The following is a 131,450-nucleotide window of genomic DNA, read 5'->3' on the forward strand; positions in this document are numbered from 1 at the left end:
AAGAGAAAAATGACTACAAGGACAAAATTTTGTACCTGGCTTATTACATATGCTCAAACACACAAACATCTCCTTTATTTGTTCACCCAAAGTTCATCCATTTATATTGTTAAAACCAGAATTTTTGTAGAATAATCTGTCATTAAAATAATTATCTAAAAGCAGAATTCAATAATTAGAATAATTTATGTTGAATAAAGTATAGTAAAGTAAATATTAAGATAAAAAATCATATATGAAATTTAATGTCATTGATCATTTCCTTATGTTCTACTTCTTAAGATTTAAATTGATAGTTAATTCCAAAACAGGTTGTAAATCTTTGTAATTTCTTATTTTTTTATATAGATATTATATTTAAACTAGTATTGTAATAACTTGGTTTTAAAGTGACGTCGTGTATCGACAAGTATTATCATGAAACACTACTTTTATATATCAATTAGTAAGAGACTTGTTAATGCTATAATTGTTTTTTGAAAATAAGTTTGACTAAATATTTACACTTGGATTTATGATATTTAGAATATATTGAAAATTCAATTTCAAAGAAAATATAAAAAGGGTTAGAATTGAATTTTTATTCGAGATGAAAGTCGAGTGGATATATACGCTGGTGATGCGTTCACTCTCCTCATCACCTAACCAATCTTTGATTTGATTTTTTAACTTATTTTTATAAGTATTCAATAGAGTAATAATTTTTATTTTTAATGAAATGTATGTACTTTATCTTGTGATTCATGGAAGAATTTTTATGATTTATTTATAGATTTGAAGTTTAGACTTTATTTTTTAAATAGAAAAAGCATCCTATAATTTAATTATTTTTATACTTATTTTTTGTATTTTAAAAAATTATAGTTTATATTCTTAGCGAGTCTAAGAACAACTAAACTATAGGATAGTTAGGGTAATTTTTTTTTTTTAAGATGGCTATATAATTTATTTTTAAGCTTAAATTTTAATTTTATAAAATTGATTTAAATAAGAAATTAGATTAGTTCATTGAATAAATGTTGAGTGGAGAAAGTCCTTGGAAGCATGATGAATTTGAACATTTTAGATGTTCAAATTCATCATTTATTACAAAAATGATACTCCCTTTTGTCCTAAATCGTTTGTCCATGTTTTTATTTTAGGATGTCCCCCAAAAAAAGTTGTTCATTATGAATTGCATTTATTTAAAAACAAAATTAAGGACTATAAATCTTTTTAAAAATTCAAATAATGAGGTAGGTTTTATAACATTTATTTGCCTAAACAATTACGTGGACCATGATTAACCTAAATGGAAGAGAATAAACATGATTTCTTATAAGTAAATTTATATTATAAGAAATTTCATATGTCGAATGATAAGCTGCTAATCTAAATGGGATTGCAGTCTAAAATATGTTGGTGAAAATTTAAATTATTATTATTTATTTAATTTTTTAAATTGTTTTAATGTATTAATATCAAAAATAAATTTAAAAAAATAAAAAAAATATTTTTTAATAATTTTTAAAATAATAAATATTTTATAAAACAACTACTACCATATCCTATAAACACATCTGCGCATAATTTATTATAATCCAAACATCTCACTAGCTATCGTATTATTTAACTCAAGAATCTGATAAAAAAAAAAAAAAAGAAGCTGCAAAGGCAAAATAGAATTCTTAGCAATTGTACTGTAAAAAAAGAAGAAGAAAAAAGATGAGACACTTTAATCGCCCATAGGAGAAGGCGAAAGAAGATAGGCAAGGCCCGTGGGACCCTATGTGAAAGGGGTCCGTACCATATTTCGTTTTCAATTTTTCCTTTTGAATGAAGTGGTGAGCAAAATGATTCTTGGACAGAAAGCAATCCACAGTCCACATTGCTCTAAACTTCGGTCATCATCATGAATCCAAGGAAATTCGAACACTACAAGTTTTTGTGTCATCTTCACCTTGACTTCCAGTTCAAAACAAGAACAGTCTATGATAGAAAAGGGACAGACAAGGAGATGATTTTTGATGCTTTTAATGATCTACGACTGCACATAAACTGGGTCCCTTAGCTTCTGTTGGGAGTGACCACTGACCACAGAGTTCAGATTACACACAGCTTTATAGAAAGAACCTGCAATTTACTCTGTCCCTCATGCTCTGTGATGCCCAGAAGGCATTACCTTAGAAGATGTGCCAATCTGGACAATCAACAAAATCATTGGAGCTAGAACAGTATCACCCTTGAGAAAAAATCGTACTTTTATTCCCCCATCCTTTAAGACCACAAGTGGAAGCAACTTGCATGGACTAAACATAATAAATTATGGACAACCAATGCACAATGTGATTTGGATTAAATGAATACTAATAACGAGACCTCCCATGCTCCCATGCTGAATCATCTATTGTTGATGTTGATGCTGCTGCTGCTGCCTTCCCTTCCTAGCATTTACAACCGTTTGTTCATGAGAATCACAAACTTGGGTCTTGAACTTGCACCCAAACCTCCTTGTCAGGGACTCTCTCCACCCTCCATTGTTACCACGCGGACCCTCCTTATCAATCTTATCAATCACCTTTTTCATAGTTGAACATTCTCGTTCAAGCTGATGCACCCTAGTCCTCATGCTGTCCATGTCTAGTCTCAGCACTTGATTTTCCCTCACTGCTGCCCTCCAAGTGTTACTGGTACCCTCCTGCATTGCCCCTGCTTCTGCCTCTGCCCCTGCTTCTGCCTCTGCCTCTTCCTCCCTTCGTCTTAGCATGGATGGCCTTGCAGGATCAGCTTCAGCCGCAATCAATGTCCCTGCAATTGCGTGGCGCAGCTGTAACTGCTCGAAAAACAAAACTTGAACCACCGCACGCAATGGCAGCCGCTCATTTTGTGCTGCGTGAGTGCACGCTTCTAATGTGAGCTTTTGACAATCCATTACTCCACATATCTTCTCCCGCTCTGCCTCTGATATCCATGGATGGGCCTTCGAGAATAAAAAAAAACAAGACTTCATTGCTGGGAAGCATAAATTTCCTTACAGTAATTATTATAACAGAATATTGAGTCTTGGATTGTACCAACAAAACAACTTGACTATATACTGCAATTTTTCTCTATAGGATTTTGTAATTAGCATTAACGTTGTACTAAATCTCAGGGATAGTGACATCATAACAACTTCATCTGCCTATGATTTGCAAAACTGTATTCCTGGTTGTAATATCTCATTGCACAATTAAATATATAAATAATATAATGGGGAATTTGTTACCTTGAGATAGACATCTACAGCTCGGTAAAGGCCATCATCAAAGAGTCTAGCTTGCTCCGGTAGTGAAATTGCAAGATTATGGAATCTATCAGGCTTTAAATTTGCATCTGATGCAATCTCAGCAAGATAGCCATCAATTAGTTTACCAACAAGCATTAAAGTGGGTGATCTCACATTGCTATCTCCACCATCCTCGCCGGCTTCAATCTCACCTACATTTCTCTCTTCTTGAAGTCCATCCAAGAAGTGGCCTAAAATTCTCTCCAAGCAATCCACATCATATAATGTCTCATTCAAATATGAATAGCTAGGAATCAACAAATCATCTAGTGTAGCTTGCTCCAGTTGCAACCCGATTTTCTTCTCCAAAGTGGACCGACACTCTTCAGCTGCATTTAGTATGTTAGCAGTTCTTAGCAAACCAAATAAGAACCTTGTAGCTGTGGAAGATCTAGAACTTCTGTGCAATGGAAGATTGGAAACAGTAGTCTCCAACACTTCCCTTTGCCCACCCTCTGAAGCAATTGAAGATGATGAAGAAGATGGCTTCCTACTTAATCTTGATATGCCCGGAATGTGCTTCTTGGCATAGTACATTAAACAACTCTCTAAAATCTCCGGATTCAGATCTCGCACTTTCATAGCCAAAATCAATCGCTTAAACAATGGCATGCTCAAAAGTGCCAAATCTTCAAACCAAGAATCCGCATTATTGCTTCTAGCACCACCTCCTTTTCTACGTACCGCGGATTCAATCCCATTCCACAGGGCCTGATTGGAACTGGCTTTGATATTCTCATTTGCTGCTTCGCTAACCGGCCAGCCAAATAAGGCTGGATCGGCAGAGGATGCTCTGGAAATAATGGAATCAATGCATCTCTCTGTGATGCCTAAACTTTCCGCCAGTGCCATTACCCGCTCGCAAGATTTTAAGGCCTTAATTGATTCCTTGAGACTTTTGAGTACAGAATGAGAGAAAAACCTCTCTGTCTTGGAAATTAAATTATCTTCTGAATATTCTTCCGTCATTTCAAGAAACTCTCCAGCACAGCGAAGAGGAGCGATGATAGATGAGTTTAAGTCTACCTTTACGCCGTAGCAAAACTTGGCAGCCATCTCAAACGTTTCAGAGCCGCCTGGGAAATCAAGGAGAGAAATCTGACAAAGAATTTCTTCAATTTCATCTCTTTCTTCTTCTGGTTCTTGTTGGTCATTCCTTTGGGTTTCTTGCTCTGTTATTAGTTGATGAAGCTTTCTGCTTTTTGACATCAGAGGAAACTAAACCACCAGACAGAGAACACAGAGCCACTAGTAAGCAAGAAAGAAAGAAAATGACTTGAACATGGAATATAACCAGAAGGGCCATGCTTTACCTTGTGGAGGTGAAAGGTCATATCTCCTACTTCAATCACAATGTCACTTGGCAGCCCAGTTGTGCAAAACCTGCAAGAAAGAAAAGAAAAGAAAAAGCATTGGAGAAATTGTCATTCAGTCTTTGTTTGAAACATGGGCAAGAAAAGACTAATTTGTGCATTGCTAATCAACTAACCATGCTTGTCCTTTAGAGCTAGGCTTCTCAGCCGCCATTTTAGTTTTCAAGAAAACCTGCTGCTTCTTGTGAGACGGAAATTTCTCAAAAACTAAGCTAGATCCATGAGAAGAGAGGGAAGGAGTGTTTGAAGGTTTTTGGCATGGAAGTGTGAGAATGAATGATAGGACAGAATGTCTGTATGTCTCTTGTAAGTTTATGTTTAGGGCTAAACTAATAGTGTGACAACAGAGTGGCAAAGCAAGGAAAGAGAGATTGGGAATCCAACAGCTCAAAACGGACAAATGAAGTCCATGAAGGGTTTTTCCAGTAACACCATCATTCTTTTTTTTAATCGAAATTTCTTTTGCTTTTTCATCTTTGAATGAGATCAGAATCTTAACCACTCCAACTCAAAACTCCTCCTGCTGGAGTATAAAGGAAGTCTTTTGGAAGAATTTTCTTTCGTACACTTTAAAAAGACCATCACCATCATCCATTGCCATTGCTTGCCAACTGGGGCTTTTTTGCGTAAATTATGGTATATTTGTTTATATTTATTCATTAATCCTTCATGGAGCAATCCATGTAACTTTCTTTGAAAAAATGCTTTTTATTTAAAATAATATTTATTTAATATATTTTTAGATGATTTTAATATCTTAACATCAAGAACATATTAATATATTTTTAATTAAAAATCACTTTTATAAAAATACTATACAACATTATCAAACACCCTGAGAAAGTATTTAAAAATATGAATTGTTTTATTTTGTTAGGAAATGTATCAAATAATTTTTTTTATTTTTAAAATTTTATTTCCTTTTACTTGAATTGTGTCAATAGTCACATGCTATGTCTAGAAATTTGATCAATACGCGCCCACCTCTAATTGTTTAATCAGATGTTAGGTGGGTATTTAAAATGAGAATTAAAGGAGCAATTTTTAATTATTAACTCAAATTCAAAGCATCTTAATTATAATATTATTGAAGTGTTCGAGGAGGAGGTGTTAGTTTGAATGATAAGTGACCTTATTCCTTACATTATTATCTAGAATTCCTTACATTATTAAAAGAAGTATTTTTAAGAAAAATTAATTATTTTTTTATTTTAAATTAATTATTTAATGTATTTAAATCGTTTTAATATACTAATATTAAAAATAAAATTTAAAAAATATTTTTAAAAATAAAAAACTTTAGAAAACAATGATTTCAGTCTAAAGAACGATGACTCACGGGCTTAACAGTTGTTCACAGGAAAGCAAGAGGAAGATGATATAATAATTGGATTTGATAATCATTTGGGTCCTTTATTTTTCTCCTTTTGGAGGCTAATAATATCCTAATCAAAAGTGTTGAAAGAAGACGAAAAGTATAGAAGACACAAGACAAGCCCCTCCTAGATGGGCCACTAATTAGGAGGTTACAGCACCATAACAATGGCTGCCCGGCTGAGATGCAAGGCATGAATCAGAGCTTAACCCGATAGGGACGATCGAGAGGGGGGGATTTTGAAATATATGCCGTCCAAGATTAAATTAATAAATGGGGGTCCATAAAGATACATCCTGTGATTTTATGCAGGAATAAATGGTCACATGGAGACGATGACCCACATGAAAAGAGAAGCAAACAACTCCACAATTTCAATTTTGGCTGATTTTCTTGAATTTCTTAGCTTGTTGATAGTAATGGTTCTCCACTTCTTGAAATCCAGGTCTGAAAACATGGCGCTCACTTTCATTTAGGGCATCATATCTGCCGTCTCCCCCTACCTTCATTAATTTATGACCATATTGATGACTTGACTGAGAATGGTGATACCATAAATGTGCTCATCAATCAACAGCTAATACTAGCGATGTCCCGGGTGTCTGACACAGCGGTAACTGTGGTTTTTAAAATATTTTTTATTTTAAAATATATTTAAAATATCAGTACGCTAAAGCAATCTAAAAATATTAAAAAAATTAATTTAGAAAAAACAAAATTAAAATTAAAATTTGTAAGAAACTCTAGATGAAACGCTCTCCAAACACCCCTTTCATCCTAATCAGCTTGGTTGGTCAATTTAATAACCGGTCAAGCTAATAGTTAATTTGAATCGGGTTTTATATTAAATTGCTCGAGTTAAAACTCCGGTGAGATTCGATTTAAGTTTTTTAATTTTTTTTTATAGAAGTATGCAGCTTTGAATTAGCTAAATTTGGCAGTAATATTAATGACTGATATGGCAGTAAGAAGCACAAATGTTTCTGCTGGTTGCAGTAGCTAAATTTGAACTGTCTAAGAGTCACATTTCACATTTGTGGCTTTGACCACAACAACGAGGCTCACGTGGTTACTAATTTTTGGTCTCATTAAACATCATTAAGTTCTTAATATTTTGGATTTAAAATGAACCTTTATGAACTTAAGAAGGACAAGTGTTGGCATTTGGTTGAAACTCTGACCAAGTTTCACAGTTGACCAAATTTAGCAGTTGACTTTTATTCTTTAAGAACTAGAAGTGGGAGGGTTTAAGTTGACATTAAGAGTCTCGAGTCTGAGTTTAATTATAGTTATTTTTTAAAGTATTTTTAATTTAAAAAAAATATATAAATTATATATTGAAATTGAATGAAAGAAAAAAAAGGAGGATGTGATTTCAATCATAAACAGGGAAGAATACAGTCCAGGAAAGGGAGGGAAAAGATGGAAGGAGGCCAGGAGGGTATCCACTGTCCACAAGGAAGACATTGAAATTGAAAGAAAGGAAGAAAAAAGAAGAAGAGGATGTGATTAGTGAGTAGTGTGGTAATGATCAAATAATTAAAAAACTTTAGACATAAAAGGACAATCATGGTGGTGATGATGATGGCAGAAATAGTGGCTATGGAAATAAATAAACTGGCAGCTGAATGGATTTTGAAAGGCAAGGGCTAAAATGGATAATTGTTTTGTGAAAGTGGACATATGGAGCCCTTTGTTTCTTACATTCACATGCTTTGATGACTAATCATTAGACAAAATACACAACAGAATGATAGCAAGCTGCTTCGTTATGGACACACAATTGTTCGTGTTCTTCGTGTTTTCTAGTCCTCTTGCGCTCAAGGACAGCAAGATCCAAGCCAAATATTTGCCTAGGTCAGGCTATTATGCTCTTGGGCTATATAAGGTAGGTGGGTCACATTGTTGTTTACTTCGAGAAATGAGAATATCACAAGCGCTACCTCCTCCCACCAACTCGAGGCGAGGGCACCTTCATCTTCCCTAGAACCTCGCATGGCCACTTAAATTTGTAGTTCTCGGTCTCACACCCATTAATGCTTTGCTGTTGCCTCTCAAAAGGCAACTGGTTTTGTTTTTCGTTTTTTAAAAGATTGCACAGCACAAAACCCATGACAAAATCATCCAAAAACCTCACAAAACCCTAGAGAGTAGTTAAGTTTGATTCTTTATTAATTATTCCATACATTCAGATAAGAAAATAAGAGAAAACCCAGGTTGGCCGATGCAACAATGACCATAATCAGAAGATATATAGCAGAGCTTGGACGAAAATGGTACAAGCAAGCAACGGTATCCATTATTCATGCACAAACACAACATGACTCTTTATTGTAACGTAGTACTCTCTCCCCAGCCCCCAGGCATTCATCTTTAGGAGTTCCGAGTGACTGCAACAGGAAAGCTGCATCAGGAGACCTTTTACTTGGCAGATTTTATATCCCCAAGATAACAGGAAAAGAAAAGGCATAAAATAAATTGATCTGTATAAAAAATAATCAAAAGATTAAACCTTTTTCCTTCTTTTTTTATATCACATCATGTCCCGTTAATAATTGAATGTAAAGCCAAGATTCCATGTTCGGTAACCACCATTGATGATGATTTCAGTTTCAACTACTACAATAATGAACTGATTATATATATAAAAAATCAATCACAGTAATCAATACATGGAGACGATGCATGCAATTTTAGATACGTATAACATGATGCAAGAATACTTAAATATAAATGAGAAAATTATATGAGACCTAACCATATGTATAGCTCTTAACATTATCTACTTGATACCTTGAATCTGATACAAAGATCATGAAATCCCATTAGCTGCAAAGCTATTGCTGACAATAAAATTTATAGATAATACAGAATTCATGCGTGCCACCATTAAAAAAATGGGGGATTAAAATCTTGGATGAGTCACTAATTGCACGCATAATCCAACATATCTAGTATGATAAGCAACGCAATTAATGTCATTAAAATACTGACCTAGACACGCCACCATCTGCGATGATGCCTTGCATCTAAAAAATAATTACAACCAAGATATTTACAAGAAATTAACCATTTGAATAGGCTTCTAGTATAATTCACTGCAAAAGTTGCAGATATACCTGCAGCCGCCTTGGTAGCTGAATTAGCTGATAAAGCTCTATATGGTTGTTGCTCGGCAGCTGTCTCCTCCGTAAGGATGACAACCCCCGGCCATGGCTTGCACGTGCAGTGCTTTCCCTTCTCTATGCCCGCATACACGGCGGTGAGGTGGTTGCCACACCCACCCCAGGAATATTTATTGCATTGCTTGCACGTTACTTTGTAGCACATGGTTTTAGTTGTTGTGGACGTACGCAAGAACTTGTATGTTATCGATGGCTGCTTCCTTTCTCTTATACTGTAAGGTGAACGAAGTGTGCACTGTGATGGCATAAGATACCTTCTAGAAACACAAAATGTTCAGGCTAGAAGACAATAATTACGATTTAGTTATTTTACCATTGCTTCCTGAGGACGAAAGTTCCATTACTCTTGAAGAATTAATAGTGTTCTTAAGGGTGTTTTTGAAATTTTATTTTTAATGTTTGGTTATTTTTAGCAATTTAAATCAAAAGATTCTGAACTTTAAAACTGATTTGATATTTGGAATTGAATTCAATTCCAGTAATTCTAAATAGCCTAGAGAATTTAATTCTTTTCTTTCCCACATATCTTGCTTTTGATGATCCCCGCCACGAAAGCAAGTATGCCTAGGAGATATTTGAGAGTATTGTTGAATCGTGTTTTAAAAAAAATTAATTTTTTTTTGTTTTAAATTTTTTTTGTTTTTTTCATCGTTTTGATATATTAATATTATAAATAAAATTTTAAAAATAATAAAATAATAATATTTTAATACATTTTTAAATAAAAAATACTTTAAAAAAAAATCTATCTCAAATACCCGAATAGAATAAAACTTTACCCAAGAATAAATGCGGGGAAAGCATCATTAATGCTCTACATCTTGAAAAATACAAGAGTATATGCCGGTTAAAGCTATGAGGACTTTGAATATATATATATATGCATTTTCAGTAATGATTTATGAAAATCACAAAGGAATTTGTGTTTCTAAAATTAAAAAGAAATGTTAGAAAATAAATAAATAAAATATCATAATCATGAGTTATTACCAGCGATGGTCCTCATGCATCTTCATTCCTAGCATCACTTATTACTTGTGGCCCTGCCCATAGCTTGACTTCACATTATCAGCTCCTTTCAGCCACAATTCCCAACTGCAACGTGATGATGGAATCACACTTCCATCTAAGGTTGCTGCTTCCATAAAAAAGAAAAGAAGATCATTCAAGAAAACTAAAAAGAATATTAGTTTTTTACTGTTTTTGTCCTTCATCATAACACCCAAAGATGTCAGACTTATGGTGCAAAATTGTATTTTCTTAGAGTAGAATCGACTTTTTAATTTTTTTAATGATAAAATAATTTATTTATCAATTAAATTAAAAAAGATAAATTAACATACAAGGGTATTGTAGTTCTTTTATCCTTTTCAAAATAGTTGAATTACTTGAGTATTCTTGAAGGCAACTTTTTTAAAGATGCGGTTCAAAGGTTTTTTGGTTTTTTATTTTATTTGACACAATAAAATAATTATATTGCTCTTAAAGATAAAAAATTTAAAATTGTGAAGGAGATAAATTTGTATTTTCATCATGGTTTTTCAGTTATAATCAACTTGAATGAGAGGCAATCCATTCTTTTAACAAATATAAAATATTAATAAAAAAATAATTAGCGCGTGCAATGAATGTTCCAGCAAGTAGTTGGAGGCATGTGGCATCATACATACGGTGGCAAAAAAACATTCAACCTCTATGTCGTCTAAAATGTATGGTGGTGACGCAATTGATAAGGTGGTGGTCGTGGTGATATTCATGACAATTCTCAACGATTGACTTTCCCTCCTTTTTTTTCTCTCATGTCCCTAAATATTTTATCTCATTAAATTTGTTTTTATTAAATTTGATCCTTATTTTTTTTAATTATTTTTTTTACATAAATTTCACATTATCTTTATATTTAGAGTTCGTCTGTTTTTGCGTTTCAAAAGCATTTTTGTTTTATTTTTTTCTTGTTTCAATTTTTTTTTGGTGTATTCAGATTATCTTGGTGTGTTAATATTAAAAATAAAAAAATATTATTTTAATATATTTTAAAATAAAAAATATTTTTTAAAAAAACCGCTACGAAGACATAAACAATTCTTAAAAGATATCTCATGGATAGGGGTAAACAAAAAAATCGACAAACCGATTAAACCAAAAAAACAAAAAAAAACCAAACCATGAAAAAAAAACAAATTAAACTGATTAGAATATTTAAAAAAATATTCGGTTCGGATTCAGTTTTGGTTTCATAAGCCTGAAACCGAAAACCTCAACCGAACCGAAACCAATCTATCAGAAAGTCCAAAAAAAAACCCAAAAAACAATATAATTTTTGTTTTTAATATAAAACAACCAAATCAAATCGTAACCGGTTGGTTGAGTTTCAGTTTGTAATATAAAATAAGTGAACCGAAATCGATCGGTTGAAACCGATTTTAATTTATAATTATTTGTTTTTATAGATAAAAACCGAATCAAATAAAAAACGATTATCCTACCAAAGTTGTTCGCAGCAAAGCAAGAGAAAGATGATATAATAATTGGATTTGATAATCATTTGGGTCTTTATTTTTCTCTTTTTTGAGGCTAATAATATCCTAATCAAAAGTGTTGAAAGTGGACGAAAAGTATAGAAGACACAAGACAAGCCCCTCTTAGATGGTTCACCAATTAGTAGGCTACAACACCATAACAATGTCTGCCCGACTGAGATGCAAGGCATGAATCAGAGCTTGTATTGAAATTGAATGGAAAAAAAGAGAGAAGAGGATGTGATTTCAATCATAAACAGGGAATTATACAGTCCAGGAAAGGGAAGAAAAGGATGGAAGGAGGGTATCCACTATCCACAAGGAAGACTTTGAAATTGAATGAAAGAAAAAAGAAGAAGAAGAGGATGTGATTAGTGAGTTGTGTGATAATGATCAAATAATTAAAAAAACTTTAGACTTAAAGCGACAGTGACGGTGATGGTTATGGTAATGGGAGAAATAGTGGCTATGCAAAGAAAGAAAACAAACAGTTAGACCTCACTTGCCGGGCTGAGAGGTGTTTGTATCAGTGATAAATATTGTTTTTTTATGAAAAAATTGCTCGAAAATTCAACAAAATATTATTATTTTTTAAAAAATTTATTTTTAATAACAAGCTGCTTCGTTATGGACACACAATTGTTCGTGTTCTTTGTGTTTTCTAGTCCCCTCGCGCTCAAGGACAGCAAGATCCAAGCCAAATATTTGCCTAGGTCAGGCTATTATGCTCTTGGGCTATATAAGGTAGGTGGGTCACATCAAGGTTGTTAAAATCGTGTTTTGACTTGTAAAATCATATAATTTTACGAGTCAAAACATGCTTTGCGTGCTGAATCGTTTGAAAAAATCGAAAATAGATGAAATCGTGAAAAATCACGATTTCATGACCGATTTCGTGATTTCACCAAAACTCATGCACTGAAGCAAAATGTTCCCCCACCCATGCTCCAGCTGTCCGGCGCCTATTGGCTGTGCAAATGCACAGTCACGCTACATGACAAAGTCTTCACTCTTCACTCCAGTCACAAAAGCGCAGAACAAATCAGTCCATCTCCTCCTTTTCACCGAACAAATCCCTAATCCCCTTCTCTAATTAACCAACCGGTAACCACAAAAGCGGCGACGATCACGGTCACAGTCACGGTCCAGTTTTCACTCCTTCTCTTTCCTCACTCTAGTCATCACTCCAGTCATCAGTGCTCACAGTCGCGGCTTCCTTTTCATTACTGATCTCCTCAACAGCTCACGGCTTCCTCTTCAATCTTCATCAACAGCGGCACGCCGGCAACGATCTCTTTTCTTTCCCATCATCAACAGCTGACGGCTTCCTCTTCATCAATAGCAGCAGACGACATCGCTCCTCTTAACTGGCAGCTGTTCAGCCTTCATTATCAACGACTCTTCTTCACCGTAAGTTGATTTTGCCTTCAAAATGTAAAACTGCAATAGTTGATTTTGCTCTGTAATTGTATATTCCCCTGTAATTACAGCTTTTGATTTTGCCCTGTAATTGTATGTTGATTTTGCCGATCCTGTAATTTGTATATTTATAATGTTTTTCTATCCCTTGAATTGAATTGATGGAATGATTTTGAATGTTTTTCTGTCTATTTATACTGTGGAGTGTGGAGTCCAAACTTAGTCTCACATACGTGTTCTTGTAAACTTTTCCATTATCAATCGTTTGACTTCTGCTATCACATATATATGCCTTATGAAAGGAAAAGGTCTAAAGTTTTAGTTTACAAAAAGGAAAGGTCTGAATTCTTTAGTTTTTCAAAGCGTTAGAAATAATAATCATAAATGACTATAAATAAATAAATTCTATGTCTTTTACCCCTTTTTTCCCTTTGTATTAAACTGTATAGTTAAGTTACGGGCTTACTATAGCACTTACCAAATATCTTAATATGCAATTTTAATGATATTTACATGTAACACCATGACGCATGCAACTCCAGTTATCTAAGGAAACAAGAAATTGTTGTTCATCAATGAGTGGAGGATAATCCTCTAATTATTTTTTAAAGGTGGAAGTCAGGATATTTCTTTTATCTAAACCATGCATATGCGACTAGAACCAGTAGGAGAAGATTCAAAATGAAGGCCATGACTAATTAATTGTATTGAGGATGACTAAGTTTGCATTTGCCCTTTTAACTACTTCTTATGTTGATTTTGATTATTTCTTTCCACACTCACAGTATAAATGGACTGTTGAATTAAATAGAATTATTTTTTGTTAATATATTTTAAAATTTCTTATGATTTTACGATTTGAATTTGTTTTGTATTTTCTGTATCGTGTTAAAATCACAATTTTAACAATTTGTGTCACATTGTTGTTTACTTCGAGAAGAGAATATCACAATCGCTACCTCCTCCCACCAACTCGAGGCGAGGGCACCTTCATCTTCCCTAGAACCTCGCATGGCCACTTAAATTTCAAGTTCTCTGTCTCACACCCATTAATGCTTTGCTGTTGCCTCTCAAAAGGCAACTGGTTTTGTTTTTTTTTTTTTAAAAAAAAAGATTGCACAGCACAAAACCCATGACAAGATCATCCAAAAACCTTACAAATTAAACCCTAGAGAGTAGTTAAGTTTGATTCTTTATTAATTACTCCATACATTCAGAAAAGAAAATAAGAGAAAACCCAGGTTGGCCGATGCAACATTGACCATAATCAGAAGATATATAGCAGAGCTTGGCCGAAAATGGTAGGAGCAAGCAACGGTATCCATTATTCATGCACAAACACAACATTATGACTCTTTATTGTAACGTAGTGCTCTCTCCCCAGCATTCATCCTTAGGAGTTCCGAGTGACTGCAACAGGAAAGCAACATCAGGAGACCTTTTACTTGGCAGATTTTATATCCCCAAGATAACAGGAAAAGAAAAAGGCATAAAATAAATTGATTTGTATAAAAAATGATCAAAAATTGGGGGATAAAAATCTTGGATGAGTCACTAATTGCACGCATAATCTAACATTTAAAGTATGATAAACAATGCAATGTCATTAAAATACGTACCTAAACACAACACCATCTGCGCTGATGCCTTCCATCTAAAAAAACAACAAAGATATTTACAAGAAATTAACCATTTGAATAGGCTTTTAGTATAATTCACTGCAAAAGTTGCAGATATACCTGCAGCCTTGGTAGCTGAACCTGGTAAAGCTCTATGTGGTTGTTGCTCGGCAGCTGTCTCCTCGGTAAGGATGACACACCCCGGCGACGACTTGCTCTTGCAGTGCTTTCCCTTATCGTTGCCCCACCCACCGCAGGAATAATCACTGCTAATTTGCTTGCGCGTTGCCATGTTGCAGTCCTCCATGGACGTTTTAGTTGTTTTGGACGCAAGAACTTGTATGTTATCGATGCTGCTTCCTAATTTCTCTTATACTGTAAGGTAAACAAAGTGTCCACTGTGATGGCATAAGATACCTTCTAGAAACACAAAATGTTCAGGCTAGAAGACAATAATTACGATTTAGTTATTTTACCATTGCTCATGCGAATGCTTCCTGAGGACGAAAGTTCCATTACTCTTGAAGAATTAATAGTGTTCTTAAGGGTGTTTTTGAAATCTTATTTTTAATGTTAATTCAAAGGGAATTATTGTAGAGGGTTTTTCATTTAATTTATTTTAATTTCAAATAAAATTCAAATCAATACTTTAAAAAAATTCTAAACTAAAGAATTGATTTGATATTTGGAGTTGAATTCAATTACAATAATTCTAAATATCATATAAAATAAGCAAACTAGAGATTAGAGAATTTAATTCCTTTCTTTCCCTATTATCTTGCTTTTGATGATCCCCCGCCACGGAAGCAAGCATATATACCAGGTGTTTGGGAGTTCAGTTTAATCGTGTTTTTTTTTGTTTTTTATTATTTTTAATTATTTTTTTTGTTTTTAATCGTTATGATGTGCTAATATTAAAAATAAATTTTAAAAAATTAAAAAAATATTCTAATATATTTTAAAATAAAAAATAATTTAAAAAATAATTTTTATCATTTTCACATACACCTGTAAAGTAAAGTGTGAGGAGAATAAAACTTTACCCTAGAATAAATGTGGGGAAAGCATCATTAATGCTCTACATCTTGAAAAATACAAGAGTATATGTCGGTTAAAGCTACGAGGACATTGAATATATATATGCATTTTCAGTAATGATTTATGAAAAACACAAAGGAATTTTTTTTTAAAAAAAATTGTGTTTCTAAAATTATAAAGAAATGTTAGAAAATAAATATATCACAATCATGAGTTATTACCAGCGATGGTCCTCGTCTTCATTCCCGGCATAGTTATAAAAACCGGTATGAGGATTGCCCCGATCAAGAAGCCGGGTCTCGGGTTTCATGAGTCAAGCTGGATTAACTTGGAAAAATTAAAAAAAATATTTAAAGTTTTAATATTTCATATGAAAAAAATTTAAAAAAAATCCATGTAAATATAGGCTATACATATTGTAAATAATGAAGTTTAAAAAAATATTTTAAAAAGTTTTTTATCCCACATTAAAAAGATACTATGTTAAGCTTTTAAATTGAAGTATTTAAACAAAAAAAGTTTTTTTTTATCTCACATTGAAAAAACATAATTTTTTTTCTTGAGAACATAGAGTATATATACTAATGGGTTTCAAATCCTACATTTAAAAAAAAAAACACCGGGTCATGTCTGCGTTCGTCCAAGTCGCCTGGATCATGGGTCGACCGGGTTTTGCCAGGTTGTTGCTCCGGTCGGTTTTTTATTAAACTCGAACCGGTCCAACCACCGAATCCCAAGCCACGCCGGGTTTAATAACCAGGTTCCTAGCATCACATTATTACTTGTGGTGGCGCAGCCTATAAGTTGATTTCACATTATCAGCTCCTTTCAGCCACAATTCCCAACTGCAATGTGATGATGGAATCACACTTCAATCTAAGGTTGGTGCTGTTCCATAAAAAAAGAAAAGAAGATCATTAAAGAAAACTAAAAAGATCAGTTTAATCGATATTTTTATATTTTTACATGGTAAAATAATTTATTTATCAATTAAATAAAAAAAAGTTAAATTGACATTCAAGGGCATTGTAGTTTTTTTATCCTTTTCAAAATAGTTAAATTATTTCAGTATCCTTGAAGGAAATTTTTTAAATAATGAGGTCCATAGGCTTTTCCATCTTTTACTTTATTTAGCATGGTAAAATATTATATTGCTTTTAAAAGCAAAAAAATTAAAGCTCATGTAGAGGGGAAAATTTATATTTTCATTGTGGATTTTTAGTTATAATCAACTTGAACAAGAGACGATACATCTTTGAGCAAATACAAAATATTTATATATAAAAAAAATTAGATGGCGCGTGTAATGAACAAGTCAATAAGTAATTAGGGCATGTGGCGTCATACAACGAAAAAAATTATCCAACCTCTATGTTGTCTGAAACGTTTGGTGGTGACGCAACTAATGGGGTAGTGGTCATGATGATATTCACAACGATTCACAGCGGTTGAATTCCTCCCCTCTGTTCTCTTCTAACCCCGGGCTTCGTACTGGTCCAACCAAAACTCAATTATTCCTCCAATTTATATTTATTTTAATTTTAGTTTTTATTTTTTTGATTGCTATATGTGTTGATTTTAATACTTTTTGAAATTTATTTTTTTTATTCTTTCCATGAGCATTTCATTTTATTTATTTATTTTTTGTTAAATTTAGTCCTCTTTTTTTTTTATTATTTTTTTTTTATCATTTTCTTGATTTTTTTCCAATTTGTTTCCCTCAACATTTTATTTCATTTAGTTTTTTTTATCTAATTTTGATCCTTATTCTTTTGATTGTTATTTTTTTAAATTATTTTCTTAATTTATTTTAATTTTCAATTTAGACCCTAATTATTTTCTTTCAATTTAGTTTTTATATCAGATTTGGTTCTCGTTGTTTTAATTGCTATTTAAAAAAAAAATTCATGATTGAGAATTTTGTTTCTTGATTTTTTTCGTGTCTGCTTTTTATGGGGTAATCTTGATCTTATGACCCCGATTACTAATTTTGATTATTCTCCCTTTTAAGTTCGTTGTTTTTTAGGTCTTTTTCTAAAAATTGATTTTTGTTTTCATTTTCATCATTGATATTAGTTTTATTTATGAAGCTATTTTTTTTTTTTGTACTTTCATCCTTTAGCATTAAATTATTGGTGTTAGAGCTTGGTAATTTTTCCACTTTTCTTTCTATGGGTTTATTCAGGTGCGGTTTAGTTGAGTTAACTTGAACTGATTCAGTTTTTTTTCGTATTTTTTTTATTGATTTAACTTTATTTTTTTTTTCTGTCCCTTTTTTTTATGGTGGGTCAATTAAGTTATCCTAATTTACTAACTTTTTTCTTTCAATGATGTATCTTTATTTGAAATTGATTCATTTGATTTTAGATTAGTGAGGCTTAAACTTTATGATTAGTAAAGTTAATTCAAATTGATTTTAATTATTATCACTTGACTATTTATTTTTACATTAGAGCTAAACCCCCACGAGGCATCATTCTAGTATAACATAATCCACTAATCCAACAAAGTGGTTTACCAATGACAACCACATAGCTCTGTTTCATCTGACCAGACACCATGTTCAACCCACGAAGAGAATCTTGCAGGCTCAAACCATATCCCTAAATGACTTCAAAAATTATCGCAACTAGAGCTGCTATAATTTCCATTCCTCACAACGGAGGATTATGGAGTCCGGAGCAATAGGTTTCCAGCAATCATCCATTGCGGACAGCAACCATGGCCTCGAAAGGAAAGTTTTAAGAGCAGATATCCTCTCCCAAAATGGGTATCAAATATGGATGGTAATGGGTATCAAATATGGATTAAAACGGTCCATTTCTTCCCAAAATTAATGAAGTGTGTTAGTATAACTGAAATATAGGCAAAGCTTTTACAAGATGCTAAAAGAGTATTGCTCTCCAAAGTCATATCACAGAAATAATATAGGAAAGTTACTGCCACCTACATGGCAGATAGCGCATTAACACTGCTCTATACAGCAGTCACCAAGTAGGACCAATCCAGCAGCTCTCAAGGACCCATGACATCGATATTTGAATGGTTATATTTGATAGTGCTAGAATCTTTAGCAGCTTGCACTATGATCATCAAATCACTGACCATTTAAATTCAGAACCACTAAAAGGTTTTTCCATCCCCTTTGTCTGACGAGGGATCAGGAGTAGGTTTCTTCACTGGGCTTGATCCAGTCGAACCTGTACTGGTCAAAACTCGCTTAACTCCTCTTCCGACGACACCAAGATCTGTGACTCCAGAAGCCCCATTTGTGTGAGCAGTGGAAATGGTTGGCGAGTCAAAACCTCCACTGCTAGTAGCAGTACCCATCTGAGAAGAGTTCATGGCAGTTGGAAAAACACTCTTCTCGCCTCCCTTTCCCTTAGCAGCTACCATTCCCAGGATTTCTGAGAGAATGGACTTTGGGTTCAGGACCAGCTGTTGTAGATCTTCAAGCTGAAAATACAAAGATGCACAGTTTAACTTAGGATGGTTTACATGAAATTCTAACACTTGCACAGAGACTAGCAGCACTTACCTTCTTTTCCAGCTCCCCAGACAGGCCAGTAAGCGTTTCAATCTCTGCTTCTTTATCAGTCACAGATTTATCAGCCTGCATGTTAGACAACTGCTGGACACCCTCGTCTAATTCAGAAATAGCTGGTGTTGTGGCTGATTCTCCAGAACTCTTTAGTTCATTGATGAGTCGCTGCAACCGTGCCTTGCAAACTGATATAGCCTTCTGGCAATATGGGATTGCTTCCTGGGACTTAGAGCCAATCTCCAGACACAAACATATCCGAAAATTTCTAAATTGCACAGTTAAAGCTGTGACAAAGTGAATAAGAAGATGGAATCCCTAAAACGCAAAAGTGGTTGGCCCAGACCAAGCACATGTGACTATCAGTAAATTTAACTGGACCCGGAGAATAAATAAACTGGCGATGTGTAATCCTTACCATCCCAAGACAAGGGAGTATGTAAACCTTGAAAAGGATACAGTTCAGCTAAATGTCTACTGTCTGGTTCAACAAGCCTTTCTAAAATGGATAGTGACTTCTGGTAGTCACTGAGAGATGTTTCAATATCCTCTGCATGAAGCAAATAAAAAATACAACACACATTTAAGCCAAGCAAGAGGCAAAAAGAAACAAAACATAAATATTAGTAATGCATCCATTTATTTATATATATATTTTTTAAAATAAAACCAAAAACATCCTCACCGTTGCAAATTTAAACTCAAATAAATGCATAAACAGACCTCTTTCCAACGCAACTTCTGCCAGTGCTGATAGTATGTCAACTTTATCCATTGTGTCACCAGGGTGTTTTTCTGCAATTGCCCTTGCAACATCTAGCATTTTCCATGCCAAATCAAGGTCAGATTCCTCTTCATCTGCATCAGCAAGGTCGTCATCATCATCACTTCCCTCATCATCTTCTTCTTCATCTTTCCCATCAGAAGCTGTAACAGAATACAGACATAACAAAAGGAAGTAATCAGACACATTTTAACCACAAGACTGATGCTACTACTAGCCCTATAAAACTAGAGATGGCAGCTTACGTCCAATCCCAGGCACCTTCCTGCCTTGGTGGAAGTTCAACAATCTTAGTGCATACAAAATCATTAGATCATTTACCATGAAAACCATCTCAAATACCATTTCCTTCATCCATGCTCCCAATAATTCTTTAATGGATGTATGTATGTGTGCATAGAGGAGGCAAGAATGTTAAAGGATAAAAAATCATTGACAGTCGTTTTGCTCAAGCATAACAAATTTAATGCAAATTCATGCAGACTGTTTTATTGTCAGAACATCAAGTACCTTGCAAACATGGACCCCATGCTTGTGTGGTGACAAAAATATGCAAAACATATGTTGCACTCCTTAAAGCAACAAAGGAGGCATAAATATCAAATGACATCATAAGTAGATGATTCTTTTAAACTAACAACTCCAAACCACAAAGATAGACCCTTTTTAGAAAACAGGCACAAAAAATAGCAACATATGTTTGAATTTCTAACGTTCAGGGTACAGTTTATTCATTTTCACATATTTACACCCATTACTGATAGAGATTGCACCCACACGTCACAAGTTGAAAGCAAAGAAATTGAATGTTGATAAATACCAACAAACATTAACAAAAAAGCAACCTATTAACTACTATGACAACTTATGAACTAACATTATGAGCAACAAAATACTGATAATTATCAGCTGCACCTTCTGGATGATTAAAACCCCCATCTTCTCCAACATTACTAGAAGCAGAAGTAGTCGAAGATTCTCCATTTAAAACATTCTTACAAGCTGCATCTTTATCATCATTTTGTTTAGATTCACTATCCTTCTTAGGCACCATACCCAACGGATCAGCCTCCTCTTGCGCTTTATACAACAGTGCACGTCCATAATGATAGTATGCATTCACACATTCAAGTGCAAGCTCACCATGATGCAAAACCCTAACAAAATCAAAATTTAGAAAAATAAGAAAAACATTAAGTAAACTAAAGCTCCATCAACATCTGCATAGATTTATTGGAGCAAAATCTCACTCCCAATTGCACAAATATCAAATTCATTCAGCACAAGTTAAACAATTCAGAAGTTCAAGTTCTTAGTTATGACCCCCAAAAATTTGTTATTATTTAAACTCCAGCACATTTTACCACTAAGATTCCCAAAATAACGTCGCCCTTCTCTTTGCTCTTCTTAAACGTGAAGGTCTTAATTATATAAACCCTAAAACCCCAATTACCTAAACGACTTTTGAGAAATACCCATTTCATAAACATCAAATTCTTTCGATTAAAGTAGAAAATTCTGAAACTTGACACATAAAATTTACACATTCTATCTGCAAATTTCTTCCCAAATTAACCACATTTTTAATAAGTAAAGCTCCACCGTAAAAAAACCCTTAAACCAAAACTACTAAAAACCATCGATAGAACAGAGATTTGACTAGTTAAGTGCAATGTTCGACTAATCAAAACCAAAATTAGACAATGAAATGAAAACCCTAACCTGATTTCAAGGGCACGGCTAAAGCATTCTACGGCTTCACTGAAGTCATTTTCTTTAAGCGCCGTAGATCCTTTCTCTAATAACTCAACAGCGAAATCCAGAGACTTCTCTGGGTCTGAAGTTTCTCCATTGTTGTCATTGCAGGTGGAGTCGGCGGTTACGTCATGAGAGGTAGTGGTGACTTCGACTGAGGCTTGGGTTTCTGAGGCGGCGGTTATTGAGGGTTCCGAAGCCATGATTTTTGTTGTAGTAGAGAAAAATGGAGAGGGAGAGGAAGTAGGAGGAGGTTTAGCGTGCTTTTAAAAATGGCTTGTTGTGGCGGAAAAGATGATTTTGACGAGTGAGGTGTCGTCCGTGGGAAATCGGGCTGTTAATAAAGAGCAATCAGTATTGTTTTTTTTTTTTTTTTTTCAACTTCCCTATAAATATAATAGTAGTTATTTTTTAAATTATATATTATTTAAAAATATATTTAAATAATATTTTTTTTATTTTTAAAAAATTATTTTTGACATTCATGCAATATTAAGTTGAAACAAAGAAAAAAAAATTAATTTTTTTTAAAAATATTTTTAAAATACAAAAACAAACCGTCATTCATTTGAATTTGGATTTAGGTTGCTAAAAAAAACGTTTTTTATATTTAAATTATTTCATTTTTCATGTAGTATTTTTTATTTTTCAAGTTTTAAGAATATTAATTTATATGTCAAGTGAATTAAATATTTGTTTGACTAAACCCTTTTTATTTTCAATTATAATTTTAAAATTATAATATATGAGTTATAAGTTAGAATTTAGAAGTGTATTTGACTAAAAATGACTCATAATAACTTTTTTTAAAAAAAAAACAAGGAGTATAAGTTAGATTTAATAAGTTAAAAGTTAAAATTTTTTATTTTTTAATTCAATTTTATAATAGATTTTTTATTTAAATCAAAGTTTTATTTCCAACCAAACATATTTATGATTTTTTAAGTGGAAAATTAAAAAGAAAACGTAAATCAATTTGCAAAAGTTATACCAAATTCATCCTTAAATGAGCTTTTCTAGTTGAATTATTATCTTTTTCTTGATTTTTTTTACCCCTTTTTAGATCAACTTAGACCCTATTTAGAAACGCGTTTGAAATTGTAATTTTTATAAAATTAATTTTTAAAAAAAATTAATATTTTTTAATGTTTTTTTTATCGTTTTGATGTGCTGATGCCCAAAATAATGTTTTTTTTCAAATAACAGTTTTTGATGTATTTTTCGAGTGAAAAACAGTTATTACCATACTCTCAAACACCATCTTAATATATAAGAGATAAAATAAAGCATAAAGTGTCGAGGTCTTGTACATAAAAAGGAATTATCATTCTCATAAGCTTGTTTGAGATTTTGGTAGCGGTTGCGGTTTAAAGTGCTTTTCGCTTAGAAATGCATTAAAATGATGCTTTTTTATTTTTTTAAAAATTATTTTTGAGATCAGCACATCAAAACAATCTGAAAACATAAAAAATAATTTTTAACAAAAAAAATTAAAAAATTTGAGGGAATGCAGTTTGCACCGCATTCCCAAACGAACTCTTGTTTTACCAAAAGATAGAGCTTTCATTCTTCTGGTTTTTAGAGAAGATAGTCCTTCTCACCTTATTTTCTTCTAATTTTGTTTGTTTGGCTAACAAGACTTCTTAATTAGCTTGAATATATTGATAGCTTGCTTGGAACTTATTAAAAGAAACTAAAAGGGGTAGTAGTTTTATTGTGCATTTATTTATTGTTCACTTTCTCATAAATTATTGTGAATTGAAATAGTGATTTCTTTTTAAAAAAATCTAATTTGGTCATCAATCTTTTGTAATGTGTAATTGAACTTTTTTAGGCCCAAATTAATCGCCAATCAATTCCTTTTTTTTAAGAGATGGTGAAATTAAAAAACAGAGGATCAAAGTGAAAAACACAAGCAAAAATAGGTGGCGGATTCTAATTTCATCTAGAAACTTTAGTTTAGTCCCCCATCTTTTTAACTTAATAGGTGATCAATCCCCTATTTCTAGAAATTCAATTTTGATGCCAAACTTTATTTTTATCATTTTCCAGTCTATTTTTATGAGATGAAATAAAAAGAGAGAGAGTTGGATTATGTCGTAAAAAAAGAAAGCTCAACATTGACACTTATTATGATCACCAAAATAGTTAAAATTGGTGTCAATAGATCCCACTAGGTAAGGGAAGTCTCATGATAGTTGTTTTAAGTCTTAATATAGCCTAAAAAACTAGATTTATGTAGAGGATGATATATTTTATTTGGTCTGATTTTATGGTTTGGAATGTTTTATGGGTTTATTAGGTTGATATGTTGATTTCTTGATATTCTAAGGGTGTTTTTAAGTAAAAAACTCATAACCCTAATTATCCGACCACTATAGTGGTGGTCAAAATCTGGGCTGGCAGATGACATTGTTTGCCATTTTTTTTTCAAAAAAAAAATAAGGGCGAACAACCTCGAAAATAAAAATCAACATGCTAGGCGCATGAATCTAGGCTTTTCTTTCTTTTCAAAAGGCCTAGGACGATAAGCCATTAACAATGATTAAATTAGGTGAAGTGGCTAGGCCTAGGTTCAAGCAAAGACTGAGACTATAAACAATTTTTTTCTTCTTCAATTCATCTTTCTTTTTTCAATAGTATAACAATTACTACTAGCTAAAGATAGATCCTTCCTTCTTCTTTTTTCTTGACAAAGAGTTGGTTTCTACTTGTTTAGCAACCTTTCGACCTGACAATTGTATCTGGTTTTTTTTTCAAACAAATCAATTGAAAAGAAAGAGACCAAAGCAAACCTGAATGGAGAAGCAGCCTAAAAAATAGGAAAAGCAATGACAAAAATGGTATCTCTTAACTTCACTACGTATAAAGACTAGATTAATAGTTCTAAAAATTATATTAAAAAAAATCACATACAACAATAAATTCACAATTCCTTTGATATAGAAAAGAAACCCAATACACTTAATTTTATGTATGATAAACATATGACAAAGAAAATGTCACAATTCAGACTATTAAACAGTAGAAAAACTTGTATCTTTTATTCGAAGTTCCAACTTTTGTTTGTCCTAATGGCTACCTAGATTTCAACAGAATCAAACATGATAAAGCATCATAAAACACTAAGATTAATCTGGTTATTTAGAGTGGTAATTCTCATTATATACACATACCCTAACCAATAATTGTTCCATCACATAGAAGGAGAGAACAATCATTACACCAACAATATGTTCAGAGAAAAGGTGAAAACCAATATAGAACAAACCTTAGATATATAGTCCATCAAAATTGATGAGAAGAAGTTTAGAAGAAATTTCATGTTGTTGATCTGGTGTTAGAATAACAAAATCATCTGCTAGAAATGAAATGAGGTTGCTACTTTTATTAACAACTTGTAATTCGGCTCCCAACGTGTTCAAGCATTATCTTAAGGACACAAATTGTTTCAAAATTTATTAATCATAATCATAAATAATTTATAAATAAAAAGAAACGTACAACACAAAGCTTCTTAGGAGTGTGGTTTTGAAGGAAGCCTTGAAGTTCTCCAAAGTCTTCAAGTGATACCCTGGGTCATCTCATGCAAAATAAAACCATTTTAATCCAAAATAAACCTTAAATTATTACCAAACATTTTAGCCTTGAGGCCACCAGAAATAACCTGAACGGATCATGATTTTAGACATAGTGTGTTTACCATCTCTGTCATGGTTGGAAAGAAACTCTATAAAAAAATCATAAAAAAATTCAATCGAAAGCAATAATGAAACTACAGATCATGTCATGATTCATTCAACTAATAATAATAATAATAATAATAATAATAATAATAATAATAATAACAATAGTAGTAGTAGTAGTAGTAGTAGTATGATGCTTATAGATTTTGATGGCTTTATAATTGAAGTCATTTTTATAGGATCCTCCAATAGCAAGTGATTTGAATCCCTTATTTTTTCAAAATTATTAATCACTACTCTCTTTCTTCAATTAATAAACACAAAGAACGATGAGTCTAAAAGGAAAAAAGATTTCTGCGTTCCTTTCCTTTTTATAATGAGGCATCATCTTCACTCTTATCTTATTAACCATCACATGCCTTTTCTCATCTCTCTCTACCAAGCCTTCAACTCTCAAAAGGACAACAAAGAAGGTTAGCATTCAAATCAATTGTCATAATTTTGCATATCTTCTCCTTTAATATATTTAATACATAATTATAACAATTGTTTAAAATACCCACAACAACAACCTACTTGTTAAACCAAGGGATAAGAAAGAAGGATAATATGGGAAACTCAACAACAATAAGTAAATCAAAGCAAATATAAGAATAGAAAAATGAAAGGGCGTGAAAAAAATCACAGAAACATCCAAAAACCATAGAAAACTTAACCCAAAACATTATTGAAGTCCACTGTACAAATGGGTTAAGAGGTAACAATATTTTACCTACATGTTTTTTAGTTTTTTGTTATATATATATATATGGCTTGACCTACTATTTAGTTAATTGTCCTTACTATGCCCCTGTAAGTTGAATAAGGGGAAGAAACCAAATTCATTTTGAATCCAACACAGGAGAAGCAAGAATACGACAATGATTTAGTAAGAATATCAATAAGTTGATCACAAGATATAAATTGAACTTGTAGTTCCTTCCAAGAAACCATGTTATGAACAAATTGATAGTCAATTTCAACATGTTTCATTCGCACATGAAAAACTAGATTAGTTGTCAAATATGTAGCGCCTAATTTATCACACAATAACATAGGAGAAGAAGAAACCAGAATGCCTAGATAAGTAAAGAGACGACACATCCATTTCAACTCGACAGCGACATTAGCAACAACTTTATATTCGGTCTCAATAAAAGAACATGCAATAGTTTATTACTTTTTTGATTTTTAAGAAACAAGATTATTACCAAGATAGATAACATAACCTCTAACGATATTTGATCGACAACATTACTTGCCTAATCCAAATGACTAAAACCATGGAAAGAAAGCTCACTAGCACTAGTAAAATGAAGACATGTCATAAAAGTACCGTAAAGATAGAGCATAATTCGTTTAACAGCTAACCAATGCACATTAATAGGTGTATGCATAAATTGACACATCTTATTGACTGTAAAACAAATATATGACTGAGTGAATAAGAAATATTAAAGACCACCCACAATATGCCAAAAACATATAGGATTGAAATATGGAGAGTCGAAGCCTCTAGGTAGGGAAGCAATAAGAGTGCTCATTAACAACTGATCTTATTGTATCCATTTAGTGTAGTATGAATTGAGACTTGTTCATGTAGACTTGTTGAAGAAATTCAAGCAGATAAGTCTTGTTGTCATCGATGAACCCATATTTGATCTTTCTAAAATAAATATTTTTTTGTGGATAAGTTTGAGAGAAATACAATGGTGAGAATTGTGTAATGTGGACTTGAGGCTAAAAAGGTTGCAATTGGTTGCCATATCTATGAGATTGTTTGTCATAGTTGTCTTTCATGAGGAAGCAAAAGATGGTGTTGTGTTTTGTAGAAAAAACATATTGTAGTTATGCGACTGACTTTGATACCATTTAAATTAGAAAATAAAACGAGACAATGAGTAAAAGAATTCATGCTATAAATTCTACACTAGTAGCCTATATTATTGATGAAGGAAGTTTTCAATATATATAACATATGTTTATGCACTTTTTATAAGAGAAGTCTTACCTTTAGATATGTTAACTTAATGGGTTTTGGATATTGGACTGGTATTGTATATAGGTACGAATAGCATGACCTAACCCTTGCATTCTAGATTGTTCTTAATACACCTTTTTAAGTTGAAGAAAGGGAAAGAACACATTTATTTTGGATTGAAGATAAAAGAAGTGAGTAAACAACAATAACTTAGTAAGAATATCAATAAGTTGATCTTCAGAAGATATAAATCAAACATATAGTTCCTTCTGAGCAATCATGTCGCGAACAAAATGATAGTCAATTTCAACAAAAAAAAAATAAAGAATATAATTACAATAGAAAAAAAAAAGAGAAAAAGAAATCAAAATGCCTAAATAAGTAGGGAGAGAGTGCATCCATTTTTATTCAACAACACTGACAATAGATTTATATTCAACCTCAGTAGTAGAAAGTGTAATAGTTCATTGTTTACCGCATTTCTAGAGGGAAAAAATAAGATATATATAGCATAACCTTTTATCGATTTTTGATCGTCAACATTACTTGCTTAATTTGAGTTGCTGAAACCATGTAAAAAAAGCTCATTAGACAAGTTGATTGAGAAATTCATGACTCAAAACTTGATCCAGATCAAGTTTTAATTTGAATCGAAAAAAATATTGATTTGAACCAAACCCAATTAGCTTGACAGGCTAATCCATGACCCGATTGACTAGGTGAGAGCCGACAAAGTCAACATCAATATTTTTTTTAAGAAAATGAAATAGCATCCTTTTGATAACAAATAATTGACCCGACAACTCAATAACCCAAGCCATTCCTAGGTAGTTCTTGAGCCGATCAGACAACTATAATTTCTTAGAACCGCTTAGCAAATAGATTTGTAGCCTGGGATATCTATTTGTTTTTCAGATCTTTTTGATAAATTTGTAGGTGGTGGTACCAAAATCCGTGGGCTTCTATACACTTTTGCTTACCAAACTAATATAAAGGACACAAATCATAAACCAAAACGCATCAAATCATAATAAAACTCAAACAGATCAAACCATTTTCTTCAATTCATCCAATCCACCATTTCGATCTCCATTATCTCATTTTGCAACATAAAATAGTCGAAGTTCATTAGAATTGCAGAAAATGAAAGCAAATGTGTACCTGAAATAATATCCCGTCAACCTACGAATTGTAATTGGATAATATCACTTGATATTTCTTCAAACACTAATCACTTTTCTCCTCTATTTTAATGCACATTTCATTTTGCAATAAATACATTCAATTTGTTAATGATTTATTAATATAACTCGTTAAGAGCAAGGAAATACGAAATGGGATTGCCATAAATTATCAAAATAAACACAATCAACTATAATTAATCGGCTAATCCTCTTACTTATGATTTAGAACCCTCAGGCCCCAAAATCCCATTAACAATGGCAGTAGCAACCAAGACCCCAACAGCCTCCGCTCCAGCCACCGCACCAGCCTGCGCTAGCCCACCAAAGCTCACCGCTTCCTCAATCTCCTTCTCTGCCGTCACAATCTCTTTCTCTGCTGTCTCAATCCCTCTCTCAACCGTCACGATCCCTTTCCCCGCTGTCTCCAACCCCTTCTCCGCCGTCTCAAACCCTTCCTTCACCAGCTCCTCAGCTTCCTCCTCCGCCCTCTTCAGCTTCTTCCTCAGCCCAAACAAAGGAATGTCCTGCGCCAGTGAAGATGGTTCTCTTAAGGCCAGTGCTGGTGCTGACGCTAGCATGAAGAGAAGATGTCTTCGGCCGGGGAAGGAAATCGGCGCAGGTTTAGGACTGGTGAGCGCCTCGCAGATGGTGGGGTGTGCATTGCGCATGCGGTGGAGAGAGAGAGTTCTGAGCGGCAGTGGTGAGAACGTGGAAGCCATGGATTTTACGGCTAACAGACTTGATCCTAGCTAGAAGACTTGATTTGTGAGGTTGATAAATACGAAGAAATGATTTTATTTATGTGGTGGTGGGACTTTGCAGTTATATATTGCCGAAGAGTTTTATTCTTTTTCCTTTTCTTTTTAGGTAATAAAAATATATCAATGTTCTACTTTTAAAATTATTTTTATTTAGTTCTAAATTGTAATTTTAATGTTGGATTAATCGTATTTTTTTGGACTTGAAACTTGCATAAGTCAATATTATCTTGTGCTTAATTTTTATCAAATAAATGAGGATAGTAAGATTCGAACTCGTGACCGCTTGGTCATCAAGACTCTGATACCATGTTAAAGAACCATCTCAATCCAATAGCTTAAGCTGCTAGGTGAGGTTTCAGAATATGATTTATATTATTCTCTAACACTTCCATCCCTTTCTCTCTGCATCTCTGTTAATTAATGTTAATATTAAAAATAATTTTTAAAAAATAAAAAAATTATTTTATAAAAAATAATAAGGGATGTTTAGAAATATCGCAACATATGCTTTTTTAAAAAATTTTATTTGAAAATATATCAAAATAACTTTTTTATTTTTTAAAAATTATTTTTAACATCAGTATATCAAAACAATTTAAAATTTATCCATTCCTATTTAAAACACAATACCAAACAGTGATTAAGAGGTTAAACTTTCTTTGGTTTGCTTAGAACAAAAATCACATTCAAGCTATCGAATGCCTCTGGGCTGCAGGATTCGATGCCAAGTTGCTTGGAGTATTTTAAAATGGCATGGTTCAATCTTTTTTTAAATGCGCAGACATTGATTCTACCATGACATCCACTCGTTTCCTCTATTATCTCTTGCGAATTTCATATGCCATTTCTGTTAGTGTGTATTCCGTGGGCAAACGTGACTTTGATTTTGTTTATCGAAACATATGTATATTTAATAAAAGTTTTATTTGTATTTAATATTTAATTAATAAATCTTGAGTAAAGATAAAATTTTTAGAACAAAAATATTTTACAAAGAAATTATAAAACTGTTATAATCATGTGATTCTTATTGCATCAAAGCATTGTTGCTAAATATTTCCTGTTAATACTCTATTAAAACTGTATATTAATTAGAACCATTAAGATTTGTACATATTATGTTATTCCCTTTATAAAAGAGAATAGTTGTTCTCATAAGCTGAGGTATGAGGGATACTTAGAGCTAATATATAGGTGTTTGTCGGATGACATGTACACTGAACTAATACGTATGAGAATTTCATATGGAGAGGTCACATGTGTCTATGGAAAGGTTCACGTGATGGTTGTGTAAGCGATCTTTATACTTGAGATCACTAAGTTATCTTATATATGAAATATTATGTTTTAATCCTACTGCGTACACGTTGTCCTAATAAGGTAACAAACGAAAAAATATTGGGTATAACAAGAACTATATAAAGGTATTTGAGTAATCAGGAGAGGACTCATCACCTTGAGTGAATTAGAAAAAACATTTTATTTGTTCTCAAATAATATTGATTGTAAAGCATTGCGTAAGGTGGAACAAAATTTGAAAAGAGTTTCAAATAATCAATGACTGCGACGTTGAGAACAAATATGATTTGACATGGTAGACACATTTCATGCTATAATGTTCAAATCAAAAAATTGTTGATGAAGAGATAATAATTACACCAAGATACTGGTCATTAAAATGTTAAGTTAAACTACTTATGACTTTTTAAATATTTGAAGAATCATGATAGGTTGTTAGACATTGTATTTGATCTTTAAACATAAATCAATCAATTATTGATAATAAATTATTTTGTTTAATTTATTTAATTTTATTTTATTTAAGATTGTGATTTATATTTGGACCAACTTATTATAGAACCTAATGGGTAACACACATAAGAACCATTGATAGAAAATTAAACTGGAATGATTAATCAAGTGTGATTTGATTGTAAATAAGTTAAAGAAATTGAGGACTAAAATGAAATTTATACATGAAATTACAATTCTAAATCTAGAAAAATCAAGTAGGGGCTTGATTCAATAAATTTCTAAGATTATTCTGAAATAATAGATATGAAATTATTCGGAGGTCAAATTGATATTTAATTTTCCATTTATAGGGTTTTCGAGCTTAGAATGTTATACCTCTTATTTTCTATACAATAGTAAACAATATAGAACACCTGTAAAATACAAAAAAAAAAAAAGAAGAAAGAGTTAGCACTCAAATATATAACAATCCATCTCTCTTAAAAAGATTTAGGAGATTTCTTACTTGTGGTTCGTATGGATTACTATTAGAGGGCACCAAATACTTGGACGGTTTGTGGTTTGTGATACTCAGTCTCGAAGTAATTATTCAAAGCCGAAAAGAATATCTGATCTTCAGGTAATCTTTATATAAACCTTAAAAAACTCTAAATCTGTCAAACATGATCTTAAGATTCCTGATTTTTTTTTAAACCTATCTTTTTCAAAATCAAACCGTATTTTTTTCTAGTTTCTAGTCTTTGTGTGTTCGTTTCTTCACACAAAAAAAATATACGTATAATGTCTATAAGAGACAAAGCTTTCTTCACAAGTGAGATTGAAGATAAATCTCTACAGAAGGTCCTTGGGATAGATCAGTTTCTCTTATTACTCGATCTTGGTGTGCTCGTAGTGTTCCATGGTCGCATCTCAATCACTCTCAATTCATCTTGTCCCGACTCGGTATCTAGAGCATCTAGAGTCTAGAGACTATTCCTGGGGTCATCCCTTCCTAGCTGAATCTTGACGTCACTTGTTCTTGGTTCATGCATGGAAACTCATATATATTGTAATTACAAGTTCATTATATTATCATATAATCAATGAATTTCATTAAATTACTCTATCCCATTCCGTGCAATTAAACATTCTCTTGTTGTAATAAATTAGATTGTTAATTATGTAAAAATTCCATGAAACTCATCTGTATTTCCCAATATTTTACATTCTTTTTCTCAATCATACTCTTATATATAAAAAAAAATTGATTTTTTTTTTGTCGTGGAATTGATATATACTTAATTTTCATACTAGAAGGTGAAAACTTTAATTATGATCTTGAATGTTAGGTTAAGAGAAGTTAATGCTTTTAGGAGATAGGAAGGGCCAGACTTGATTCATTCCGGGTCAAATAAGTTAAGGTTTTTGTGAAGACGATGAGAAAAGTTTGGATTCATGCACCTAATTCAATGAAAGTGAAGTGAAGTTAGTTTCCACTTATTTATTTCTATTAACCAGATTTTAATTATTTCAATGAGATATTGTTTATTTAAGTTTGTCTCTCTAGTGATGTTTATTGCCTTTTGTTTTCTCATGCTCCCCTTGTTTGATAACTCAAATAATGCTTAGTAATTTTTTTAATGTGTTTTTTTCTTTCTTTCAAGACTCTATCCCCTGGTTAGCCTTCTTAACTTGTTTCCCTTTTCAAAGTATTTTTGAAAAAAATTAAATTTTTTTTATTTTTTTCTTTACTTCAAATAATATTTTTTTGATGTTTTTAGATCATTTTGATGCGCTGACATCAAAAATAATTTTTAAAAAATAAAAAAATATTATTTTGATATATTTCTAAAAAAAAAACACTTTAAAAAATAAGCACAACCATATTTATAAAAATGTTATAATCTATTTGGCCATTTATAAAGTAGAACTTTTGCATTTGTAATGGATTTGTGGTCCGAATGGAAATCTTGTGGTTTGTTATAAGGTTTCGGCTAGTGTTTGATAGGAATTTATTAAGCGGTTTGAGATTAAAAGCAGTTTGGTATTGTGGTGCCAGTTGTATTTCAAAATATTTTTTCCTTGAAAATACATCGAAATAACATTTCAAATGGAAAATTAGGGCTAAAGGTTTTTCGACCCAAAAAACTCGTTTTTCAACCCATTTTGACCCCAAACACCTAAAAACCACCTTATAAATTGTGATAAACCTATAAATAGCATCAAAAAACCCAAAAAAAAAACTCTAAACCAAAAATCTTCCCGAGCTTAGATATATTTTTAGGCACTTATAAGGTAAAAAAAAAAAACTGATATGAACTATCCTCATCAACAATAATAAATTTATCTCTCTATCACTGGAATCCGACGACCTCTCTCTTTTCTCTCTCAAAACCTGGACTAAAAAATAACAAAAATAAACTTTTGTATCAAAATTGAATTGAAAAAATATCGAGAGACCAAATATATATACTTTTTAAAGTATAAGGACTAAATTGATTTTTTATGTGAACTTTGAAACCATTATCTATTTGTTGTGGCTTTTCTACTTTGTCCCATGTCTTTTAATTTTATCCTTAGTCAATAAACTTGATTTAATTACTCTTGAGTTTGGCTTCGAAGATAGAATCATAAAAAAAAAAGTTTAAGGACCAAACACTTCACGAGTCATGACTTTTCACTATTAAATTTGTATTGCATAATGTTAAATAAAACCAAACACTTTATACATCTTCTTGCAACTATAACAATCATATCAAGGTCTAAATAATGGTAAAAAAATAATAATACACACATGTCTCAAGTGTTATTATCTGACCATAATTATTAAATATAACCCAGGATAAGATTGGAATCACGGGGTGGATTAATAATATTTTTTAAATTATAAATGATTTTTTTTATTTTTTTAAATAAATTAACAAGTTTTTAATCGACTAGATTATAAATCGGTATAAATTTTTAAATAACTCATATAAAATCAACTTTTTCTATTTATGTGAAACTCTGATTCAGGCCATGTTCTAGTCAACCATCGGCATCCGAGTTTCTTAACTATGGATCTAATATATTAAGTGGTGTTTGAAAATATGGTAAATATTGATTTTTAAAATGTTTTTTATTTAAAAATATATTAAAATAATATTTTTTATTTTTTAAAATTTATTTTTAATATCACCACGTTAAAATAATCTAAAATAATTAAAATAAAAAAATAATTTTATTCTTAAAAAAAGTTGATCTTCAATTCCAAAATGTTGTCTGTATTGTCACTAGATAATAAACGCATCCCAAACGACCTTCAAAATCCACGAGTTCTAAAAAGGCAAAAACGAGTGCCCGCTTACATTTTGACCGTTTAATTAATTAGCACAAAAAATTCACTAATACAAACCAAAAAAGAAAAACCGACTCCTCCTACAAAATCTCCATGGCTCGCGTGGCTTCAAACCCTCTCTGTATCCATAGATTCCGGCCATATCTTCAAGCCTCTCATTCATCACCATCACTCCTCAAATCCACTGTCCACTATCAAACCAAACCTCGCAAATTCCCTGCTGTTTCTTGCCAAACAAACCCCGACTCATCTGAAACCTCCACACCAACGGTACAGCCCCCATTTTCTCCTTCATTTATGTCACTAAGTAAGCAAGGTATAATCTTTTCTGAACTGGTTTGTTTCTTTTAATGCAGGAAAAAGAGGTCCTTGAACCTGGTCCAGTTAGTGATGATACCAAAAGAGAGGATACAGGTGCGTCCCAAGATTCTGGGTTACCTGAATTTCCAAATAAAGATGTTAATAAACGAATAGCAGTGGTTTCTCTTCTTGCTGCTGCCGGACTTTTCTTGTCTTCAAGGTTGGATTTTGGTGTTTCTTTGAAGGACTTATCTGTTGCTGCTTTGCCTTATGAAGAGGTTTGCTTTATTGGATTAAAGTTGGAATTCTTGTCAAATAGGTTACAATTGAGAGGGAGTTCTAGTTCTTTTTAATAATGGGTTTTAAGTAAAGCTATCCTTTGTGGAGTTTTTATTATTATTCGCCATTAGTTTTGATGTTAATTAGTAAAAAGTGGGTTTTCTGTTTATGAATTGGAATGTAATTTGTTTATATCCTTGGAATTGAAAGCAATTGAAGGATTTCTCTTGGTTGTTAATGGGGTGTCTAAGTGAATTTACTAGTTTTAGTAGAAAAGTTTTGATTGGTTTATATTAGTTTTGATGTCAAATTCGAAGTGGATTTGCTTTCTGAAAATAATGTTCCATTTGAATGTAAATGGTTAATGCCATGTTCTGTACTTATACTTTGTTTGTTGCTTATTGGGTTTTTTCTGGTGTCTTTATTTAGGCCCTCTCAAATGGGAAGCCAACTGTTGTGGAGTTCTATGCAGATTGGTGTGAAGTATGTAGAGAGTTAGCTCCAGATGTCTACAAAGTAGAGCAGCAGTACAAGTAACAGCCTTGATCAAGCTTTGATTAGCTATATGATATTTGAGTTATCTCCTTTTACTTAGTGATTCTGTCGTTTCCTTTTAATTTAAATGTGCCTGCTAAATGCCACTTGCCTTTTAGGGACCGTGTGAATTTTGTTATGCTGAACGTTGATAATACCAAGTGGGAACAAGAACTTGATGAGTTTGGTGTTGAGGGTATTCCGCACTTTGCATTCCTGGATAGAGAGGGGAATGAAGAGGGTAATGTAGTTGGCAGGCTTCCAAGGAAGTACCTACTTGAGAATGTTGAAGCTCTTGCACGTGGGGAAGGATCCATACCTCATGCCCGAGTTGTTGGACAATATTCAAATGCAGAAAACAGGAAGGTGCGCTCTGTTGATCCTAGAAGCCATGGGTAGATACTATGTTCTGAGTTACAAGACTTGTCAATTTTTCACCTGAAATTCAGGTCCGAGGTTAGTTCTTTACAACATTGTAATGCTTTCTCATCTTGTATCTAATTCCACATGAGTTTCTAGCATCAGGAGAGGACGCATCATTTTGGGATTCATTCGAATTCATGTACATAAAATGTGACTTTGGCTCTACAACAGGAGATTGTGCATCATATTTGGAATTCATTCAAATACATGTACATAAAATTTTACAGAAAAGTGTTCATGAGGTAATTTTGATAACAATTCTAATTAATTTGATAATCATGATAATCAGGTAGCTTGATAATGCCGCCACATAATCTGATTGCACCATTCTGGTAGCAAGGAACATTGACATTCATCTACCGTTTATCTCTCATCAACCAAGGACTTCCAATTTTAGGGGAAATTAGCTCCACACATAATGATGAAACCCTTTCTGAAGTGATGTTTTATACGTTTGGTTTTTTCAATCTTGGATTGCTTGTTATAAACTGTTTTAATTTTTTCTTCCATAGGTCTGTTGTGAAATAATGAAATCATCGCAAGATGTTGGTTTTTCCACTCAATATATCATAGGTGGAACGAAGATGGAATGTTCTGTTTTGCAAATGATTCATATGAAAGAGTTTGTATGATGTAGTGGTTTCTAGTTTAGTCATGACTAGATTGTGCTCAGGATCTAATATGTGATGATCTCTTGCAGGTTGAATCTTCCATTCCAAGTTTGACTTTCACCTGCTGTTCATTTTATCAATAGGGGTCACATTCTGGATACTTTTTTCTTCTTCTTCAGGTTAGCTTTGTTTCTCAATTATAGAATTCTGTGAGAAGAAGAAACTTCTTTATAGCCTGTAAAACCCATGTACAAATCCTGAATAACACATGATCCTGATGTGGTTTGTAAATGGTACTTTCATTTCCCTTTCAAATCCTGAATAAGACGTACTCCTGGTGTGGTTTATAAGTGGTGATTGCATTTCCTTGGACCTTCGGATCCATGCAAGCATAGTAGATAAACCTGCTTGGAGGGTTGACATGGAGACTGACCTGGGCTTGGTTTCGAGTTGAATCGGACTAGTTATTGACCCAATAAAACTTGATTAACTTAGCTGAATTCTTAGGGATCCATTGAGGTCAACACCAAAGAATTTTTTTTCAAGCACAAGGCAGTTTTAATAAAAATGATTTACATGGTAACTCAGTGACTCGTGCCTTTTTCTCGAGTCAGTCCCTAGATTAGATCTGAAAGCTATGCATGCAAGTGATGACTCTTTGAAATGTCGAGTCAGTCCCTGGATTAGATCTGAAAGCTATGCATGCAAGTGATGACTTTGAAATTTCATATAGATTTACACTTTCAAATTATCAGTCTTATATCGCTTCAGCTGTTTACTTCCCTCCTTTCCTTGGTAGTTTTGTATACTAGGTTCAAGTCGTGATCAAAATCCCAACTACTTCATGAAAAAAAGTTTGAGCGTCACTATTTTTCTGTATACAATAAAATATTTGAAACGAGGATAAAAAACACAACCAATGTATAAGATAAAATCAATTGATCATTATATGTTTTAATAAATATATAAATAAAATATTGGTGTGACTTGTCCGATCTAAGAACCAAGAGCGAATTGAATACCGTGTTTAAATGATGATTTGGTTAAGGTTAAGTGTTGCTGTCGTGAAACAACATACAAATATGAAACTGAATTGTTGATGAAATTAATCTCGAGTTGAATTAAAAAATGAAGATGAAATTTAATTAATAAATAAATATTGAGAGATGAAACTAAAAAAATATTAGTTTAAAAAAAAAAAAAAAACAAGTAAGCTTATGCAAATCTCTTAGATTGAGGCTAACTATTTAAATCTGCAACACTTGAAATCTTAGACTATGTTGAATTAAGAAGCTTAATTCTCAATGAATTTAATACTAATAGATGAAATTATTAAAAAAAAAAAACTTGAATTAAAAAAAATATAAAATAAAAAGAATTGTAACAAAAAGAATGATGATTAAATTATATTGTAAAAAAATTGAAGGGGATGAAATTATAAATAAAAAAAAACTTAAATCGAAAAAATCTGCATGCAAAATGTTTGCAGTCGTCCAGAATCATGGTTAGGGCCATCTGCCTTGTATATTGCCATTACCTTGATATCAGTCAATTATTTCAAAAAAAAAATCTAAAACAAGACAAATAAAAATTAAAACAATAAGCATCTAATATGACAAATAAAAAATTCAAGGAGAATGAAACTGAAAAATAAATATACGGTGAAGGATGAAATTGAAAAAACATTAACTTAAAAAAAGGAAAAAAAAACAAGTCAACCTGTGTGAATATTCTAAACCTGGGTTAATGCTCCAAACTCACAACTTGTAAAATCTTAAGTTTGAGTTTAATTAAAAAGTTCAAGTCTTAATTAATTTAATGTTGGAGGATGAAATCATAAAAAAAAAAATTAGAAACATTTGCCAAAGCAAAAAAAATTGCAAAAAAAAAAAACGAAAGAATAAGAATCATATCATATAGGGAAAAGAAATTCAAGGGGATGAAATTGTAAAAAAACTTCAATTCAAAAAATTATCTAAAAAAAAATATATAAAAATCAAAAGAATGAGAATCAAATTTGACATAAAAAGATGATGAAATTAAAGAAAAATTCCAAATCTATAAACCACTTCCAATAAAAAAATAATTAAAAGAACAAGAATTAATTTGAATGAAAAACAAATTAAAAAGCTAATTTGAATTTTTGAGGTGCCACACGCAGAAATTGAGGTAATAAGAGAAAAGTAGAAGAAAAACAAGCTTGCTAACACCAAACCGAAGGCCAGAATGCCACACAAGCCATCATGGAAGAGAGGGGTCGTCGAGATGAATCCAACCACATTAAGGAAGCTCGTCGTTGACCGTCAAAATCACCTGCACGCGTCGCCTGAAAATAGTGGAGCATTTGACCCGTTACTTGTGTCATGCATGAGTATTTTTTTTTAATATTCTATATTTAATAAAAGACTGAATTGCATCTAATTCAATATAAATATAACACACAAAACAAAGTGAGAAGACAAAACAGTCATGGGCAACAATTTATCCATTTTTTCTTTTTAAAGGCACAATCACCTTTGCATTGTTCAAATAAAAAGAGAGATGAAAATAACCTTGTTTGACAATTTATTATATTTTTCTTTATAAGGGTAATTCAGTTATTTAATTGTGCAAAAAACACAGTTCTTGGGCATTTTTCTTCTTGAACTATATTTAGGTTGTATCACTCTTTTGGGAACTTTAACCCTTCGTTCTTGGTAGCTTCATGCTTGTGAAGTTTAGGCTGACTCATTTATCCATTGCAGCCTAATTTTCTTCTACTGTAAAAAAAAAAAAAACCAAATTAAAAAAAAAATGATTTCTTCTACCATATGGTATTCTTTCTTGACAAGTGTAGAGGTTATATCCCCTTTTGTTTACCAAAGATTCAAAAATAAAAATGAAATATTACAAGCGTTTTTATAAATACACCTTTTAAAGATGTGAAAAAGTTATTTTTTAGAAATATTTATTGTTTTAATAAATTTAAAAGTTAAACATGTTCGGTTCATATGAGGGAACCTAACACCTCACATGCTTCTTCTTTTTTCCTTCTTCTTTTTTTTTTTTAATTTCCTAACTTTTCTTTTCAGTCAAGCATTTCTATAGCCAAATTAAAACATATTAGGCTTGAAACTATGGTAAGAATACAACATTTAAAGATAGAGGAATCAAATATAAAATACAAAGAAAGTTTATGGTTAACTCTACATTAATGACAATTTGTATTTTGGTTAAAAAGTTCTTTTTTATTTTTATTTTTTAGTCCCTATTGTAGAGAGGGGAGAGAGAAAATTACCTGAAAATGACGAGGAGAGAGAAAGTGATTAGTTGACACCAATTCCAGCCACGAAAAAAATAGATCTTCCTACCAAAAGCTTTCATTTGATGAGAGAAGTTCCATTATAATATTTTTTGGCCTTCCCTTTGAGTTCCATTATCAATTCGAGTTGATTTTTTGTTTTTCAACCCATTTTTAGGTTATTTGATGCTGTAATTGGATTTATTTAGGTCTTTTGGGTGTTTTTTTACGTGTTTTTAGGTAAAAAATGGTTAAATTTTTGATTTTCTGGTCCAAAAATATCTTCCTTGATTTTTTAGTCTCCTCCATTGTGGCTGAATTCTGAAAAAAAAAAATGATATGCTGCTTACTTATCTTTTTAATAAAAAGAAAAATAAAGCCTAGGTATAACTATGGTCTTGATTTTTCAGTCTCCTCCATTGTGGCTGAATTCTGAAAAAAAAATGATATGCTGCTTACTTATCTTTTTAATAAAAAGAAAAATAAAGCCTAAGTATAACTATGGTTGGGAGACCAGTGCGTGGGCTTTGTTTCTTAGAAGCCAAAGCGCATTAGGCCACCTACACCAAGCCCACACACTTGCATTTTTTACTTTTTATTTTTATTTTTTTCTTCTTTAATTTTTTATGAATTTAGATTTAAATGCACTATAGAAAATTTTTATTCAATTTTGTCATCTTTCACAAATAATAATATAGGTTTTTTTTGGAAATTTAAACTTTAATTTTTTTTAGTTAATGTGTTTAATATGAAAAAAATATCATGAATATATAATCAACATAAAGTTTTTATTTTGTAAGATTTTTAATAAATTTTTTATATAATCTTATAACATTTATCAATACTTTTTTTTCAAAAAACACAATTAGATCATGAGTTTTCAAGTTTGACCCGCTGTATTGGTTTACTGATAATATCAAAGAGTTCACCGCAACCTGGATATTTTTTTATATATATTCAAAATAACTTTGGTCCGACAAGCAATATAGCACAATAGGTAACCTAGTTTATTCAAAAAAATAGAAGAGGGTTCCGGGATTGTTAACAACCGTCACTCGAGAAAAAAATCACCATATCCAAAAGATTATACTAAACTAATTTAAATTTTCAAGGATAAATTTTATCTTTCATCAACCTCTACTAAACATAATTTAAAAATTACATATTTTTCTATGTCGTGGTAATTTAATAACACAAATTCCCTTAAAGTAAAGGTATGAAATCTAGCAATTTTGTGTGTGAAGAAGCAAGTGGTTTATCAATATTGCTTAAGGTATAAAACATAATTGCCATAAAAACCAAGTTTTTTTTTGTTACATGTTTTGGAAGAAGAAGGTGAAATGATTGAGAAAAGTGGGAAATTGGGAGAAGATAAAGTTTGGATTTTATGACCGTTGCAGTCCTGATGCCTGGCTCTCTACGCAGCGTTTTAAATTCAAAGAATGAAAAGGGGGCACCGGGCACTGACTGTTATTATAATCAAGGTATCGTAACATCCAGCAAGACCACAGCCTTCTCAATCTACCTCTTCTCTGTGGTAATCAGCGCCGAAGATAGAAACCTTGCTCATAGATGGACGACTGTTTTTTTTTTTTTTAACATTTTAAAAGTTTAAAAAAAAATTCGATTTTTTTTTATTTTTTCATTTACTTCAAATTATTGTTTTTGATGTTTTCAGAATGTTTTAAGCTGATGTCAAAAATATTTTTTTAAAAAAATAAAAAATTATTATTTTGATGCATTTCCCAATAAAAAGTATATTGAAAAACAACCGCTACCGCACTTTCAAACACCGCCGGAATGTTTGAACCAAATCATTAACTATAACTTAAAAACATCAGCCTTTTACTGTGCTGAAATTACTTTGCACTCTCTCACAATACATTGTGAATTGGAGCAGTGTATTTTTTGGTAATTTTTACTTTGGTCCTTGAACTTTTATTTTGCGCGATTTGGTCCTTTTTAGCCCAAATTAGCCTCCAATTGCATATTTTTTTAGGAGAAAGGGTTGAATCGAAAGATAAGAGAATGAAGTGAAAATCTCAGGTAACATAAGAGGCGGGTTGAAAGTTTTGTTAAAACATTCATTTTAATCCCCTATATTTTTTAAATATTATGTAACAAATCCCTTGAATTCGAAGACAATATATTTTGGTAGCTAACTTCATTTTTTTTAGTCCTTTTATGTTGGGAGGAGAGAGAAGGAGTCATCAAATTCCAACTCAGCGAAAAAAAAAAAAGGTTATTGGAGAAGATTCTAGGTACCAAAACAGTTGATTTTTGTGTCAAGAGGTTACATATGATGAGGGGGGGGATTACATTTAGGTATTTGTTTACATTGAAAACACTTAAAACAACATATCTGAGCTCAGATTTTTTTTTTGTTTCGGGTGGATTTCGAGTTTTGGGGCGGTTTATTGGCTTTTTGGTGGTCATGGATTGATTTAATAAGGTCTCTAAAGTGTTTTTTTAGGTGTTTTAGATTTAAAAAAAAAAGGTTGAAAATGAGATTTTGGATGAAAAAACAAAGGAACCCGATTTTTCGGCCACTATGGTGGCCAGATTCTAGGTTGAGAATACAACGCGTCGTTTGCTAACACAGGTGAGGCATCATTTTGTTTGGATATACTTGGGGCGGACGATAAAATTTTTAAAAAATAAAGGCGCACTTTTGGGTATGGCCTAGCAGGCCCGCGCACGGGCCGTTGCTACTGCTTGGCTTGTTTTTTTGTTTTTTTTTTAATTTTCAGTTTTTTAAAAAATAATGCATTATTTATGAATATTTTTTCAAATAAATTTTGGGTTTATGTTTTAATTAGATTGTGATTATTTTTAAATGATATTGGATTTGTTTAATTTTTAGAGAGATAGGTATGATTCATCTGTGATTTTTTTTTATTTTATATAAATTAAATTTTTTTATATTGATTTTTTTATAATATTTTCATATGTGCAGCCTTGCATTGTTTTTTTTTTAATTATTGTTCAATAAATTTTATGTATTTGTTGGTTTCTATTACAAAATTTATATGTTTTTCTATTACAAATTTATTTTAATAGAGGAATTCATTAAATATAACCAGGTAAATTACCTGTATTGCGATGTTAGATATATTGATCTTTATTTTGCACTTGGTTTTCTTAATTTCATTTTTGTTTATTGTTGATGAATTTTTTTTTCATTACTTTACATAATGGTTATTGAGTTGTTTAATTAGATGCGTACATAAGTTTTTCGATTTACGTCTAGGATTTTTTTTAGTTTAAAAAAACATGTTGAAGAATTTTGTATATTCATTTTTTTTTATTATGTTTTGATGTTTAAGATTTGATGCTTATTTTTATAATTTTTTATTTTTTTTCTTTGAATCTTTTATTAAAGTTTCATTGTTTTTAGTATATTGTTTTTTTTATCTTTATTCTTTTGATTTTTTTTCCTTTATTAATGTTTTTATTTTTTTTCAATTTCCTTCTTATTTATTTTTTATTGCAATTTTAACATTCATTATTTTTATTGTATTTTTTTTTTTGGATTTTTTTTGTGTTGTTTTTTTTGTTATTTTAACCCTCACAATTTTTTTAGATATAGTGCTTTCAGTTTTATAACTCGAGTCATAATTTAAATAATTAACAATAATTGATTTTTTTTGTCTTATTTTTTTATTTTTCTTTCTATGAAATTATCATATTCTCATTGAATTTTTACTTTGTTAACAAATAAAATCATTAAGATATTTTTAGAATATTGTAAAAATATATTTTAATAATATTGGCAAACATTCATCTTTTGCATAGAATCATTTATTTTTTTCCGCTTTATTTGTTGTCGATATCGTATTTTCTAATGATATTATTAAATTAACAAATTTTATTAAACTCACTTGAGCCAATTACCTCAATATTATATTTTTAATTTTAAAAAAATAATTATCTTTTTTATATCAAAACAAAGATTGATTCGCGGCGTAACATGGATAACCTCACTAATACTAAGCTATTAGCTATGATACCAAGGTGAAAAATATACAGTTCATGTTTATACTGAACATATGAATATGCAATTTAATATTTGACTTTTATATGTTCTGTTTCAACATTGCCAATATATTTCTAAAAATATTTTGAAGACACCAATAAGTAGGTAAAGCATACAAGATATAATTTCTGCAAGCGATATATATATATATATAGTAAGAGAGTAATAGAGAACTGTAAGAGTACCTAAATTTTTTTATGTTTTTCGCAAAAAGGATTCGAAGCTAAGCACCCAAAAGAAACAGTTTTGTCAACGAACTACATTACCCAACAAGCTGTTTGTTGAAGGTGAGCTCTGTTCACTCAACCAAGTATCCTGCTCAGAAACGGGGGAGCTATCCTTCGTCTCTTCCAATGAAGTCAAGCTATCTGTTCTCTGCGGAAGAAGTAATTTCCCTCTAGCTAACCCTGCCTTTCTACCAATAGAGACGCTCAGTGATTTCTGACTTCCATTTTGCGAGGAGCAAGACGAAGCTGACGGGGATGCCATGTACATGGTTGGAATCCATGCACTGAGCATGATCTGTTCTAGCTCTCCTGCCACTTCCAACATAGTAGGCCTCATATCCCTATGAAAAGCAAGGCATCTAAATGCAAGCTCAGCCACGCTAAGAATAGATGTTAAGGTCCAGGCATCTCTATTTGGGTCAAGATATGGATCTATTATCTCATCCACGCAACCTCTTCCAATCCTATCAATGGCAAGTGCAGCCAAATTAACCTCACTGTGGGGGCGAGAAAAATCAACTGCTTTCAGTGCAGTTATGATCTCTACAAGAACTACTCCGAAACTGTAGACATCACTTTTATCAGAAAGATGGAAATATTGATGGTATTGAGGATCAAGATAGCCTGGAGTTCCTTGCGGGGCTGTTGATATGTGAGATGATTCGACCATGCCGAGTCTGGAAAGACCGAAATCAGCTACCTTTGATCTATAGTTGTAATCCAAGAGTATGTTGCTAGATTTTATGTCTCGGTGGTAAATTGGTGGATTCATGGCTGAATGGAGATAGGCAATGGCCTTAGCAGTTTCAGTAGCAACGGTGAGTCTAACTGTCCATGGGAGCCCGGTGCCCCTCTCTTGTTGTAGATGCTGACACAAAGTTCCATTAGGCATAAATTCATAGACTAGGATTGGTTCGCCCTCCTCTATGCAACAACCTAAAAGACGAACCAGATTCGGATGGCTCACTGATGAAAGGAGCTTTATTTCATTCATGACTTGATCAATGCTGTCAGTATCTCTATGTCTGAGCTTTTTTATGGCAACCAAATCATCACTGTTGAGTTTTCCAGCATAAACTGTACCATAGGCTCCAATTCCTAGCCTGTGTTTCTCAGAGAAGCCATTAGTGGCCTTTTCAATTTCTTTATATTGAAAAAACGGGACACTAGAGTTGCCTGCAGCTTCACATAGAAGGCGCTTTGCACTTAACCGATTCCGCAAAGAAGTGGACTTACGCCGGACATAGTAACAGAGAAAAGCCAAACCAGCCATTAACAAAGCTCCAGCAATAAGCCCTGAAAAATGAACAGCGAGGAAAGCTGGAGCTGTTACTGCAAATACTACAACAGAGGACACATAGATCAAATAGCATTTTGAATTACCATCAAATACATAAATTGATGAGAAGCATGCCTTAAAGCAAAAGATATACATCAAAATACCTTCAACTAGCAAATACATAAGAAAACGAAATGTTCTTAAGGCTTTAGAGACCTCAACAGGTTCTTCCGCTCCATACAATAATGCAGAAATACTATTGCGTTTTATGAATTTCAAGAGCAGACAAACAAAAAAGGGAAATCTGTGGGCTGTTACCATTACAGTATATAAACTTTACCTCCAACAAGAACACCTACTCTAGTAGTTCCTCCACATTCGCCAGACATGTACTTTGAAGCACTGCACTTAGAAACTGGAAAGCATATGAAAGAAGGGTCAGCAAAAATGCAAGTTCTAACAATACAAGGCTGCAATTCAAAAAACTAAATAAAATGCAAGCCTATAAGTTCCATTGTGAATATCAAGAAGCAAGCTGTTTCTCAATTTACCAAACTTTCATTTCATAATTACTTTGTGCGTGTTGTATTAGAGTTATTAAACAGTGTTAGAAATTGATATAAAACCTTTCTTAAAGCCTCACTCAACACCCGAAGCTTTTAGATTAAGATTGTTGGTTGATATAGTATCGGGATCTAAATTGCATAGTATCGGAATCTAAATTGGATGAGCTAAAAAGTAATATAAATTTTATGTTCAAACCTCATTTAATATTGATATCTTACGAACACTAATCCCATACTTCGTGACTTGGGGTAGTCAATAACTAAACAAATTCTTTAGCCATCCACAAAATGAAAATCCAAACTACCGAAATGCCAAACTAAGAATAGGCAAAATGGATACACTGCATAGTGGAGCTAGGATCATGGAGTAACAGAAAGCGCATTTAGATGATAGTATAAAACTTTGTCTTAAGAGAATTTCATGGAAACAGACATCAAGAAACAATTAAAGCTTGTCTGCAACTTTGACGTTCTTGTACATGTGAGATGGACAGAAAAACACCATCATTGGGAAAAGTAAGAACAAGCCCATATGTTTTGCCAAGTCAAAAACAGCAGCAGCCCCTATAGTGTCACTACAGATCAGATCAAATAATTTTCTTCCTCTTCATGTTCAAAACCGATGTGATTTCTGACAATCAGTTTTGCTACCCCTGAATGCTTTGACTTCCATGGTTGGTAAGGTTTAAAGTCAAAATAACATGGTGAACTTTCAACACAGCTACGTGCTAGGGCTATAATCACGGAAGATATAGGGCAATGATTGTGGCCGACCAAGTTTGGATAAGGATGTAAAAGGACGATGAAAATGCACCAAACAGTCTAAAGAGTTGGTAGAAGATACTGGGTTTTTCTTACAACTGAGGACATGATGGCCTGAAATGAAGGATATTTGTCCAAATTCTTACCCTCTTGTCAGCCTGAGCTAGTTGAAGTGGGCATATTTTGTTAGCATTTCTTTTGGTGCCAGGCAGATTCATAGGGTCCAGCCTAAATACAGCACTCTTTCCCTTAGAAATCAAACCCTAACTACAGAAATCTATTTCACTCCATTTTTAGGTTTGAGAAATTGAATCTCTTGAGCACAAATTTGGGAGTTGGGACAAAGGGAGACTTGGTAGTTTCTATCCTTCAAAGCACCTGAATCTATAGCACTTAACTAATTATTACCATGAATTATTTCAAGGTAATTTGCATTCCACTTTTTTGGAATAAATTTGCTAGCAAATTTAATACAAGAAATAAGAGGAAAAAAACACACAAATTCAGCATAATTCTAAACAATCTAGTAAAAGTCAAGCCGTCAAAAAGGACCAAAGGAGAAAACCAATTTCATGATCCTTATTCCTTATTATGAGCTCATCATTATCAACATCCTTGAACACACAAATGTAAAAGGTTTTTTAGGCCCCTGAAAAATCAATTCTTTTGCCATTAAACCCCTCGATCACAGGTCAAGACTTACATGGTCCTAAGTCCTAACTCTCTTTTTTTAGTGTAGCTTGTTGTTTTTTTAAAAAAAAATTATTAAAAAATATATATTAAAATAATATTTTTTTATTTTTTAAAAATTATTTTTTACATTAATATATTCAAACAATTCAAAAACATTTAAAAAATTAATTAAAAATCATATTTTTAAAAACACCGTTAAAATGAATTTTAAACCCTTCTTATAAGACCCGGACCCACTTACAAACCCACTTGTCACCAGTCAAAACCCAGCAAAAAAATAATCAAATCAAACCAAACCAAATTGTACACTACTTGTAAACAGAAAGAAATAAATAGCAAATATAACGCCAGGTTGACTTACCTTTCCGGCAACCATTCCCGGCTGCAAACCCATCTCCGGCGAACCCATCAGCGCAATGACACCTGAATCCAACTCTCCCATTCCAAAGCTTAACTTTAGTACTATTCGCATTATTTGAGCAGAGATTATTGTAACCACCTTCAAGCCACCATTCCAATTCAACTCTTCCAAACTGGAAAGAAACAGCCGAACCCTCCCACCCAAGAAAAAGCGAAGAGAAAACAGACTTGCAGCTAGTTGAAGTCATATTATCATAACCAAGAGTATCAAAATCTCTGGGCACTTGAGAGTAACAATTCAAGTTGTCATTTTTATCACAATTTGTTAACTTCAAGTCTCTTCGTAATGAACTTGTTGGAATAACACAACTATTTAAAGGCTTGTCACAGTTTTGAAGTAACAAACTGTTATTCGAAGAAGGACCAAAGTTCTTGCCAAAAAGAGGCTTGATTCTTTCAATAGAACGATTACAGTCTGCTAGAATATTGATCATGATGACATTTGGGGTTATGTTCTGGACTTGAAATTCACCAATTTTGACGTCACCGACTGTGTGGTTGCACTGTAAAATGATGGGACATCCTCTTGAGAAACCAAAAGGGTATGGGACAACTTTAGCTGATTTCCCAGTTCCACAAGAAGATTCACAATCGCTGCTGTTGGACTTCTGAGCTCTGGTTGGAGTACTTGTGGCGGCAATAAAAATTGTGATGATGGTGATGAAAAGAACTAAACTTTCTTGTTGAAGAATCATTTTAGTTAGTCTTCGAAGGGAATTGAATCATTACTTTGCTGCAAAACCCACAAAAGATCACCAATTAAACTACAAAGATCGAGCTTGATCATGAAGAAAGTCGAAGACACAAAGACATCCTCAAAGATCAAATCTTTTCAGTTGTTGGCTCCTCACTTGCTATAGGGACAGAGATTTGTGAAAATTCAATAAAGTGTTGATCAAAAGCAAGAGGTTCGTTTATGGTTTTATTTGTTTTCTTTTTAAAATCTTGGTTTCGTGGGCTGGTCAATGAATAATCAATGAATGAGCTTACCTTAGCCTTGTTTTCCTCTCAACTTCTTCTTCAATGCCTGCCTGCAGGCTGCAGAAGCAACGGCAATTTGCTTAATATTTCCAATTCAAGCTGTCTTTAAACTGCTTCTTGCTGTTTTTCATGGACTGGAACAAAAACTATTTTTCTGGGATTTCTAATATTTCTTTTGGGATTTAAGAAAACACCCCAATAAAAAAACAAAAATGACAAGTCTTTACGTGTTGACTAGCAGGCCATTATGTTTGAAACTTGCATGTACCAAAATACCATTGAATAGGGCACTAATTTACACAGAGAAGGATGAGAAATTGGGAATGGTACCAGTCAGCAAGCAATTATAAAAGCATTTTGACTAAGGAAAAGTTTGTGTGTAGACAGCATCTAACCTCCTTTGTTTGATAATATGATTCGATGAAGGTGGGGAAAGGAGGGTACCTTTGCTTGTTTTTTAGTTTAAAAAAAGTTTCTGAATTTTTTATTTTTATATATTTTTTTATTTTTATATATTTTTAATATACTGATATTAAAAATAAATTTAAAAATATATTATTTTGATGTATTTCTAAACGAAAAACACTTTAAAAAACAACTACTGCTACAATACCAAATAGGCAATGTGGTATGGTATATATTTTGTTTTAGTGTCTGTATGATATTGTGGAAATAATTGTTTTTCAAAGTATTTTTGATTTGAAAATATATTTAAATAATATATTTTTTATTTTTTAAAATTTATTTTTTATATCATCATATCAAAAAAACTCAAAAACATAAAAAAATAATTTTAAATAAAAAAATTCAAGATCTTTAAAAATACGCAGCCAATCATGTTCCCAAACATTTCCTTAATAATAAATTTAAAAATATTTAATTAATCAATATATATTATAATTTTATATAAATTTCATAAAAAAATCTCTTAATTTTTTTTATTAATGTAGGTATCCGGATAGCTTACGTGCATCTCGACTAATAATCTCACTTAAAATTTTGATTATACTGAACTTGAACTTTAATTTTGAGTTTTTAATCAATGAATTAATATTTATATGTTTAATAAATATCTTAACTTTATCCAATCAAATTAAAGTAAATTAAAGGTTTGGTTATATTTTGTATGAAAAAAACTCTTATTTATATGTGGTTTCGGAACTCGGATGGAGAAACAAACTTTACCGTTGGAGTACATAAAAGAACAAGGAAGAAAAAATCAAAGCTTAAAAACAATAATAAAAAAAAAGAAGAGGAAAAACAGGAAAGGCAAGGCTAGAAGTCAACTAAATCGAATGATTTTTTGTTTTTGATAAATCAACTAGACTAGTGATCATGAGACGTTGCACATGATAATATACACACACACACACACACACGAAACTATATAGCTTGTTAAAACTTAAACTCAAGAGATAAAAATTATATGAATTGACCAAATAAAAAAAATGTTCACGATAATATAAAAAAAATTAAAAAAATAATTTAGCTCAATTCATAACCAATTAAATACAGAAAGATAAAATTGAGTTAAAAAGAAAATAAATGGTCTAAGTCAACCCGAATTAGCATGATAAATATGTAACTCGGATAATAAGGGTTGAGCCAACCCGAATTAACTCGTAGTCCAAGTTATGATACTGGGACAACCAAAAGAAAAGAAAACAAAAAAAAATTATAAAGTCCATTTTCTTAAAAAAAAAAAATATCGAATGATGAAACCTAAAGAGAAAACAAAAAAAAATTATAAAGTCCATTTTCTTAAAAACAAATATCGAATGATGAAAACTAAAGAGAAAACAAGTAAAAAAACAATGTCAACCTGCGTTAATTTTTCAAACATGTGACCTGGCTTATTAGACCAGGAAGCACCAAATCTGGAAAAACCACATAGCACAATTCTCAACTAATCAATTATTGAAAGATAAAATTAGAAAAAGAATTCTATTATACAAAAGGATCTAAAACAAAAACAAAATAACAATTGAAAGAATGAGGATCAAAATTAAAATAAAAAACAAATTAGATGAGAATTACATTTTTTTTTAATTGAAGGTTGAAAAATCATTTTAACAAAATAAACTAAAAAACAACAAAAAAAGGATCAAATTAAAAAAATAACATATCACAAATTGTGATTAAAAGATGAGATTGAAAACAAATTAAAATTTACAAATCAAAAGAATAAGGACTATAGTTGAAATCTCCATGAATTAGAGGACAACTCTGAAATTTTGAATGGTCGGCGTGAATTTTGAGGAGATGAGAGAAAAAAGAAAGAAATTATCGTTGTCAACAAACCACACCGCCATCATCACCACTTATCACTCTAAAAGGAAGATGACACCTCGACGATTCTAACAACACAACATAAGAGAATTTCTGGTTATTGGGAGATGCCTAACGCAATGTCAGAAGACCGTAGGCGACTCCCACACACATGTGTCAATCATTTTTATTTTTTTAATTATATTTTATATTTAATAAAATACCAGATTGCCTTTCATTTAACCTGATAATAACTAAAAAAACCAACATGAAATTATGAAAAATCTCTCGGATGTCCGTTTTGAAATTTTTGCTTTAAGAGTAATTTAGTTGTTCTACTATGCTTTCGAAATGTAAAAAGATCAAGTTACCCCTATTCAATCTAATAATAATAAGTGGATCGTGTGAAAAGACCATGTTGTCCCAAGACAATTCATTAAGTTTTTGTGGAAATGGAAAATTTTTGGTTAATTGAGTTCATAAGAAACATATTTTGGGTTAAGAAGTTAGGGATTTTATGATATCATATGCAAATATACATATTTTTTTTTATTAAGGACATTTTCTACAAAAGAAAAAAAACCAAAATAATTTTAAAAATAATTTTTTATTTATATTTGTATTTAAAAAATTGAAAATATATCAACAAGAACCCTAAAGAATAGAGGGAATCCTAGATTTTATACATGCAAGGGTAGAGTTGTCAATCGAGTAAAGTTTGGACTCCAAATCTTCTTATCCGTAAGCGTGGAAGCACGGCGTTTTGAAGTTTCATTTTCAAGCAGCAGCCTGTAATGTAATGTATGGTATGAAAAAAAATAATGAAGTTAAGGACATTTGGATAATTTTATAATTACAGACTCATACAGCTATAATCGTTGACTAATACCGTCCCTCAATCTCATTTTGTCTGACCTTCAATATCACGGTTAAGTGTGTGTGTGTGTGTGTAACCGGTTTGTGTGTGCACTTAGGTTAGACTAGATTTGTGTCCTGTGGGCCGACAAAGAAAATTTTTTTATATAAGAAAAATATTAAGAAAAAAATATAAGAATCGAGTTATTTATTTAATTGATAATTTTAATAATATAAAAAAATATAATGAAAAACATTATAAAAAATAACAAAAAAAAGTAAAAAAAACACTAACTTAAAAAATAAAAATAAAAACAAGCAAACCTCTTAAACTTCATCTAATTTCTAAAATTTTCAACCCGTAAAATCCAGGACCAATTAAATTTTGAAGGCAAAATCGGGAAAAAAATATTAATTTAAAAACTTGTCAAAGCAAAAAAGATAGCAATGAAAAGAATGAGAATCAAATTTGATAAGAAAAAAAACTCACGGAGGATGAAATTGTAAAAAAAATAATCTAAAACATTATCCCAAACAAAAAAAAATAGTAAATCAAAAGAATGAAGACCAAATCTAAAAGATTAAAAAAATAAATAGGGGTGCAATTGAAAAATATTTTTAATTTTATAAATTATTCAAAATAAAAATAATAATAATCTAAAAAATTATCCCAAATGTGAAAGAGAATAAAATTGAAAGGGCTAACCCGAAATCTTTAAGGTGTTCATGCGAGATTCGAGGAGAGAGAGAAAAAAAAAAAGAAATGGTCGCTAACGCCAAGCTAGTGACATATTTGGCGCACACACCTCTCCATCGCATAGGAGGCTTCAAGACCTTCCAAATGACAGCCTAGAAGATGAGGTTTGGTGGTCAAACAACTCTACACATGTCACTTGAAGAGTACGAGAGCTGTTCACTCACTAGTTTGTGCGTTGCACGCGCCAACATTTTTTTTTAATAATATTTAAGATATGATTAATTACAATAATACCCCTAAGTAACTTTCAAATTAACAATAAAAACAATGTGAAATGACAAAAAAACCTTTATAAGAGAGTTATATTAATTTTGTCTTTAAAGACATCAAAGTAATTACACTAATTTGAAAAGGTTGAAAAGACTATAATACCTTTAAGTTATAGGCATTATATTTTTTTTATTATAGGGTTAAATTGGTAATCTTATTGTGCAATAAGAAAACAAAATGACTAATCTAATCATATAAAATTTGTAAAAAATAATTGTGTCATGGTAAAAAAATAACCTTATCTTCAATGCCTAGTTCAAAGTTTTTTTTTTCAAGAATAATTTTGTGATTATACTATTAAATGAATATTGTTCTGTACCTTGGTGAACAATAATTTTCTTAAAATATTTAGTTTTTTTTTTTTTTTGTTAATGTCAATAAGAATAATAATATTCAAAGCACGCATGTTTGGGTAATTTCTTGCTTTCTATATTTATTTTTGCTAGTATACATGCATTGCACGCGTGTGCATATATATATATAGTTTTTTTATATAAAGGTATTAAAATTAATTTTAAGAAAATAAAAAAACCATAAAATACTATATATAAATAAAATTTGAGTAAAACTATTTGTATATAACACAAATACATAATATGCAAATGTGAATAAAAATTTCATTCAAGCCTCTGTTAAATTTTAATGTGATTACATTAGCATTGTAGTTTATACAAATTTAAAGAATTTATATGACAAATATTTAAAATATAGAAACAAATATAATTTGTTTTCTATTTTTTTGACCAAGAAGTCCCTTTTAATGTAAGTAGAGTTTGTCAAAATATATAAATCATTTCTTTTTAAATTAAGGAGTTAAAGATAATATAAGAAAACTATCAAGGGTTTCCGATAAAATAAAAAAAATCAATTTAATATTTTTTTAAAATTTTAATGTAATTTTATTATTTCCGATAGTGTTTAGTTACTATGTTCATAGATTTGATGGAAGAAACAACGCGAGCTTTATTTGCTAAACTATATTTTGTATAAGCAGACCATCTAATTATTAATCTGCGAGTGGACACAGTTAAAAAAAAATCAGCTAAAAAGTAAATAAAACAAGAGGAAAAGTGAAAGGCAAGCTGTCGTTGAAACAGTTTCATATATCTAGTTATATATATTAGCTATTTAGCTCGCGATCATTGCGAGTTATAATTTTTTTTAAAAAAAAAATCTAGATAAACAAGCTATTTTCTAAAAAATTTCAAGTATAAATAAAAAATTTATGATTACTAAAAGAAATAAATTTATAATTTCAAATAAATTGATAATTAATATTTATATAAATAAACAAAAACAAAAATCATTAACAATAACTAAAAGAAAAACTGGAAAAAGTAAGAGATAGAAACTAGAAATCGGCATACACATAAACTTTATTGAATAAAATAAAAGGAAAAACAATTCTATATAAGGCTTCTCATATTAAAAATATTATAAAAAAATAAATACTTCTATTTTTTAAAATAATTTTAATCTATATAATAAAAAAATTAGATGAGTCACATTAGTCTCATAAGAAAAATTAAACATACTCAATATAATAATAAAAAATTGTTATTTTAAAAAGGCTAAATAAGCCAAAACAATCACATAGAAAATGTATTAATAAAAACATAAATGCAAAAATTAGATTTAAGAATAAATATAAAAAATTAGTAATTTTTTTTAAAATACCAAATTATAAAAAAAATAAAAAATAAAAGAATGAGGCCATGCGATATGGGTCTAGTTAGCCAGGCTTAGTACCTGACCCACAAAGAAAAGGCCCGCTCGCGGGACTACAAGTCTAGGCCACACATGCAGACCTTTATTTTTTTTTTCTGAAGTTAATGGAGGGGGGACCATTCTTTGCCAAAAAATAAACGACCGCATATCTATAATTGCTTAGAGTCTGGCCACTGTAATAGTAGCCTTGTTTTTCCAACTTAAAAACATATTTTTAACCCATTTTTTATCCAAAAACACGTAGGAAACACCCTTGGAACCTTGTCTAACCAATCAATGACCTCAAAAAACCACCCTAAAACGCCATAATCAACCCAAAAATAAAAATCTTTCAGAGCTCAGATTTTTATTTGTTTAGGTGTTTTCAAGGTAAACAAACAATTAATCTTAATTTCCCTCATCATATGGAACCATTCGACACAAAAATCGATCGTTTTAGTGGTCATAATCATCACTAACGATAACTTTCTCTCTCTAAGGTGAAATTCGGCGACCCCCTCTCTCTTCTCCATTGAAAAAGGACTAAAAAAGAGGGAAATAAATTATAGTACCAAAATATAATATTTAAAAATTACATGGACTGGTTACATAATAACTTAAAAAATAAGGATTAAAATAAACTTTTCAAACAAATTACAGAGTCACCGCCTCGTGTTTTTCACTTAAGCTCTCTTTTCTTTCAATTCAACTCGCACTCCCACTAAAAAAAAATGTAATTGGGATCCAATTTGGGCTCAATTGTGCAAAAATAAAATTTAAGAATCAAATTGAATTTTTTTAAAATATCACTATTGAAATCCATGATGAGAGAGGATAAGTAAAAAAACCACATGGTAGTAACAATAACCATATCTTTTTAGCTTTAACTATTTTATTGGGTTGTATTATGCTACAGTCTAAATAAAAAAAATGAATGTAAAAAAATGCTTAGGTTATCAGAAATTAGTATTGTTATTAAATTTGATCTAGCAGATCAATTTTAAAACCTATCGACCCACCTTGTTGTTTAATCCAGGTTTAAAATTAAATAGTATGGATATTATTCTAACGTGATCTAGTCAACTTAACATGTTCAAAGACAACCATAACAACCTATAAAAAACATAATTTGATTTAAAAAAAATTCAAGACAATATTTTTTTAATATTGTGGCAATGATTTATTGAATACACTCGAGTTTCGTAGATTAAGTTATCAAACCTACAACCTGGGTCACGGATTCCATTGGATTTAATAATTTTTTTAAAAAATATTTTTACTTAATTATACAATAACAAAAATAAATACTTACAAAATCAAGTACAAATCAACTATCGGGATGTTTGTATGAGATTGCAATAACCTCATGAAAAACAAATCAAAATAAATTATAAAAAAATCAAAATCAACCAAGTATTAAAGAATAAAATTGAAAAAATAAAATCAATATAACCCTTAAAAAAAAGCAAAGGGAAAAAAAAGGAAAAAAAAGAGAGAGTGAGGGACCTCCTTCATTATTTATATATGAATACTAGAGGAAGTGAGTCATGTATATCCCAGTTTATTTTTAGTATATAATATAATTTGCACTCAAACCGTGAAAGAAGGATCAAAGTTTGCTCCCAAAATTATGTCACACGCATATATAGTCAATTAAAACCGATTGCTGGTCCTATCCATTAATTGTATATCTCAAACGAATGGCAATAAATTAAGGTGATCAAATATCTCACAAATTAGTCAGTGTGTGTGTCGCTTTCTCAGTGGAATTTGATAGCAGAAAAAAGACTTGGGTGTTGCGATTATTGGAGTACAGTCTATCATGATTGTGACTGATTATGATCTTGAGATAAAATAAATGAAAATAGTTGGAATAGAAAGGATAAAGAAAATTCAAAAATTATTCTAAAAATATATTTAATATTTCTCTTTTTTTCATCTCGAAATACTAATCAAACACCACCCACATGCAGACAGCGCAAGTGCTAGAAAATGATGGGAAATGCTACTACCTTACAAGAATTAGGTTAAACTTTCCATGACTTTTCAATGAGAAATTAATTTACTTGCAAGACGGGGGTCACCCTATGCCGTATACATTACTGCAGTATTACATGACCAATATGTTTATAATAATAATAGTTGATATTCTTGAACATAACATGTGTGAATTTATATATATATTAATCAATGGGGCCAGTATAGATTATAAATATATGGTGGATGCACGACAAAATGTATGGAAGTTGACCTAACTGCATGACCGGGAGGTTAACCTGTCCCTAGGGGAAAGATGGGCATGATTTGCACCAGGTTTTATTTAGTTAGTGGTTCTGGTTTAGGACTAATGGAGTAGGCTAACTATGTTTTTGTTTTTTATTAAGGAAGATCTAGCTAGATTGCTGTTAAAATTGAAGTATTAGGTTGTCTGTATCAATTGTATCACTAAGGTTTAAAAAACCCACAAAGGATATGTCAAACTACAGTAATCTCTTCTTCCTTTTCTTATGTTTTCTTGTTTTTTTTTTTAGTTTTTTGCCTGTGAACTTGAATTAATCCATAAATTGTATTGGATATCTAGCTCTGCGATTCACTAGGATTGGTCATTTGGGAGTTTAATCTAGCCTTAAAGTGTTCATCAAAATATATTGACACTAATTATTTATTAATTTATTCATTTAGGATATTTGGTTATGCTTGGTCTAAATCAAAGGAAAGATCAGAAGGTGGTTCATGTAGTCGGAAATTCACCTGCATATATTCACTTCGTCGTTAATGTTCCATGAACCAATCTTTTACTCTGTCTGTGAAGGAGACTGCCCGTTGACTCAATGCATGCTCTCTATATTTTCTTGATTCCCTCTCTCTCTCTTCCAATTTCCACACCATTCAACATATTTGTAGTGTCAATGAATCATGTGTGTTAATAACGCAGGAAATTTCCATTAATGAAAGGTCAAGAAGGCCACAAAATATACATGTGTTAGTTTTAAGCTTTATTTACACTAGCATTTGCCTCGAAATAAATAGGAATCGTCCTCTCCTATCACGCAAAAACTTTGCTTTTTTTTTTTTAATTATCAAAATTTTATAAACATTAAGACACTAATATTAGTTTAAAAAATAGTCGAATAGTGGAAAAACAAGCATATTTGAAACCCTCTACCAAAACCCATAAACAAAACAATTAAACCAAGAGATATTCAGCAGTTGTTTTGTCCAAAGTAAGATTTCATCTGCATTTTCTGTAGATATCCAACCTATATATATATATATATATATATATATATATATATTTTGCATGGATAACAAAGAAAAGCTTCTTCTGAGATACATATGGTTGGTAGGTGGACGAAGCCATAGCATGAACCGAAGCATATTTGAGACGGTGTTCATTGCAACCCACGATATGGTAGGATCTGCCTGTCTAGCATGAGGCAAACACGCATGCTACATATAATGTACCACATTATATGTCGACATCGTCTAACCTATGCAAATTAGCTGACTTTGATGTGTGCGTGTGTATGTGTGTTTCTCGAACAACTTGATGCCTGGTAAATCTTCAAATATTGATTAAGTAATAGAAGTCAGATGCTGTAATATTCTGCTGTGGTCATGAAAAGATCCATATAGCTCACGAGATGAACTATGCTACATGTTTTTGACCTCTGGTTATGTGATTTTAAAGTAAAGAGCTAGGTCAATCAGTTAATGCATCTCCTGATGAACAATTCGAAAACAATAGAGATTTCTTTTCTTTTTTTATTATTGATTTGAGGTTATCTAGGCCTTAAATTGCATAAAAATTGATAGCCTTGTTTCTCTGCTGCCAATCCGTTTGATCCCAGGTTCCAACATACTAAATGTCACCTGTCTGCAGACAGGGTAGATTGATGCTATAAGTGTCAGCTGGTCCAGCACTCATAAAATGGGCTGTGAACTTGAGAAATAATTGCACCTCTGCAATTAATAATTAATTTCATACCTGCAAGGGAACGACCTGTATATATGAGTAGAAGATGTGTTTGAACACTGAATATAAAAGGAAAATTGATTTCCAACGCAATCAATGACTAAAAAACTTACCTTATCAATGGAGGGATGTTCTCATTAACACTAACAAAGCACCTCAAACATCTGGTGTTTTCCTTGCAACTTTTCTCACTTCTCACTGCAACAATGCTTCTTCTTTCTTCTTTTCAATTTAATCCTTTAATCTTTGTGATAGATTATTATAGTTTTAACAAAACAGCCCACTATTAAGAATTGTGGTAATTACCAATTATGATACCTACCGACAGAGATATTTGCCTTTGCAATTAATTAAGACGGTCTTAATTATTAATTAGTCGAGATAGAATGCATCTACCCCATTTTCGCCATCTCTCTATTTTATCTCATGCTCCTCCCATCCTTCGTTCCTCCATTGTCCTCAAAACCTTACTTTGAGAAAAAGAAAATTGGAAAATCCCTCCATGCCGGTGTGTTTTTCTACACAAAAAAATTGTTTTGACCAAATGGTCGGCTATGACCATGTGATTTTTTAATTCTACATTTGTTGAACTAATTAATTAGTTGTTTCACGTTATCATCATTTGCTAAAATGTTCCACCGACTTATACCTCTATACTACACACACCCTTATATAGTCCATATTTAGAAATAATTCGTAATTGTTTGGAAACATGTTACAAACTGTGTTTTATAAAATTTTAATTTTTTTGTTTAAATTTAATTTTTTTTATGTTTTCAGATCATTTTGATGTGCTGATGTTAAAAATAATTTTTAAAAAATAAAACAAATATTATTTTAATGCATTTCTTGACAAAAAAACACTTTAAAAAACAATCATTATCATACTTCTAAACACCCTCAAACATACCCTTAGTTGATATGCATAATTAAGTTGAGGGGTCATTTTGAATTGCATATATTTTATAAAAAAAAATAAAAAGTTATTCAAAATTAATTATTTTTTAATTTTTGAGTTGTTTTAATACGATGGTATAAAAAATAATTCTTAAAAAATAAAAAAATAATTCTTAAAAAATAAAAAAATATTATTTTAAAAATAATTTTTAAAAAATTAAAAAAATATTATTTTAATATATTTTAAAGTGAAAAATATTTTAAAAAATAACAACTATTATATTTTCAAACACCCCATGAGTATCACTAGTAAAAAAAATTCGTTCATTAATGCTTTAATATTATATATATATATATATATATATATTCATTTCTCTTTCTAAAACCAAAAAGAAAGAAAAAAAAAAAAGAACAAGCCCAAATACATTTAGGCAGATAAGAATATGAGGCCCAAAAGATGAAGCCCGTCAAAAGCAAGCTGGAAGTTGCGCATGGCATGATATTACATCCTTAAACCTTAAAACCCTAAGACTAGAGAGAAACCTCAAAACCAGACAAGTAATACAAGATGTCGGGCAGAGAAGATTCGGAATCGGACGCGCCTGAGGAATTTACTGCAGAGCAGGTTCCAAAATTTATCCCTTTTATTTTTCAATTTTATGTTTTATTCAAAAATCTTTTTTTTTTCTTTTTTTGATGTTTTGTTATGTTTACAGGGAATACAACAAGATGAAGAGATAAGAAGAGTTCAGAAAGAAAGTAAGGCAAGGTACTTTCGTTGGTCTCTGTACTGCAGTCTCAATTTTTAGCAAACAAGACCCTCAAAAGAAATTTGTTTTCTTGATTGAGCTTATTATTTTTTGCCTTTTTTTTTAATTTTAGTTTGATTTGACTCTAAATTGTGTTTCTAGTTATTTTGATAACGCGTTTTTGAATTGAAGCTGTGATCTTTTGTTTTTTCTTTTGTCGTGGCTATATGTGGTGGAACTATAAAAAGGGGTGGTGGCATTTACTTGAAATTTTGCGCTGGTTGAATTATTTATTTTGAATAACTACTTGAGGAAAACTGCACTAGTTAAAGTAAATGATGTTTTTAATTTATGGCATTTATTTGGAAAGTTGACTCATTTTAGGAGAAAATATTATATATTGATGAAATTTTGTGAATTTGATTAGCAAATCTTGAAGTTTTAAAGTTACTCTCATCTTCTTAAGTTGTGGTATTCAGAACCGGCGTGAGAGAAGCATTGGATGGTGTGAAACGTAGAAGTCCTTGGGAGAAAAATAATGATACTAATGAAATACTATTTACTTAGCAGAACATGAATTGCTTGTCTTTTAATTGTTTCTCCTATGATTTGCCAAATTGCTTCCTGAATTGACTTCCTCCATTAAAGGTTTACAGTTTGCTTCGGGTTTTTCTTTTTTGGCTGCCCATACTTTCTTGCTGTTCTTAGGATGTCTGGTTGTTCTGTGTGATGTTTGTCATACTCCTTGTTTCTATATGACCCTCTAATTCCTAATTGCAATTCGTGGAGCATGGTGTTTGTTTAGTTAGAGAGCTCTTTTTGGTTAATAAATTAGGAGCTGACTATGGCAACTTTGCATAGGTAGTATTCTGAACTGTTATTGATGTGGGATGTGGCCCATTTTGAATTTCCCAGGAAACACTGAGCTTTAGATTAAGTTATTGATGTGAGGATGGTGAAGATTGCTGCTGCAACTTTGCTATTCTTGTTATGCATCCCACAAGGATCAGCTATATTGGTATCTAGTTGACGGATTTATAATGACTTACCCATTCAGCTCTTGTTAAGTGTCATGCAAGCCTTGGGCTTGACTAGGAGGCCTTGTTGATGTTTAACCTTTGAAAAGTAGAGGCATTCTCTTTGGCAAGATGGACAGTGTGGGTCAGTTTTTCTGGGAGGTGGCACTAAAGTTTAATTTGGCAAAGTGGGAATGTTTTGAAGCCTAAGAAAACACTGGTTAGGGATGGTTAGAGTTCAAAAAATCACAGTGCACAAATCACATGTGCCTCCATTTCATAAACTGGGTTATACTGAACAAAAGGGCAAACTTTTATTTTCTGGGCATGTATGAGCAGAAGGCATCTGTACTCATTTACTGAAGAAGAACAAATTTAGGTCAGTAGCAAATCAATAATCAGCAGAATTGGTAGTCTTTTACAAAATAGCGGAATGTTCTCCTGTTCTAGGAAATGCAACATGCATGGAATATTAGCTGTTTTATTTTTTTCAAAGGCTGCAAAAACTATTTTACTCCTAGATTCAATATTGTTGGTTTGGTTTACCTTTTTCCTTTCCCTTATAGTTTTGCTCCATTCAAAGCCAAATCTAGATATAGTTATATACTTATTCAAAAGTTGATTCTACTGTTCTTTTATTTCTGTTTAGTTTGGTGTTAGCAGTTTGTTTTACAAACCTGTTTAACTTTGAATAGATTTGTTCGTGAGGCTAAAGAAAAGCGCAGACGATTGGCACAGAGGAAAACAGCACAGCCACCTAAAGTGAATGAAAGTGTACGAGATGTGGTAGAAGCCAAAACTGAAACTGAAACAGAAACAGAGAAAGAGTCTCTGGGCTCTGGAGGGATGCTTCCAAGTGATATTGTTCAACTGCTTGCAGCTCGGGAGAAGTATGATACCCCTCTCTCCCTCACCCTTCTCTCTCTCTCTCTCTCTCTCTCTCTCAAGCGCAAGCGCGCACACACACACAAGCACATGAATGAGGACAGAAACAGATGTTTTCTATCTCCACGTACAGGATTCTAACCAAAAGAACTTATGCTGTCTGCAGAAAAGTCTTTTTGTCCGATTCTGAGGATGAGAACGCTGAAGAGAAGCGGCTTCCAAACAAGAAAAAGCGTAGAAGCTTGGGGTGAGGCATAATTGAAAGCTAAACTTGGAAATGATGTTTTTGAAACAAAATAATAATGTTATTGAATTTTAATTTGCAGGAAGGAAACTGTTATTTTGAAGGATATGGCACCTCCTCAATGCATACAAAACTCACTGGAGTTCTTGAAGAAAAAGAAAATGCAGCTTTCACGATCATCTTCGGTTTTGAACAACCCCAACCAAGCACTTCGCCTCATATCTACTTCTGGCTTGTTCAGTAAGAAATGACAAGCTTGCGAGTCAGTTTCTTGTTAATGTGCCCATGTAATACTGAGCCATTCAAAGCTAGTGTAAGACATTGATATCGAAAAGAGGCGAGTTACTCAACTTCCCAAAGCGTATTTTCAAGCTACTGCACCATAGTAATTCTTACATCACTTTCAACTCCACTGAAACGCATGCAAAATTGAGTCGAATACAGTTAACGTTGACACATTTTGCATTGTATCATTCAAGTATTTTATGATTCCCGAGGATTGATTGTTGATCATTATGAATATCTAATCTGTGTTAGAGAAATTGTTAACGGCAATTTGCTGGGGGACCTGTCCTGCTAAAAATCTTTGCCTGTTTTGAATCTCAAGGCACTGCACCTATTGGATTCCTACAATGCCTCCTCTCCTTCCCTTCATTGATACTTCATAAGTTGATAGAATATATTGGCGTCTTATTGTTGTGGAAAATATAGGTTAATCATTCAGAAGGGACCACTGCATTCTGGATTTTGAATCATATATAAACAAATCAGTTGTATCTCTCAGAAGCCCTCTCCTGCCCTTCCTCCGGAGGATTTTTCTAATCTTGGTGACTTGCTGGATTCAATCTCTTAGAATCTACTCGGTGCATATAATATGTGGTTTTCTGTACCCTTTTTCTTTTCCTTGATTAGGGAACAAACTTGTCTTCACATACACCATAGCTGCTGTATGATCCCAGACCATGACAACCAGAGCTGATTTTGCCAATATGAACTGGGAGTTTAGAGTTGGATTAAAAAGAAAACGAAAAGAAACCCAAACGCATTATGGGCATTCAAAGGTTTTTTGGAAACCCTTTCACTCGAGACCTGGGGGTGATGAAGCTTCGAGAGCTTATATTGAATTCAGAGAGAAATGTTCTTGAAGGTAAGTCCATTAAACTGCAATTGCTGAACAATGGCAATACAAGAACATCAATTCGTAAAAGATATATATAGCCATAACAAACATGGTCACAATATCTTAACTTGGTCATATTGAAGCTTCAATCACGAAGTGTCACAATCTGGTTTTTACTAAGGTGAGAGTAGATTCATTCTCTTAGTCCTGCCCTTCTCTGCTGCTTGAAGGAAGTGTGATGCACCCAACAATCCAAGCAACAAATTTCATCAATTATATTGCCATATCAAGATGAGGAGAACGCATCATCAGGGTCCAGCCACTTTCGTTGGTCTGCTAACACCATGTTTTCTTGGTCTAAGCTGCCTGTAAATGTAGCCAGAGCTTGGATAGCGTTTTTTACCTTGTTTGACCTCTTATGGTGGCGGAGACGTTTCAGGATAACATCTTTGTCCATGGAATGAACAGATGGTTTTAAATGGAGCTGGCTGCTGACAGGACAAGTGAGTGCTTGTTTGTCTTCAACTTCGGGGTGGTTTTGGTTCGATTTCTCGGTTTCTGATATGGATTGCCGAGCTTTAGAGATCATGAAAGCCATTGTTTATGGAGATGGAAAGAGCTGGAGAATGGGAATTGTATATATATAACGTGTGAGTGTGAGGTTTCAGTGGGAGCTTCCTTCTGTTTTGTTTAGCGGTTTGGTTTATAGCACAAATCAGTGGGTTTTGCATTTTTGGTGGTAGTTGGGGTAACTAACATCGCCTTGAATGACGTCATACATATACTAGATTATAGCTCGTGGGCTAATATTTAATTTATCGATGCATATAAATATGTTTACAAATTAGAGTTACGCCATGTTTCTTTTCTAAAAAATAGTTTTAGAGAAATTGTTCTCTTAATTTTTTTTTTTGTGTTTGTTTACTATTAGAAAAGTTGATCAATAAAAAATACATTCCAGTCAAAGGAAAATTTGATTTAGTTTCCAGGAAAGTGTTTTCCTGAAAAATTTGAACGGAAAACACTTTTCGAAAGTTGTAAAAAATTTAGAAATGTGATCAAATTATTATTTGCTGATTATATCAAATTTGATCCTCAAACTTTTAATTGTTATATATATTTTGTTTTGAATATTTATTTTTCAATTTCATCTCTTAAAATTTAATTTTTATATTAACTTTGTTCCTCATTTTTATAATTGTTATTCACTTTTCTGTTATCATTTTTTTATTGAAATTTTTTATCTATCAAATTTGATCCTTATTTTTTTTATTGTTACTTATTTTATTTGAAATAATTTATGAAATGTTAATTATTATTATTTTAATTTCTTCATCTTTTATTTTTTATATTTTTTAAATTTCATCTCTATTATTTTGATTATTATTTATTTTATTTGAAATAATTTATGAAATATTATTTTTTTTCAATTTCATTCTCATTCAACTTTTTAATTTGTAAGATTTGTTCCTTATTATTTTAATAAACTTGAAAAAAATAAAACATTAATAAGTTATTTTTCAATTCATTTTCCATGACATAACCAAACACTGGAAAGTATTTTCCAACTTATTTTTCATTACACTACTAAACATCAGAAAATAATTCACTTTTCTGAAATTTACTTTTTCAAAATTCATTTTCACCAAAAAAAAATTACTTTAAACAAACGCCCTTAATCTTTTATGCATAGAATGTAGTTGTTAGGAGCAACAGTGACAATAGCCAGAGTCACAGAGAGAGTGTTCAATAAGAAGCAAATATGAGATAATAGAAAATCTAAAATTAAAATGAAGAATTTGTTTGATTTTTTCGTTTTAAAAGTATTTTTAAAAAAAATTAATTTTTTTATTTTAAATTAATAATTTTTTAGTGTTTAATCATTTTAATATAGTAATATCAAAATAAATTTTAAAAATAAAAAAATATTATTTGAATATATTTTAAATAAAAAAAAACATTAAAAAAAAATATTTACTTGAAATATAACCAAGCCAAAAAGCGGAGAGAAAGGCTGAGAGAAGTCGTGTTTACTCTTCACTGACTTTCAAAAAATAATCCACAGAATATTTCGTCATCCGCATGAATGTGACGTCATCACAATGCCAGCGGAGATATATGCATCTTATTATTATTTTTGGCGTTGAAAATCTGAAATCTTCAACCTCTGTCTAGAGTAGAAAAGGAATCATCTTCTTACTCAAGGCCATGGTTCTTCTTAGACCGTACCTCGCTTCAATTTGATCAACTCAGCTTTTCAAACATCAATGGATTCTTCCTGAGCTTTAATTTGAGGGTTTTTAAATGTTTTCAAAAAATTTGGTTTTTAACAAAAGTAATTTTGAGCTATATCACGCTAAATTACTATACACACATCATTTATATATATAAAAAAAATACCGAAACAAATTAAGAGGGTGTTTGGCTTTAAGGTGTGATGGTTTTTTTTCTAAGGTACAATACATTTTAAGCACAAACCACACTTAATCGCATCTCCAAAAACTATAAAAACATGCTTTTTACTAAAAAAAAATACAAGCTACCTCTCCTCCAAACACTCTCTAAATAATACTACGAAACCACGATTTCAATCATAGAAATCAATTGTATGTGTCGCTAGAAGACAATGAAGCGGCTGATATGTTGACTCATGCAAGATAACCAAGCACTTTAAGTTAAGATGAAATTATAACCTAGCTATTTAATCCAAGAATAAGAAATTTGAATGGTAAAAGTAATGCAGGAATTCTATTATTATTTTGAACATGAAAATAGAAAAAGACAGGCTTGCTTTTCATTATGAATGTTGCAGAGATTGCTCAAAGGCCTACCTATCCCTCATCAAAACCAAAAGGAGTTGATTGGGAGAAGCTTGAAGCTGAAGTGAAGAAGGAGGTAATATTTGTTGATTCTGTGCTCATGTTCTGTGTTCATTCCATAACTGAAGCATGAGATATCTTTTGTGGATTTCAGGAGAAAGAGGAGAAGCTAGATGGGGATATGCAGCTTTGAACAAATTTTTCCGAGAAATTTACCAAGATGCTGATGAAGACGCAAGAAGATCCATGAAAAAGTCTTTTGTAAGGCCTTTGAATGAAATTATGTTATACATATATTTATGGGGTGAAGGAACTGCTTTCTGTTGTATTTTTTTATTTTTTTATTTTGTTAATTGTGGGTGTCTGAAAAGGTCAAAAAAAAATAATCTAAAAAAACACTTTCCGGCAACACAAACAAGGCCTAAAAGAAAACCCTCTTTCATTGTAGCAATTAACCGTGGAAATGACAAATCTCTGATTTTTTTCACTGTAGTGGTCACTTTGGCGCAATGATAAATCTGTAATTTTATTCAATTTTTTTTGTTAAATTTTTTCTTTATACTTTGCCTATTTATTTATGATAATTCTTTTTATTTTTATCTTCATTCATTATTTTATAGTTTTTATTTTTATTTTTTGCAACTCTCTTTTATTTTTGCAAACAAAAAAATTAATTTTTTTCTTTCCACCAGGCCTATTTATCACTATTCTTTTTGTTTTTATTTTCATTCTTTCATTCATTTGATTTTTTTTCTATTTGTTTCTTTAAATTTGATCTATTTATCACTTTATACTTGGATTATTTATTACCATTTGTTTTTTTTTCTTATCTTCATTTGCTCATTTTTTTCTTTACACTTGACCTATTTATTACTTTATATTTTGATTATTTATTACAATTCTTTTTATTTTTATCTTTAATATGTTGAAATAACATTGTGGAGATTTTTTTTAAAAAACAAAATTATCTTCCTCTACCACGTTTCAAAAGAAGCCACTCAGCCTACAGTCAAATATATTATTTCTTCTCATATATATATATAAACTAAATTAAAAAGGATTACCTTGTTTTTTAAAAAAATATCATTATTATAAATCATCATACGAATTCACTTTATTAGTTGACACTCTTGAAATTTTGTTGTGCAATTTTTATCTTTATATTTTGAAAATGACATTGTTGCAATTTTATAGGATTTGAGAATTTGTGAATTCTCGAGAAACATCTTTATTTATAATAGAGATGTCAATATTAAGAATTTTTAATATTTTTTTTGGACACCTAATTTTTTTCTAGCACTCTCCTAGCAACATCTAGAAAAAGTTTAAATAAATCAATTCTCTATCCTTCTCTTTCATTATTATTCTCTCATCTACCTAATTTTCTTCTCTACAACCCTCTCAAACAATCATTGACATCTTTTAAAGTACCCAAAAATTATAGATTAAATTATGAACATTGTGGAGGGGATTGGTTAGAATTGAGCTAGATTAGAAGAGGTTCCTCCATGCTTAACTATATCAAACAAAAAGAATTCTAGAAAGAGAAAGAATTCCTCTTGTCTTTCTCTCTTCCAAGTTCTGAATTGATTGTCGGAATTTGATGGATGATTTTAGGAGAGGTGGGTTCAATTAATGGGAACTAAAAATTGAAAAAAACTAAGTTAATTTTTCAAAAAGAAAGTCTGGGATGAGATCTTCATGCGACATGACTCAAAGGTTGTTGTAATTATCTTCTCCACAAAAAGGCAACACTTTGAGTGTTTTTGCCTCATAAGTGCTTCTTGAACTCCTCTCAATTGCTTTGTGGTTTTGCAAGATTCTCTTTTCTCACCATTAGTATATGTCATGTCCCATATACTAACCATATTCTTGAACTCCTCTCAATTGCTCCAAGACATGCTAACCATCTTTAAAATACGATAGTTATAAAGATTTATTTCTCATGTAATTTTAACTTTGAAATTTATAATTGCTAATATAATAGCTACTGAAGGCTTACATTATTATTAATTTCAGGATTCGTAGAAATTAGTCGAGATATATACAAGTTGGTCCGGACATCCACGTTAATAAAAAAAAATTGATAAGACAATGTGGACTAGGAAAAGAAAAATATATATTATAATAAAATTAAAATAGAATTTAGAAATCAGGCATGCAGCAACTAACGATTGACTATGGGAGAATAGGAGTACTTCCCATAGTTGATTAGTATTCTATTGATATTTTTGACATACAATTTAATTTAAATAAATCGCACACCCAATTCGAATGGAATTGTGATTTCCAACTCCAGCACAAATAAAACTCAAAGTATTCAAATTAAATATTTTATTTTTAATTTTCAAAACTACAAGAGATTACAAAATAATAAAAAAGAAAGGTATCTAATACATTTATAATAAAATTAAGATATTAAAAGGAACTTGCTCTCAAATGGCCTAAATGTATGGGCCGAGTCTATGTCTTTTCTAAACAGTCAGACCCAGCCCATATAACTTAGCTAGCTAGCTAGGGTTTTATTACTTCCAATGCTCTCTCAACAAATATAAATCCACACTCCATAGCCGCTTTCTTCTCATCGCCAGGTTCCTTCATCTTTGTTCTCTGGTGGGTTTTCTCTCGCTTCAACATCTTAGATTTGACTTCTACCAGTGGAGGTTTAATGTATTTGCTGTTGTATTTGCAGGGAAAAACTCTGAAGAGAGTTCCTTTAAGAGGTTTCCAACATGAGGTATGGCTCAAGATCTCTAGTTCTTTCCTTTTTAATTTTTTTCCCCGCAAGGGCTCTTGATTTTTTCATGTTGCGGCAGTTAGTTCATTATCATTGTTTTGTTTTCATGGATTGCGAGGAAATGTGATGTTGGGTTATGGGTTCTTGGTTTTTGAATCATTTTAGTATAATTTGAAAGGTTTGTTTGTTCATCTACATGTTAAAAAATGGGAAATTTGTCTGGTTTGTTTTTGATAATTGCTTTGGATTTATACAATAAATTGAATTTTTGATAATGTTCTGATTTAGCTTGGTCCTGATTGCTTTTACTTGACTGATTTCTTGGATATGAAGTCTAAACTAGACAAAAAATAAAAATTCATCAAAGCTACTGTAGAAGTTGGTTGAGGATTTTTGGTTATTTACAATGAATACTATTAGTTTAAACAAGTTAGGAGCTATAGAAGTCAAGTTCGTGATGTCAGATATTAAGAGAATTTAAATTAGTGAAGTTGCTTTTGAACTCGTTGTGTTCTTTTTTACCTTAAGATGATTCTTAAGCAAGTGTCAGGAATTTTGTGATTTTTAAGGTAAAGAAGTAAACCCATTAGCCTAAAGCACTCTGAAACATCCTAGGTTGAGCTAAGGAGTGACTGGTGGAACACATTATGATATGAATGTTTTATGCTTTGTCTACTGCAGTAAGCTTTCAGGGGATACAATTCGTGAAGCGGTTACTACTATCAAAACTGGTGTGAATGAGAAGCCTCGCAAGTTTGTTCAGACCATTGAGCTACAGATTGGATTGAAAAATTATGACCCCCAGAAGGACAAGAGGTTCAGTGGCTCTGTTAAGTTGCCTCACATTCCCCGTCCCAAAATGAAGGTCTGCATGCTTGGAGATGCACAACATGTGGAGGAGGTAATTATTCATTCCATTCATCAATATACATAGATTAAAAGAAGTTTCTGAATAATTTGTGATGTTGCTGTTTGGTGTCTATAAAATGTACTTAAGTAGCATATTTATCTTGCCGGTTTTCAAATCTTTTTTGGCAATGGTTTGGAAGCAGTTGCTATATTATGAAAATAGCATTGCTGCAAGTTATAGAGAGAGTGGATTGCTGTTGTCCTTTTGGGATGAGGTTGTCAGATGATTGTAGCTGTATGGTTGTCTGCGATTTATTAGCCTGAATATTTTCACTTATTATGGGATTTTTAATAGTATTAACTTCTTGGCAGGCAACATCTATAGGCTTGCAATGGATGGACGTTGAAGCATTGAAGAAGCTAAACAAGAATAAGAAATTGGTCAAAAAGCTTTCCAAGCAGTACCATGCCTTTTTGGCATCGGAGTCTGTCATCAAGCAGATTCCTCGTCTTTTAGGCCCTGGTCTCAACAAGGCAGGCAAGTTTATGATGAGAGCTCCATGTCTCTGTATTTCTTTACAAACTGTCTTCATGTAGAATGGTTGACCTGGCTTTTCGATATGGTAGTTTCTCATACTTTCTGCCAATTTATATGTGAATGCAGGAAAGTTTCCCACCCTCGTGAATCACCAAGAGTCATTGGAGTCTAAAGTTAATGAGATCAAGGCAACAGTGAAGTTCCAATTGAAGAAAGTCCTTTGCATGGGGGTTGCTGTTGGTAACTGCGACATGGAGGATAAGCAGATTTTCCAGAATGTTCAAATGTCCGTGAACTTCCTTGTTTCTTTGTTGAAGAAAAATTGGCAAAATGTGAGTTCTGATCTCTTTAAACTTTGTTGAAACTTTCTGGCACTGTTTACTGTTTTTGTACTTATTTAATGTCTGTTGTTGCAAATCAGGTCAAGTCCCTGCACCTAAAGAGTACCATGGGCACACCAGTCCGCCTCTACTAAGCGAGTTCTATATTACGACATTTTAGTTTTGGAATGCTTAGAAATGCCATCCCTTTTCTGAGCAGAGCTTATAATTGTTTTCTGAAAGATGAAATTATGTCCTTGGATTTTATCATTTCATTTCTTTCTTGTTTTGAATGCTTAGCCTTTAATCCAGACCTGTTATGCTTGATAGATGTGAACCTTTTTTCCCTTGAAATCTTTAGTGTTGTGGGATGTATCTTGGTATTGATTGTCCTGGTCAGGCTTCTTTTTCACGCTGCAGTTTGCTTTGCCAGTGTCTTTAGGGACGATGCTTCTTGTGCTCAATTCAGAAGATAAAAGTGAGGTGATTGAGATAGTGCAAGATGTTTTTTAAAATAATATTTTTTTTAATTAGTATATATTTAAAACAAAAAAATTTAAATTTTTTAAGAAACACTGTTGAATTGTACTATCAAACATCTTTAAAATAGATGATTTTTTTTATATATATAAAAAAAGGATCGGTTTATATCTAGAAAACCGTGTCTGTTGCAAAATACAAGTATGTTAGAGCAATTGAGAATGGCCTATCCGATGTGGGCTTCCTAAATGGTGTCCCTCCGCCCATCTCTTGCCCGTAACGAGGGATGGAAGGTGTTTCTCGTCCCATGAGAATCTTAACATCAAAGACGAAGATGCCACAACGACAATGAGGCCTGCAGTCGCAAAGCCAGGGATAAAGGGCTTTCAAGTCCTAAACGTATTTGATTTTCACAAATGAGTGTTTGGTTTTTAATTTTGTTCAAGTAGGTGTCCAATCTTTGTATTTCATTCAAGAAAGTGTCTGAATAGATGTTTATTAATCAAATATTCATGTGTGCCCTATGTGATGACATGAACACTGACACTTAAGTTCATGTTTGGTTATTTTCCATGAACACTGACATGTCTTGCACTCAGAATTGTGCCATCTTTATATATATATATAGACCAGCCGTCACCCATAAGTTTATTAGCTTTGATATTATTATATGAAATTAAATGCTAATTATTTACTGAAAGAAATATGAGTGTAGATGTTCTGCATCACCTCTCCATATGGATTTCATAGCCTCTATCCTTTGTATTACTATTACTTGCGTGCCTTCCTTCTGTTATGTTATGATCCTATTATCCGTGCCTATACTGTTTTTGGAATTCTTATTCATTTTCTTTCGTTAGTCTGGATGCTATATGCGTTTTCCAGTTAACTACAGCTCCTGTTCAATGTTGTAATTAATTAAATGTCTGTATCACGCGCCAACACGTGAGTAGAGTCGCTGCACTTGGGTGGCTATCGACATCAAGAGATGTCCTTTTTTGGTATTGTTTAACTCGTCTAGATATGATCTTCCTTTCAAGACGACACGTGCACTTGGTGACGTGGCCCAATCTTCTTATCTCTTTATTTTCTCTCTTAACTCCTTGATTTTTGTGCAAAGTGAATTTTCATTTGTTTTTAGATGTCAAATTATTCATCATTTTTTATATATATTTTTTTAATTTTATTTTTTAACATTGAATTGATTATAAATTAGGTTTCATAACTTTTTTTATTTGCTTTCTATAAGGTTATCTTGATATAATGATCTAGGTCGCAGGTTTGACATGTTAACTCGGGCTGACAAGAATTCCTTTGTCTTTTTATTTTTTTTATTTTTTTTCTATTTCATGCTTCAACATTGGGTTGGTTGAGAATTAAACTTTACAATTTTTTATTTGTTTTTTATGAGGCTATCTTAGTATTGTGACCCAGGTCGCTTGTTTGGTAGGTTAACTCAAGTTGACTTGAGTCTATTTTTTGGGGTACTTTTTGTTATTTGATGTTTTTTTCAAAATCATCCTTCAACATTTAATTGGTTGAGAATTAAACTTGATTGTTATTTTTTTTTTTGTGGGCTTATCCTAGCCTCTTAACCTGGGTTATGGATTTTACAGGCTAACGGGATTGATTTTGATCCTTTTTTTGTTGTTTTTTAATTGTTTGTTTTTTCAATTTCATCATTCGATATTAGGTCAGTCTGAAGTTAAGCTTCATAGTTTTTTCTTTCTTTCTAGGGAATTATCTTGTTCACATGATCCAAATAGCAGATTTAAAAGGTTAACCCATGCTAACTCGTGACTTTTTTTGTCTTTTTTTTAAGTGATTTTTTTTTTCAGTTTCGTCCTTTGATATTATTTTTTTTTATTGAGATTTGAGATTCATGATTTTTTTTTTATATATGAGATAATAGTGGTCTCATGACCCAAATCATGAATTTAAAAGATTATTCAAATTAGCACAATTCAATCTAATATGTTATCATATCATTATTAAAAAAAATATAAAATATCATCATTTTAATATTTAAAAAAGATGTCCAATATACATTGAATTGTAAATTTATAATAAAAAATTCTTTTTGAAAAACATTTTAGAAATTCCTGAATATTTTCCTACATTAAATAAAAATTTAATCTAACGTGGAAGAAGCACGAGTCAACAATCCAAGTAGCCTAACTATTTCTTGCCCTTTCTGAAAAAAAAAAAAAAAAACTTTGAGCCAATGAATTTTGTGCCCCATCAATATTTTAGGACTTAGGTTATTTTGCAATTTGCAGCAAGGATAGTACTGATAGAGTAACCATGAGACCTCCACAAGTTCCGAAGCAGAAATCAAGCTGACAGTACTCCGTCTCCATCACAATAATGACATTATCATTACCTAACATCCTATCAGCCAACTGCTCGCCGGATTTTGTATCAACAACATAAGTATTGATTAACAAAAACTAAAGCAAGTAGAGAAAATACTGTAATTATATTTTACTGTTTTTCATTTCATAATTCATTATATATTGTAATAATAAAATTTCTTAAAATTTTTAATTTGGTTTTTGATTATTTGTTTTTTTGCATAATTGAGTTTTTTTAGCCAAAATAAGAGCCATTTTGCATATTTTTTTGAGATGAGAGTTGAATTGAAATACAAAGAACTAAAATGATAAAAATAAGTAAAATAGATGACATGTTTGCAATTTATTTGTAAAGCTTATTTTAGTCTCCCATCTTTTTAAATTATTCGGTAACCGATCCATATAATCTTTAAAAAATACATTTTGATACCAAATTTTATTTTTTTTTAATTATTTTTTGGGTGGAGGGAAGAGAGAGTCATTGGATTACAACTTAGAAAGAGTTGTTGGGGAAGATTTTGGCTACCAAAATAATCAATTTTTATGTCAAAAAGTTCCATATGAGAAGAGGAGTTAATATTAAATTTTTTTACCTTAACAACACCTAAAAAAGCAGATTTGCGCTTAGGGGGATTTTTAGTTTCAGCATGATTTCACGTTTTGGGTCATTTTGTTATGATTTTGGAGGCCATGGATTGACTTAACGAGGTTCCTAGAGTATTTCCGAGGTATTTTGGATAAAAAAATAGACTGAAATTAGATTTTTGGATTAAAAAACCCTGCTTTTTATAGACGACGCGTCGTCTATTTTAGTTCCAAGCAATTGAAGCGAACAATCATTAAACTGAAATAAAAATTAAAGGCCACGCGAGTTAGCCTAGTCTTATAGGCCCGCGCACGAGCCTTTACTTGATTTGGCCATGCACTCAACCTATCTTACTAGGACTAATAGGCTTCATTGCTTTTTTTTTTTCAAAATTTTTATTTTTTTAATGGATTGTTTTTTAAATTATTTTTTTAATCAATATCCCTTCTCTATGTTTTTCTTGGGTTTTTTAGCCTTTGTTGAATAGTATACTAACAGATATACATATATATATATATATATAGAGAGAGAGAGAGATAGAGAGAGAGAGAGAGAGAGAGAGAGAGAGAGGAACATTATATGAAACTGAATGAGAAGTGCATCCGTAAAATCCTTCTACTATCCACTATCGTTTTTGTCCAAAAAGCTGAACAAAAAGCCACTGACAATTCGTCGTGCTAAAGGGTTAGGAATAGAACGACATAGCCTTCCATCAATATATGCAAGAATGCCTGAAAACACAAAGCTACGAATGCCCCGTTTCCATATAAACTTCCCCTTCTTCTCCTGTTCACGGGAGTCTGCAGGGACAATTGCTTTGCCATCATCGCTTTCTGGTTCTTTTTTCAAATTAATCTTGGCCACGAATTTTCCAGTTTGCTTTCTCAGCATGCGGATTGCAAAGCTCACAACAAGATGTTCACACAATGTCCACACTGTTGGTCCAATTTTCCATTCCTGTGATAGATTCTCAACATTAAACTTTTTCTGAAGATGAAATAGTGCGTGCTGTATTCTTCAAGGCGTGATAAGCAAATAGGACTGCATGGTCCATATGCATAGCTCGACTATGGGTGCACTGACATTGACACTCATGGTCATGGACTTGAAAGGCTAAGCAACCATGCATGATATTAAAATTAACAAATCATTGCATAACATTGAAAGGAAGAAAGAAAGACAAATGCAACCATTTAAATCAGCTTGTAATAAGTTTTGCATATGATTTCTATGGTGAAGTTGGTGCCAAAATAGACATTTATTACACATCAAAGGATTCAGCTTAAAGCAAACATTAAGGTAATGGTTAAGAGAATTCGTTAATTAATAATACGAGATTATAGCCGGTAGATAATCCATGGTATTTCAATATGAGAAGATTTCACTCGAAGGTGTGATATCCAAATATATATTGACCCGCAAAATGCTAATAAAAAGGAAAAGAACGGATACAAAATTCAGGGATACTTACACTCTCTCCTTGAAGATGACGCAAGGGGCGATAAGATGTTGAAGGATCACCTTTCAGCAATCCTTTGCTTATCAGGAATCCCTTCACACGATCCATGATCTCATCTATGAGGGCACTATTCGGGGGTAGGTTTTTAAGGAAAACCTGAATGCATAAATAATACAACCAAAACTTAATGAGCAAAACACACACAAAAAAAAACCCATCAGAATAGGATAGCATTAAGGTTCCTAACATCATCAAGTAAAAGTTACAAGTTGCAGATCCATAGCATGTACAATAAATTTCGACAATCTGGTCAGCAGATAGGCGAGTCTGGAGACTCTGGATTCTCAAGGTTGAACATAGCATTTCACATTTTAGTCTATATTATTAGCTCGCAAAAAATTTGATGCATAAGTCATTTTTTTTTTAAAAAAATTTCCCTCCAATTATCTTAAGAATCAATGAACCTAATATCTCCCTTCAGTAATTACCTGATCATCAATCACTCTGACTCTAAGATACTCTTGTCTGTACGTTGTATCCAACATTGCTTGCAAGTATCCTTCGACATACAACTGCAAAATTCCAAAAGAATAACGATTGACCAATGACAGATATAAAATTATCAAAATGTTAGCCTCTGTATTCTGCTTGCAGCCATAAAATGCAAGTAAAAGACAGAATCTTGACGCCCAACTTCTTAATCGTGCATATTTACAACTGATTCTTCATCAACTCAGTACAAGATGGAGACCTTACCACATATCTGACCTACTGTGCACATTGATTAGATTTGAATAGGAGTGGACTGCTTTACCAAATCAATTTATCTACAGAACAAAGTTTGTATAACCATTTCTGCATAACACATCAAAGCTGATTACCTCATCAATGCCTGGATTTCGATCAAGCTGCACCTTTCTATCTGGGCCGCCGCCTTTTAAAGCAGTCCCCAGTAGTGATGGTTCCATAGCCAATTTCAGAATCCCTTGGTGGAAACCACTAGCCTTGACAATACCAAGGAAAGAGAACATGCCAACATTCATAATTCCAAGTGGTTATTTACACTTTCCAATCTTGTTAATGGTTAATTGTAGAATTAACATGGAGAAGTAGCAGAATGTAGGAAAAGTATTAGCAGAGAGAAGACATTTGATACCATTCCATCAAAACCATTTGTTTCTGCTCCCTTCAGAACAGAGTCTGATATTTCAGTGGCAGCAGCAAACACCATATTGGATCCCACTGTTCTCAACTGCAGAACCATCATGCAATTAACAGCTTTTTTCATATGGAAACTTAATCTGTAACTGAAAAAAGCAACAAACATACAGTTTTTTCCAGGTCACCAAAGTAGCGTTTTGTCCCCGAGAACCCTCTAGCATTGATACATTTACTGAGGAATTTGAATGCACCTGTCCTCCAGAAGCAGAGGACCAATTGAGTATAAGAATTTAGAACCAATGAAAACCACCATAATTTGAACTCATGAATGGACTCACACTGATGCAAATGGAAAAAGAGAACAAAATAGATCTACCAAATAATTTATCAAGATCAGACAACTTGACAAATAAAGACAATAATGATGATAATATCATTGATACCAATATAATTTGTTAATTCTTGAAAAAAACTATTTATTTTGAGCTACTTTTGCATTATGCAAATAAAAATGCACAAGCAGGAAACCAGGAAAAGGGCAGATCGTTCACTGGGTTGGGCCAGTTTATACACTGTAGTTTGTAGAGGCTAGCAGTAAACTCACAACATGGTAAGAAAACATTGATCACAGGAAGACAAAGTCTAATAGGGGAACAAGTGTATTTCACAAATATCGTCAAATGGCATATGGTTTGTGCAGGGCTTTTCACATGCAACTGCCCTACTAACAGGAACAGAAATGATTGGATATTGCAAACGTGGATGATGGGAGCAAACTGTAATTTACCTAGAAAGTACATCACAACCTCTGAAAGATGAAAAAGTAATGCCAATCAATTACCTAAATTGAAACCTGGAATCTTAATCAACCCACGTGAAGGATCAAAATAGACGTCGAGAGAAGACGAAGCCAAATCATCAAATATGGATGCAAAAGCTGGCGGAAGCAAAGGGCTTCCTTTTGCAATATAGATAGCCCTCATTGCATACCTGGATTATTGTAAAAACTTTAACACATACTGTATAAAAACAAAAGAATACGAGTAGGCTTACCATGAATAATGCTGTGCACATCTGATAAACAATTCATGCATGGTTATTAAAGCATGAGTAACCAGTACCCCATTGAGTTCAACAACCATATTTTTTATGGGAGGAACCTGCAGATGAGGAAAAAGGGAAAACAAACACGTCACACTATAGCAGCACCTATGCTTTACATGCCGAAATGTATGGAGATAAATGAAAATGTTTTCTTACATACAGAGAAAGAGTCACACCTTTACTACACTATGCAGTAAGGACCTTAGGGTCTCCTGTGCTGAATTATAACTTGAATACGTGTCCCCGGGAAGAAAATTAGTAATAATCTACAAGATTTACCAAAACACCAGTCAGATTAACCAAGGAACACAGTTAGGTACCTGCGGCAAAAGTATTTTATAATTGGAGAGTTAAAAGCACAAAACCTTCACTGGATGGATCTCAAAATGATCAAAGTAATGTTGTCGACTTGGAGTACTGCTGTCACTGAGAGACGTACGCCAAAATGAGGCAATTCTCATTAAAGTTTCCTCATCAAGATTCAAATCAATTGGCTATGGACAACAAAGTCATGAAGTTAGGCTACTCAACTTCATTAGAAACATGTAGAAACAAAAGAATTGTAACCAACAAGCTCTGGCCAACATATGAAAAAAACACCATGTGTAGCGCCTTATTATACCTGCAGAATCATGGATGAGTATTCAACTTGCCTAACATTGGAGCTGGTTGAAAGTAGGACAAGGACAAATTCGAGTACAGAAGCATTTGAGTCACTGTAGTCTGATTGATGTCTGCGAAGCATTGCCGCAAAAGGAGAACCTAACCACTTCTGATCCACATTTAATGACTGCATTGTTTGAAAGTACAGGCACAACATTATTGAAATTCTATGATCCTGACTTTTAACTGATTATAAAACCTTCCAGAATCAGAAATTAGTAGGCAGAGATTTTGAGATCTGTGGGCAACCTATGTTAAAACTATTACCTGCACACTGATCCGGTTAAATTTCTTCAGATCAGTGAACACTGAGTCCACACTGATATTTCCAAGCCTTGCAACTATAAGTGGCGTATAAGTGAGATCCACAACCTCATCAACATCCTTAAAATAATAACACGTTGTAAGAAGTCACTAGATCAAGAAGAAACCATGTCATTTGTTGTTAAGATATTGCCAAAAAACTTTTAAATAGTTTCTTTATGAGAAAGTCAATGAGGTCTAATAATAAAAGAAAAAAGAAATAATTAGGATTCATGAGATCAATGAAAGAACCCATACTCTCTCCCTCATTGTGTAACAGAGTCATCAAACAAGTAAAGCAAAATTTTTAGACTCGTTTCGGACTTGTCAGAAGAGGGAAATATCACATATAAGGAAAGGCATCCTTTTGATGGAAGGTTAAGGTAGCTGACCTTTTTTTCATGCTCAAGAAAGTGGATTGCAAAATGAAACACTCTCACTTGGATCTTGGCACGTAACTGAGACAATCTATCTCTCTTGTGACTATCCAAAAACTCGCAAATTCTTAAAACTCGTGTGGTACCCTCAGCATATACTTCATACCCCACCTTCATAATATCCATGCTGTTTAAATTATCAAAGTAGCTTTTCTGGTCTCTGGACTCTTTGTGCAAAAAAGAATGAGATGCCAATCCTCGAAGTTTTGTCGATTTGAAAAAAGGTTTCCACGCCCGTACCTTATCCAAGTTTATCTCACGTTGAAGATCTGCATGAAAATAAAATTCATGTACCTTAAGGATACTAGCAACAATGACAGCAACAACCCAGTACTAGGTGCTGGCTAAATTGTTTTTTTCTCTGACCATTATAGGTAATGGCTAGGCCACTATATGGACAACAATAAATATGTGGCCCTTACCACACATGATGCAGCCATGAACAACAGTTCCTAAGATATAGCAGGGCAGTAATTACCATTGATTAAAACAACCAGTTTACGCGGAAGAGTCAAATCATCCCAGACATAATAAGCACTACAGCCAGATCCAAGAATCTCTCTCTCTGATGAATCCTGAAAACGTTTCCAACCATAATCAATAGAGAGTTGGTACAAAATGTTTCTAGTTGATAGGAATGGAATTGGAGTCAAGAATAAGCAAAATCAGGTAACACTACCACCTTTTGACAGAAAGTGAGAGATAAATCATGCAAGTGATTCTCAATCCGATATGGTAGAGTAACATTTGGTGGTTTGTGGAAGTGTACACCAACAGTAGAACCTTCTTCAACCACATGAATAGCAGCAAATTCGAATGCACTGTTGTCTAATGCTTGATCTTGATTTGATTGTTTCCTGAATTTTATGAAAAACCGTCCTAATGAAACAATGCATACTGGCCCTGACCAGCTAGATTCAGGGTCATTCAGCCGAAACTGGATATATACTAAAGAAGTATCGATATCATTTCTATGCTTCCTGATGAAATTCTCGAATAAACTGAATTCTTTCCTCTCGCTAATTCCATTCCAAAGCTTTAGTGCTGTTCTCTGTTTACTGTTAATGTGGACAAGGCTTGTCACTTCATCCTTCTTGAAAATTGTTTGGGAGGGGGGGGGGGGGGGGGAGAGAGAAAAACCAGTAAGATCACAAGTTGTACAAAATCACCTAACAACAACCATCTAGAATTGAACAGAGAGCAGACCTCCAAATAATACTGACGGACAGTGATATGTTCTTCTGACTCGTTAAATACAACATGTCTTGGGACCATAGTCACTATCTGTGATGGGACCATCACACTACTCGAAGAGGGTCCCACAGAAACCCCAAACTTCACAATGCTTTTCTCTCCAGACCCTTCTTCTTTGTCCAAGCTTATCTCAGTGAGGCCAGACAGAGCATCCAAGTCTAACAGTGCCTCAGATGCAGAGTCCTCTAACAATTTAAGCCGCGTCTTGTGTGATCTGATAGCACCAGCTGAGTTTATTATAAGCCCATAAGAGAAAAATGTAGCAATTTTATTGTATCAATAGACAGAGTAAGAACTTTATACTGCTATATGGCAGTAGCAAGGGAGTAATCTTACTTTAAAAACCATGATCTTATTGAGTTAGGAGGAGAAAATAATCCCAAATCAGGAGGAATGGTGGAACCGAATCTCCTGACCTCATCCCTGCAAATAGCACCGCCATCAAAATGTAAATTATCAAACATGATTCTTAAAGAGTACATTTCGTATCCTCAGATTTAATAAGTACCTAGACAGAGGCTTCTGATGTGGTGCAAACATAAAGAGTGAAAATTCAGTGTCGTTCTTCAAGGAATATTGTGTAAAGACAGAAACCTGCAAACAATATAGGGTTTAGTCTTCCACCAAAATGAACTGTAGTTCTTCCAACTGGATGTGCATAAGAACTTGTAGAGCATAAGAAATTGCCAAAAAAAAAAAATCATTGTATGAGAGATTGCGAGTGGCTAGACATTTTATTTGCAACACATGCTCTTGCAACTAGAATATATGCCAAATAAATTGCACATTTTGTGATAAATAAATGCATAACAACCTCTAATATGCCCCTGTACCCACGTGACAATCTTAGTGATGCAAAATACTTTCCACCACCAAACTCCAGATCAATGTCCAGAAAGTGCACTTTATTTTTGTTCTTAAGTAACTTCTTGACCCAATCACCACTGTTCACTGGTTTGCAGCTCATACTAAAAGCAGTTAAGGTAACAGTAAAATATAATATAGCAGGATTAGCATAAAAGTCAACTGTTGATCCACGTGGTATGGCTGCCTGCTTCCCAAAACTGTCACTACCAACAGTAGTACATAGACCTGCACCAAGATTAAAGTTATTAGTAGGAATCAGAAACAGCAAAAAAAGAAGTTATAAATACATCATATTTTGTGATTTTACCCTTCTCAGTCAAAAGCACATGTATCTCAGAGTGCAGTAAATTGGACACCCTTACAGTAGGAAGTATAAAAATTTCCTTCTGCTCCTGTAATGCAACAGCTGAAGTCATATCAGAACTACCACTAGACTTATCAGGCTGTATGATAGGCACATCTCTTCCAATGCTTTGAATAAGAAAATGCAGGTTAGTAGCATGCGCGTCTCCAGATTTTAGGGTACAAGCAGCAGTGCTAAAGGAACATTTAATTGTATCAACGGACAATGCCTTGCGGACTTTGTAGCTTAGTTTATCGAAAATTCCAGAAAGGAAAACAGCCTTTCCCCCTTTAAGCTCGTCTGACCATTCTGCTGAAAGAGGACTCTTAGAATTTATCAAATCATCTGTGATTTCAGGTCTAAAAGAAAATAAGAAGTTTCCTGCAAATCAATTACCAGATACAAGTTTGTTATGAGAAAGACTTGATAATGTTCAACAAGAAAGAAACAAGCAAGCAGACAAGATAGCTTATTCTGAGACAATAAGACACCTGCCATAAACTTAGAACCATGGAGAATCCTGGCCATTAATTTTTGCCAGTAGCGTGATTCATGAACTAGGCCCCATGCCTCCTAACCACCATTCTAGGAATGAAGAAACTTTAATTACTATTAATTTGCTATAAAAAAGAAAACAAACAAACAAACAAACAAACAAAGAGACAATATCAAAGAAAGTTATGATTGAGTTTTGAATTTTATCTGAAATCTCTCACTCCAATATGATACAGAACCCTCTCACAATTTTCCTTAAGATATTGCACAGCAAACTCCAACTATTCGTTTTCATCATTAAGATTTTCAGAAGTTCAGCATAGCCAAACTCCAACCATTGCCTTGTTATCAGTCACCAGTGCCAATTGGACCAGGTGCGAATGGAAGGGGCAACAGATTTGGGAAGGTTAAGGGGTAAAAAACCAAGCAAAAACAAGCTCAAGCATCAAACTTTCTTCCATGCAAACTCTCCCATAAATACATATTTACAGATAATAGCTTCTTGTAAGAAACTCAGTATCACTTGCGTACGATATACAATAATGAGGATAGGATAGTATTGACAAGAAAACAAAGAAAAGAGAGGATTAGAAGGATGCATGCATGGTAAGAAATAAAAATACTGCTTCAAATATGGCAAAATATTTTTCAGATTTGATTTCAAGTACTGAATTGAGAAAGCACACCAACAGTGAAAGACATTAATGCCTTCTTTAATCCACCAGATGAACCTATAGCCTCAAACACTTTCATGGAATCATCAACAGAAGACCCCTTCTTCAGTAAAATTGGAGCGAACACATCTTCATCTTGTTGAGAACGTCGAAAACATAGTTCCATGGAGAATTCAGTTTCATTATGAATTCTTATTAAAGGAGAAACCGAAATTGACAAACCATCCTATAATCAATCAAAGAAGAAAAAAAGATAAGAATTTCGCTGGAATAAGATCATTTAGTGCGATATTAGGGGAATTACCTCGGATTTCCTTGAAGTCTCAACCACTACAAATGGCCCAGGGTAAGTTCTTGAATCTGTTTAAGGATGAAAGTGTCAAGTGTAACTAACAAAAAAGTCCTATGATATCAATGTCTGAAATCTCTTTTGTTTCAATGCAAATCAAAAGGTGACTCAAATGCACAGAAAAAAAAACATCTGCTCAGAATTTATGCAAAACCACAAGAGTTAGTAACAGAATCGTAGCAACATTGCAACCTTGCAATTTATAAGGGCATGGAAATAGCTTTTGATTATAGAAGCCACAAGAGTTCATCCCATAGTTACAGATTTAGTTATACTTCCACAAGGAATTAAGATCTAAGGATTAGAAATAAAAGAAAAGCTATACATCCATAAAGATGTTCCGAATGTCAAAATATAAAATAAAAGAAAATTTAAAACCATAATGGACATGACTATACCTTAATATGTTAGTAGAAATTTATAGATGGGAATGAAGAAAGACAGCAATGTGAATTAAACTTTGAATGATTATTCTAGATTTTTAGTATTATTTAAGAATATTAGTATTTATTCTATTATTATTTAGCAGTTAAATCAAATATTAATTCCCATTGCTGCATTTCTTCATCCCCCGAAAAAGAAAATTAAAATCAGTTTCACGCAAAAACAACTAACAGTCACGAAGTTAAATTTAGCAATCATGTCTAATTGAGTCAGTAAAGCAAGCAGGACAGGAGAGCTGACAGTTTGCTTTGATAAACCAATAAACAGGACACATTTGCTAATACTTCATTCAAATAAATGTGGTGACATACCTTGAAGTGACACTATAGATGTTCTCCAAGCAAGCACTCGAGTTTCTAGGATAGAAATATCAAGTGAGGAAGTAGCAAAAGATCCAAGATCAGAAAGCTGAATTGTAACAAGTGACTTGCTTTCTGGAGGTTGATTTGCCAATATTTGGCTGCTTCAGAACATTAATAACAAGAGATTATTAATAAATCAAATGTTAAACTCAATACATGCAAACAAAGAATGTGCATCTTTGTATGTGCAATACCCATTAACCATTAAACAGACCTTTCTAATAAGTTACCTTAAAGAAACAGAAGCAGACTGTTTTCTGGCTATTGTAACACTTTTCTTGTTGTAGAAGTGACAAATAAGGCTCAAACCTGTTTGGTTTTCCACCTGGTATAGTAAACACCATTACAACTCTTTCCAAGTATACAAGATGCAGGATGGTTATAAGAATATAACAGGATGTTACACTCAAATGGATGGGAGGGGGGGGGGGGATGTTAAAATAAATAAGCAGTTATCATTAATGCTGTTTAAATCGCAGTAATAGCATCAACAGGCAAGAGAAAAATGTGAAATTGGACCTCTTAAAGTTAAAGACAACATTTCAAAGCATGTCATTCCTCACAAGATAAAATAGATGCTAGAATCTTATTCCAGAGTTGGAGATGAATATAAATAGATATCCTTTCGGAATGAGATCAAATTCATATGTGATTGATTCTTAGCTGTAAAACATACAGTTGGTAATCAGCAGCTTCGACTATTGTATGTAAAAGACCATAACATAGAATGCAAGGGCTGAACCACCATAACCACTACTAACAGAGCTACATAAGCAATTGTCAGTTTACGCTCTGTTTGTTGTGAGGGAAAGTAGGATGGATGAGAGGAGAAAGATGAGACGCTTCCCTTGTTTGGCATGGTGGATAAAGACCCAAGAATGGAAGGGAAGGATCTTTTCTATCCTTCCTAAATCGTAATCTACAATCGTCCTAAATTGGGTGGATTGGTTGCATCATTTCCCTCCCTTGTTAGCCAAACAATCAGATGAATGGGTTCGTACCTCCATTTTACCCTATCCATCCTTCTTCCTCCCCATCCCACCTAAACAGAGACATCCATGTATGCAGTCAGAGTTCACAGATTAGCACCATGATGTATCGAATAAAAGGAATAGGCAACCAACTGCAAGTTGTTAAGAACAGCATGGGATGGTGAGGGCATAGGGTTGCCCATTGCTAGTCCACACATGGATGAATAATGGAAGGCCTTGAGATCCCAAGCCTACAGAAAGGACTCCCTAATTTAAAATAACAGTAAGAAACAAATTGTTGTTTAAACTATAAAAAATGATTCAGGGATAAGCTTAAGCTAAAAGGAATGATTTATGAGCATGTTTTGGCACATGGAGATGACACCAGCAAGGGCGCGCATGCACACACACACCCCATAGGGAAAACCAGCTAAATAGAAAGTATAAAGTATAAACCTTGCAGCTGTTGGACAAAATCATGGAGCTCCTCGATGAAAATGGACCAGCCAATTGTAATTTCCCAATCACAAAAAGAAGTACGTCCAAGGAGAGCTCAGTTAGGGATATGTCCAACTGCCAATATGCAAGAACAAATATTGTTTACATTCTATGAATGGTAGGAGAATGAGATGTGGAGAGAAATATCATCTCAATTGTCATTATTCTGACCTCTTTACTTCGGCAATAGAAATGAACTGGTGCTCCATGCTGAACAGTTTCTGAATCCTGAATGTGGAAAACTGAACGATAGAATGTACATATTTCAAGAGGGTGAACAAGTTCTCTCCTGCATAGACGAGGAAATTAATACAAATCTGCATAAAATTGAAGATCAATTTGATGTAAAAACAAATTTAGGAGCATAGACTAGTATTCTCTTCGGAATTACTACTCACCACAAATTTTTTTGGGCATCAAAGTAATCAAGCAAAGCAATTGATGTGCTCATAACTCTGGTTTTATAATATAGAATCTGGAGATTAAGTTCGGTATTACTGATGCAGCCACGAAGAAGTGGAAACCTGTCCCTTGTATCTAAAAGTTCATGGACAATGGTCACAGAAACATGGTCAATTTTAATTTGAAGGCAAGGGAGACTTCTGCACTGCCCAGAAATTCTGCCTGCATCCTCATGCGTCCAAGGAAACTGATTACATACTTTAAACTTGAAAGGGTGTCCAGGCTTTTTAACAAACAACGGAACTCCATCAACAAATGCAACAGCTGAGTCACTCTTCTTATTTACCAGGTAAAAAGTATCTTTAACCAACTTATTGTATGGCTCCCAATCAATATCACTGTTGTAGCTTTCAGGCTCACAAGGAAGTATCCTCCAGAGTGACCAACCACTATCATTAGCACTGGAGATCCCAACAAAACCTGATCCAGAATGATAGTTCAATCGCAATGGTTCGCCAACATTGTTCTTAGCATGCAATGATATCAAGGAAAACCACAGAACTGATGACTTCCACATTCCTTGCTTATGGTGCTTGACCTACAAGTAAGTTTGAGCTGTGGTTACACTACTACATCACTTGTATCATGGTAGTTAAGTTTGAAGACAAAGTGCAAAAGGGAACCTATTAGTGTAATAAGAAATAAAATGAAGGATGAGTTTGAAAGTTTCCGGTATTACAGATCATTCCATTATAGAATGCTTCAACAACGTTATCCTCAGAAGTGTTCAAATGCATCCCTCCTCCTGAAGAAGAGGATTTGTGCAAGTGTTACACGATGGTTGGCTCCAGAATCAGGTTTAGAAGGGCGAGGGTGCCACATCAGTAAGTAATGCTGTAAAGCAATAGGACAAGACTCGCCCATCAACTGTCATGATTCAGAATTGAGCTGGCTGCCGGTGATATTTTCTACCCAGAGCTACACAGCTATACTCCCACACAAGTATGCAAAGTATCAATAACATCTCATAACTGTCCCCCAAAAAATTCACAACATTAGCACACTAGGGATCAGTACTGTGTACTCAAAAGAGCTCGTGCTCCAACTTCACAGTCAGTGAAGATCACTTTCCCCATATCATTGAGTTTGGACCCAGTACAAAAGAAACATGTATATAACAAGTGGGTATGTGGTAATTATTATATAACCTTCTCGAACCAACTGATAGCACAAGAAGCATGAGGAAAGTAGAATTAAAATATAAATGCAAACTAGAATTAAATGATCGATGTATGGATATGGAACAATGGTTATTCAATGAAAAAACAGGCTACAATAAAATGAATGAATGCATAAAATAATCTCCAAAAAACGACATTTCTAAGCCTCAGATCCAAGGTGAGTATACAGTCATGGAACCTTATAAGATCCATTAAATGTTCAGTCCCCCAACCTGATTCTAGTATAGATTGCATAATTTCACATGGGCACCCATGTTTTAATGCCTGTACTTTTCCTTTTCTCCCCAAACAACATACGAAAAAGTGGGAAGGTTCTAATTGTTTGTTTATGCAAAGCAAAGCCTAATGTCACAGTAAGCAATAAACAGCACATGACTCCCAAAATTGTTGAACAAGGGCACAATATCTTCTGGAACAAAGAGCAAGAAAGCCACTGCTGCATGCTAGACAGACTATTGTAATAACCATACAGGAAAGCATCTAAAAATTAAAGTTGTGTACAGAGCTATTCAATACACAGATACAAAATTAGCAACATCTAAACGCATACAACTCAATACAAAAATTATAAGATTCAAGAAATTGCCACAAATCAAGACTCTAAGCTCCTGAATTAAATGGAAATGTGAAATAATAAATTCTTACCCTAAAAAGTGCCTTCTCCCCTACAAGTGAATGATGCATAACACCAAACAAACTATACTTATTTTCCCTTTCTTCAACAGCAAAGTACAAGTGTTGATGCACATCTTGAATTGCCACAATTGCTCCTACACAACTCATGAATAACATTTAGTTCAGTTTCCCTTAAATCTGCAAAAGGTTAAAAAAAATTTATACACATCATGTACCATCAGGAACCATAGCTTTCAAACAGTTGTCAGGTTCTTGGTTACTGGACAATCGCCTTCGTTTCAGGTCACTGCCTATCTCTTTGTTGGATGCAGAGGAGAAGGATGAAACCATGGATAAAATCATCTGATATAAAAGGCAAGTTAGACTGAGATATCAAAAACAAAGCATGCATGCTCTTCCAGTGATAGAAGCACCGACAGTATGAAAATTGCAGCAAGTTATCCAAGGATTGCATTTTCAAAACTTGAAAGAAACAAAAGAAATTTAGCATTGCTCACCTGTATTTCAGACAAGGATATTGTCATTTCAAAATCTGAAATAGAACCCATGCCAACCCAAACCTGATTTGATTTATGATCATTCTCATGCTTTTCAGCTGATATAGAGGCAACTAAATTATTCAACATTTTGCTCTGATGACTTCCATGATTTTCATTTTCTACATAATTTCTATGAACTTGAGAAAAGATCACCATCCTGGAAAGGTTAAATATGAATTTCCTCAGCAGAATTGCAGATTCGAACTTCATATGGACATCAACCTCAATCACAAGTTCCTGAAAACCTCCTACACAAATGAACTAATTATTCAAAAGCAATATGTGGCATAAGTATCACATATAAGAAAAGGAAGGACACTATACCAGAGCCATCTTCAACAACAAGAGTAAGAGAAAACTGAGACACGTCTATGGTGGAAGCTTCAAGCCATTCCCATTTGGTTTGTCGGGTCATATGTAGCGTCTCTTGGGCCTCATTTTCAGCATTTTCAGCTTGTTTAACAGAAGAACTAATGATTGATAAGAGATGTTTTATACGTTGGAGATATGAAACAACACACCGAAAAAACATTGTTAATGCTGCTGTTTCAAGGACAAGAACGCCACCCTGTCCAATAGCATAATGTCTCATTCCCATTAGTAAACAACAGATATGAACATGCATAAGTCAGGAATCAGATAAGAGCTTCAAAACATAAACTAATAATTCAGCGCTACAAAAGATGTGCAAAAGTCTATAAATTCATTGAATGAGCAAGTAAAAAAAGAAGATATAGCATCTGTGCAGTTCAGGATATTAGCACCTTTATTCCCCAAGAGAATGTCTGAAGATTTCTCCCAACTTCAAGCAATGCAGTAAGCTTATTGAATTGATTTGGCCCAACCAGAGAATTCTTTAATGAGCCCTTAGCCACAAAAATTATACCAAGTGTAACATTTACGAGAATCCATTGACTTGGGGATGAAGCTGTAATATCTGTAGCAAAATCTGACTTCTGAGTGAATCTAGAGGATTGAGCAGTTGATGTTTCACACTCACTGATCAAATGGGCATTGTCCACTGTTTGTGATGTATTACCACTTGAAGAAGTTTTACCAACCGAGTTATTCAAACTATTGTGAGGTTGACCCAGCCAAAATGTAAATGTGAAATCAGAAAGAAATATTTCATATAATCCACCCTCAGTTTGCTGCAGCAAGTTTCTAACTACAGAGTGATCAAAACTTTTTAGCATGTGATCCGGATATCTAGAAATTACAAACTGAATTCCTTGCAAATCACAGAGAATTTTCAATTTGTGCTCTTCCAAAGATACCTCTGCGTGAGTTTGATGAACAGAAATCAAAATTCCACAATCAGGCAAATCATGCCCAGCCATTTGGTTGCTCATAGCAGCATATGTTTTTACAGAACTTCCCTCCTTATCATCTATCCTAGAATTCTGAAGAATTACATCCATCGACTTGAAGTTGAAGGTTCCAGTAGTTGAGACCAAAGTGCTATTACAAATCAAAGCTGCTCCTTCAGCACTAATTTCATCATTCTCAAGTTCATTGAACACCATATTTTGCCTCACAAAGTTTTGAAGAGGCATAAAACCACTTATATCAAAGCTCCTAAAAGCATATGAAAGCGAAACTGTTGAAAGCAAACCTGCAACCACCTGGATAGAGATTATATGACGCGGTCATGCCATTTGAAAAAAACAAGTGCAAAGACACGAGGTAACTTCAAAATACAATATCTTTCTTTTGCATTAAGCAAAGGGGAAAAAAAAACTACGATAAAACTTTCAACGATTTTAAGTATTCTTCCTTCAGAAGCAAAAAGAAAAGGCAAATGGGAGTTAAAATACCAATGCCATGGCAGGTCTTTACAACAATTAGGGGATTGTAGCCTTTTTTTTCTATCTCATGTTACTACATGGTAGCATCAATTGTGTTGACCTTTAGGTTACACATTTATGTTTTTATATATTTTGATGATAACAGTAAAATGAAAATTGGACTAATAATATGTTTGATTGAGAACAAGTGTTAAACAAGTTTTACATAAAGATCATATCAACAACTATGAAGGATTTCATGAAGAAATTGAAATCCAAAAAGAAAGCAAGGTGAAGACTTGGAATTTAAGTGTTCATTTTAGTGCTTTATGTAAATCTATATATCTTATCTTGATAGCACAATTAAAATGAACTCACACACTTCACTATATATACACTTAAAAGGATTGATTAAAAACCTAATAGACGGTTCTAAGAATTCACCTAGGCTAAATCTATCAAAACTAGAATTCTATATGAATTGGTCAGCCGTCAATAGGGTTGTAACGGCTAGTTTTTGCTATAAACATATATATATATATAGCTTGTCTAATTGTAAAATTAGTTAGAGAATCCGAGCATATATCATATACAAGCTATTTTATAAGCGAAACAACTTTTAAACCATAAATCCTTAATTAAACTCATTTTTGCGCAATCAAACCTTCATAATCTAGTACAAGAGTATACACTCTCATTTTCACTACACTTAAACACTTTCTAATCCTATAAGTACTATCTTTTGAGATATTGAGATACTAGAAGTTTCAATTGTAATATCCATTTGATAACAAAAATCACTTGTAAACCTTTGACTTAGGAAAAAACTCTTGGTTTTGGTGAAGTATTTTCACCAACATAAAAATCTTGAACAAGGCATATCTATAAGTGGAAGAAAAATCTTGAAGAACGAATATCTTCAAATGGTGTAAAAATCTTGGTATGGATTCATCAAGTGGTCATTGTACTCTAAAGCTTGGACAAGGTAAAGAATACAATACTCAAGTACGGTTTGGTACTTAAGGTGTGGATGTAAACTTGCCAAACACATTAAAAATCAAGTTTGCAAATTCTCTCCCTTACCTATTTATTTTAAGCACTTTAATAATATTGCTGGTTATTGTATTTATTTGAATTAATTTGTATTATTTGTTAATATTAGTGATACACCTAATTCACCCCCCTCTTAGGTGTTATAGTTTCCTTAATCCTAGAACAACAAATTGGTGCTACCATCACCACAAGGTCATCATGTCAAAACCCAGAAAGCAATGGTTGTCATATCACCAATGCAACTATTAAATACCACGTCAAAGTCAATAAAGTTTATGTCCTTAGTAACAAAACAGTCCATTCAGATCTCCTAGGAACATCCATCAACAATTCATTGGCAACAATGTCCTCTCTCATTATTTTGAGACAAACTATTTCAACTGTCCTTATAGCATCTCCAACTTGAAAATTCATTCTTTAAATTTAAAGGCCTTAAAAGAATAAAAAGGAGGTCAAGAAGGTGAAAAGCCAATGAGTGCACAGAGAATTGGCTCAGGATACAACTAAATGCATAATATTTCAAGTACTAAAATTCAAGGTGTTGGCATTTAAACATGTGCTTTGATCAATTCCATATAGCTACATCTATTCAAGAAAAGTAAAAGAACACAATCACCTGAAAGAGAACATACAACTCATCCATATATGATATAATATGAAATCCTGAAGCCGTCACAGAGAAAGTTGTTGAGAAAGCAATGACAGTCGTGCTAAACGTATATACAAACTCCCTGAAACAAAAATCAAGACAAGATTGATGCTTGGTTAGTATATTAAGAAACAGTATCAAAGAGAGATTAAAAATGTTCTTTAGTGCAATGTTATCTACTTCATCAAAAAACTAGAAGGAAATATCCATCAGATGCACAGTATTCTACTTTTTTAAATCGTTAAGCACCTCATGTTGTTCGTTATTAAGCTAGATATTTTGCTCTTATATGCTTTTGTACTTCAAAGAAATTGAATACATGCAAAGAAAAAGAGCAAGAAAAAAATCCTCAGATGGTATTCTGTGATGCTGATGTCTTTTTTCTTTCAAGACAGTTCATCCAACAGGCAACCACACATCTAATTCCATGAACACCCAGGATAGGAATAATAAAAGAATGAGACAGATCTCCCCCATGTTGAGCAGAAAAGCCATGGGAGCAATTATTTGAAAAAGAAGAAGGTTCCTTGATTGTAAATGATGTGCAAGTAATGGAAAGCAGAGACGCTTGAGAAAACAAGAATAAATGTAATTACTTAACAATTAAAACAGATAATAACAAGGGAAATGGGACCAAGAAATCAAGGTGTCCAAAGTCCCTGGTATGGGAAAATGAAATTCAAATGGAACGGCTAGAATCCCCTACCTGAAGAATGATAACCGAGCAGCTATTGGCTTCATTGAAAAGATTTGGTTTTGTTCTCTTTCTGCTGAATTCCCCTTGTAAATATCGAAACCACTAATCTTGAAGTAAGAACCAAGTGAAATCCATCCCTCAGATGCATACTTTTCATTATCTGGTTTAGGAATTTCAATTATCTGAGGCTCTCGCAATTTGTGGCTCTCTGGTTCTGCACCATCAGATTCTGACCATCCAGTTAATGCCAAATCTGATTTTGAGGTTGGCCATACAACAACCTCAATATTTTGGATATCAAAACCAAGTTGAAAATCATCCTGATTCGTGTCTTTATCCCCACTGTTAAGTCCAACCTTTCTCGGTGTCATTTCAATACAAGGACCAGTTACAAAAACTCCAAGTTCAATATGTTTCTCCGGAAGCATTCTAAGAAAAGTCAACTTCAGTCTATTAGAATACAACTCATATTTATCTTCCCAACTAATTTCTTCCTGATTTTCAATGGTTGGAGGAAAATTCAGAGGTACAGTTGCCCTCCCAGTGCTCTCATTCAAATTTAGAGCATGCTGTATCTGGCCAAGCAGTATAGCCAATGACAATACTGATGAATACCCCAAAGCTAAATTTAATTTCCCGGCTGTCAAACTGCATTTCCAAAACCCAGAAACTGGTCTCTTCAGGTTTGGATCCATCAAACAGTTTTTAATCTCACAAAGAAGCCATGGAGTTTCAGAATATGCAATCTCGTTATCCTTATATCCCGCAGAAGATTTTTGCCAAGCCAACCACATTTCTCCCATAAGTGTCTGCAAATATGGATTACAGGTTCCTTCAGCTGGATTTGCAACACTGGTTTCACTAGTTTGTGAAGGAAGAAATACTTGTGCAGGCTTACCCATCAGGATAGTTTTTAATTTATCAACACTCCCTTTCCGACGTACTTTTTTTGAACTAAAAGGATTCTTTACACTCCTATCCACAATTGCAGTCTCCATAACAGAAGAGGACTTAACCTTCAGCTTCCCACAGGAAAGAGACAAAGACTGTTCAAAAACTTCATCAACATATGCAAGTAACAGCATATGAATCGATAGACTGAATGAGTGTATATCAGAATATGAAATCCCTGTATGGGACTCTATTCTTTCATCAACATTCTTGTGCTTGCTTGTTGAAGAAAAAGTAACTAAAATCTTTCCAAAGTTTAGCAGGAAGCAATATCGGGAGCTGTAATCTTCAGAATTGTTTCCCGGATTCCAATCAAGTTTTGGTCGTTGAAAGAAAAGTATAATAAAAAAGAAACAATGTAAAATTGAGAGCAAAATCTTGTACATAACATTCCAAATGACTATGAATACTGAAAGGATCTTGGAGAAAACATTGACTTGTTTATCCATTGAAGATTCTTTGAAACTATTTTTACCATTTTGAATGTTTGAGACTGCTCTGTATCGTGCTATCCGTCGTGCCTGGGCAATAGCTTCGGCTGGCAACTCCTTCTCTATGCCAGAAATCTCCCCCCAATTGTGTTTGACAGAATTCAGAAACATTTTGTCCTCAGACAACTTAATAACAGACTTCTTTAATAAGTTGTCAGCAGAATATCCTAGCAGAGACAGCAAATACTCATATGCATTTTGATAACGTAGCCAGAGGCAAATGAAATCAACTAATTTATGCAATGATAATCTGGGAGAGGAAGGGACATATCCTAATCTGTTTGCAGCTAGTTTCCATAGTTGTCTACCACTTCTGACATGTTTTCGTTCTTTCGTTGATAGTTTACCAAAAGCTGACAAAACAAGGAGATCAAGTGGAGAAAACAACAGACTTAATTTTGGAACACGGATATTAAAGTCTGCCACCCGAAGGTCATTTAATTTAATGCAAGAAAGCAGATCTGTGAAAGAAGAAATGTGGTTTATCTGATCTTCCATCTTATAGGCAAACCCAAAACCTCTAAAATCCATAACAAAAGAAACCACTTTTAGAGGTTTAAAAACTGCACCAACAACCCCTCTTAAAAGACACCCAGGGTCAGAGTGCTCAGATTCTCCATTAAAATCCTTTAGTTCCAACAAAAAAACTACAGCGTCATTCAAGTCGGGAAACTGCACTTGCAGATTAGTATCGGAAATCTGTAAGTGGCAATGTTTGAGAAGAAGATTCAACAGAGAGGTTTTAAACCAATTCCTTGAAGGTGGGTTAAGCAAGATCCTCTCCAGCACATTATGCAAGGCACTACCCTGATGTACACAAACCAACATCTTGGTGATTGTAAACAGGCATTACCAATTGAAAAAAGTAAACAGGTATCCACTAGCTCAATCAAGCTGAATTAGCAACAAAAAGACGCACTAAAAAAAATTCTTCTTTGCATAAATGAATTAGTTTCATTTCCAAACAAACTCAGCAACATAGCCAAGACCTGATACAAGTTAAAATAATAATACAATCACTAATGAACTGAATCAACCAGATAGAGATACAAGGCAGGTATTCCATGCGAGCAGGTATTCCCCAAAATAAAAAACAATTACACCACAAAACAAATACCCAACACACACACGAAAAATCTCAGTGATCCTACTGAAGCATAATCAATCAAATCACTAAACAAGGCATCACTTAATTGAGCTAATTTTAGATCTCTATATACACTCTCTAAGCAGCAAAATGAACAATAAAATACCTCAGGATCAAACCCGGCAACCGCCTTCTTCTTTTCCTCACTCAATTTCCTCGCCCTTCTCAAACTCCCCTCCTCCTTCACTTCCCTATGAAAAAAAAAACAAAACCAAAACACAATAAATTCACACTCACGTTAAAATCAATCACAACATAAACAAATAAAATAACTTACCCAGCTAAAAGAGTGATATTGACACCGCGAATTCCAATTTTGCAAGCAGGGGAAGACCAATTGGAGAAGCGAAAACTCAAGTGATCAACGGTGACTTCTTTAAATTGAAACCGAGAGGATTCGGATTCATTATTGAGAGCAGAGACATCGAATTTTAACTTCTTTGCGGTCAATTCAGAGTTGATAAACCCTAATTGGAGTTCAATTTCCGGTTCTTCTTGCAACCACGGCCGCAATAATGACACCAGTCGCCGGTAAACGGCGTCGTGGAAGAACATAGCGGCGGTGGTTTACAGTTAGTTGAGTGAAGTTTGGATAAGGAATTTTTTTAGTTTTGTTGGCATTTTAATACGTATCATGAGAATCAGGCACTGAATTTTATAGTGAAAAGAGTAGGAGGACACGTGTTATTGAATTCTTCTTTGGAAAACCTCAATTTAACCCTTAACATAATACCTTATTATCAATTGAGTCCCAGATCGTTTTATTTTTTTTATCAATTTTATAATATAAGTAATTGACATTAGACAATTTTCACCCCCTTTACCTATATATTGCTAGTGAAGGTTAAAATATCTTATCCAGTTTTCACTTGTTAGTTAAAACAAACCATTTGAAAGCGTTTAGCTGTGGATCAAATAAAAAAAATATCTTTATATCAAGGATAAAAAAAATTAAATACAATATTATTTTAACCTTTTTTTATATATAATGAGATAACAGTCTATTGGATTAACTAGATTCAATTCAGATTAATTTTACTAAATTTGAGATCCAGGTTATATATCTGGATGTGTTTAATAATTTTTTTAATCTACTTTTATTTGATTATATAATAATAAAAATCAACATGTACAAGAAAGCTAGCAAAAAAATTTAAGGAAATTCATCGTGAAAGGCCACACAAAAAGAGTGTTTCATAATATTATAAAAACAATGTTATAAACTTATTAAAAACAAAAAAAATTCAAATAATATCCAAAAATATTTAGTGGTCAAATAAAATTTTAAAAAACACCATGAAAGACTGTAAAAAAAAATCACTTGTGAATATAATTAAAAAAAGTATATGATCATAGTAGGAAGCAATTGAAAATTTAAAGGTATCTGATAGAAAAATCTCCATTTAATTTTTATTAATTTATTTTAATGAAATTAAATTAAAAATATAGATAAAAAAAACAACAAAACAAATAAGATGTATGGGCTTATACGCTTGACCCATAAATAATAAGGTCAAACCCACATGTCAAGCTTTATTTTTTTTCTCTTCACGGTAAGGGTGGACAACACATCGTCCATCTCTTTTTATTTTTATTTTTTAAATCGGGTCACAGGTCACTTACTGATTTTGACTCATGCTCCGTTTGTTTGCAGGAAAGTTGTTTCCTTTTGGAAAGTGAATTCCGGGGAAAGTGAATTCCGGGAAAGTATTTTCCGATGTTTGGTAGTGTTATGGAAAATGAACTGGAAAACATTTTTCAGTGTTTGGTTATGTTATGGAAAATGAACTGGAAAATAATTTATTAATAAATTAATTTTTTTTCAAGTTTATCTAATATATAAAAAATATTTAATATAAATATTTAATCACTTACAATAAAAGAATGAAATCTAAAAAGTATAGTGATGAATTTTTTTTATTATAATATATATTCAGATATAGCTTATTTTATAAAATATAACTATATATGTCATATCATATTATATAGAAATAAGCTTGCGAAATATTTTTTAAGTAAAACCTATTACTATATTTTTTTCAATTTTAAAAGCTTAAAATAAGTTTTTTTTTTTCATATGAAGAAAGCCAAATTAGTTTATGGTAAGAGTTATATATTTCGGTTTTTTTTTTTTTGGTATGAAGTTTTTTTAAAAAGATAAATAGATTCAAAAAATATTTTGATGGGTTTTTTGGATAAACATTTTTTTTACGGGTAAAGACAATTATCCCTTTAATATCCCTTTAATATATATCAAATAAACATCAAGAAATAAATATAAATATCTAACATCAAACAAAATCATGCATAAATATTAAGTTTCGATATCATATACATACATATTAGTTCAAATTACAAACATAAACATGCTAGACCGAATTAAACAAGTAAACATACTTGTCAAATAACAAACATAGTCTAAACCCAAATTTTAAACATAGTCAAACCATCTTAGTAAGCAGACCTGTAGTAGTGTTGGTTCACAAAATTCTGAACCCAAATTTTCCTCAAATTAGCATTTTTTGCCATAAATGCTTTTTCCATCATTTCATTTTGGACCAAATGATCAAATGCATCCCCAAGAGTAATCTCATCAAAGCCTTCAATTTTCATCACTTCCGCATACAACGCATTAACATCAAGTTGATTTTTGCTGAGGCTTTGAATTGTCAGTGCTACATCTTCAATCTGTTTAGACAACTTTTCAACACCATCATCTTCATACATGTGATTTCTCTTCCTATGTTGCCTCTTTTGCGTACTAGAGGAAGATGTCTCTTTTCCTTAGCAGTTTCTTCATATAATTACCAGCATCGTCCCACAAATTTATCCATATGTAACAAATATAATCAAACACTAATCATGAATTAATCAAAGCAAAATAAAAAAAGCACATCTATAAATATAGCAAAATAAAACAATAATTGTGGCAAAATAAAACATGCTTTTTAGTGTTATCAACGTTTTTATATTTGATTATGTTAATTCCCCTTATTAAACTTCCTCTCAGGTCTCGGTGGATTCCCCTGCAATCACCTCTCATGCCCCTTCCTCTAATTCCCCTTCCCCGGTTTCTCTCATCTAATTCCCTTCCCCTGGTTTCTCTCTTCCCCTTCCTCTTCCCCTTCCCCTGTTCGGTTTCGGTTTCGGTTTCTCCCTTTCCCTGTCATCCCTTTCCCCTTCCCCTGTTCGGTTTCGGTTTCTCTCATCCTCTTCCCCTTCCCCTTCCCCTTCCCCTGTTCGGTTTCAGTTTCTCTCTTTCTCTTCCCCTGTTCAGTTTCGGTTTCTCTCTTCCCCTTCCCCTTCCCCGGTTTCTCCCTGTTCGGTTTCTGTCATCCCCTTCTCCTTCCCCTGTTCGGTTTCTCTAGGTTTCTGTCATCCCCTTCCCCTTCCCGCTCCTCCTTCCCAATTCTCCTCCCTCTCTCCCCCGACTACTTCTACTGGGACTTGAAAAAAAAAAGAGCAAGGGTTGATTAATTCCTTGATATGGTGGCTAATTCCAGTTCTACATATTGCCTCTCTCTCTTTATGCTTCCACCCGGGATATGATGGCTAGATCCGGGGACGGGGAAACCAGGTAGGGAATGCTTTTTGCTGGGGAAGTTTGGCCATTTTGCTTTGATTGATTCATAGTAATCTTCAGGGTAGGGATTTTGCTTTGATTTGTGGTTTGTTTGGTTCTGCCTGTTCTGCAGGATGTGAGTGAGGAAGAATGGAAAACATGTGCTTTTTATGGCTTGCTTTGTGAATTTGGGTTGTTTTGAACACACCGAATGTGACGAGGAAAGATGAAGAAGCAAATTGTGTTATGTTATGGGAAAAATATGACAGGCAGCAGATTTATCAAGAAGATGAAGAATTTATGCTATAATTCTTACGGATCTAAGAAGATAAAAACATAAAGGAGAAGAAAATAAACATAAAGGAAATAATAAAGGTAAACAAATACTTGAAATGATTTGAGAGAGACCGTGATTTAAGAGCTTCCAATTGTTCAAGAGAAATGATGCACTTGTTGCTGCTTCCCAATTGTTGACGAAAAGAGAGAGACCGTGATTTGAGAATTTGAGAAAAATGTGTGTAATGAAAGAAAATGAAAGTGTTTTCCAGTTCTTATCAAAAGGAAAACACTTTCCTTTGTTAAAGTTGTGTTTTCTGTGTTGACCGGAATTAAGTTTCCGTTGACTAGTTTTCCATGTTGTTGCCAAACATGGGAAAACAAGGAAAGTGAATTCCAGGAATTCACTTTCCTGCAATCAAACACGCCATCAATCACTTCAAAAGGCTGAGAACTCAGCCTCCATCCACTAGCCCTGGAAAATCCATTTTCCACCTAAAACTATATTGAAAAACAATTTACCCTCATTTTTGTATATATTTAAAAAAAAACTACAAAAATCCAAAAAAATGTCTTTTCAATAATTTTAGCTATTTTAATCATTTTGTTATTTTTTATTAATTTTTGTGTGTCAAAATATCTTGAAAATCATAAAAAAAATATAAGATGCAAAAAATAATACAAAAGAATAGCTAGGGTTTGAAATTGGATTGATAGTCGAGTATGCAAAATTGATTTTGAGAATTTTTGGCCTATAATCAAGGTTTTAATTAAAATATTATTTTTAAAAAAACTTGATTTGATTTGATTTGGTTAAGAGCGAAATAAATTTAAAATTTAAGAATAATTTCAAAATAAATAGCCAAATTAAAAATCAATAAAAGGTTTAATAAAAAAAAATCAAAATTGAAAGTTAACTTAATCACAATTATATAATTTTAAGAACAGAGATGAATTTGCAATAAATTGATTCAATTAGAGATATAATTAAAAAAAATTGATTTAAGAAAAATTGAATGAAATTGGAAAGAATTCGAAATCCAAGGACTGTAATGAGAATAAGGAATGTTTGTCCGAAGTTTTATTTAAGTCCATTTCAATCCATTTAATTTAATTTAGTCCGCTTAATTCATTTATTTCAATCCAATTAAGTCTAATTGAACTGATTTAATTCAATTTAGTTCTAAATTAATTCCAGACATTTAAACCAGAGATTGCAATCTTCCATAGCCAAATTCATGAGCAATTAAAAAAATCCCAACATTAAATCCATATTTTAATCTCCCCAATCCCATATTTTCAGCCCAAATCATCAATTAAAGTCCCAAATTGATCTCTTTATATCAATTCCCACAATCTGGCATTAATTGACTTCCCAAATCCTAGCATTTCTCTCCTTCAAAAACCAACAGAGCCTCCCATTCATCAACACAGAGCGTTCACCATACACTGCATATACCGGAAATTCCCCAGCCTCCATCTTCAAACCTGCCACACGAACACCAACAACTCCTTCCACAACCCCTCTCAACAAAGCCAACAGCCTTCCTCCCGTAACCATCACTGCACACACACACACACACACACACACACACACAACAACCAGCCATCCCCGCCCAAAACAATTACCTTCCCTGTCAAAAACAAACTCAACAGCCCTCTCTAATGCATCAGTCCCCATCATATAATGATGGGATGAGACAATCGAGTTTAAAGGAGTAAAAGGAGAGGAGCTGGTGACTTTGTTTTGCCAATTTAATTCACTCTCTTGCAGGTCATAAATGGCGATATTCTCGTATAATGAAAAAATAAACAAAAAAACAAAAAAATAAAAGAAATATAAAAAACCAATGAAAATATTTGGGCCAAAGCCCAAATCATTTTAAGGCCCGCTAAAATAATAATTGGGTTCAAAGCCCAACTTGCATCATCAAAGTTCAAATCCCAACCTTTATCATTTATATGGGTCCTGTTCTTAACAACTTTGACATAATCTCTTTTTTCAGGGGTAAATATCATTTTTAACACGTCTTCTTTTTATAAGAGACCAATATTAAAATATCAAAAAAAAAATCAAGTCTCCTTTTAGGAAACCAACATAAATGTTTTTGAATAACCAAAAATAAATAATAATAATTTTTATGTGGCTAATGACTAAAATATGATAAATGATTGTAGTTTTTTTTAGGAATAGTGTGCTAGCAATGCCTAATTTGGTGTGTTAATGGGTTGCTTCCACTTCCTCTATTTAATTAAACAATTAATAATAATAATTTACACGAACTTGGTGATCATATGATGATACCTAAGAACCAAAGAAATTGAAAAAAGAATTTGAACCGAGAAATAACCTTGTACCTAAAAACCTAAAGTATACAAATGACGCCACGAAATCAATTAATCTTTGATAAGTCGGTATATGATTTTTATCCCTATAAAGAAAGGTTGTTCGCAACAAGCAAAACAAAGGAAAAAAATCTTATTTCTTCAAATCATCATAGGTGTCGAAACTTATAACCATCAAAGTAATATATAGACCATTCTAAATAATCTTAATGGACTTCTTATGGTTTGCAAGCCAATGAGCCCTATCTAGTAATCAACTAATACAAGTGTAATACTAGAACAAACCCTAAAATAATGTCTAATGAGTCAAAACAAACCCAATTTAAAATAAAATCCATAGATAATAATATTCCAACGCTAAAAAAAACATCATAAAACAAATTTCTCTTGCTTGGAATCCCCATGTATAGTTGAAAATCCTCATTTGCTTTCTTAGAGGCTTTATCGACACTTCATGCTCAAATTAGCTAGGAAACTTTGTTTTTAATTGTTGGAATTTTCTCTCTTAAATTACCTCTTTTTAGTCTCATTAATATGCTAAGAAATCCTGTAGAATAAAAATAAAAAACAACAAAAGAATACTAAGTTTCATTGTCACCACATACATTCCATAATAGATATATAATCTTTGCAAATAATAGATAATTGTTACTACCATAAATGTTTTCTTGTTTAATATGGAATCCTTGTAGAATATGTAAGCCAATAATTGCTATATATGTTTTCAAGAACATTAAGTTGTATTGATTGAAATTCATAATACATAAGAAAATAATATTTTTTTAATTTTTACATATTTTTCTTGACAGATTTTTATCATGGCTTTAAACATTTTATTTTTTCTTATCTAAATGAATTAGCAGGCTAACACAGGCTAACATGTATTATAGAAAAGGTAGGATGTCTACTTTAGAACTCAATTAGAATATAAATAGAATTTCTTTTATAGATCTATATATATTCCAAGATTCAAATTGACAAATTTGACTTTATCAAATTCCAAATTCGTATGTAATGGTATTAAGACCTAAAAATCAGGTAAGTGAGATATGTTATAGGTGTAGCCTATCCATGGTTATAAGCCTATCTCGAGGTTTACAATCAATATATATATATATATATATATATATATATATATATATATATATATATATATTATACGAACTTACTCATGATCCTTTGCATGTAAAACCTATTATTGCTCATACAATTTAGGGTTCTTATTCGAGGGGATATTCTTGGCCAAGTTAAGATTGTTTATTTTGGTTTTATTTTCTTTGTTAAAACCACTTCATATTATGTTTTTATTTTTCCAACAATATAATAAAGAGTAAGGAGCTTCCATTGTGTGTGTGATTTTGTATAATCAATATCCCTATCTAGGGAGGGCATGCGTTGCCCTTTAAATATTTTTCCTCGCATATTCAACGATTATAGACAAGAATTAAAGGGAGAAAATTAAACTGAAATATTTACAAGTCAGATTCCAACAAAATGGCTAAACCATGAACTATGATTTAGTCTTTTAGACCAAGTCAAAGGTTAGATATATATGCTTTGTACGTAGTTTACAAGATGAATCAACAACTTTTGTCTCTTTTTAGCTAGATCTTACAGGCACCCTTGTTTCAACACCACAAATTATCCCGAGCTCTCCGTTTTAGCACCCTGATGATAGATAACATGCAGTCCTAATTAAATTCATTATCCTTTTTTAAGTTCAACACACCCTGGTGGTCGACCTTATAAGCTACCAGGACTGTGATTTGCATAACTAAGCATGGGCTACATGGCATTGGATTCATTTGGGTTTAATTAGTTTTACTATTACAGCCTAATGAGATTAGCCTTTGGATCTGTTACAACAAAAATGATGTAAATCTGTTGGTAAAAAAAAAAAGGGTCTACCACAAATTTTCATATCATCAACAGCTAGGAATAAACTGATAATACTGTCCTCTATAGCACCTTCTGTTTTCTCCTTGCTTTCGGTTTCCTCCATACCTGGTCATCCTCTCCATTCTCTACTTATTATATTGCTGTTCTTTCTTTACCTTGTGTAAAAATCAAAACATAAACTCTTCAATGTTAAAGAAAGGTTCGAAACGAGGGAGCTCATCAAGAGGAGGGCGCATTTTTTATGAAGAGAATAGCTTGCTTAAATTTAGCAGAATCAAGAAAACTAATCTTCCTGCTGATAATGATGATGACTTTTTCAATACAAGAAATAGCCAGGATCAGGTTGTAACTCCCTCCAACTCGAGTTCGCCTTATAATATTGTCTCTCCGGTGGAGAAGTCTCCAAGGTCCTCTCAGAGGATCACCAACATTCCTTTTGAAGACAATGATGATAATTTCTCTCCTAATGTGCTAATGGGGTCATTAGTACGAGAAGAGGGTCATATTTATTCATTGGCTGCATCCGGTGATCTTCTTTATACTGGTTCTGATAGCAAGAATATAAGGGTTTGGAAGAATCAGAAGGAGTTTCCAGGGTTTAAATCGAATAGTGGATTGGTTAAAGCAATTGTGATTTCTGGTGCAACGATATTTACAGGGCATCAAGATGGGAAAATACGGGTATGGAAGGTCTCATCCAAGGATCCAAGTATTCATAAACGTGTAGGGACCTTACCAACTATGAGGGATTACTTCAACAACTCGATGAAAACAAGTAATTATATTGAAGTTAAACGCCACAAGAATGCGGTATGGTACAAACATAGCGATGCAATTTCATGTCTTAGCTTGAGCGAAGATAAGACATTTCTTTATTCATCATCATGGGACAAGACTTTTAAAGTTTGGAGAATATCCAATTCTAGATGCCTTGAATCAGTCATTTCTCACGATGATGCTGTTAATTCAATCGTTGCCGGAAACGATGGCCTAGTCTTTACAGGATCAGCTGATGGAACTGTCAAGGTTTGGAGGAGAGAATTACAAGGGACAGGAACCAAACATTTCTTTTCACAAACGTTGTTGAAACAAGAATGTGCTGTTACGGCAGTGGCGGTTAATCCTAACGCCACAGTTGTCTATTGTGGCTCATCAGATGGGCTTGTTAACTTCTGGGAACGTGAAAAACATATGTCTCATGGTGGTGTTTTAAGAGGTCATAAATTGGCCATTCTATGCTTAGTTACAGCAGGGAGCCTCCTGTTTAGCGGCTCAGCTGATATGGGAATATGTGTGTGGAGGAGAATGGGAAACGATCACATATGTTTGTCGTTGTTAGCAGGCCACAAAGGACCTGTCAAGTGCTTGGCTGCAGAGAAAGATCACGAGTCCGCGCCGAACGAGAGGCGATGGATTTTGTACAGTGGCAGCCTTGATAAGTCTGTAAAGATGTGGAGAGTATCTGAAAACGCACCACCAATGGCATGGAGAGGCTGTCCTAGTAGTGCTCCTACCTCCATGCCAAGTTCACTGCCAGCAGCTACAAGCTTCCCAGCTCAGACCAGGAATAATTAACGATATTCGCAATTAAAAAAGAAGAAGAAGAAGAGAAAAAAAGAGGTTATGTATATGTGATTCGTTACCTTAAAAAATGAAATTGGAAATTTTCAATTCTTTCACCAATTCAGTTGTTTTTGCAGTCAGATCAAATAAAAATATTGATGAGTTCTTACAGATTGCTAGCTTTCCTTTATAATTAATTAATTTCACAGCTTTCTTTTGCAATTTTATTTTATTTTATTTTAATCAGTGACAAGATTACGCTTACCTTTGCTTTAAGTATAATATAAGAACTTAAACATTTTCTCATAACCAATAAAATCGTTTAGGAAAAGGAAAGAATATAGCAAAACATTAATTGTCAATGAAAGCTACTGATGGAGACTTTGCCTCTGATTAATGAGTAGCTGTTCTTTCTTTTTTTATAAAAGTTGATATATGATCGATGCATCAGAGGGATGCCTTCCAGAACCTGTGAGAAATGTGAACCAAACTAAATGCTTGAAGATTCCTTACACCGAAAGCATTGTACGTATTTGATGATGAGCTTTGATAGAATCTTTTGTTTAATTTGTTCTTTAATTGAAGTGCAAGAAACTTCCATGCCTGAGCTCCATATGGAATTATATTTATTTTTTCTAGTTATTTAATTTGTGGTTTGGATTGAGGATAATCTGACGAGCGCCCAGCAGCCTAAATACTCAAAGATTGAATTTTATGCAGAATTGAATGATTAATTATGCTTTAATGACAGCCAGAAAAGAAAAAAGAGAGCATAGAATATTACTTTACGTAGATGCTTGTAACAGTGATAAAAATTGTTTTTAAAAATATTTTTTTGTTTAAAAATATATTAATTTTTTGTTAAATTTTTAAGATTTAATTTTAACAAATAAAAATGAAATAAAAAAATATATTAATTTATTAAAAAATATAAAATTAGGTGAAACAACTAAGGTTCTGTTTATTTTTCAGTTTCAAAAATGTTTTTAAAATAATTTAATTTTTTTTTTATTTTAAATTAATATTATTTTTTATTTTTAGATTATTTTAATATGTTGATATCAAAAATAATTTTTTAAAAATAAAAAAATATTATTTAATATATTTTTAAATAAAAAAAAACTTTAAAAAATTAAACAGAGTCCTTTTTTATCTAAGTCAAATATATGGTGCTTCATTTATTTGAATGGTCCATATTTATTGGCAGATAAAGTTCTCAGCTAAGGTCACAATGATGTGATATTTTGCTTTTTTAAAAATGAAGATTTTGGCATTATTAAGCAACTTTCAAAAGAATGTACAAACAGTATCCTATGGGTTTTAATTGTTCTTCAGAATTATCAATATGCTGAGCTTAATACTCGTACTTATAAAGGATTGATTTGATTACTATAATAACTATAAGAGTAAGAGGTTAAATATTAATTTTAAATAATTAAAACAATCATCACATTTTTAAATAATTTGTGCATGAAATAGAAAATTTAAATATTAATTTAACAATGAACGAGGATATAAGAAAAAAAAAGAGAAAAGAAAAAGAAAAGGGCTTAAGGAATCGGTTCAAACTCAGGTTACTTTGGATATATATTTTTTAAATTTTATTTCAATTAAAACTTCATGTGTATTAATGAAGAACATAAGAATAAATAAAAATAAAATATCTAGGAATAAATATTTGGGTCAGAAAGATCCCAAAGCAGGCGGCTCAGAGAAAGAGTTGGAGAAAAAGGGTGCGGAAACCCCGTGCGATTCAACTTGGTCTCCATAACATAGCCATCGCCAACCTACCCACCCTGCTAGTCTACCCTATACAAAAAGTAAAAAAAAAAAAAAAACACATTCCCAAGCAGGAAACTGAAAAAAACAGTAGCAGTAGCAATCAAATACCCACCACAGCACAATATTCTCTCTTCTGGGACCTCTTTTATTGCGGTGGTGTGTGAAAATGTTTTTAAAAAATTGATTTTTTTTTATTTAATATACTTGAAAAATATTTTTACCATACCACCATTGCCGCAATGTAAACCAGCTCTTCAAGCGTTGGTGGTGGTGGTCCCATCCATGGCCCTACCAAACCCTACATTTATCCCCCGATTCCACCACCACGATGTAAAAGACAAAAGTTTGTGTCCCCCACCACCACCACCCTCACCTTTCTTCCAATAACACAAGAAACCAGATGCCCCCCTTGCCCTTGCTAATGCTAATAATAACACCTCCACACCTTGTTATAGCCTTTCCTTCATACATGCACATGGCAGTTCCATGTGCATGATAATAATAATGAATGAGCTTACAGTGTCATTAAACCAAAGCATCTTCTTCTCTTCATTTCTTTGAGTTCTTATTGCCCTGTTCTTGCCTGGTTTTCTTCCTTTACTTCTCCAACGCATCTTCCTTCTACCCAAACACCCTCTTCCCTTTTCCACTTCTCCCAAAAACCTGTCCTCTTCTCCTAGCCTCCAATCTTGAAACCCAAATTTCCCTTTCCATCATCTCTTCAATTTCCCTCTTCTCACAAGCAAACTCATTATTCACCCACTTTCCCTTTTCCCTCGTCTTTTTTTCATCTTTTCCTTCCAAATCAACTCAATAGCCCACACTTTTCCTTACCACTCACTTTATTCCTCAAAACCCAACAACCCAAACTAAAACAAAAACCAAGAACATGTTTCCTCTTCTTGTTTTTGAAGTTAGGGTTTCAATTTGATCTACAAATTTACGAAAATGCCACCAGACACTGAAGATGGAGTTCAATACTCATTCGCTCTTGAATACACCGGTCCTCCGGTGGGTTACGATATCCCACGCGCCGTCCCAATCAACGTCAGCAAAATCCCTGTCGCCGCGGTAGTTTCTCACATTAATTTCCCACGGAAGATCACCTTACCTGTAGTAAAGCCCCTGCTACCCTCATCTGATACCAGTAAAAACCCAAATTCTGTTATTACCGGTAAAATCCCAGGTAAGGATTGTGGATCTGAAGAGGGAGTTATAACTGTTTCGCCAACTTCAGTTATAGAGAGAGCTGCTGATTGTAATTTGCAAGAGAGTGTTTTTTCTGGTGAGTTAAGTAGTTCAGGTTTGTTAAATGATGGGGCTAGGAGTTCAAGTACCATAGAGTTTTCTGATAGTTTTGATGATAAATCTCGTGATGAAAGTTTGTTAAAATTGAGGGTTTCTAATGAATTGTCATCGATTCTAGATTGGGAGTCAAATGAGTCTGTATTAAGCAGTGTTGATGTTGATGATGAGTACCCATCTTCGCGTGTTTCTAGCGTTAAGGTTTCTAATAATGAGGTGAATGGTGAGGGTAGAAAAGCCCCAGTTGTTACTTTTCGCGATATTGAATCGGATGATGGTGTTGGTGGTGATGATACTAGTGATATTGATGATGGGTTTGAAGGGAATGAAGATTTTTTGGAGGAGGAGGATAGGGTTATTCGGGTTAAACGAGAGGCAAGAAGTAAAGGGAAGAAAGGGAGTTGTTATAGGTGTTTTAAGGGGAATAGGTTCACGGAGAAGGAAGTTTGTCTTGTTTGTGATGCGAAATATTGTAGTAATTGTGTGCTTAGAGCGATGGGATCGATGCCAGAAGGGAGGAAGTGTGTTACCTGTATTGGGTTTCCGATTGATGAACCGAAGCGTGGGAGTTTAGGGAAGTGTTCGAGGATGCTCAAGAGGTTGTTGAATGATTTGGAGGTTAGACAGATAATGAAGGCGGAGAAGTTGTGCGAAGCTAACCAGTTGCCTCCAGAGTATGTTTATGTGAATGGAGAACCTCTTTGTCATGAGGAGTTGGTTATTTTGCAGAACTGTTTGAACCCGCCTAAGAAGATGAAACCTGGAAACTATTGGTATGATAAAGTGTCTGGTCTCTGGGGAAAGGTGAATATAGTGTAATACTTTCAGTGATTATGTTCTTGTAATAATATGATATGGCTTGTTTCTTTGTTTTGGAGTTTGATGGTTATTTCAAAATTTTAATTTAACAGGAAGGGCAGAAGCCTTCCCAGGTTATAAGTCCTCATTTGAATGTTGGGGGTCCAATTAAGGCAAATGCAAGCAGTGGAAACACGCAGGTTTTCATTAATGGCCGGGAGATCACAAAAGTAGAGCTTAGGATGTTGCAGGTTGAGTCTTTACACATGCTCTTTTCTTTGTTTGTTTTGAATGATTTAATGTGAAGGGTTTAGTATTAAGACCATTTTGTTGAAATTGCAGCTGGCAGGAGTTCAATGTGCTGGCAACCCTCATTTTTGGGTGAACGAGGATGGATCATACCAAGAAGAAGGACAGAAGAACACTAAAGGTTACATTTGGGGCAAGGTATGCTCTACATGGAAACCTCATCCCTGCCTGAATTTTCTGTTTCTGCATTTATATATGCACATGGGAATTTATTTGTTTCTGTGTTACTTAACAGGCGGGAATGAAGCTTGTTTGTGCGTTCTTATCACTACCTGTTCCTTCTAAACCTTCAAATTCTTGTGGAGAACAAGTTAATAGTCTGATTAGCAGAAGCGTCCCAGACTACCTTGAGCAGAGAACACTTCTGAAGCTGCTTTTAGTTGGATACAGTGGATCTGGAACAAGTACTATCTTTAAGCAGGTAGTTTCTCAATTGGGGAATTTCACCTCTAAATTTGTTTATGTTAAGGATTACCAGTCTTTGCTTAGTGTCATATGGTCATTGTCTTGTTTTCCAACTACGGATGTTAATGAGGTTTTCCTGTCATTACTTTGTGTTGTATGGTTATGGTCTCTTTTTCTATCTAAGAACATCCAAGTGATGTTTCAAAAGGTACATAGATGTTATTATGCTAATGCATTTATTTGATTATTAAATTTAGTTGGAGAACCTTGGATGGTAAAGTAGGAACCATCAACAGTGTTCAAGCTATTTGCTATTCTCAAGCAACTGTGAAATCAAACATTCCCTCTGTTCCAAATTAAATTTCCATATTTGATTTGCTCAAAATTTTAACTTTTAGTAAAAGTGGGTCCCACTTATATTTCTTTATGCCGTTATCATTGAAAAGTAGTAGAAAGCATATTCCATAATGAGACAATGCTATTTAATAAAGGATAAAGTGGGAAAATTGAGTGTAAAATATGTTTATTTTAAGAAAGCGTTAGTTTTCCAATCTAACCCTAGACACTATGCTTAAAGCAGTTTAAATGGTAAGCCAAAGTTCAACTTTGAAACATAGTCAAACCATCAACAAAAGCAATTTATTTGGATTAAAAATGAGTTAAAAATAGGTGTAACACTACTAGAACAATGAAAAGGCCCACTCAGTTAGGTGGCTTGTGGGTTTTGTGCCATTACAATGTTTGTCATTGCTTGTATTGGACTGGTTAAAACATCTGACTACTCTTGGAGGGAGTGCTTGTATGTGAACCTTGTTCTGCAAGCTTTTTACTTTTAGTATGCATTGATCTGTGTACCTGTATGCTTGTACTCAGTTTCTCTAATGTGGCCCTTGAAATTATCGGGGCCATGCCTTATCCTGCAAAACATGGCTATAAAAGCAATGCTAGACAATGCTGTCCAAAATTAGCATACTTAATTTTAATTCAATGCTTTTTTCAGGCAAAGATTCTTTATAAACCTGTCCCTTTTACTGAAGATGAGCGTGAAAACATTAAACTGACAATCCAGAGTAACGTGTACGGTTATCTTGGTATACTTCTCGAGGGCCGTGACCGTTTCGAAGAGGAAAGTTTAGCTGCAATGAAGAAAGTGCGATCTACTGATGAAACAGAAGCTATTGGTATGTTGAGTCTCTCTATTCTCTTTATCTTCTCAACTCTCTTTTTTTCTTTGTTCTTGGTATTGTTTTTGAAGAATGACCCTCGTGTTTATTACTAACTCGTGTGTGGACATGCATAAAGAGGAACAAAAAAGAAATGCCCATGGATGCATATAACATGTATAGATGAACACCATTAGAACTAAAAGTGTATAGAAATCCTTACCCCAAGTTCTTTCTGAGAATTTTGCTATGAACTTAGCTTTGGGAAGAACAAGGGTTGTGGCTTCACATTTGTAATTTCCAACACTCTTTTGTTGTATGGGAATACACCAGATTCTAACTTACTCTTGCGTCCAAGTAGTGTATCAGAGATAAGGAAACAGATTTTAGGTTGGAACTGGGATGGGCCAAAGAATGTTCCATCTTCAAGATGTGATTAGATAAGTGCTTTGTAGTATTGATGAATAACATGCTGTTTCAGAACGTGTTGAATCCACTCACTTACAATGTAGAAGTAGGTGTGTGACAGCTGATTGATTTACATTTACTTTAAAATTCTTCGCGGGCTTATATTCTGTAAGTGCCTGAAAGAAAATGTTTTGTGCTAACAGGCAGTACCAGTAACACCAAAAACCAAACTATCTATTCAATTGGTCCAAGGCTGAAAGCATTCTCAGACTGGCTTCTGAAGACCATGGTTTCAGGTAATTTGGAAGCCATTTTTCCTGCTGCTACTCGTGAATATGCACCATTAGTTGAAGAGTTGTGGAAGGATGCAGCCGTTCAGGCCACTTACAAGCGGAGAAATGAACTGGAAATGCTACCTAGTGTGTCAAGCTATTTCTTGGAGCGGGTAAGATCTTTTGTCAGGTTCATTTGCTCGGTCAAAATTTGTTAAATTATATAAGGGTTATATACATGATTCTCTCCAATAACAATACCTGATTTATGGTTGCAGTGGAATTCCTTTTCTTTCCTCAGCTTGCATAGGCTGAGCAATAGTAATGTTTAAGCTTACCACTGGGTTGATTAGGGGTTTATAGACCATTTTGTTTCATCTTATTGTGCTCTTGCCAAACATATTAGATGATAATTTTAACCGCAGTTTCTATGTTATTGTTACTAAAATTATTCTCCACAGGCTGTTGAAATATTGAGAACAGACTATGAGCCCTCAGATTTGGATATCCTATATGCTGAGGGTGTTACCTCATCAAATGGGCTTGCTTGTTTGGACTTCTCATATCCCCAGTCAGCATCTGATGATAAATACGACACTGAAGACCTGCATGACGCTTTACTTAGGTAGGAGCCATGATTTATTATAGATATGCCTTAAATTTTAGATGGTTTAAATTTCAGATGGTTTAAGCTCTGGCCTTTGTTATGAACAGCTTGTAAGCAATCACTGCTGCTTCTGTGCTATTTGCTCAATCTCTGGCATGGCTCGTCTAATTCTTCTATCTCATCACCCAGGAACATTATTAAATATGTAGTCATTTGAAGTGGTATCTTTTTATTGTTGACAGTTTTTCCACTTCTCTTTGGTCACCAGGTATCAACTAATTAGTGTACATGCACGGGGGCTTGGAGAGAACTGCAAGTGGCTAGAGATGTTCGATGATGTTGGGATGGTCATTTTTTGTGTTGCCATGACTGACTATGATCAGTTTACAGTTGATGGGAATGGCACGTCTACTAACAATATGATGCTGAGCAGGAAATTCTTTGAGAGCATTGTTACACATCCAACATTTGAGCAGATGGATTTCCTTTTGATACTAAACAAATTTGATCTGTTTGAGGAGAAGATTGAGCGAGTACCATTGACTCAGTGCGACTGGTTTGATGATTTTCATCCAGTGATCAGTCGCCATCGCTCCAACAGCAACAGCAACAGCAACAGCATTAATACTAGCCCCTCACTTGGTCAGCTGGGTGCACACTACATGGCAGTCAAGTTCAAGAGGCTCTACTCTTCACTCACTGGAAGGAAGTTGTATACTTCTGTGGTCAAGGGACTTGAACCTGATAGTGTTGATGCAGCTCTTAAATATGCGAAGGAGATTTTGAAGTGGGATGAAGAAAAGCCCAACTTCAGTCTCAGTGAGTATTCAATGTATAGCACTGAAGCAAGCTCCTATTCCCCCTGATCAGTAAAGCAAGAAACACTTGTACATGGATCTTGGCTCTAAACAGCAGTTCTCATTGCCACTGTACATATAAGGGCACAGAAATTAACGAGAAGTTTTACTTGCGTGAGCTATTGCAGCTGTAAGATTGTTAAGCCAGCCTTTAGGTTTATCTCGATTTTCTGCAGCAAAAAATTTATTTCCGAGATTATCAGCACAGAAATTAGGATGAAACACTTGTTTTCCTCGTCACACTGAAGGAATCGCTTGATGTTGGTTTTCTACCTTGCGTGTAGTTATTTCCACACCTGAACAGAATCGAATATTCATTTGTAATATAAGATGATATTACAAGATGTTTCGGATGCCGTCTTTCTACGCGCACCAATTTTCGTTGTCTCTATTTTGTGAAATAAAGTCTTTTGATAAGGATGAACGCAGGCATGTGTGATGGTTAGCATTTGCATATACTTGTTCAATGAGAGTAAAGATAAATAGTTAAATACAAGGAAAAGAGAGAGCAAGAGAAACTGAAATCATTATTTTCATGCTTATATGAAAATTATAAATTCATTCTCTCTCTTCCGTTGTCTATTTCTCCATTTAACTGGCGGAGGCAGGTGGATTTGTAGCAGCCTTGTCACATGAGCCCTCAGACGTCATACCGCACGTACCAGATTTGAGGTGTAAAAAATCATACATGTCCAGTTGATCTTCCTGACAGTGACAGGCTTATAAGATTTACATTTAATAAGTTGCTGGATAATCAGATTGAATCAGAATCGGGTATATTAAATTTATATTGCAGATTCAATACTCAAAAGAATATTGAAGGCTACCAAAAGCCCCAGGCACCCTACCCTACTGTATACAATCATCCACCTGTTTGTGTGGCGTGCATGTTTGTATACATAGATATTCGATACTCCTGAGAAGCAACTCAGAGAGACAACAGAAACAACTTGTCCCCCTTTTCAAACAATTTTATCCCCAAAACTCTTTGATGATGTATCAGAGAGCCACCCACAATATTACAGGAGTACACCCAATCTTCCACGTTCAATCATCTACAAAACTGTATCTAGCCTGCTCTTCTGTGCTGAGTAATATGTGTTTTAGAGCCCAACCCAGAGATCCCATTTGATCATTCAAAGTGGACAAATCCCTTTTTGCAGATTGCTTGCTATCATCGATCAATTTAAACCACTCCTTGAAAACCAAGTCCGAGACATCTTTATCCTCCACAGCCGTCTCCCACATGCTGCTGAAAAGCAGGGCCTTCCGAATGTAGCATGCCTATAATAGCAAATGTACAAGGCATTTTACGTCATTAATGTGAAAAAAGTAGGAACACTGCCAGATTCTCCTATCAACATGCATACCGTAATGATGTGATGAAAATTATAATGCATGCACCATACGTAATGGTTATTTTACAAATTCCTTTTACCTGCAACAAACCCATAATAACATCTGCAGTACCAGAACCCTCCCGTAGGCAAAGTAGGATACCTCGCTAGAAATTCATCAGAGAAAAGAACGAGTGAGACAAGCATTTTAAGAGGAGCGGCTGTATAATTATATGAAAATGCAAGGAAAAAGATTCTGATGGCTATACTGGCTTAATTCTTGTCCATTCTCTGCAAGAGCTCTCCATGCATACAAAATAATAATCCTCGCTAGTTAAAGACTGCATTGCCATCATTGACAACTTTGGTATCTCACTGTTGGTATTTAAGCACCTTATTCTAATGGGCCACAATTCTTTGTCTGTTAAAGAAACCAATAATTAGCTCAAGTTGCATCATTCATAACACCTAATATCAAAGCACTAAAAAACACTAAAACCTGAGAAGAAAAGACCCACTTTTGGTCCATAGAAAATCAATTCCTTCCTCTTTACTCACTTCTGCAGGTGAAGGAACATGCCCGAAATCAATCCATGAATTTAGAATGATTTCAAGCCTATCCTGAAAAGAGAGAGGAAAAGTGAGAGGTTGAACAGTGAGCTTCATACTTTGAGGAAATACCTCTATCTATAAAATGAGGACAAGCAGTACTAGAGCATATATGCTGTAGAGATGATATTCATTTTTACAAAAGCAAATTTGATCCATGGATGTGCTGGGACTTCAGCTGGTTTGAAATAAGTGATGGGTTAATATTAAAGTTCAATCAAGATACTTTCAACATAATTGCAAGAGTAAATAAAAAAAAACAAATTTCTAATAGTTAAGAAACAAGGAGAGCACAATCTTATTATATTGTCTGGGTACAGATAACAAAACAGCCACGAGACATCTAAAATGTGGTATCTCTGGAATTTGAATACGGGCTTTGTTTCATTCAGGAGTGGTTCAATAAACAGAATCGATAATAAACCAGCATGCACATAGCAACAGAAAGAGTTTTTTGCATGAGAAAAGAAAACTGAAAATCTCAAAATCTGCTACTGAGCATATCTTGTTCTTCAACGGTCTCAAATGTAAAAGTAGATAGATTATGCTAGCCCATACAAACCTTAGTTAATGTTTGTAGATGGACATGCTGGAGTCCTTGATATATTCCAAAAAGGTCAATAGCTGAGAAAATGGGGTAAACAAAGAAAGGTAAACCTGCAAGCAATCTTGCATATTGACAACAAGTCAGAAATATACAATGGCATAAATCAACACAATGAATTCAGTTAGCACATTAAGGATAGGTCCAAATGGTAGAAAACATTATTTCTTCAGAAGGGAAGGTTTAAGTGTTATTCGATTAAGATCAATTTAAAATAACTTTTCAGCATCAGAATATGATGAGAACCAGAGGTACATGTAACTTTGAAACAGGAACATATGTATAAAGTGGGGAGTAAAAACATGTATAAGCGTAAGACATGTCTCAGCTGATTGAATATCACTAAAATCCAAAAAGTTTATTACTGGGTGGAAACTATATTTTTATTGATAAACCTACAAAAACAGAAGGACATTGTAGGGAAAGAAAGAGAAAACCTTTGGTTGTTTTTGAACAACATATTCAGAAGTGCAGCAAGCATGAGACCAAGGTTATCAAAGCTAACCGTTTGTATCTGAAACCCATACCACAGGTCAGGATATGTTCACAAGGAAAAAGAATAAAATTCTGTATGAAAGACATAGCAGTCATGCAAGGAAAAATTATAACCTGTGCTTTGGCAGAAACTTCACCAATATTATCTATAGACATAGCAGTCATGCAAGGAAAATTATAACCTGTGCTTTGGCAGAAACTTCACCAATATTATCTGCTATTGCAAAGCTTCTATGAACAGCAGACTGCGTATTAGAGAGACCCATTACAACAAAAAACCATAACATCTAGAAGTGCTTTGTAAAACTGCAGTCCCTAAGAATAATGATGAAGTGGGTGTAGCATGCTTCCATTTACCACATATGAGGGCAATGATGGTGGGGGCTCACAACTTATTTTGAGCCACTAAATTTACTTATATTAGAATCGTGTTGTTTATGTGCTTCACTGTTTGAGTATGAATGCCACCTAGAACTGGCACTGCAATGACTGCAGACCATGTTCTATGATGAAGCTAATGTTTAGCAAGCAACAGCAAAAGGTACATAGACAGAAAAGAACAATCAAAAAGGAAAAAAAAATCAACAGACTGTTGGAGGGGAAATTGTTAAACAATAAACTTGTAAACACCGCACAAAGTAGTGAAAGTAAGATACTACTATAGGCATATATTATTCATTGATGCTTCTTTGTCCTCAACAAACAAAATTTAACTAACATTATATTCTCCAAAAAAAAAAAAGAACTAATTTACATCAGCATATCATGAATGCTGATGCTGAAACCATTCTTCAGACTAGAATTGAAAACTAGGACAGTTCATGTAATAGAAAGGAGAATAACAGTTAAGGGCAAATCCTTACACCAGTTGCCAGGTAGCACGCAAGGCTTATTTGTTTGGCAATGTTGGCTAGAGTCGCGAGAAGCAAGAAATACTGAGGAAATGTGGGAGTCAGCAGCTCAATTCCAATGCTCAAACTGAACAGAACCGATGTCGTGAACCTAACTCTCTGCAAAAGAAAAAACACCATAACAGAACACATTAAGTATAGTGAAGGCTCTAACAACACCAAAATACAGTGCTTGTAACTGCAAGACTTTTAAACATCGCCATAAGCAAATAAGTGAAAAAAGCTTCAAACCTATAAATCAGAACTTCTAATGGAGGCAGAAATTATACCTTCAAATTAGTATCAAATGCAGATGCTAAGCTAGCAGTGTAAATACATCTACTTAGCCGTCCAAGTCCATCCTTCAACACCCAGTTAAGAGCTGCTGCCGATGGGAGTGAACGAGAATACCCAATGCCTATAGCTCGAAACATTGCCTAATATAAAAAATCCCATTCTCAAAAAATAAGCATTCAAGTACGCCAGAATTTCCTTTCAAAAGAAAAAAAAAATCCCATTTCTTTCTAATCATCTCTGCTTGTTTATCCAGTTTTTAAGTCTTATCAGTTAATATTCCTTATCAGTCTCCAAAAATTTCTTCAGCAACTTTAATGGGTTCAATTTAAAATCACCAAACAATTAAAGCAACAACCTTCACATTTAAAATCATAACCATAAGCTATCCACGCTCAATTCAAGCTTATACTACCTAGAAAAACAGCAACCACCCTCAAAACTTCAAAACCAAACGAGCCAAAAAAATTAAAATCTCTTAGGCATAATACATACCTGAGTTGCAAGAACTTGCAAAGCAGAGCTAAAAACTCTATGCAAAAACTTCCACTTAACATAACCCATATAATTCTCAGGTACTTGTTTAGGTATAAAAAAATCCTTAATACCAAAACCTGAAACCCGAACCAATTTACGAAACGCATCTTCAAAATCCAAAGAAAAGGACCCTGCACCCCCATCAAGACTGACTAACTTCAAGCTATTCCCTTCATATATATACCTCGAAACCCGACCCGACTGCCTAATGACAACCGGCAACCTCAGCACTGAATTGGGTTCAGACCCGGATGGACCCGGAACCTTGTCAAGGCCTTCTTCAGGTTCATAATTAATAGAAGTTCTCAGGGAATTGGTTAAAGGTAGGATTTTTGGAGAGGTTTTGAATTTTCTTGAAATGGGTTTTTGAGATTTCCATTGAAAGTTGAGTTGATGATAATTTATGGCTGCGTTTAACGTGGATTGCATTAAAAAGAAAAAAAAAATTGAACTTCTGTTTTATGGTTACAAAAAAGATTGGAACTTTAGAAGAAACAGAGATGAGCTGAGAATTCTGCTATTATTTTCCCGTCATATTTTAAAAAAATTGGTTACTTGTTGGGTTTTTGATACGGGGAGGGAGGGATGGGAGGGAGCAACAATGGAGGGAGGGAGGGGGGGTTTTAGGACAGTGAGAAGAGATGAAAGAGGTTTAGGTGCTGTGCGGCTGCTAAAAAAGAGGACTTTACTTTTCCGTCTCCTCCTGGCCTTTTCTTTTCTGTTGTACACGATGTCGTTTTCGGTTTACAAGTACTCCATGCTTCATGATTCTGTGAACGTAGAATAGATTATAGAATGCTGGAGCGAGTTTATTTATTGTAACAGCTCTATTTTTTAGAATAAAATAATTTTGTATTCATTGAATTATATACTATGGTAGGTTATTCTGTGTTGTGAGATAAAATAATATTTAATAACTAGTTACTGTGTTATACTTATATATGTTTAAAATAATTAAATGATATTTGATTAAATTTTGTTGTTGTGCTTTTATATAAAAAATGATAAATATGAACGGCCGCATATTAAAAATATTTTATTTATATTAAATTACTTATAACACTTACAACTTACATAACATGTGTTTATATTTTTTACGGGAGTAATTCTTAAATTCAAAAAATTAAATATGATGGTAATATATATAGATACATCATTTCAATAAAAGCAATGTGCGTGTGTATATATAAAATAGAATTTTGTAAAACAATAATATCTTTATATATTATTAAAAAATTAACAAATAAAAATGGAAATATCGACCGCCAAACTTTCGATCGGTAATTGCGATCAAATTTATTAATGAAATAGTTCCTTGTCATGTTTCTTTGTATACACCAACGAAAAGTTTCCATTAGTGTATACCAATGAAATTATAGTTAGAAAAGTTTTTTTAAAAAAATAAATAGATACCATGACATGTTATTTTTACATATGATATTACCGCAAAAAAAAAAAACAACAAACCTCTTATTTTATTATAAATCAAACTCCTATTACCATAAATCTGACCACCCTTACACTCAGTTTGTCAGTATCATTCTTTTAATTTAATTTTTTTGAGGATTCCCTACATCAAGTAAGCAAAACTACTCATTTTTTGTTTGAACTCAATTTTCAAATGTTAATTTTTATTGCATATTTTTTATTATTATATGTAGTTTGTTTATGTTTTTACTTGTTTTATAGTTTTTTTCCATAGAAATTTATTGTATGAATGTATGATTTGTAAATGTTAGAGTTTGTTTGAGATTTTAAAATATTGTATTTGTTTGTAATTTGATAAAATTGATTTTGATTTTGTGACTTAGGTGTTTTGTAATGAAATAAATAATGACTTATTTAATAGATACGTTTTATATTTCGTCAATTTTATTGTTAAGTTGAAAATTTCAGTAAATATGGAGGAATTTGAATTTATGTAGATAATTGATAATGATTTAAAAGTGCTATTAAAATAGATTAAATAAGTTTGAGATAAACCAATGTTAGCTAATTTATTTAGTTCATATAATTAATTAATACATGTTGTAATTAATATTCTATATAGGCTTGATATAAACAATGAATGATCGTTCATGGATATATCGAGTTTCACCGGAAGGGTTGCGCAAGATGAATTATTATAATGGGATTGAGGGTTTTATTAACTACGCACTATCTAATTCGAGTAATATAAATGGAGGCGGTATTAGATATCTATGTAAGAGGTGTAAAAATAAAAAGTTTCTTGATCTAGATGTTGTAATGATGTATCTTCTATAAAAAAAAAGTTATAGAAAAATAAGAACTATATGTTCCTTGTGAGACTATGATAGAAAAGATGGTAAAATGTTTTTTTTTTTATTGTTACGAGTAGTCTTTGCAACTAATTACAAGTATAGAAAAAACAGAAATGATCACTTTTTTTTTATTAGTAAAGTTAAAAATAATTTTATATTGTTTTGTATTATTAGATAAAGAATTATATGATATGGTATCGTAATGGAGTGACATTGTAAGCAAAGTTTGATCATTTTGGTGTCATTCATGTGGTCTTTTTTCTCGCAAGAAACTGATCAGATGCATTAACAGTAATGAGACCTGGAGTTTACATATGAAGCAACAGAACTCGCAATAAAATTAAGATAATCTCTTCTACTCAAATCTATTCATGCTCTATTACTCACAGAGAGAACCTAGCTGAAGAGAGAGGAACCTGGTAACCTTAAGAAGATCTGGGTAGAGAAAGTGTGTCTTCTACTTCCAGCCACGCGTGTTTGTTCTGAGGTTTCTATATATATTTGATTTAGCTTCAAAAACTTATGAAGTGGAGGTTGCCAAACCATTGCATGGTTTGGCTTTACTGAGTTACATTTTCCTTCCTAAACTCATATTAAACCACTTAATTCATAGCTTCTTAAAGGCAAACATTGTCTTCATTGTTCTGATCCTCAAATTAACCTGGAGGTTGTAAGAACTTTCTCCAGGTTCGGCCAGATCTTCCATTTGCGGTGTAATCAAGGTAGTCATCTTATTTCTGTTGTTCTAGCAGCCCAAATCTGAGGATCATCTTGTCCACTCCTGGAAACGAAAAGAGTCTTTGCTAGATCAGAAAAAATTGGTCCACTTAAGTCACATCTTCTACTGAGGTATGTGCTTGCTTGTTTCTTAGCAAAGCTTAGGCTTGTTTTATAGGGTGAGCAGAAAACACACGATCTGTTTTAGGCACTGCATTCTTCTTATACCCAATTCATCTATAAATAATTACCTGGATCCATTATTTTACTACTTTGCTTGTTCTGATCATTCTACTTTGATGAAAACAGTGCTTGTGTAAGTAAACACATAATGATTCTGTTACGAATTGAAGAAATGAAGCAAAGGTGAAAAATGTCAGAAAAACAAAGGTATTGGACTGAATTTAAATCCACCAGACACCAATTTTTCAAAGTAATGGTTGTTAATAACTTAAAAGATGAGCTGATAAGTGCTGACAAGAACAAGCATGAAGAAGATATACTACTACTTGTAGATAATTTCAAGTGGCTTTACTGACGGATGGTTTGGTTGTTCATAGTATTGTTGTTTGCAGATAACTCCTAGATAATTTAGGACACCTTGATGGAAAAATTGCTAGAGACCATTGTCCTGAAAGGTACAGGTGGACATGTATGGGATGCAAAACTTACGAAAGGAACTGATGACTGACTCTCCCAAAATGGTTGGGAAAATTTTGTACAGCGGTCATGGCTTGGGAGAGAGCAGATTTCCTGGTCTTCCGATATGATGAAAATTCAACATTCAAGATTACCATTTATTGTAACAGCTCTATTTTTTAGAATAAAATAATTTTGTACTCATTGAATTATATACTATGGTAGGTTATTCTGTGTTGTGAGATAAAATAATATTTAATAACTAGTTACTGTGTTATACTTATATATGTTTAAAATAATTAAATGATATTTGATTAAATTTTATTGTTGTGCTTTTATATAAAAAATGATAAATATGAACGGCCGCGTGTTAAAAATATTTTATTTATATTAAATTACTTATAACACTTACAACTTACAACTTACATGACATGTGTTTATATTTTTAACGGGAGTAATTCTTAAATTCAAAAAATTAAATATGATGGTAATATATATAGATACATCATTTCAATAAAAGCGATGTGTGTGTATATATAAAATAGAATTTTGTAAAACAATAATATCTTTATATATTTTCAAAAAATTGACAAATAAAAATAGAAACACCAAGTGACCAAACTTTCTTCGGTAATTGTGGTCAAATTTATCAATGAAATAGTTTCTTATTATGTTTCTTTATATGCACCAACGAAAAGTTTCTATCAGTGTATACCAATGAAATTATAATGGGAAAAGAAAAAATAAAACAAAAAAGAAAATAGATATCATGACATTTTATTTTTACAGACAATATTACCGATAAAATAACCTATTGGTAATATCCGTTCATAAATTCTTCGGTAATATTTAAGTTATGACCTGATGAGTGACTTCCTCTTCCCTCCCTCATTTCTTATCCATTTTTCTTTGTAAAAAAAAAAACAACAACAAACCTCCTATTTTTATCATAAATCAAATTTTTATCACCGTAAATCTTACCACCCTAACACTCAGTTTGCTAGCATCGTTGTTCTAATTCAATTTTTTTGTTTCACCTCGTTTTACTATTCATGAATAATACAATTTACATGGTACTATTCATTGCTATTCATAAATATTACTTTTTTCTCATATATTTTTAGATATTTTTATAATTAGTTTCTAGATATTTTTCAAACTATATATTCTTTGATTTTGAAAGAGAGGAGGAGAAATCCAGATATCCAGAGAGGATTCATTTGAACATTTGAACATGCTATACAAAGAAAACTATCAACGAAACAGAGAAAACACACTGCGGTAGAAAGAAGAGTAGAAGGACTGAGTATACCAATCAAGTTCCTGCATTGTGAATGTCTGAATCAAGTGTAGAAGGAGAGATTGAGGATGCAAATTCAAACTCAGTCTCAAGGCGTGGACACGGAAAGGAGAAGCATAGGACTGATAAGGCTCAAACCGGCACTGGAGGTTCTCAAGGTACACTGATCCATACCCTTGGAGCATCAAACAGAAAGGAAATGAGAAATTTCCTTGTGTTGTTGAACTTTTTTGTTCCATGTCTAAATTAACAATCTTGAAAGTTTGTTACCTTTCTCGCTTCCACATATCAAGAGCTTCATGTTTATGAGTTTTCTTGTTTTAAATATTTCCCTGTGGACGACTTTGATTCTGAATAAACGAGGCGGCCTGGAACGAAATGTAGTTTCTATCTTATATCAAGAAGAAGAAAAGTAACTGAGAGAGCCAAAAAATTGGCTCTTGAGCATGAGTCTACTGAACCTTTTATCACCCTGATCATGAAACCTACCAATCTGTATAAGTGTGCGGTTTGTACTTTTTGGATCGTTTTGATGTGCTGATGTCAAGCTCTTAAATCTTGCATTTTAATCTTCTTTCAAGCATGAATATAATATAGTTTCACTCTCACAAGTTTGATATTAAAGTCGATTTTGATAATACCATGTCAGACTTAAGACGCTTGGGTCTAGCATGCTTGTCTGACCTAAGCTCCTTGGATCAGGCAAGGATTGAGTCTGATATAGCTCTCAGACCTTATACTGACAGACCCAAGATATGGGGTCTGGCATAGTTGCTATCATAGTTATCAGACTTGACCCGACTCGGCGGGTCATCCCGGGACCCGGGGTCTTGACTAGGTTTGTTTCATTCAAAATTCGGGCTTGCAATTGATCTGGAGAAAACTAGTTAACCTGCCAGGTCAACCCAGAACTCAAGTGACCCAACAAAACTAGGTAGAGACTCTCTTTTTTTCAAATGTATTTTTTCCCTAGCCAGAAACCCCTTATTTTTTTTTTCATTACTAACTTACTTCAAAGTTCACTGTATAAATACTAGAAAAATGTTTAACTCTTGGCCGAGTCAACCCCCGGACCGAGTTTGATAACTATGGTTGCCATGAAAATATAACTTTAAAGAATACAATTGAAAAGAAATAAAGCGACATGACTGGTTAAAAAACTAAAAGCTGAAAAAATGGACAAAACTTCCTCTTTTTTATTCTTTTAAGATAGCCTCTTTTAAATAATATTGATTTTTTTGTTATGTATTTAATTTTCAGAGTAGTTTTTCTAGTTCATCTATGATTTTGTTTTTATCTTTTATATAGATAAATTATTTTTTTTAAAATAAAAAATGTTTATTTTTAGATTATATATGTGTAGCCTTACATATTATTTTTTTTTATTATTCAATCAATTTAATGTTTTATTTTTCAAGATTTAATATCTTGATCTCCAATTGTCTTTCGGTTTTTCAAATTTCATTTTTAAGTGTCAGTAATAATTTTTATTTATTTATTAATGCACATAATTCTTAGTTTATTTAATTACATGTACGCATAAACTTTTTAATTTATTATATTTTTTAAACTATCAAGATACATTGAAAAAATCTATATAGATAACTTTTTATGAAAAATAAAAATATCTGCCGCGGGTCAAATACTAGTGGTTTTTGTATGTTGTCTAATTGTTTACAAATTAAATTGGTTGACGTTTAGCAATAACTATCATTAAGCCAAGGTTGTAGCAAATGATTGAATCAAACTTGGCTGAATTTTTGCTAGTTGCCAAACCACCTATTTCATGAGAACGTATCAGATATCAGATGTTTTCATTGATATGAGACATCATACATTTTCCGTGTATAATTTTTTTTACAAATATATTTTCCAGTGACTGTTAACTAGTTCACAAAACAAGCTAAGAGGCTTAAACATTCTTTATGAGTAACAATGGCAGATTCATTCCGATCATTTCTATACAAGTGTGAGATGCAGAGAGGACCTATCTAGCTGCCTCCAAGTCATCTCCGCCCGCTAGGATGCTAGAGTTCTTTGCTTCCTGCTCAATAGCCTTCACAACTTCACAGAAGCGACGCCTTGATGTTGGCAGCCTTGACAGCGTCAAACAGAAACCTTGCAATCTGATTTGCAATATATAAATCAGTTTTCAAGTAAAAAGAAAGAAATAGACAAGCACAAAGTACACAAGCAAGGAAAATACAAAAAAGAGAACTTTGTAGTTTAACTAACATATTATAGTAATTCAAATTGGATAATAATCAATGGAAGGCGATGTTTAAAGGTCAGTTTCTGGTTGCATAAACAAAGCATAGCCACTGCAACACATTATGGGCTGCTTTGGAAATGAATATTATTGAACTAAATGATTCAGAATGAAAGTGTTAGCAATACCTTCTACTAATACCCTCCAACTGAGCTCTTTTGATCTCGTCAGATGGGGGAGTGCCACCATTCAGCCAAGTTTTTATTCTATTTTCATCGCCACCATACAGGCAGTGTTTGTAAAAGTACAGCTCCTCAGATTCATCTAATTTTAGACTGCTGATTTGCTCCTTCATGATGCACATTGGCTCATAGAGCCAATCAAAAATTCGTCCTTCTGGTCTATTCAATCTTGTTATCTCAACTTTGTCACCTGGAACATGTAGGATGAATATTATTTCATGTCAAGTCAGGTCATGCAATCACCAATTCGTTTTCATTAAGTTAGCAATCAATAGACCAAAATCTCCAGTACAGACAATGAGGTTTGCGTTTGAAAATTTATTTGCAAACTTGAAGATATTAGTTAATATTTTGGGGACTTGTATGTGACATTGAAGAGATAAACTAAGTGCCACAAGCCCATTTAAGAAAGAAAACACAAATATTTGATTTGAATTCTACAATAATGACCACAAATGGATAATTTCCATCACACTGTACTGGTCTAAATAAAGTGGCCTTGAATCAAATTACTGCTGCAATTTGGTAAAAAGCTTAGCTTGCGTATTAAGTGGCAAGAGTAAAGTGATTCTTACGCAGGATTAAACCATAGGAGCCATGCTTGAAAGAGCGGAGGAAGCATTCAAGAAATGCATATGCAGGAATTCCATTGTCGATGATCTTTGATTTTGAGTCTGCCCAGGCATCAAGATCTGGCATTCCAATGGCTCCCATTCTGAGAAGCTCTTTCCCTATATCTTCAAATGTTTTGAAGAAACTATCCCATATCTGGTTTGCATATCGTAGACAGAATTAATCAATATACAGAAGAAACAAAAACATTTTTGAAGTGGCAGTTTAAAAAACTAAAGATAATAAAGGTGCAGGGTGCTTGAATTTGATGGGAAGAAAAAGAGTGTCATTTTACAAATTTATGTGATTCTTATGGTCTGAAAGCAATAAAAGAGAACTGTAGAAGACAGAAACGAGAATAATAATGTTAGACAACAATGAGTACTAATGTCCAACTTCAGTAACATTAACAAATTTTACGAACACACTTCTGAAGCAAAGTGTGCATTAACTGAAATTCCCGACATAAAACTAGTTTTCTGTCAAGGGAATCCTATTATAACAATGACATTCAATTTCCTCCCCTTCCCTCTCTTTGGTGGGACTAAACAAAGATTTCTGACAACAATGCCTGATGGTGAAGTTTGTAATAACTAGGCCATGTACACATTTCATACTTACCATTGCGGCCTTCAGTGAGGTGGCTTTATCTGTAGTAGTCGTTACTAATTGTTCACCAACATAAGCAGCTTCAAACCGTTCATGCAGTCCCTTCACAGGAAGCAGTGAAGAACTGGAAGTAGCCCCTTTTCGATATCTGGGCCTGGTTGCCGCACCAACAGAAGTTATCATACAGATCATTTAAGGACTACACAATCTAGAAGAATAATATTCAGGAACATATATAGGCATTACTAGAGTTACATACCTGGGGAAGCAGGAGCCTTCTTGCAAGTAAAGTAAATCATTGGTGTACTCATCAAATATAGAGGCAGAGGCAATAACATAAAGCAACCCTCTCTTAGTAGAATTCTCCTGGTTTAAAAACCAAAGAGAACTCTCATAACCAAAATAACCATAATAATCCCACATGAAAACAGGGAAGAGTCTGCTAAAGCTCTAAAAGAACAAGAATGGTAGCATATTTAATATGGTAATCAAATTTTACCTGATATGCAACAACTGCAGCAAAACAGCCAAAACCAAGACTTGATATTATGCCTGCTGCAATCGCCAGCAGAACCATAATAGGCCATAACAGAATCCAAAGTGAGGCAAAGGGAACACATACAGTCTCCAAAAATGGGCCTTCCCTTCCTATAAGATCTTGTATTAGCCGGTGCCAACCTTTCAACAGCATTAAAGGTGCTTTTAACAGAACTATCATGGTGATGACATGAACATCAACCACAATTCCTAGAATTGCTGCCAGTATGCATCCAGGTATCTGAGCAACCCTATTAGAAAACCAGAGAATTATAAAAATTTCATTAGACATGTAAACGAAAAGTCCATGCAAATGTGCTTTGAACCCCAGACATGTCAAAATCACAAGTTAGAAAACATGGATGTACAGCATACATGGTTAACTGTCTCATCTTTCATTAGAGGCAGATGAAGAGACCGATATGCTTCGTTTACAAGTTTTCAAGAATGTAATAATGACCATGCAATTGAATCAAATATTCGAAGGAGAAATAGTTTGAAAACCAACAATAAAAGAGTTCTAACATTAGCAGAATCAAATTGCATGAAATAAGAAGATCAATACTTGAGTTCAATAGGCTCCTCCCCCTTCGACGCCAGCAGCTCATCCATAACAGAGAAGTACGAGTGGAAGGAAAAGTCAACAAAATCACGGACAACTGTGCATGCTCCCCGAACACAGGACCAAGTGCCATCCTAGAAAAGTCATTCCAAAAACAGCATTATCTCTTGGCTAGACACAAATAAATCATGTTTTTCATGGTGTATCAAAGGAGGAGAGCTATAGAAATCTTACAGTAAAGCATCTAATCAACTTCATACAAATTGAACCTTCCTTGCTGATAGCCCGAAATGTCTCCATGACAGGCCAAATGAAACCATACATAGCACCCATAATCGCACTCCCAACAACTCCAACAACAGTCCACAAAGCTACTGGTAGTGGAACTAGTAAAATCAATAGGCATTTCATATATGGGCCAAACCTCTTTGATCTGTTTCAATTTCAAAGGAACGGTAAGAAAGAAAGGGAAAGAACTGGCCTCATGTTAGCATGAAACTCCGAAATATTGAACTGACCCATAAACAGGTATACTCTTCAGACTCCCATACAAACAGTAAACTAAAAAGAAGTGGAAAACTTACTTTATTATGCAGTACATGCTCCATATAAGGTGAAGGGGCCATAAACCAATGACTATACCAGTATCACCAAATGCAATTACCAGAAAAACAAAGGGACTGAAAATAGCACCTGCAAAATACTTTAATGATTAATAACAAAGGATTAACAATGATTCAGATATTATGACGAAGACAGAGAAAAGGAATAAATGGATACCTTTGATGCATCCAAGAAAAAATAGAAACAAAAAAATTGGAAAGAAGATGATAGAGTATAAAAGATAGTTCAGGAATCCTTTAGGAACATTCATTTTTCTTTGAAAGAGCTATTTTCTTGGGATTAGTTATCACCTAGGCACTTCTTTTAATTGCTGCTAATTATAGGCAAATGAATATTTAAGGACCAAAAATATGGATCTTGTGTAAAATTGGTGATGATGTTCTAAAATTTAGTATTTATTATTTGATATTAATATAATGTTTAATTACATGTTTATGTTAATATTCTTTTCTTTTAAGCTTAAGAAGTAAATGGTTGGTAGTAAAAAGCTCAATACTTGCAAAATAATTTTTTTTTTGTAGGATTTAGTGACTCTAAAATGATAAAATCAGTGATTTTTTTAGTAAAGGATTGTAATAAATAAAATAATTAGTTTTAAATTCCAAGAATAAGAATATTTATTCTTGATTTTGTATGATAAATTCTCCGATAATTAAAATATAAATGCTTGGATAGAAGAGAGAAATTGTAAACTATTTACCTGAGTGATTTAGGAAGTGTGTATAGCACCAAACTTTGTTAGGTTGCTTAAATGGAGAGGTTGACGTGTCATTTCCTTTCGATAACATTAATGAGAGATAAATATCTTTTACATAACATTAATGAAGGATAAATATCTATTACCAATATTAATGTTAACGGAAATGTGATAAGCGTTTTAGAAGACTTGCATACATTTAGGGGTGCATGGAGATGATTATTCTTGACTTTTAACATTTCATGTTAAGATCCATAAGAATAAAAAAAAAACACAGCCTCATGACCCAAAATAGGACTCATAACGATTGTTAGTTCTATACCTATTTGGATTTGGAGCGATGCATTTAGGTTCAACATGTAGCTGAACTCAAGGATGTTGGTTCTAACCACTTGCCAAACTCATATGCACCTGGGCTCAACACGTAATTGAACTCGGGGATGTTGAGTCTCACCACTCACCATACCCATATGCGTATAGGCTCAATGTGTAGCTGAACCTACGGGTACTGGGTCTAGTAGCTCGCTATACTCACATGTACTTTAGCTCAGCGCGTAGCTAAACCCAAGGGTGATGGGTTTGGCAGCTCGCCAGACCCATATGAACTTGAGCTCAGTGTGTAGCTAAACATAAAGGTGATGGGTTTGGCAGCTCACCAGACCCATATGCACTTGAGCTCAGCACATAACTTAACATAGAGGTGCTGGCCCTACTGGGTCTAGCAACTCACCAAACCTATATTTACTTGGGTTCAACGCATAGCTGAACCTAAAGGTGTTGAGTCTGGTAGCTCGTTGGACTCATATTTACTTGGGCCCAGCGTGTAGCTGAACTTAAGGGTGCTAGGTTTGACAACTAGTTAGACCTATATGTACTTAGGCTCAGCATGTAGCTAAACCTAAGGATATTAAGTCTGAATATTCACTCAACCCATATGTACTTGGACTTAACTCGTAGCTGAACCTAATTATGTTGAATCTTAAAGCAAGTCAGACCCATTTCATACAGGCTTGGAATTTTTTCAAGTCCAGTTATGTTATGTTATCACCCTGCATTTGACTTTTATAAACATGGATTTAAGCTAAAACTAAAATTTTAAAATACATGTCTCTTGAAAAACAAAATGGCAATGTCCATTTAATACAATAATTGAGTCTTGGAAATCTATGATGATTTGAAAGGTTATTCATTCAATGATGGAGATGAAATGTTGTTTCTTTTATAACTCTAATTGTTCTTGCTTCCATTTTTTTTTTTAACTTTCACTTTATATAACCTCTATAAAAAGAGTTTTGTTAAAGAATCTCTGAGCAAGACTTGCTCTATTTTGAGAAGAAACTATTATTTTAGGTACTTATCACCCTTAAATTTTTTATTTCTTTCTTCTTATTAGAAAACTAGATCCTAAAAGAGTTAGTTTTGACCCTAGGAATATGGATGTTACTTTCTTCGGTGGTGAGTTTAGATTTCAACCAGAAACAAGAGGAAACAGTAGGGGACAAGGGTCCACTAAATTGGACCCTAAAACCATAAGGGGTGGAAATCCAGCGTCCACTTTTGGAAGGGAGGAAGACAATTCTAAACATCAAAAAAGTCCTTCCCCTATTACATTTAGGGAACCTCGGGGGAGATAAAGGATACTTCAAGCCCTTGAGAATGATATTCCTAGTACTTTGAGCATAGAGGAAACAACTTTTACCAATGGTCGACAGCCTGAATAGTACATGGTTCAATTATCTTTTAGGGATGAAAGGACCAGCCAAACAACCTTGGCCTTCGCTTAGGGACACTTTGAGATCATAACCCCCATATGCATATATGAGTTGGGGTATACCTTCCCTCTTCAAGGATTTATGAGTGAAGTGTTTAGGTACTATAGATTAGGTCTATGACAATTGCATCCCAATGGATGAGTGAGCCTATACTTAGAAAAAACTCTAAGAAGTCGAGGGGAACCCAATAAGGACGAGCCTATACTTAGAAAATCTTTTAAGAGACTGAGAAGAACTCATGAAGGGTGGAGCCTATACAAAAAATTTCTAAGTGGATGAGGGGAACTCATAAAAGGTGAACCCGTACTTAAAAATTCTCTAAGTGGCTGAGGGAAACCCATGGAGGGTGGAACCCGTACTTAGAAAATTTTTAAGTGGCTAGGAAGAATCCAAGAAGAGTAATGCTATTGCACTCGAAAGACCTCATACCCATCCCTTGAAGAGTGGTTAGTAAAGTGTGGGAGACTTATGACCTAGCAAGAGTGGGAGGGAGGATATACTTACAGTGGGTAATGTTATCTTTTATGTATTATCAAAGCCCCCAAGTCCAGATGACACATTTAATGTATACAAGTCGCCATAAAAATTGTTTGTAAGTGTAGCCTTGAGATATCATCATGGGCATACCCTTGAGGTATCGTTATGGACATAGTCGTAGAGCGTAGCCATGAACATAGTCGTAGACATATCCATAAGCATTACCATGGGTGTAGCCTTGTATAGACGCTGGCGTGACTGTGGGAGTGATCTCTAGCGTAGCTTAAGTATAATTGTTGGCTTAGTCGCTGAGATGTTGTTAGCGTAGCCATAGACATAGCCATTGGCATAACTACCATTGTGTTGAGGTTTTGTTAGTCATGAAAAGAGCTTTTTGGAAATAGGAAATGAATTGACTTTT

General features: G+C 33.1%; 13 protein-coding genes and 1 long non-coding RNA gene across 31 annotated transcripts; 5 read left to right on the forward strand and 9 right to left on the reverse strand.

Annotated features, from left to right (window-relative positions):
* Positions 1-2,222: 2,222 nt before the first annotated feature.
* LOC7473129 (BTB/POZ domain-containing protein At5g66560) lies at positions 2,223-5,260 on the reverse strand. The gene is made up of 4 exons (XM_024605871.2): positions 4,797-5,260; positions 4,621-4,690; positions 3,248-4,525; positions 2,223-2,959 (listed from the first exon to the last, which is right to left on the reverse strand). The coding sequence occupies exons 1-4, from the start codon at positions 4,832-4,834 to the stop codon at positions 2,384-2,386; spliced, it is 1,962 nt and encodes a 653-aa protein (XP_024461639.2). The 5' UTR covers positions 4,835-5,260; the 3' UTR covers positions 2,223-2,383.
* Positions 5,261-7,719: 2,459 nt separating this feature from the next.
* Positions 7,720-15,288, reverse strand: LOC7473127 (uncharacterized). 2 transcript variants are annotated; one of them, XR_008059656.1, is made up of 5 exons: positions 15,274-15,288; positions 14,918-15,172; positions 14,798-14,832; positions 14,138-14,588; positions 7,724-7,998 (listed from the first exon to the last, which is right to left on the reverse strand). It is a non-coding gene; the product is annotated as an uncharacterized LOC7473127 (long non-coding RNA). The 2 variants fall into 2 exon arrangements; XR_002982949.2 differs by lacking the exon at positions 15,274-15,288 and having other exon boundaries at positions 7,720-7,998; positions 14,918-15,232.
* LOC7473128 (uncharacterized) lies at positions 8,204-9,431 on the reverse strand. 3 transcript variants are annotated; one of them, XR_002982945.2, is made up of 4 exons: positions 9,175-9,430; positions 9,050-9,084; positions 8,814-8,855; positions 8,204-8,445 (listed from the first exon to the last, which is right to left on the reverse strand). XR_002982945.2 is itself a non-coding variant. In XM_006380677.2 (3 exons), the coding sequence occupies exons 1-3, from the start codon at positions 9,383-9,385 to the stop codon at positions 8,429-8,431; spliced, it is 270 nt and encodes an 89-aa protein (XP_006380739.1). In that variant the 5' UTR covers positions 9,386-9,431; the 3' UTR covers positions 8,204-8,428. The 3 variants fall into 3 exon arrangements, 1 of the variants encoding a protein (XP_006380739.1); XR_002982946.1 differs by lacking the exon at positions 8,814-8,855; XM_006380677.2 differs by lacking the exon at positions 9,050-9,084 and having other exon boundaries at positions 9,175-9,431.
* Positions 15,289-18,638: 3,350 nt separating the features above from the next.
* On the reverse strand, positions 18,639-22,233 carry LOC7473125 (uncharacterized). Its single transcript, XM_024605502.2, has 6 exons — positions 21,883-22,233; positions 21,076-21,317; positions 20,100-20,303; positions 19,836-19,926; positions 19,374-19,644; positions 18,639-19,291 (listed from the first exon to the last, which is right to left on the reverse strand). The coding sequence occupies exons 1-6, from the start codon at positions 22,116-22,118 to the stop codon at positions 18,959-18,961; spliced, it is 1,377 nt and encodes a 458-aa protein (XP_024461270.1). The 5' UTR covers positions 22,119-22,233; the 3' UTR covers positions 18,639-18,958.
* Positions 22,234-28,897: 6,664 nt separating this feature from the next.
* On the reverse strand, positions 28,898-29,603 carry LOC7477994 (uncharacterized). The gene has a single exon (XM_002310145.4). It carries the CDS (start codon positions 29,522-29,524, stop codon positions 29,021-29,023), a length of 504 nt encoding a protein of 167 aa, XP_002310181.3. The 5' UTR covers positions 29,525-29,603; the 3' UTR covers positions 28,898-29,020.
* A 5,041-nt stretch (positions 29,604-34,644) lies between these two features.
* Positions 34,645-37,134, forward strand: LOC7473124 (thioredoxin-like protein HCF164, chloroplastic). Of its 2 annotated transcripts, none has more exons than XM_024605504.2 (5): positions 34,645-34,907; positions 34,994-35,215; positions 35,646-35,749; positions 35,870-36,206; positions 36,463-36,851. In XM_024605504.2, the coding sequence occupies exons 1-4, from the start codon at positions 34,731-34,733 to the stop codon at positions 36,147-36,149; spliced, it is 783 nt and encodes a 260-aa protein (XP_024461272.1). In that variant the 5' UTR covers positions 34,645-34,730; the 3' UTR covers positions 36,150-36,206; positions 36,463-36,851. The 2 variants fall into 2 exon arrangements, with proteins under 2 accessions (XP_024461272.1, XP_002310771.1); XM_002310735.4 differs by lacking the exon at positions 36,463-36,851 and adding an exon at positions 36,874-37,134 and having other exon boundaries at positions 34,647-34,907.
* A 6,965-nt stretch (positions 37,135-44,099) lies between these two features.
* LOC7477993 (wall-associated receptor kinase-like 14) lies at positions 44,100-49,227 on the reverse strand. Of its 2 annotated transcripts, none has more exons than XM_052454349.1 (4): positions 49,038-49,227; positions 47,989-48,901; positions 45,947-46,021; positions 44,100-45,623 (listed from the first exon to the last, which is right to left on the reverse strand). In XM_052454349.1, the coding sequence occupies exons 2-4, from the start codon at positions 48,740-48,742 to the stop codon at positions 44,350-44,352; spliced, it is 2,103 nt and encodes a 700-aa protein (XP_052310309.1). In that variant the 5' UTR covers positions 48,743-48,901; positions 49,038-49,227; the 3' UTR covers positions 44,100-44,349. The 2 variants fall into 2 exon arrangements, with proteins under 2 accessions (XP_052310309.1, XP_024461269.1); XM_024605501.2 differs by having other exon boundaries at positions 47,989-48,780; positions 49,038-49,226.
* An 11,000-nt stretch (positions 49,228-60,227) lies between these two features.
* On the forward strand, positions 60,228-63,285 carry LOC7473123 (uncharacterized). The gene is made up of 5 exons (XM_002310734.4): positions 60,228-60,383; positions 60,475-60,527; positions 62,219-62,413; positions 62,575-62,655; positions 62,735-63,285. Exons 1-5 carry the CDS (start codon positions 60,327-60,329, stop codon positions 62,901-62,903), a joined length of 555 nt encoding a protein of 184 aa, XP_002310770.3. The 5' UTR covers positions 60,228-60,326; the 3' UTR covers positions 62,904-63,285.
* Positions 63,286-69,078: 5,793 nt separating this feature from the next.
* Positions 69,079-71,408, forward strand: LOC7473122 (60S ribosomal protein L10a-2). 3 transcript variants are annotated; one of them, XM_024604929.2, is made up of 6 exons: positions 69,079-69,182; positions 69,284-69,328; positions 70,010-70,229; positions 70,550-70,715; positions 70,842-71,047; positions 71,137-71,408. In XM_024604929.2, exons 2-6 carry the CDS (start codon positions 69,324-69,326, stop codon positions 71,188-71,190), a joined length of 651 nt encoding a protein of 216 aa, XP_024460697.1. In that variant the 5' UTR covers positions 69,079-69,182; positions 69,284-69,323; the 3' UTR covers positions 71,191-71,408. The 3 variants fall into 3 exon arrangements, with proteins under 3 accessions (XP_024460697.1, XP_002310769.1, XP_024460696.1); XM_002310733.4 differs by having other exon boundaries at positions 69,081-69,204; XM_024604928.2 differs by lacking the exons at positions 69,079-69,182; positions 69,284-69,328 and having other exon boundaries at positions 69,966-70,229.
* Positions 71,409-75,020: 3,612 nt separating this feature from the next.
* Positions 75,021-96,066, reverse strand: LOC18101202 (uncharacterized). 11 transcript variants are annotated; one of them, XM_024605597.2, is made up of 36 exons: positions 95,710-96,065; positions 95,539-95,623; positions 92,853-95,092; positions 92,114-92,228; positions 89,422-90,282; positions 88,982-89,225; positions 88,616-88,905; positions 88,334-88,460; positions 88,128-88,252; positions 86,238-86,839; positions 86,011-86,128; positions 85,798-85,914; positions 84,601-84,695; positions 84,320-84,468; positions 83,520-83,575; positions 83,228-83,441; positions 82,011-82,427; positions 81,651-81,928; positions 81,345-81,430; positions 81,173-81,259; positions 80,789-81,050; positions 80,265-80,672; positions 80,061-80,157; positions 79,538-79,851; positions 79,110-79,226; positions 78,802-78,969; positions 78,545-78,673; positions 78,356-78,445; positions 78,129-78,235; positions 77,917-78,065; positions 77,244-77,326; positions 77,071-77,166; positions 76,796-76,918; positions 76,403-76,486; positions 75,927-76,070; positions 75,021-75,412 (listed from the first exon to the last, which is right to left on the reverse strand). In XM_024605597.2, exons 1-36 carry the CDS (start codon positions 95,985-95,987, stop codon positions 75,074-75,076), a joined length of 9,294 nt encoding a protein of 3,097 aa, XP_024461365.2. In that variant the 5' UTR covers positions 95,988-96,065; the 3' UTR covers positions 75,021-75,073. The 11 variants fall into 11 exon arrangements, 9 of the variants coding, with proteins under 9 accessions (XP_024461365.2, XP_024461363.2, XP_024461366.2 ...); XM_024605595.2 differs by having other exon boundaries at positions 80,265-80,675; XM_024605598.2 differs by having other exon boundaries at positions 80,265-80,675; positions 83,264-83,441; positions 84,320-84,471.
* Positions 96,067-103,340: 7,274 nt separating this feature from the next.
* LOC7477990 (protein JINGUBANG) lies at positions 103,341-105,249 on the forward strand. The gene has a single exon (XM_024604857.2). It carries the CDS (start codon positions 103,702-103,704, stop codon positions 105,088-105,090), a length of 1,389 nt encoding a protein of 462 aa, XP_024460625.1. The 5' UTR covers positions 103,341-103,701; the 3' UTR covers positions 105,091-105,249.
* A 2,011-nt stretch (positions 105,250-107,260) lies between these two features.
* On the forward strand, positions 107,261-113,328 carry LOC7473119 (extra-large guanine nucleotide-binding protein 1). Its single transcript, XM_002310731.4, has 8 exons — positions 107,261-108,969; positions 109,077-109,214; positions 109,306-109,410; positions 109,508-109,693; positions 110,678-110,858; positions 111,452-111,693; positions 111,982-112,145; positions 112,396-113,328. The coding sequence occupies exons 1-8, from the start codon at positions 107,809-107,811 to the stop codon at positions 112,991-112,993; spliced, it is 2,775 nt and encodes a 924-aa protein (XP_002310767.2). The 5' UTR covers positions 107,261-107,808; the 3' UTR covers positions 112,994-113,328.
* A 415-nt stretch (positions 113,329-113,743) lies between these two features.
* LOC7473118 (protein root UVB sensitive 4) lies at positions 113,744-118,386 on the reverse strand. The gene is made up of 10 exons (XM_024605532.2): positions 117,709-118,386; positions 117,210-117,356; positions 116,893-117,039; positions 116,212-116,274; positions 115,972-116,048; positions 115,493-115,598; positions 114,840-114,942; positions 114,591-114,742; positions 114,423-114,488; positions 113,744-114,268 (listed from the first exon to the last, which is right to left on the reverse strand). Exons 1-10 carry the CDS (start codon positions 118,177-118,179, stop codon positions 114,032-114,034), a joined length of 1,569 nt encoding a protein of 522 aa, XP_024461300.2. The 5' UTR covers positions 118,180-118,386; the 3' UTR covers positions 113,744-114,031.
* Positions 118,387-124,470: 6,084 nt separating this feature from the next.
* LOC7473117 (uncharacterized membrane protein At3g27390) lies at positions 124,471-128,414 on the reverse strand. The gene is made up of 10 exons (XM_002310138.4): positions 128,240-128,414; positions 128,044-128,152; positions 127,694-127,892; positions 127,463-127,593; positions 126,860-127,148; positions 126,620-126,726; positions 126,373-126,514; positions 125,715-125,907; positions 125,086-125,329; positions 124,471-124,814 (listed from the first exon to the last, which is right to left on the reverse strand). Exons 1-10 carry the CDS (start codon positions 128,331-128,333, stop codon positions 124,676-124,678), a joined length of 1,647 nt encoding a protein of 548 aa, XP_002310174.1. The 5' UTR covers positions 128,334-128,414; the 3' UTR covers positions 124,471-124,675.
* Between the last annotated feature and the right edge of the window lie 3,036 nt (positions 128,415-131,450).

The sequence above is a fragment of the Populus trichocarpa genome, chromosome 7, assembly GCF_000002775.5.
Source record: "Populus trichocarpa isolate Nisqually-1 chromosome 7, P.trichocarpa_v4.1, whole genome shotgun sequence".
NCBI lineage: Eukaryota > Viridiplantae > Streptophyta > Magnoliopsida > Malpighiales > Salicaceae > Populus > Populus trichocarpa.

What these genes read in the sequence shown, in the direction of transcription:
- LOC7473124 (XM_024605504.2), top strand. Translation starts at nt 34,731, where the DNA reads ATGGCTCGCGTGGCTTCAAACCCTCTCTGTATCCATAGATTCCGGCCA. An exon ending in CTGAAACCTCCACACCAACG is followed by an intron (nt 34,908 to 34,993) that starts GTACAGCCCCCA and finishes CTTTTAATGCAG; the next exon opens with GAAAAAGAGGTCCTTGAACC. An exon ending in AAAGTAGAGCAGCAGTACAA is followed by an intron (nt 35,750 to 35,869) that starts GTAACAGCCTTG and finishes CTTGCCTTTTAG; the next exon opens with GGACCGTGTGAATTTTGTTA.
- LOC7477993 (XM_052454349.1), bottom strand. Translation starts at nt 48,742, where the DNA reads ATGATTCTTCAACAAGAAAGTTTAGTTCTTTTCATCACCATCATCACA. An exon ending in CGGGAATGGTTGCCGGAAAG is followed by an intron (nt 46,022 to 47,988) that starts GTAAGTCAACCT and finishes TATGCTTTCCAG; the next exon opens with TTTCTAAGTGCAGTGCTTCA. An exon ending in AGTAGGTGTTCTTGTTGGAG is followed by an intron (nt 45,624 to 45,946) that starts GTAAAGTTTATA and finishes TTCATTTTTCAG; the next exon opens with GGCTTATTGCTGGAGCTTTG.
- LOC7473128 (XM_006380677.2), bottom strand. Translation starts at nt 9,385, where the DNA reads ATGTGCTACAAAGTAACGTGCAAGCAATGCAATAAATATTCCTGGGGT. An exon ending in AGCTACCAAGGCGGCTGCAG is followed by an intron (nt 8,856 to 9,174) that starts GTATATCTGCAA and finishes TCTTTGTATCAG; the next exon opens with ATTCAAGGTATCAAGTAGAT.
- LOC7473125 (XM_024605502.2), bottom strand. Translation starts at nt 22,118, where the DNA reads ATGGCTTCGGAACCCTCAATAACCGCCGCCTCAGAAACCCAAGCCTCA. An exon ending in GGGTTTTAATCATCCAGAAG is followed by an intron (nt 20,304 to 21,075) that starts GTGCAGCTGATA and finishes ATTCTGTTACAG; the next exon opens with CTTCTGATGGGAAAGATGAA. An exon ending in AGTAGACATTTAGCTGAACT is followed by an intron (nt 19,645 to 19,835) that starts GTATCCTTTTCA and finishes TGTGCAATTTAG; the next exon opens with AAATTTTCGGATATGTTTGT.
- LOC7477994 (XM_002310145.4), bottom strand. Translation starts at nt 29,524, where the DNA reads ATGGCTTCCACGTTCTCACCACTGCCGCTCAGAACTCTCTCTCTCCAC.
- LOC7473123 (XM_002310734.4), top strand. Translation starts at nt 60,327, where the DNA reads ATGTCGGGCAGAGAAGATTCGGAATCGGACGCGCCTGAGGAATTTACT. An exon ending in AGGAATTTACTGCAGAGCAG is followed by an intron (nt 60,384 to 60,474) that starts GTTCCAAAATTT and finishes TTATGTTTACAG; the next exon opens with GGAATACAACAAGATGAAGA. An exon ending in CAGAAAGAAAGTAAGGCAAG is followed by an intron (nt 60,528 to 62,218) that starts GTACTTTCGTTG and finishes AACTTTGAATAG; the next exon opens with ATTTGTTCGTGAGGCTAAAG.
- LOC7473122 (XM_024604928.2), top strand. Translation starts at nt 69,981, where the DNA reads ATGAATGTTTTATGCTTTGTCTACTGCAGTAAGCTTTCAGGGGATACA. An exon ending in ATGCACAACATGTGGAGGAG is followed by an intron (nt 70,230 to 70,549) that starts GTAATTATTCAT and finishes ACTTCTTGGCAG; the next exon opens with GCAACATCTATAGGCTTGCA. An exon ending in CCCTGGTCTCAACAAGGCAG is followed by an intron (nt 70,716 to 70,841) that starts GCAAGTTTATGA and finishes ATGTGAATGCAG; the next exon opens with GAAAGTTTCCCACCCTCGTG.
- LOC7473119 (XM_002310731.4), top strand. Translation starts at nt 107,809, where the DNA reads ATGCCACCAGACACTGAAGATGGAGTTCAATACTCATTCGCTCTTGAA. An exon ending in CAAGTACTATCTTTAAGCAG is followed by an intron (nt 109,694 to 110,677) that starts GTAGTTTCTCAA and finishes TGCTTTTTTCAG; the next exon opens with GCAAAGATTCTTTATAAACC. An exon ending in CTGCATGACGCTTTACTTAG is followed by an intron (nt 112,146 to 112,395) that starts GTAGGAGCCATG and finishes TTTGGTCACCAG; the next exon opens with GTATCAACTAATTAGTGTAC.
- LOC18101202 (XM_024605594.2), bottom strand. Translation starts at nt 95,987, where the DNA reads ATGTTCTTCCACGACGCCGTTTACCGGCGACTGGTGTCATTATTGCGG. An exon ending in TATCCTTGTCTGAAATACAG is followed by an intron (nt 88,461 to 88,615) that starts GTGAGCAATGCT and finishes CTTTTATATCAG; the next exon opens with ATGATTTTATCCATGGTTTC. An exon ending in TGTGCTTTTGACTGAGAAGG is followed by an intron (nt 81,929 to 82,010) that starts GTAAAATCACAA and finishes ATCTTGGTGCAG; the next exon opens with GTCTATGTACTACTGTTGGT.
- LOC7473129 (XM_024605871.2), bottom strand. Translation starts at nt 4,834, where the DNA reads ATGGCGGCTGAGAAGCCTAGCTCTAAAGGACAAGCATG. An exon ending in TGACCTTTCACCTCCACAAG is followed by an intron (nt 4,526 to 4,620) that starts GTAAAGCATGGC and finishes CTGGTGGTTTAG; the next exon opens with TTTCCTCTGATGTCAAAAAG. An exon ending in CTGTAGATGTCTATCTCAAG is followed by an intron (nt 2,960 to 3,247) that starts GTAACAAATTCC and finishes TTATTCTCGAAG; the next exon opens with GCCCATCCATGGATATCAGA.
- LOC7473118 (XM_024605532.2), bottom strand. Translation starts at nt 118,179, where the DNA reads ATGCAATCCACGTTAAACGCAGCCATAAATTATCATCAACTCAACTTT. An exon ending in CATTTGATACTAATTTGAAG is followed by an intron (nt 117,040 to 117,209) that starts GTATAATTTCTG and finishes TTTCTTTTGCAG; the next exon opens with AGAGTTAGGTTCACGACATC. An exon ending in TGATTTTCTATGGACCAAAA is followed by an intron (nt 114,743 to 114,839) that starts GTGGGTCTTTTC and finishes TTTCTTTAACAG; the next exon opens with ACAAAGAATTGTGGCCCATT.
- LOC7473117 (XM_002310138.4), bottom strand. Translation starts at nt 128,333, where the DNA reads ATGAATGTTCCTAAAGGATTCCTGAACTATCTTTTATACTCTATCATC. An exon ending in AGTTGATTAGATGCTTTACT is followed by an intron (nt 127,594 to 127,693) that starts GTAAGATTTCTA and finishes TGACTTTTCTAG; the next exon opens with GATGGCACTTGGTCCTGTGT. An exon ending in CCTCACTGAAGGCCGCAATG is followed by an intron (nt 125,908 to 126,372) that starts GTAAGTATGAAA and finishes TATGCAAACCAG; the next exon opens with ATATGGGATAGTTTCTTCAA.
- LOC7477990 (XM_024604857.2), top strand. Translation starts at nt 103,702, where the DNA reads ATGTTAAAGAAAGGTTCGAAACGAGGGAGCTCATCAAGAGGAGGGCGC.